A 113,432-nucleotide genomic window follows, 5' to 3' on the forward strand; every position below is an offset into this window, starting at 1 on the left:
TATTGGGTCCACATAGGGACTGTCGTCGGCTTTTCATCCGTCTACTAATGCAGCTGCTGAAAACACTAACTCAATGGTGGAGCAATATATTAGGTGCTACGTGGACTACCAACAGACCACATGGGCTGACCTCCTCCCCTTCGCTGAGGTGGCTTACAATAACACAGTACACAGTAGCACTGGCCTCACTCCTCCTAAAATAGCTACTGGTAGAGAATTTATTCCCATCCCTGAGCTCCCTCAGGACCCTCCTGTTTCCCAAACTTAGATCAATGGGTGACTTCTTGGAAAACCATTTGGGACAATGCAAAAGTGGCTCTAATAAAAGCCTCAAAGCTCCAGAGAGGTATTGGAGATGTTCACTGCCTTGAGTTATTTGTGAAAATAATAAAGGCAGAAAAAGAAAGAAAGAAAGAAAGAAAGAAAGAAAGAAAGAAAGAAAGAAAGAAAGAAAGAAAGAAAGAAAGAAAGAAAGAAGGAAGGAAGGAAGGAAGGAAGGAAGGGAAAGAAAGAAAGAAAGAAAGAAAGAAAGAAAGAAAGAAAGAAAGAAAGAAAGAAAGAAAGAAAGAAACCTTCACCCATTGTCCCATTCAGACATGCCTAATACAAAGTTTACCTGGTGTGAATTCCAGAAGAATTGAAGCAAGACCCACCATGCCTAGCACATCATTCAATATGATGGCTGCAAGTTGGCAGCTGGTCCTTTTCTCCTACCTCCTGGTTCTTTCCTGCCTGAGGACCACTCTATCTTCCGGGTCAGAGAGGAACCATTTTCCATTCTGAGAGTATTTCCACTCTTGAGAGTTCTCTTGCTGGGAGAATCAGGCTTGGCTGGGTGAGATGTTTCTCCACCTAGCAGAGAAGCTGACATTGACTGTCAAGGTAATGATGGGAATGACTCAGCAGGGTCTGTATCTCTTTAAGAGCAAGCAGGGTCTGTATCTCTTTAAGTTGTTGTTGTTAGCTGCGAAGTCGTGTCCGACCCATCGCGACCCTATGGACAATGTTCCTCCAGGCCTTCCTGTCCTCTACCATCTTCTGGAGTCCATTTAAGCTCACGCCTACTGCTTCAGTGACTTAAGAGCTTTGTATAAAAAGAGAAGGCTCCACAGATGTGTTCTCTCTCTTCTGTTTCCTGCTGTTATTGCTGTGTGTTGGAGTATGATATTGTAGATAGCGTAATATAAACCACCATTTAATATAGACCACTGTTTACTGTGTTTACTCCTGGGTTATCTCCGCGCAATAAGACTGTGCATGCTCTGACACTGAAACAGCCAGGTACAACTCTGAAGAAAAATAAACAATGAGCTACACAGGTAGGAGAACCAGATTCAAGTGCATTGACCTCATGACCTACTGACCATCAGGGATGTAGGCAGGAGGGCTAAGGATTTGCCTTCTCTCTCTGCCTGTCTGTCCTTCTGCTGCTCTTTGTCTAAAGGGTGATCTCGAGGGCTTCTTTCTACCTTCCTTCCCAGGCACACCTTGGACTAGCCCCAGGGTAGGATGTTTTTAGCCAGGTGCCAGGTTTTGCCTATTCCTATCATAGGATTCCTGCAAATAAATCCTTTTTCTAATAGTCCTATGAAGCCTGCTCCACTAATCACGGCTCGGATTAGATCCCTGCTCTCAGGAAAGCTCACATCACACAGAGAATGCTTCCCCCTCCTCCCAGTGGGTGGGTTCCAGCAGATGTGCAAAAGGTGCCCCACGGGGGGAAAGAGAGGGCCAGGCTGCTGGGGAGTGAAGCAAACCTTAAGAAAGAAATCCACTTTCAGAAACAGGAATTTCACCATTTCTGGAGATAAGCTTGAAGGACCATTCAAGATAATTCAGTATGAAAACATTCCTGAAATCTCGAGGAGAAAGAAAGGCACAGAGGCAGTTGGAGCAAAGAGGCTGCAAAGGCCAGCGCAGCTTTTCCTAGCGCAGCTTTTCAGACAGGCTGTGGGGAAGGGGCTTCTAAGCCACATAGAGAACGTACCGCACTCTTGAACACACTTGTATGTGCGTACAGGACAAATGTTGCTTCTCTTCTTTTCACATTTATCACTTGGAGGTGAGTGGAGCATATGCAATAGAAATGAAAGAGAAGGCAAATATTAATTTTGTGATAAATTGCTTGCAGGAGTTTATGTAATTCTGAAGGGGAGGGTGCAGTTCTCGCTGCTCAAAAATCTGCTTGTAAGGTGGCCTGGGTCATTTGCAAACCAACCGTGTAAGAAAGGGAGAAAGTGAAACTGTCAGGCTGCATTTCAAAGGTGATCCCTCAGCTCAGCTCAGGATAATGAAAGCCTAGAAGGGAGAAAGATCCAAGAGCAAGAGAGCAAACGAGCCACCAGGCAGACTTCTTTGATACTCTACCAACTTCTCACTTCATTAAAGAAAAGGCGAGTGTGGTTTAATTTAATGAGTAGAACCGAACTGAATCTACCTTTTCCTTGACAAAAGACAAAGGGTCACCTGAGTGTCAGAAGCTCTACAGGTTTCTGCTGTGTATTACAGAAAGGAGAACTGCTTGACTTCACAATCAGAAATGTTCCCGATTGGGAGTCAAGCCACATGCACATCTAGAATATTTCAACCTCCATCAGGTAAATGATACCAATGGAAGCAGTTTGGATTACTTGAGAATGGGATACACTTCCAGGGCGGGGGATTCACGGTGAGGGATGGGCTGTGCTTCGGAAGCATTTAAAAGAAGGCAATGAGAAGACGGCTCGCCAAGCTGATCTCAAAGCATAAACTGAAGCCTGTGAGGCACAGAGACAATGGGTCCTGGGGACAGGACTAGCAGCGGGATGAAGAGGCCCCCGTAATGAGCACATGCATACAAGAAGGAATAGGTGATTACAGGACCCAAACAGTACATTATCTGCATACAAATGCATAGAGTACGGAGGACAGACATGAAGAACTGTAGTCTTAATGGAGGAAGGACAATGTGAAACTTAGTGGGAAATGAAAAGCAAGGATTGAAGAGTGCAACTTATTCCGAAAGAATAGGACAGATAAAAGGGATGAATATGTAGCATAATGTGAAAAAGCGGAGCAGAATGCATTGAGATCTCCAAAGCTCAACAAGAAGTCAAGTCAAGGGCAATTGGATAAGGACAGAAGTCAGGAGCAACAACACAGATAGCATTGTGGGGACACCCTTAATGACTGCCAAGTCAGAAGATAATAAGATCACAGGGTTAGTGGGGACATAATAGCAGCATTCCGGTATTTGAGAGGCTGCCAAAAGAGGAGGGGGTCAACTTACTTTCCAAAGCACCAAAATGCAAGACAAGAAGCAACGGATGGAAACTAATCAAGGAGAGAAGCAACCTGGAATTAAGGAGAAACTTCCTAAGAGTGAGGTCAATCAACCTGTGGATTCAAGACACTCCAGAAAGAGAAAGTGGGGCAAAGTCACATATATGACTGGAATCTAGAAGTATTAGGTGGGAACCCAGAGATACTCATGCCTAAATCCCAGGGAGGAAGACAGGATGTTGGAAACATCTCAAAAATAAGAAGCTGGAAATAAAACCACTCTCCTGCTATGAGAAAAAAATGAGTAGGCAGCTAGGGAAACTCTTGTGTCTGCCTAGGAAGCTTTTGATCGAGTTAAGGGACGTGTAGAAAATATATGACAGATGGTTGACCTCACCCAAGCAGCAGAGGCACAAGTAGCCGACCTCTGCAGAGAGAACGTGGGAAAAGATGAAGCCCAAGAAGAGCAGTGTTCAAGAGAAGTGAAAGGGGGAATAAAAGCTTTCCAAATACAGCCAGTCCTCAACTTACGACCACCATTGAGCCCAATGTTTCTGTTGTTAAGTGAGACCTTCGTTAAGTGAGTTTGGCCCCATTTTACGACCTTTCTTGCCACAGTTCTTAAGGGAATCACTGCAGTTGTTAAGTTAGCCACACGGCTGTTGAGTGGATCTGGCTTCCTCCATGGACTTTGCTTGTCAGAAGGTCGCAAAAGGGGGTCACGTGACCCCGGGGCACTGCGACCATCATAAATATGAGTCATTTGCCCAGCATCTTAATTTTGATCTCCTGACCATGGGGCTGCTGCAATAGTCTCAAGTGTGAAAAACAGTCGTAAGTCACTGTTTTCAACGCTGTTGTAGCTTCAAACGGTCACTAAGCAAACTGCTGTAAGTCAAGGACTGCCTGTACATAGGTCAATAGTAAACTCAAGAAGAGGGAGGGGCCCTGCCTGAAGAAAACGGTAAGAGTGTGACTAGCGAAGAGAAGAGGACGGATGCCCCAGATTCCTTTACGCTTCACTCTTCTTCCCAAAGGGAAATTGTGTTCAACTGCCCTAAACAGAACAATTGGCAAAAGGAAGGATGGCGATCTAGGCAAAAGGGAGGGAGAGAGAGAGAGAAATGTACTTAAGCTCTGGGACCAGACCAATTACGCCGAGAATCTCCAAGAAGCTTATGACTGTAATCTCAGTCTGTAATCTTTGAGAAATCAGGGAGGAAAGGCAAAATGCCAGGGGATTGTAGAAGATTAAATATTGTCCCTCTCTCCTAATGGGAGAAAAGAGGAACCAGACAATTGCAGCTTGGTGCTGCCATCAGGCAGAAGCTTTTAACAATCTGGAGAGCTCTGCACAATCTAAAACTTTTTAAATTAACTCTTCCTCCATTGGTAAATCTTCATTTTTCCAATGTTGAGCAAATACGATTCTCGCTGCAGTTAATACATGTAAAATTAGATATATGCACTCTTTCTCATAATTTCTACAATTATGCCTAACAAAAATAATTCGGGCTTAAAATCTATATATTTTTTGTCATTTTCTCTAACCATACGTGTATTCTTGACCAGAATCTTTTAGCTTTGGGGCATGATCACCAAAGATGGTAATAAATGCTTGGTTTTTGTCTACATTTCCAACAGTTGCCAGATATGTTTTAAAACATTTTTGCTAACCTCACCGGCAGGGCTTTTTTCCTCATAGAACGCTCAGAACGGAGTTCCGGCACCTTTTTTGGATGGAACCTTGTAGGGTAGGCAAGGCGGGTTGTATGACATGTGTGAGTTCCGGCACCTTTTTCTTTTACAAAAAAAGCACTGCTCACCGGTGTTAAATGCCATCTATAGAACATTTTGTATAGATTTTCTTTGTATGCTACGGCTTTTATTATTTTAGAATTTCTTTCCCAAAGAAAGAAGTTCTATGTTATGTCCAAAAATCTTTCCCCATGTTATCATTGTTTCTTTAACTTGTTCCTCTTCCATCTTTAAACTTAACATATATTTATAAAGTTTCTTAATCAATTTTTCATCTGATGTCAGTAATATCTTATCAAATTCTGTCTGTTCTTTATAAAATCCATATGTTTTAACATCTTTTTCATATCTCGTTTGGATTTGCAGATATGGCCCCCATGGTAGGTCAATACCTTTTTTTTCATTCTTGTCTGGGTTTAAGTTTCCATTCAGTATTCAAAATGTCACAAATTGCTCATAGTTAATTAATTAATTTATTTTATTTTATTGGATTTGTATACCGCCCTTTCCCGAAGGACTCAGGGCTGTTTACAGGGAATTAAAACAAGAAATACAAAAATTAAAAACAATTAAAAAGATTATAATAGTCCCTGAGAGAATAAAAACCCAATTAAAATTAAAATTAAAATTCTCAGCCTGGGCCAGAGAGCTTAAAGAGCCAGGTCTTCAGGTCCCGGCGGAATGAACGGAGGTCGGGGGGCAGTCCTCAGCTCCACGGGCAGCTGGTTCCAGAGGGCAGGACAAACCCTTCCATTGTTGAAAGCCATCCAGGTATTTTCATGTAAATGTTCGCTTTTACTTTTTCCCATTCTAAAAAAGCGCATTTCTTATATAATGATATTGAAAGTATCTGTGTATTTTATTCTTCCCATACCGTAGGAAGGCATGCCACCCAAGTTGTAGGTCGTGTCCTTCTAGCTATAGTAGTCTTTTATCTCTCAGGGTTATCCACCCTTTTAGCCATGTTAATACAGCTGCTTGGTAGTATAAAGTCCAGTCCGGCAGTCCAAAACCTCCATTTTCTTTCGCTTCTTGAAGCATTTTCAATCTAATTCTAGCTTGACAATGAAAATGAAAGAGAAAGAAGATTCGGGTTTAGAACATGGGATGCTGTCATGGTTCCGACAGATGAAACTCTTCAAAAGAACCTCGAGGCATTGTTTACCTTAAAGAAACTTTTATTTGAGTAGCACTTACAAAATCGAAGCCAAAAACTGAATTCCCCTCCCCTGGGCAGCTTTCACGTACAAGTGGGGCAGGATTGTTCCAGAAACAGGACAAGAAATCGTTACTTTAAACCATGAGGAATTTCATCCCTAACTGTAAGTCTCCCAAATCCCTTCCAGCTGTTACTTCCTCTGCTTCCGTGACTGGGAATGGCTCTTGGATAGCCAGTCTAAAGTAACTTTACTCTCTCCATGACACAGAAAAACTCTCACACTTAGGCAGGACCCATTGAGCCTGAAGGGAGTTCTTCTGGTGTCAACTCACCCGACTCAGCTCTACGTGGCAGGAAGCAGATGTGGGTGGAGGCAGAGCAAAGGGGTCCCCTTAGAGAAGCAGCAGGGAAGACAGCCAGGGCTCCCCCCCCCCCGCTGCCAGCCGTGTCATTGCTTGCTTTCTGTCCTCTGTGTGCTCCTCCTGGGTGAGCTATCTTTGCAAAGCCTTGCTTTTCTTTTCTTTAAATATATACTTATTTTGCTTTGTCAATAAGAATGAAATACAAACCAAAAACAGAAAAATGTACATCCAACACTAACAACAAAGAAGAAAGAAAACCTGTATATAAAAAAAAATGACCCAAATCAAAGTCTTGCTTTTCACAAGGTTGAATCCATCCTTCTCTTTCTCCCAGAGTTAGGCCTTAGTTAGTTAGTTAGTTAGGCTTTGTCAGGATCTTGCGCTGCTAAAAATATCTACAAATCTAGGCTGCCTTCCTGTTCTCTTCTGGGTGGCACCGTTTATCTTTACTCTTCCTGTACGGGTCTCTTTGGATTTCCTCTAAATTCTTCTTCAGTCAAACTGGTTGCTTTTCAATTTTTAAAATGCTCAGTATAAAAGGATGGGTTTTGAAGTCTGCATGGAACACATTAAATAAATAAATAAATACAAATAAACATTTCAAAATATGTGGAAATATTTTGCCTTTGTTAAAATTACTGTGCATATGCTATGCATAGATATGTTAAAATTCCATTAAGCTGGTGGGGTAAAAAAATATTTTAAAAACACACACACACACCGCCCTTGACTTATCCCATGAGGAGCATTCTCACGTTAATGCTAAATAGATATTTTATTTAGAGAAATAGACTATTGAGGAAATTTGTCTTGGAAGAAAGGTCACCAAGGATTCCATCAGCTAAACTGAGACTGTCTCTTGATTATGGAGTCTTTCATTTAGCAGACTGCCCATAGTATTATCAAACCTTTATTTCTTCATAGAGAGAGTGAAGGCGAAAGAGAGAGGAGAGAGAGAAGGGGTTTAACTGAATATCAACGTTTATGGGCTTTATTGGAAAGTTATTACTTATTTCACTTAAGTTCTTGACAATTACCTGGATCAGCATAGAGCAAAAAGGATCTTTCATTTCCTGGTCTGGGAGCAGCCAGACAGATCTGGGCCCAGCTGGGACACAGATTAGATTTTCTTGCTCAGTCTCATGAATATTTAACTTTGTGAAAGAATTTTACTTGAAAAATAGGTGGGAAAGTCTGGGTGGAATCTGAAACAGGGACTTTAAATCAATTACTTTGTAATGGTTATTTTAAGTCATTTCAATGATTGTATGTGTGCAGGTATGGGGGCAGATTAGGAGAGAGAGAGAGAGAGAGAGAGAGAGAGAGAGAGAGAGAGAGAGAGAGAGAGAGAGTGAGAGAGAGAGAGAGAGAGAGAGAGAGAGAGAGAGTGAGAGAGTGAGAGAGAGAGAGAGAGAGTGAGAGAGTGAGAGAGAGAGAGAGAGAGAGAGAGAGAGCGCCCTAACCAACTGCAATAGTAACTCAAGGATCATTTGATAACTCAATGTGAGCCTAATGTTTTATTTAATTTATTTTAATAATAATAATAATGTTTTAGCTGCTTCAGAGAAACTGAAATGACTTATTTTTATGGAGTCTGCTTTTGAAATCAAAACTGATTTCGTATCTGAATTGGAAACTTTAAAACTGAAACTGCCAATATTTATGATGTGGATCTTGAGGTTGAAATTAATTAATCAAAGGTTTTAAATTTTATTTTGGATAGCCACAATGCATTAGAAAGGCCATCGTTTTTCTTTATTGGCAATGTATGAAATTTGAGAATGTATTAAGCTATATGATTTGGTCTTTCCCATTACTGGATCTTTTAAAAAATATTATAATATAAAAGTAGATTAATGGGAAAATTATATTTCAAAATGATGGGAATGGACCATTTTTAGGAACTTTAGTTATATACTGATATGGGAATATCTGCGAGAATTATAGAGAGACTGGAAAAGTACTGCTACTCCAGACATCAAGGACCAGATTCATGAAACCGTAATTTATCTGCATTTGAAAACACTATTTTTTCCTACTAAACAAAAATAGTATATTATGCTTCTTTTTGACAAAAATATATTTTTATAAGAATACATATTTTGCTAATATATGTTATATACTTTGCTGATTTATATTAATTTATTAATTTTTAGAGTATTTTGTTTTCATTTCATTTGTTTTGGTAATAGAATATAATAATTAGATTAATTATTAGATAGTTGCACATTACTTTTTTAACTTGCTCAATTGTTTGCTGTTATTCTTTTTCTTGGTTATAAGTTGCTTTCTCTGTATTTTCTTAAAAATTACAGTAAAATATTTTTTCTGAAAATAAAGGTCAAGGATGGAGGCTGCATAATCATAAATTGATAGGCCAGGAGGTTGTTAATGTTTAATTGTATCCAGAACAAGAAAATATTCATACTATTGTTTAACTTTTTTTCCAGCAAAAGAAATGAGCAATTGGTCACAGTTTGGGGAATTTATAAAATAAATGGACTGAAACACATGATTTAAAAAGTACTGTTCTTCTACAACCACGATCAACAGAAAATAAAAATTGTTCTACTTAATTCTGCTTTAATCAGATTATTTCTCAGTGCTGTCCAACTTTTTTCTCTGGCACAGTTCTAGACACAGTGGTACAAGTATTGGATCAGTATTGGTGGCAGACAAACCAGACCATCTATTTGGGCACAAGTTGGCAATTTAGGAGAGAGCCACTTAGTCAAGACCAGCAGCATCTAATGCAGCATTCCTCAATCTTGGTAACCTCAAGACACGTGGACCTCAGCTCCCAGTCAGCATGTCTTAAAGTTGCCAAGGCTGAGAAACACGGGTCTATTCCTTCAGCACCAAGGACAGCGTCTCTTCTGGAACAGGTGGAGGCCTCGGTTTCCAAGTTTCTAATCCATACCAGGAGGAACCAGGTCAGAAAACCCGTGTAGCTCTAGAAACTCTAGCAAGCCAAGAAAACAGAGTCTGCTCGTTCCCCTTTCAGCTCTCCGACAGAGTACCTGGACCATATGAGCGGGCGAGAGAGTTACGGTCAGAATTCTAGGATGGTTATATCCATTGACAGAGTGGCTTGGCTTCCGGCCCTGGTCTCTTCCACACCAGCCACCACTGGCTTGGAGTTATAAAGATTGAGTCAGAGTTAGGAGGAAACATGGGCTATAAGGGCCAAGAGAATCCTTGAATGCTTCCCTGTTTGGAGAATTGCCTGATTGGTTCCGCATCCACTGGGATTCAAAAAAATCTATCTGGAGATTAGCGGCAGGAAAGCAGAATCTTTTGCCGAGGTTCTCTGCTCTGAGAAAGCCTTCTTGGGTTTCGGTAAAGAGGCATCTAGGAAGAGACGTATTTGCAGAAGCTTAGAAATAATTGATGCCTGAGTCCTTTTCAGTGAAAAATTATGAAAGCAGCTAATGTTTGACACAGTGCTATGATCTATAATTTATTACTGACTGAAGGTCTTTGAAGAACTCCTGTGGGTTTGGCTAGAATTTTGTCTAATTTATAAATGTTTGGGAGGTAGGAATGAAAAAGACTCTCCTTTTTTCACCTATAGGAAGCACCAACGATTGTCACCATCGCAAGAGAATCGGTTCTGCGTTGGAAACCTACAAAAGCAGAGCATTCATGCCAGCAAAGGCTGTGCCAGAACTCCCGCCTCTTGAACCCAGAACGAACAGGTTGGGTGGGGGGGGAGGACAAGTACAGTCTCTCTCTCTCCCCAGAAGGTTATAAAAGCAGAATGCAGCCTGTCCAGATGTTTGCATTATGCTCCAGCCCCAAAATACTCAACACTTTCTTCAGTTTATTTCTGGCGATGCTAATAATGAATAATAACCTGAACTTTTTTCAAGCTGCCATTAAAAATAGAATTTTCTGTAAAAATAGGGAGGGACAATTTTAAACAGAAATAAGAGAACGATTTATCTACAGCAGTGTTTCTCAGCCTTGGCAGTTTCTTCGACTCCCAGAATTCCTTTGCTCCTGAGGAATTCTGGGAATTGAAGTCCACACATCTCCAAATTACCAAGGCTGAGAAACACGGCTCTACAGAGACTTCCTTCCTTCCTTCCTTCCTTCCTTCCTTCCTTCCTTCCTTCCTTCCTTCCTTCCTTCCTTCCTTCTCCAAAGTCCAGTCCTTTAGCATGGAAGTAGGCTGTGCTACTCCTCTGAGATCAAGCTGCAGCCCCTGCCCTGGGAAATCAGCCTGGGATTGTTGCTATCTTTGGGAAGAAGCACCTTACATGCATGCTGACCCTTGGACTCAGACCCTGAGGGTGCTCTGTGTGTGCTCATCGCAGCAAACACCTTCTCATTGTGACCCCTCGTCAATAAGTTTGCATGTATCCCAGATAGCCTTTGTCTCTCTGGAATCTGCATTGTTCTGCTGGCTCATGCTTAAATTGTGATCGACAAGCATGCTCACAAGCCTTTCACATGCACCACTGACAAACCAGAATTTCACTTTCTGATACTTGTGCCTTATATTTTTCCTGTCCAGATGCAGTATTTTGCATGTCTTTTTGTTAACCTTTACCCTATTCATTTCAACCAACTGTTCTAGCCTATATTTTACTATTTTGTTAAGCAGAGTTTCATGAGAAACTGTCAAATTCTTTATTGGGCCAAGTTATACTGTGACCACATCATTTCCCCAAGCTATTAAGCCAGGAACTCAGTCAAAAATGGAGATGTGGCACAATTTGTTTGCTGACTCAGGTTGTTACATTTCATCCCATTTTCACAGCCTGCTGTTTAATAACTTGATCGAGGACCTTGTCAAGTATAAATGTCAGGCTGAGAAGTCTGTCGTTTCCTGGGATCTCCTTCCATTTTTTTGAGAATAGGAACAGTCTTCCCTTTGAATCTCAGCTGTTCTAGGAATTCTCAAAAGTTACACTTAGCAGTTGTGCAAACACCTCTGCTAATTATTTCAGAGTCCTGTGATACAATCCATTTGGTTCTGAAGATTTCACAGAGGAGAATTCCATGAGACAATGTTGTAGTAGCTCTCTGGAAGAGTTGCTCATCCCCACAGGAATCAGTAGGAAGGGATCATCATGGGTGGATTTGAGGGAGACGTTGTCAAGAAATAGGTACCTGGAATACAACATTCTTTCTGCCCTTCCCACCACAATCTCAGTTTTCACGAGGCACTTTATTGATTTATAACTGACCCTGGGTAGCTTACAAAGATTAAAACACAGGAAACTCACCACATATAAGCCCACGGCACAAACAATAATCCCACTCACCAAAAACACATTCACAGCAGCAGAGGTCATCTGCCCTCCTGGCCCAAAAGCCTGGGGAAAGAGCCAGGTCTTCAGCACCTTGCAACAGCTAACTGGGCTTGGACCATTCAAACCTCTGTTTGACAAGGGAGCTGCTGTCACAGAGAAGGCATTGCTCTGGCTCCAACAAGATGGCATTGTTGGATACAAGGGATCTTTGCTAGAACTGGTGGGGTAAGCAGAAACAAGTGAAGAAGAAGCCTGGCCCTCTGACTTCCATCGCCCTCCCAGCAACGCAACATGACTTTGTTCCTCAAAGTGGGATTCTTGGATCCTTGGGATCTGAATGCCCATCACGCTCTGTGAAGCTGGGATTGGTGAAGTTTGCTCAGCTGTGGATTGTTTCTAGACTCTGAGGGGTGGGGAGCCATTGCTCAGTTCCACTGGCACCGTCCCTCCACGCTGCCTTGCTTCTCTGGGCACTGTCCATCCACTTGTCTTCCTGTTCATGATCCTTAGTCTCCCGTTCCCTTCCCTGCTCCTCCTGAGGAGCTCCCAATCCAGTCTGGAAATATCTCACATTCCCTGAGGCGTTGCAACTCTCTCCTAAAACAGTCACCAATTTCTTCAGTGATACGTCTGCATTTCTGATAGGGGACATGAAGGACACAAGTCTGCAATTTTGGTAGATCTAATTTGGGTTCTCTTTAGGCAGAAAAGCAAGCATTCCTTCCAGAGTACCATAAAATGTACGTCAGAATTGACTGCGGTCTCCACAACGCACTTTTCTGGAAAATATCTGTCTTTGATCTCCCTGCTCTTTTGCTCCCTAAGCCTGATTCCTGAACAATGTCTCAACTAGGTCAGCAAGATCTAGACAAAATGCATTTTGTCTAGATGCATAATATGTTTTTCCCTTTGTTCTTAATTTTAAAAAGATGTCACCTTTATCTAATCTTTCTTCTTTGTCTTTCTTGCCTCTAATGGAAGCTATGCATTAGTCACAACCATCTTACATTTTATATCAAGCTATAAAAGATAGTTTTATTTCATTGTTTTACAGAATAAGCTGGAGATCTTTTGCATTCAGAGATTGGCTAGGGCAGGGGTGGGGAACCTCGGCTCTTTAATGACTCGTGGACTTCAACTCCCAGAATTCCTGAGCCAGCCATGCTGAAGGGAAGGGAGAGGTTTCCAAGCTGAGCCGTGCTGGCTCAGGAATTCTGAGTTGAAGTTCACGAGTCATCAAAGAGCCGAGGTTGCCTACCCCTGGGCTAGGGGGAGGTATGAAGAAGGGAAGCAAAGGAAAATTCCCAGCAAAAATCCCACCACCGCATTTGAGTACAGTTAAATGTTGAGACAGGGAGCCTGAATGATGAGATCCATTCGAGTGAGGGGATTCCAGGCTGTCCTAAAGCAACCCAGCTGGAGGCCCCATCTTTACAACCGCCTGCCTCCGAGGAGGGGGCTCTGCTGAGCCAAAAGCTCCTCCTTGTCCCATCCTGACTCCCACAAGATTTCTGGGGAGAGGGGTCCTTGCCTGATGACCCACATGAAACCCTTGGATGGGGGGAGGGGTGCAAGGTCACAGGTCTGGGCCCTCGCCCACCGGAGAAGGAGAGCAGGATGCCCCTCGCGGGGTACCCCTCCCTGATGGCTGGGGCAGAAGGAAGGATGCTGCCCGTGCGTGGCTCGGATCTGGCCCGTGCATCCCAGGGACCAGGAGCAGCTCTCCTCTTTCTCCTCTCCAGGCGAGGAGGAGGAAGGAAAGCTGCCTTCCAACAAAATGGCAGCCCCTGCTGCACTGCTGGACCCCCTTCAAGCACAGAGACCAAATTAATCTGATCTGTGTGAGTCATAAAAATATCGGCGCATTAAAACATCAGATCAAATTCCCCCCTCCCAAAGCCACACAAGTTCAGAAGATGCACAAATTCAGCTCCGCCGCTGGGCTGGATTTAGCAGCAACCACAAAAAGCTGCTTATAGCACAAAATTCTTTTTAAAAGAACTTTAATGGGTTCTGAAATCAATAGGAAGCTGAGCCCCCAGGGCTGTAAAGAACCTCTCGGCCAACAAAAGCATCTTTGCAGAGGAGGTCTTCTTCTGTGAGCAGAGGGTGACCTTAGCTTCCGCCCCCCCCCCCCACTTTTCCCACCAGGAACTGATTGCAACACAGGAGGGCAATTCCTCCCTTCCCCTAACCCACCCACCATGCGGGGCTCCACATCCACTCCTGAGGGCAGTGAGAGGGGCTCCTTGAACCAACAGACTTGCCTGCAGGTGGGATTAAAACCCAGTGCAGAGATGAGAGGACACCGATGCTGCTTTTGTCCTTTCTGTCCATTTGCTTTCCTAAGGCAACCACGGGGTATTGCCGCCTGAAATAGTCCCGACCCTGGGACTAACCACACTGGCTTGAGCAGGGGGTTGGGCTAGAAGACCTCCAAGGTCCTTTCAACTCTGGTGTTGTGTTTTGTTGTGTTGTCATGTCATGTCATGTCATGTTATGTTGTTATGTGGCTAATTCTGCTCATGCATATATGTGAACTCAGAAAATAGCTGTTGCAGACTTACACACAAACAGTGCAGCACTTTCCCTCTCATGATCTTGTTTCTTTGTACGTGTAATTGTTTTTAATGACTTTTGAAGAACATTTAATTGTTGATTTGATTGTATGCCTCCCAGAGTTACATCTATGAGATGGGCGTCCGTGTAAATTTGATTGATTGCTAAATAAATAAATACCTTTCAAATCATGGAATTTGATGCTCAGAGCAGGCGAGGGGAGATAGGAGCAAAGTTTCTGTTGCAAACAAGTATCCGCATGAGATCAAAAGCAGAGTTCTCCAAGTCGGTAGCCTTCAATGTTACTAGATTTCCTTTCTTCTGCTGTTTTATTTTTTGATGCCTCCATGTCAGTATTGACTTCTGGAGATTGTCTGGATGAATCCCTGCAGTTTACTTGGCAAGATTTGAGAAGTGGTTTGCCATCACCTCCTCCTTCTCCCTGGAGTTAAAAGTGAGCAACAGGCCCAAGGCTTCATGTCTGAGGTGGGATTAGAACTTATCACCTCCTGGTTTCTAGCCTGGTACCTTATCCACTACACCAATGGCTCTCTTCTACTTCTTGTTGTAAATAAATTAGCACTTCTGCTGAGGCAGATGGATGCTCCATTTGCAGCTGGGGACACAGCCAGTAGAACATCCACACAGCCAGGTCCCCTAATAGCTTCTTTTCGGATGACCAGAAGTGGTCTCCCTTGCCTTTTGGCTAAGATCAAGTGTGTGTTTGTGTGTGTGTGTGTGTGTGTGTGTGTGTGTGTGTGTGTGTGTGTGTGTTGTGTGATGACCTAGAAGCATTCGGGCTTCCTGTGTTTCTTGTGGGCCCGAATATGACATGACTAGGACCATCTCAGTCAGAAATGAAGTGATGCGAAAGGTGAGTAAGTGAATAACAGAGTAACGAGCTACCTTCTCCTAGTCCTGTGGTGGTAAGCCTATGGCACGCGTGCCACAGGTGGCACGCAGAGCCCTCTCTGTGGGCACGCACAACATCACCCTAGTCCTAGGCCTTCAGCTGGGTTTTATAAAACCTTTTTGCTTTAGGCCTCCACCGCCATGTGCAAAAAAAAAAAAGCTTCAATCAATCAATCAATCAATTTCAACTTCTCGTGGGGAAAAAAAGATCTCGCAAAGTTGGAATTGATTGATTCAACTTTTTAGTCCCACCCAGTCTGCCGTTACCACTGCAGCCACTGTTAGGTATACACCTGTCCGGCCACCTGATTGGCCAACCAGCGCGGCGGGAATTCCTGGACACCGGGTTGGGTGACCAGGGCCAGCGCAGGAGATCTGAGGCCGCGGGTTGGCCAGCGCCTGGGTGCCGGGCATACATATATAGGCGACTGGGCAGGTAAGGCCAGTTCGGCCACGTGTACCTGAATAAACAGTTAACCGCAGACTGTCTCCGCGTGATCACTCGCCATCCGAGACCGGACACAACAGCCACACCCACCCAATGGGCCACGCCCACCCAACTGGCCACACCCACCCAACAGGCCACGCCCCACCCAACTGGCCACACCCACCCGACACCTGATGATACATAAGTGGGTTTGGGGGTTGCAGTTTGGGCACTTGGTCTCTAAAAGGTTTGCCATCACTGTCCTAGTCCAATACTCTTCTCAAACAGGAAACCTTGTACCATTTCAGACAAATGGTTATCCAATCTCTTCTTGAAAACCTCCAGTGATGGTGCACCCAACTTCTGAAGGCAAATCATTCCACTGATTCATTGTTCTCATTGTCAGGAAATTTCTGCTTATTTCTAGGTTGGTCCTCTCCTTTATTAGTTTCCATCCATAGCTTCTTGTCTTGCTTTGAAGAATAGGTTGACCCCTTCTTCTTTTAATCACAATGGCTCACATTACGTTGTGAATTACATGCTGATGTGCTCATTCTTCCAAGGATCTGCTCAGAACCACAACTCGCCGGCTTTCTGACCCTTTTAGAGCGAAGCACACAACTTGCATCCAACCTGTTTCAATCAGCTCTTATCAGCACGGTGCGTTATCTGGCCTTCTGCAATGAACAGGAATGCAAGTCTGCGACATTCCCTGTTGTGCAAATATTGGAACTCATGTAATGGGACTGTCTTTGTAGGAGGACAGATGCTGAAGGTGGAGAGGAGTGGGTGGGAGGGAGGAAAGGAAGATTCCAGGGGGAGGGTGCAAAAACAGGCAGGATTGCTGGAAGGTCCCGGGGCGAGGAAAGGCGGCAGCCTTCAGCACAGATCAAGCTCAATTCCTTTCCCCTCCAGCTCCTGCCCAGCACATCCTGGGTCCATCACAGCCAGCAATGGGTGGCCGCTCTCCTCCCCCGGCCCATGAGAGTCGCCTGAAGGAAGGGGGCTCAAAAGCAGGCCCCCCTCCCTGAACCCTCACCTTCACCCCACCCACTGAGGCCAGGAGGGCTTCCAGAGGAGAGAAGATCCTTGCTCCACAAGCAGGGCAGGCGTGGCACTTCCTAAGAGGCACCGATGGGATCCCCTCCATTCAGAACCGGGACTGGAGGGAGACAGGTCTTTCGGTCCTCTGGAACACCGTTCAACACACCTGCTTTTCACAATCATTCAAACAACTCGCTCTTCTGCTTTTCACAATTGCCCTGGCATTAAGGACTCAGCTTCTGAAATGAGATGGCAGTCCAGGTGGGACCAATGGAAGCAGAGCAGTAATTACTCCCTGAAATTCAGAAATTACATCTCTTGATGCTGCCTAAAACTGCATTTGCCTTCTCTGAAATCATATCACGTGGCTGGTTCGTATTCTATTTGCAGTCATTTATTGTTGAAAGATCTGTTTCATAAGCACTATATATTCTCATGCAGGTATCCCTGATGCTAAATTTATGCATTTGATGTTGGCTTCTTATGTAGAATCCTTGGCACTTGTTTTTGTAAACTCGTTCTGATATTTTCAGCCTATTTTTCTAAAGTGTCCAAAGTCATCTTAATTACATGTCGTCTTCTGGGCACTCTACAGCATATCCTGCCCAATTTTGATAAGTATTCCCTTCACCTCGTCACCCAAATTCTTCATGCAAACACCCCAATTGGAAAACCCAGGACTGACCCTATCACACCCAAAGTCATCCATACATGCCACTGCCCTGCGTGACGCTCAGTGGGGCAGAGGGTGCTGGGAGAGGGAGGGGGCCAGAAGAGGTCTCCCCAGATATTCCCTGGAGGAAGGAATGACCCTCCCCACTCCTTGTGGGCATCAAAACTATGGGGTCCTGGTCTCCTGCAGCGGCTTACCTTCCCCAGGACCAAAGCAAGGGAAAAACCCCACACAGGTGTTGGGGGAAGAATCTTGGGGGAGCCCTTGCAGCTCCAGAAGCCCCCCCCCAGCTAGTTAAAAAGAGGAGGTGGCAGAGGCTGGAGGAGGGGGTCTTTGGCCTGAGCAGAGAGGCCCCTGCCAGCCATCCCCCTCCTCTCTCCCCCATCCCCGGCCTCTCTCGATGCTAAGCAAAGGATCAATGTTAGTAAATTAATGCCTGGGGAGAACTAAGAATCCTGATTTCCTTCCAGAATGACCTCCAGTCAGCAATCAGTCTAAGACCTTCTGCGCAGTGGTGGGAGGAACTAACGAGGCTCAATTAAGCCTCACCTGCCCAAGTCACCTGGAGCCCCCACTCCACCCGCCTGGCCTGGGCTGTGGAGAGCAGGCGGTGGGCTCTGGGCTTCCATCCTTGCCAGAACTGGGCCTCCATATCAGGCCCCAGGAACCAAGAAAGACACCTAGGATTGCTACCTCCTTTTATTGTTCCTCACCTACAGACAGAAACGTTAGCAAACTATTGAGAATTGCGAGGGAAGAGCCTTCTCAATTCTCCTTCTCCAAACTTGGCCCTCTGGAATGCAGCCCCTCCCTCCCTCCCGAGAATCCAGACTACACTCCACCATTGTTACTTATGGGTCATCAGAAGGTCTCCTCTCCAGACTATGGGATCTGTGGCCTTGTCCCCCTGTTTCTTATACCCTGCCCAAGTGGGGCTTCCCCTCGTGCCCCGATGGCAACACTCCTAGTGGCCTTCCCTCTTTCTTTGGGCAAGATGTATTTAGCAACCTTTTAAAGGCATTGCCACCCCCACCCCCCTTCCTTTGGGCCACCCCAAGAGCCGGTGTTTCATGTCCCTTGCCTGGCCCTTGGTTCTCCCTGGATAATGGCACCAAGGGACATTGGAGGGACCAGGGAAAGCCAAACTTTGCTTGCTGTGGAAGGGACAACCCTGGTGGGCCTGCAGGATTCCGTGTTTCCCTTGGGAGGGGTGAAATAGGGCACCAACACAACGGAGTATGCTTCACTGTTTGCAAAAAATAAAGCAGATTTATGCAAAGGCAGCAAAAATCCTTCCAGAGAGTCTACTTAGTTATTGATCTGCCAATCCAAATTGCATAATAATCCCAAATCAGTCAGCCTGGATTGCACCGGTGTGAGAATGCCACACCTGCCTTCATTTTCAGCCTAACAGATCAGAGAGAAAGAGAAACCAGAAGACAGCTCAGAAATTCCCCACCCTCGCACCCCACCCCCAAATAAAAAAGGCTCACTTCTCTAAAAACATTTTAGAGCTGGAACCTCTTCATGGGGTGGGGCATCCCTTCCTGGGTCAGCATCCATCATCTGGAGAGTGCAGACCTTTGCCTCAGAACCGGCATCCCTTCGGCTTATAAGCCATTTTGCACAGCCGGTCACAGATCTGCAGCCCTCTTTCTCCTTGTGGTCTTACTCCATGAAGTAGGCCAGTGGACAGAGGACTTCCTGAGCAACAGATCTTCAGCTTCCTTCCAGGAGTTTTTAAATCCAGGACAATGCAGTTATGGCTGTTCTCTGCTGGGTTAAAAGTCCCCACGTGCCTCAGCGAGAAGGATCATTGTCAGCCAATGGACAATCTTGCAAACTTTTCCATTGCATCATTGCAGCTCATTCCTGGAAGAGAACGCACCTCCTGAGCTGACAGGTCTCTTTTGCCACCAGTCTTCATCATGGTTCCATCCAAGCCGGGGATAAACAACATGGCGACTGCTTTAGGAAGAAGGTTACAGTTTATTGCAGAGGAAAGCCAGACAGAAAGATGGATCCAGCAGAAAAGGCCTGAGCACATGTGGGGAGTGGGTTTTTATACCCCCTGGACTCTATTGTTTGGAGTTATTTCCTGTTTCAGGCTTTGTATTTCCTGTGTCACATGTTCTGTCCTGAGTCTAGGTGTGCCTTTCTGGTATTCTCAATGGTTCTGGGTCAATCCATCCTATTATGTCCTGTCTTAAGAGTTTGGGCGGGCTATGTAGATTTTAGGTGTCTTTATCTTCCTAAGCTTTGGCCACCTAATGAGAAGGAAGGACTCACTGGAGAAGAGCCTAATGCTGGGAAAGGTTGAGGGCAAGAGAAGAAGAAGGGGACGACAGAGAATGAAGTGGCTGAATGGACTCAAACCAGTCAGTCCTAGAGGGGATCAACCCTGACTGCTCTTTAGAAGGCCAGATCCTGAAGTTGAAACTCCAATACTTTGGCCACCTAATGAGAAGGAAGGACTCTCTGGAGAAGAGCCTAATGCTGGGAAAGATTGAGGGCAATAGAAGAAGGGGACAACAGAGAATGAGGTGGCTGGATGGAGCCACTGAAGCAGTAGGCATGAGCTTAAAGGGACTCCAGAAGATGGTAGAGTACAGGAAGGCCTGGAGGAATGTGGTCCATGGCGTCCTGATGGGTCGGACACGACTTCGCAACTAGCAACAACAACATCTTCCTAAGCTTCTAGCCTCCTACATCTGCATTTGTACAGAGCTTGGGGGAGGGAGAGCTGGGGCTATTAAGCAAACTGGGCATGCTTTTCTGTTTCTTCAATATCTTTTTAGGAAATGTATTTTTCTGCCCTTTTAATATTTCCTTCTCTGGGGAGCTGACTTCCCTCACTTGTGTGTGGTAACCAAGGGCAGCTCACAAAGACCCAATAGCACATAAAATAACCAAAACAAAGCTATGCAGAAATGTATAATAGCTTGAACAAAGGAGGTTTCTGAGGACATTTGTCGATGATGGAAAAGGTGACAAAATTATTCCCAAAGAGTTTGGACCACTAGTTCACTGTACTGCAGATCAGGTATAAATGGGAATCATGTACAAATGGGAACAATTCCAAACCATTTGTTACCTTCTCCAGGAGAGGTTGACCAACCAAGATCGCCCCTAGAAGGCATCTCAAAGAAGCCCAGGATATTGCCAAGCAGGACGTATGCTTGTGAATGGAAGCTCGGGAGAAAGTGGGCCAGGCAGCCAGACCACCATTGAAAACACACGAAAGTTGTGACAAAAGGATGGATACAGCAGAGGGCAATGAATGCCTTGGAGTCACCACCTCCAAGTCCTGACTTTAATCCTCTGGAAAAGTTGGGGAAGGAAGGCAGTTCATGTGAGGAAACTCACAATGTCCCTGAGGCTGTTCAGAAAGGAGGAAGGGGCTAAACTTTCTCTGAGCAGAAGTGCAGGACTTGATCCGCAGTTATCAGAAATGTTTATTTGTGCAGTTGTTGCTCTCCGATGGAGGCACACCAGTTACTGAACGCAAAGGCCGACCTGCTTTTGCTCACACAAATAAATCAAGGAACAACTGAGATCTCTTTGTCTATTTTTAGGACTTGTAGAGAAAACAGATCTTGCTGTAAGTCACATTTATGCAGAAACAGTGAAAATCCAAAACCTCCGCCCACTTTTAAGCACCACTGTACAGCTTCTCTGTTCACTCTGTCTTGGAGCCCCCCCCCCACGTATGCCAGGGCTTCAGGCCCCATTGAAGAGGACCTCCAGCTGCCCCCCACCCTCACTCCAAGCTTCTTGTCTCTATCCCTGCCCCAAGAGGGGAGCTTCCTTCCTCCTGCTGGACCGGCAACACCAGGACTGCTGCCCCCAATGACATGACTCCCCCTGCCTGGCCCTGCACCATTTCCAGGCAGAAGGAGAAGCCTCCATCCTTGGCCCATGTCTTCTTCCTGAGGAGAGTCGGCTCAAGAGCTCCATTTTCTGTCGGGCAAGGCTAGCAAAAGCCCCAGTTCTCCACAGAGGTGGCAGAGGAGTCCGCCCGAAAGACGGCATCCACAGGCCGGCTTCACCCTGGGGCTAGGAAGGCAACGGGAGGGGGGGGTTTCACCCTGTCAGCATGGGGGGGGGCAGTTCACTGTGCCACAAATACTTAGAAGTGGAAGTTTATTTTGCTTGCTCAAGAAAGGATGGCGATGTAAGCAAAAATATTTAAAAACAGAATAGATTCCCTTCCAATGTAATTGACCTTTGCTTCTCGACATAATGCTGCCTCCCCCCCGCCCCCCCCCCCCGCTGCTTCAGCCCTGTTCTTTGGCGGAGGAGCTGCTGCCGCCTGAGTCACTCTGTCCCCAGGCAAAGCACAGACTGTAATTGCTTTTTAACTTCCTGGAATGTCAGAGCCAGCATTGAAATTTTACATATGACTCCTCCCCCACCCCCGTTGGCACCACCATCGTCACATAAATTCAGCCGCGGCTTCAATAATAACATTGCCAAAAAAAGAGGTAGATTTACAGCCCCAGAAAAATGTAATCAAATTTCTAGCTGGAAAGCAGTAAGTCCAAGTGCTGGTTTTCATTTCGAAGCCGGTTAGATCAATGTGGCTTCACCTGCAACATCTCTTGTCTGCTGCCTCCCTCCCTCCCTCCCTCCCTCCCTGCAGCTGGGCTCAGGAGGGGCACAAAAGCTTTCCTTGCCAGGGTCACTCAGGAGGGGGGGACAAAGGATACGAGTGTCATCTGAGTGAGCATCTGCAGCCCGGGGCATCTTTGTGGCTTCTCCAGAGGGGATTATTTATCCAAATTATTTGGCCGTTCACCTCAGTGAGTGACTCTGGACAGTGAACAGAATGAAAAGGGTTCCCCTTTAGACAGAACTTGGGAGGTCTTCTCTTCATGTGGGGCAGTCCCTTGCCCACCCCAAAATAAGAATAAAACCAGAAACTGGGTGTCCCCCCCACAAACACACAAAACACACACACACAGCGCCTTCAGAGCAGAAATGGTGCAGCTATGAGTCATTTCAAGGGTTGGGAGAAGAGAGGGCTGTGGGTGACGCTAGCCTTGAAGCAACATCTGGGTCTTTTGGAGGAGACTACAAGTCGTTGGACCCCAAAAGAAAAAGTCTTCCATACATCCTCATGGAATTCACCTGTCCCACTTGGTCAAACGGTTCATGACTGATAGGCAGGTCATGAAAATGCTGGCCAACATCTCCTCTGGGTGGTTACAAGCCAGGAATCCACTTTTGTTTATGTTTATGTTTATTGGACTTATATACCTCCCTTCTCCCATAGGACTCAGGGTGGTTCACAAGGTATTTAAAATAACAATACAAATTACAAAAGTTAAGAACAATTAAAGTAATTAAGTTTAGTCCTTGAATAAAGTATAAAATCCCTGTTAAACTCCAATTAAAACCCAATTAAAATAAAATTAAAATTAAAAATTCTCAGTCCTGGCCAGAAAGCTCAAAGAGCCAGGTCTTCAGGTCTTTTGCTGTCTGTTCAGTTCTTTCTCCTCCTCCTCATCTAGTGGCAATTTGGGTCATCCCAATCCAGATGCTTGTTCCATTTTCTGGTTTGTTTCCATGGCTCATCAATGTCCTCCAAGCGGGCAAGTGACCAAGATAAAGAACAATTTGGCAAAGGACCCCATTTGTCCACACCACTTGACCTGGCCAGAAATGCCATCCCCGGCCATTGACTCCTACCTCTCACCCTCAAAGCAGCTTCCCAGAGGCTACCCATATTCCTAAGGACCAGCAGATCTCTCTGTGGCTTGCCCAACCTGCCCATCCCCTTGCCCAGGCCTGTGGGCTGCACGTGGATTTTGGGGAAACAACCGCTGATCTCCCACAGCAAGAAAGTGCCCGGTGTCCAGGAAGAGTCCCTAGCTGTAGAACTTAAAGTCTCCGTGGGGAGTTCTTGTGGCTCCAGGCAGAGTGGCCCATTTGTGCTCTCCGAGGCCTTTTCGGTGAGTCTGGAAACACTGGAAGAGCCATTGCTGCATAGCTGCTTCTGTCAGCCCATCCCAGAGGGTAGATGGGGAAGCAAAGCAGAATTCCTGATTAGCACAGCTCCTCTTTAGCTCGATGGCTTCTGAAGTGGGGAGCGGAACGACACAGGAGTCTGCCCCCTACTCAGAGAAGGCTGACAGACCGTCTTGGTTGTGGATACATCACCACCCACCTCATGGGCGCCTGAGAATCCCAGGCTAGAGCCCTAGGGAGGTAGACCCCTATCTCAAGATAAATCCAGTTACCAAAAGTTTCTGTTAATCTCTTTTTTAAAAATAAAACAGATTGTCACTCATTATCACTCAATAAAATCCATCCTCTGGTCTAGACAAATCCAAACTAAATTGAACAAAAAGTAATTTCAGTTCCTAGTTTATTTAAAAATTAAGTAGGGAGTAGTCAGAAATAGTTGGTTTTTTAAAAAAATGAAATGAAACCTAAAAGTAAGTAAGGTTGACTCTTTCAGGTCTTTCAATATGGCATAAGGTGGGGAGGTATCTGGGTAGTCTTTATTCCGGACTTTCATCAAGGAGGAGGGGTGGTACCTTCCCTTGAAATTACCTGGCCAGGTGTCACTCAGGAGATTCCTTCAGCTTCTATTGAGGCACACCTGAGTGACATTAACACAGCTTGAGGTGCAAAGCCCTGAGATTTTGAGCTGACTTACTCAGAAGACGAATGCCGGGCAGGGCGACCCAGCTTTGGGGTGCTGCTCTAAGCACCCCAAAGCAGGTGCCTATGGACACCACCCCCCCCCCGGGAAGAGTGCCCAGTGGCTGAAGAAAATGCAGAGGGGCTTTGGAAACTTTCTTTTTAGCCCTGGGGGATGGTCTTGAGCTGAGACCCCCGCCATTGCCCGGTGTGCCTGTTGACAGAAGCCCCCTCCAGCTGGAGGCACTAACTTCTCCCATTAAGCATAATTAAATCTGTTTCTTGCAAAAAGTCCTTTGTGAACGCTTCTCCCAGGACTGCCATTAGCAGATAATCCATATGCTTCAAGAAGAGTTTATCATCAGCTCATTACCAAAGAGAAATCTCGGGAGGAAATATTCCAAGGCTTAAAACTGGCTCCAGCGAGCAGGCGCTTTGCCAAAAGCCTTTAACACCCGGCTCGGTTTATGATGTGTGGCTTTAACATCACAGAGGCTCTTAGTGTTCCCAGGGAAAAAAAATGACACCAGCCAACACAATGCAAATAAATAAACATTAGAACACTAGGAAATGCTCCTGAGCTCTGGAAGATGGATTTCAGGTGGCCTTTGGCTCTCTGCGGCGGGAGGGAGAGGCTGAGCTAAGGGCCTCTTTGCGCCCGCACATACACACACACACACAAACCCTGGGGAGGGGGGAGGGAGGGAGGGGGGCATTTAAGGCCCACAGATGCTAATCCAACCCTATAGGGCCCCGTTCTTTCCAGAGCTGGTTTCTATCCAGGTCCAGTTCCTGCCCCTCGGAGGTCCCGCCTGGTGGGCTCTGCCCATCCTGTCAACTCCAGGGCCTTCTGTGGGGTGGGGTCATCTGATGGGAGCCAGGAGGTAAGTATGTATGTATTTATTTATTTAATGTCTGTAGCTGCCCATTTCAGCCAGTGACTTTGGGTGGCTTACAGTTTTAAAAATATAAAAACATTAAAAAAATTAAAAACATCCAAAATAAATATGTGCAACATCCAAGACAACTCACAGTACAGTCAAATTACGCTTTTTGTGTGGCAGCTTCTCCGTCCTGAGGTCCAGCTGGTCAGGGCTCTGCTGGCCTTGCAGAAGGCACGAAAGCCTTGCTCCCCCCCCCACCAGGCGTTAGGGCCAGGGTGCGAGTGCGAGGTTGTGCACTTTGCTGGCCACGGATTGAAGCATCTGGATACTCATGTTTTAAGAACCAAATTCCCTCTGAGAAGGAACAGCCTGATTGGCCTTTGGAGTCACAGGGAAGAAAGCCAGCTACGGCATGGAGGCTTTGATGTCCAAGGCATCACCTGCCATCGTGGAACTTAAGAGCCCTGCTGGCTCAGTGGTTAGAATGCAGCATTGCAGGCTGACTCTGCCGACCGCCAGCAGTTCGATTCTCAACAGCTCAAGGTTGACTCAGCCTTCCATCCTTCCAAGGTCAGTAAAATGAGGACACAGATTATTGGGGGTGTAGTGTATGCAGCATAGCATACACGTGTCACAGCTACTGAAGGAAGCGCGGGCAGGAACAGCGTTCGGCGGGAAAGCGGGATTTAAAGGGACAGCGTTCGGCGGGAGAACCGGATTTAAAGAGATTGGCTGACCCGCCGGCGGGAAGCAGGGGTTTAACTCTATTGGCCAGGTATTCACCTGGCCAGGTATAAAGGTGGACCGGTACCCTTTGTTCCCCCATTCTGGACCACGTTTCCCTCCTAATAAAGTCATGGCACGCTAGAAGTCTGAGTTTCTTTGATCCTCGAACCCGACACAGCAGGGGGCCACAGGCTGACATTGTAAATTCTCCCTGGGCTCCCCAAGGTCAGCTCCAGTAGCTACGGGTCCTTCTGGTGAAAAAGGCTTATGTAAAGCAAGACCTGATGTGCTCAGCTCTGGCAGCGGCCGAGGCCACACCGGTCTTGCCCCCAGAGCACCCCAACACGCAGCACCAGCACGCCATCAGCACAAGTGAGGGCGGGGTCAGGGGAGGGGCAGGTCCTGGCTGCTCCAGGAAAGGTCTTCGCCAGCTGCCGCCTGCCAAGCACTTGGCGTGTTTGATCCAGAGGAGAGCGGCATCAATATTCCACAAGCTAGAAGACTGCAACGCATTAAAAAACGATGAGGCCAGCTTTGCAGCAGCAGCACCTGTGCCTCCCTCAACCGCTCACACGAGAAATTAGGTTTTTAAAATGGAGTGTCAGCAGCCCCTGACAGCTGCATTTGTTGTGTAGCCGATAAACAGCGCTGAGGAATATTCAGGCGCTCCAATCTTCCCATCAGCAACAGCAGCAGCTCTGTGCAGCCTAAAAGGCTGGAGGGAGGGGCCAAATCTTTTCCTGCAGCCCCAGGACCAGCAGGCGCACCAGAATCCCCATCACCCACCCACCCACCCCAGTCTATCACTCGTCCACTGTTCTTGCTCTCCGGAGGGACTCATGCTTTAGGCCAGTGGTCCCCAACCTTTGGGGCACCAGGGACCAGTTCTGTGGAGAGAGGTTTTTCCACGGATCGGAGGGGTGTGGTTTTGTGTGCTTTCTGCCTCCCACAGATGGGGTCTCACTTGTTTGTGTGGACCTGTTTCTGGCATGCCGCGGCCTGGTGCCAGTCCACGGCCCGAGGGTTAGGGAGCCCTGCTTTAGGCTCCAGAGAGCCTGGGGCTCCACAACAGTCCAGACATGATACCAGCAGCCGTGGGGGGCTTTGGTTTTAGGGGTGGGAGGGGAGGGCAGCGAAGAAAAGCCAATGGGGGGGGGGCCAGACAGAGCTGCCCTTCTACTTCTGCAGGCCCATCTTCTCTTTCCTCTAATCAGCACCTTGGGCACCTGCAGCCCCTCCCAGCCCTCCGGAAGGAGTTCCGCTCCCTGGGCTGGATGCACCTGGCCGGGTTCGAGCGCCTGCCTGCCTGCCTGCGGACGCCTTCCGATTTCAGGCTGGGCTTAAGCCAAACGCTCCGGCGCTGCTGCGGATTTCCCGGGCAGGAGCCGAGGCAGGCTTGAAGCAGCCAGGAGGGCGGAAGTTCCTCTGCCCAGCTCCTGAAGGCCGCGTCTGCCCCCATCTGCACCCCAGCGCCCCAGGGGCTTCTCGGGGAGATGGCCACCTTTCCCAAAGTAGATCGGGGGCTCCCTGCGTGTCGGCTGGGACGAGGCATCTCCGGCTCCAGAAAGCCGAGCCCAAAGACCCCCGTCCCCCCCCTCCCCGGGACCTCAGCCGGGACGCCCAGGGCGGAACCTGCCCGCCAGCCCCCCCCCCCGCCCCCAGGGCTCTGCGCCCCCCGGCCGACCCCGCTTCTCTCTCGCCCTCCGTCGCGGGAGCCTTTGGTGGCCGAAGCCCGCCAGGGCCGGACCGGGAGCGCGGAGCGGCGGCCGCCGGCTTGCCCACCTCGACGCTCGCGGCCCGGAGCCTCCCGCCGCCCCATCGGAGGGGATGGGCGGGATGGCGCGCGTGGCTTGGAGGGCCGGAGCCGGGGCGGGGCGGGAGCCCAGGGAACCTTCGCTGGCTCGAGCACCGCCGCTCCTCTGCCCGCCCGCCGGGGAAAGGCAAAGGCCCGGGAAAGGCGGCGACGGTGGGTTGTGCCTGTTGCGCAGCCACGAGGAGGGGAAGATCGGGAGTCACGGAGCTCCAGATTGTCCCCCCTCCCGTCTCGCCTCCCCGGATGGGACCAGGGCGCGCGTGGGATGAGTGGAGTTTGCCACCAACTTCAAACCGGACTAGGTCCGTTTGTGGCTAAGTGAGACAGCCGTTCGGCTGATTGATACTTCTCACTGTCTGTCGGGAAAGTCCTCCTTATTTCCAGACTGAATCTCCCTCTGACAAGCTCCCGCCTGTTGCGTCTTATCCTGCTCTCAGGTGCTCTGGAGAACAAGTGGATCCCTCCCTCTCTGTGACAGCCCCTCAGGTATTAGAAGGCCGCTGTCTATCACCCCTAATCCTCTTCTTCCTGAGTCTACTCCAGACATAGCCAGTTCCCTTAGCCGTTCGGCACACGATTCAGCCTCCAGACCCTGGTGGTCTTTGTTGCTCTTCTCTGCATTTTGTTCTAGGGTCCCAACATCTTTTTTGTATCATGCGAACCAGAACTGGATGCGGTATTCCAAGTGTGGCCTCACAAGTCTATTTTCCAAATTCCCTTCAGCTTGGGGTCATCTGGGGTCCTGTGCAACTCCCTTCTATCCCCTTGTTTAAATCAGCTATGAAGATGTTGAAGGGTCCAAGATGGAAGCTTAGGATACCCCACTGCATATTTCCTTCCATGCATACATTGTTCCACTGAGGACTAGACACTTGAGTGTGGTCGGTCAGCCAGTTACAAATCCATCTGAGGATGATTCTGTCTATCTCATATTTTTCTAGCTTACCAAGAAGTAGGATGTGGTCTGTTCTGTCAGATTCCTCACTGAAGTCCAAGCATACTACGTCCACAGCATTTCACTGGTCCACCAATTCAATCACTTTATTAAAGAAGGCAGTAAGTTTTATCTAACACGATATGTTTTTAACAAAGGGGTGCTGGGTTCTAGTAATTTCTAGGTGCTCAAAAATTCACCTCTTGGTTATCTTTCCCAGAATTCTCTCAGATATTGCTGCCAAGGTGATTGGCCTCTAATTTCCTGGGTCCATTTTTTCCCTTTTTGTCGATTCCTATCACATGAGTTCTTTTTCAGTCCTCTGTGCTAGAGGAGTTTTGGAAGGGTTGTTGTTTTTGGTAGCTTCGAAATTATATCTGCCTGCTCCTTCAGAACCCTGGGATATTTATTTTATTTATTTTTTTTTATTTTATCACATTTATATACCGCCCTTTCCCGAAGGACTCAGGGCGGTTTACAGGGTGAATTAAAAAAACAAAGATACAAAGGTTAAAAACAGATTTTAAAAAATTATATTCGTCCCTGCCTAAGTAAAACCCCAGTTAAAATTAAGATTAAAGCTAAAATTAGAATTCTCAGCCTGGGCCAGAGATAAACTTTCTGGCACAGACGATTAGTACTCGTCCAGGGTGCACAGGTATTCTCTTACTAATTCCTCGCCTGTTTTGTATACCTGTTCTGTCTCCCTTGCTGCTGCTTTTGACAGGTTGGCTTTTTTCTTTCTTTTGCATAAAAACAGATGCAAAGAAGGATCCGCTTTCTCCTTGCTGCATGTCATCTTTTTGCCATCTGCTCACATCGACGAACCTGTCATTTCCTTGACTTTTTGTTCCTTACATATTGAAAGAAGTTTTTTGGGGGGGGTTACATTTGGCATTTGTTGCCAGTCCTACCTCAATCTGGGCCTTGGCTTTCCTGACTCCTTCCTCGCAGATTTGGACTATTGGCTGGTATTCTGTTTTAGTTATGTACCCCTCTTTCATTTTTCTTTACGTTTGATCTTTTTGTCAGAGAGCTCTTTGTGCAACCATGTTGGTCTTTTGTTTTGTTTTTTCTTTGTGGTATTATTTTTGCTTGGAACTTCATTATCTCATTTTTCAGGGTTTCCCAAGCATCTTGAACTGTTTTTCCTTTGAGGACTTCCATTCATGGAATCCTCCTAGGTCTCTCTTAGTTTGTTGAAGTTAGCCCTCTTAAAGTCTAGAACACTTGTCTGACTTGGTTCAGCTACGTTATTGCTCCATGTCTGGACAGCTTTTCCCACTAGAACTGCTTTTCTGAGCTTCATTTAGTGACATCTAGATTGTTATGAGTGCAAAGAAAAGTGGGAATCAGGTTGGTAGAGCAGCACGGTATGTTCTAGTGACTGTTGGAAGATCAATTTTGAGGGGGGGGAGGGGAATCTGCAATGTTCTGACTCTAACACAATCCAGGGGGACATTAATTCTGCTAGAGGACAGGGATCAGTGGGCGAGGACAAAATGACAGAGCAGAAAGGAAACTGGTCCCAGAGACCCAACATTGGATGAAAATGGGGAAGTGGTTTGAAAGCATCAGTCCATTTGTGTATTTGTGTGTGTACACACAGAGAGAGAGAGAGAGAGAGCAAAGGAGTGAAGAGTAGCCCCAAAACAGAATTGAAAGGTACAAGGGCATAAAATTACAGGAAGAAAAAGTATGTAAATACAGATTAATCTCCCAAAGGATCATAAGTGGAAATAAGAAAACAGGACACAGTTTGGAACAGAAACAGGTTGAGGTCTGTTAATGGGAGGATAAGATGGATGAGGAAAAAATAGGAGAACTGTTTTGGCCCTGAATGAAAAAGCCATCAAGCAGAGTGAGTGGAAATAAAAATGAAGGCACTGAAATTATTTGGAATAAAACTGGAAGATAGGAATGCAAGGAGTGCTCCCAAAGGACAACAGGGAGCAAAATCTTAGGTGCGGGACAGCTGTCTTAACAGTCTGCTTGTTATGGTGGGCTCACTTCGCAAACCCTCCAGACATCAGCAACAGGAGTGGGGAGGGAAGGCATTGGAATGCAAGGGGAGGATAAAGGAATGCAAGTTTGCCGGCTTGAAGCCTGAGACAAATCCAGCTCCCCCAGGTCATTGGCTGGGAACGACTGAGGCGGAGATACCGTTCCCAAAACAACGTGAATTGATTGGCTAGACCAGGGTAGGCAACCTTGGGTCTTTTATGACTGGTGGACTTCAACTGCCAGAATTCCTGAGCCAGCCATGCTGAGGGGAAAGGGAGAGGTTTCCAAGCTGAGCCATGCTGGCTCAGGAATTCTGGGAGTTGAAGTCCACCAGTCATAGAAGACCCAAGGTTGCCTACCCCTGGGCTAGACAAATGGACAATGGGAGGACCAGGGAGAAAAGGCAAAGTTTTCCTATGCTGTTGGTGCACAAAATGTTTAGAACTGGCTTTTCCACTTATGTACCCACATGCAAATTTTCAATAAAGTTATACTGTTGGTAAAAAGATGTCCCAGGAGTCTCCTTTGCTGTCTCATCCAGTCTGCAGCCAGGAACTAACATTGTGTACAGCTTTGTGCCTGTCAAGAAAAGGACAGACTGGTGGTTTTCCCCCCCCCCTCTTCTTCAAGCCATTGAGGAAAGGATGAATGTAGGCATGTTTGACCAATCAACATTTTGAAATTGTTGGGTAGAGTTGAAAATTGGTTGCTGAATGCAATAAAAGTCATATACAATAGTTACACTGCATTCATGTCAGAAGCCCTAAGACCCTTCCAGGTTGAAAAGATTACCCAGTGACATCACCATTGTTTGGGGGGGGGGTTGGATACCCAGTTGGGGCTCCTTTCATGTCCCCAGCAGGTCTCAAACACAGGCTTGCTAACCTCCAACCCAGTGTCCTCACCATGTGAGCCACCTGCTCCTATGAAGTTACATGGACGAAAATGAATGCTTAGCAAATGCAACTGAGCAGGGAATAAGACAATGTGCATTTGTAGCTAAACACACAACAAATGCTTTACCTTACAGTAAAAGTGCATGTTTTTATATGCTGGCAAAGCCGTGTGGCTTCCAAGCTGCAGCTGAAGAGACGCCCCAACAGAAGAAACAGCCAGACATTAATGTCTTAAGGACTAAGGAATTTGTGTTGAACAGGAGAAAAAGATAATTGCAAGTTATATGTAAGAGGCAAAAAAAAAACACAGCAGGCTGATGAACAAGCAGACCTTGGTAAAATCTTAAGAAAGATGGGGAAAAATGGACTGAGAAATTTCAAGATGTGCAAAGTGGATAGAAAGATCTATGGAAGTGAAGGCTGATGAGTCAAGGGAAAGCCTGAAGGTGGACAGGTTCGTTTCAGTGTGCAGTGAAAAAAGAAAAGAGAGGGTGAAGGAACATCGGGCTGGATGAAAGGGGGGGGCTGGTGGAAACACAGAACAGCTGCTTCCAGAGGAGAGAAGGCAATCCTTATCCCCAGCTGGGAACTGACAGCTGCCTGTTAAAAGCAGTGCTGGGATCAAATCCTACCGGTAATTCAGGGTTTCCCAACCTTGGCAGCTTTAAGACTTGTGGACTTCAATTCCCAGAATTCCCCAGCCTGCAGTTCTGGGAGTTGAAGTCCACATATCTTAAGGTTACCAAGGTTGGGACACGCTGTCCTATTTGCAAGAAGCTTCACTGTTGCAGCTGCACAGCTGTTCCACTGCAGTCAATGCTCAGCCTTCCGCGTGACCTATTTGTTCTTGTCAACCCCACCGCTACGTTCATGAAATGACATCTGTCAGATCGGGATGCAACTCAAAGGCCCACAGGGACCTTCTTGGGATCCTCTCATTCCACCAGCAATTTCTGATCCAATAAGCAGATATAAAAGCATTCCAAAATTGGGAAAATATTGACCTCTGCAAGAAATAACATGCATATTAGCTAATCTGGCACAGCCTAAAGCAAGATTAATAGAATGGTAATCCAATTGCCTATGAATGAGTGATGACCCCACATTTCAATAGGAAATCCGTTGTGACTATTTCCATGCAGAAATAATAAGGGAGACCAAACCAGAGGTCTCCTACCCCATCCTGCCCTTGAAGCCGAGAGGCTAGAAAAAAGCGAACAAGGCGCTTTCCCAGTTAACTTAATTGCCATGGCGGCTTCTTCTTCTTCTTCTTCTTCTTCTTCTTCTTCTTCTTCTTCTTCTTCTTCTTCTTCTTCTCCTTCTTCTTCTTCTCCTCCTTCTCCTTCTTCTTCTCCTCCTCCTCCTCCTCCTCCTCCTCCCTTGTCTGTCTAGAGATCAAACTTTAAACTGCCAGAATGAAGCCGTCTTTGTCGTTGGCCAAAAATAAGTCATTATTGATATGTTTCTGGTAGTAGTCAACACACAAGCAGATGGGCCAGGCTCTGTCTGGCTCCACATCCGCACAGCGTGTCATCCGCTAAGAGCCTCCACTTGAGCATATTGGTTTTACATTTAGGCACTCCAATTCTCAACCTATTCAGGATCCTCCAAGTAGCATAAAGGAAGTCAAATCTTTCAACCTTATCCTTTCAGGTTATTCCTTGCTCGACGGTCTCCTTCCTCCATCTTTTAATTCAATTTTGTTCTTTTGTACCCCAAAAATGTTTGTTCTTGCCACAAAGCTGTTCCTAGATCTGAATTGGCAGGATTGGGACATACGTCTATTCGGACGATGTGGAGGATCATTCTCTTGCTTAGTTGCTTAGAAGCATCTGCTGCTGCTTCTCTCCTGATCTTAGGTGGGGCAATGCCAGCGAGGGGATATACTTTCTCAGTAGCTGCTGCTACCCTATGCAGAGTTAGTAACACAGGTCTAAAGGAAAGCAGTCAGTCAGCAGAATTAGCCTGCAGTACTGCATTCTGACCACTGTGCCACCACGGCTCTTATCATTTTAGGAAGATTGCTGTTGGCTTCTAAACATTTTAAATGGATTAAGGGCTTAGCTCATGGGTGTCAAACTGCCGGCCCACGGGCCGGATGCGTCATGCCGAAACCGTGCCTGCCCCATTGCCGACACCATTATCACACCTCTCCTCCGTGCGCTGCACTGGCTTCCGGTTGCCTTCCGTGTGAAGTTCAAGGTGCTAACAATGACATTCAAAGCCCTACATGGCATGGGTCCGGACTACCTACGGGAGCACCTTCTGCCAATGTCAGCACCCCACCGTCCTGTGCGCTCCCACAGAGAGGGCCTCCTCAGGGTGCCACCGCTCAAGGAATGTCGGCTGGTGGCCCCCAGGGGGAGGGCATTCTCAGTGGGTGCGCCAGCCCTCTGGAACTGCTTGCCAACCGAAATCCGGATGGCCCCCGACCTCCGCACCTTCCGGCGCGACTTAAAAACTTACCTGTTCCAGCAGTCCGGCCTGGCCTGATAGCTCTAATTGGGGTCCCAGTTTGTTTTTACTATTGTTTTTCACTATTGTTCAATCTGTATACCTACCTTACTCTGTACACCGCCCCGAGTCCCTCGGGAGAAGGGCGGTTTATAAAAACAAATAAATAAATAAAATAAATAAATAAATAAAAAAGTCGTGATACGTCGCGACACATCACATGACATTGCGCGTTTGATACCCCTGGTTAGCTAGACTTGATTTAAGACTTTGAAGTTAATTGAAAGAATCCTTTCCATGGAAAATCTGTGTTTATATTTGGAAACAACTAATGACTTTGAAGGTTGGACACTAGAGGGCACTAGAAGAGAATAAATGCATCAATTAACATCAAATGTATCTTAAAGAGTGATGTACCATGAATGGGCTTGAGAAATTATAAAGTTATTACTACACTAAGATAACTTAGGTATTACTGAATAAAATTGAAACTGATTTGAATGTGATAGCCTATAAGAAAGAGAGGAAAATAATGGATTTACAAATGAAACTGGGTGATTTAGTAATTTAAAAAGGCAAACAAATATTAAACCAGAAGTGTGATGTAGATAATTTCTCTTCATTGGATTTACAGGAGGGACTTGTTACATTGGTCAACTTTTTTTGCTAAGAGACAGTGAAAATATTAACAGTGAAATGGCTAACTTTTTTTCTATTGGAATTATAAAAAGAACTTGATAAAAACACCAAGGTTTCTGAGAAAAGAGACAGAGTGCATGACGAAGAAGATATTAGAGGTTTCAGGGATCTAAAGATTGCTGGAGAAAAGACTATAAAATCAGTTTATTTGATCAATATTAAAATAAAAGGATTGCAATTTCTGGAAATGTTTAATGTCTTGTTGATGAGACTGGATACTTGAAAGATTTTATTTGAAGAGGAACTGGGGCGGGGTATATTTAAATAGAAAGGGAGGTATAAATATAAAAGGAAAAATTCAAATTGGGCTTAGTAGATATAGTTTGAACTTTATATTATTCCTTATAACCCTTAATGGATTTTTGCTGATTAATATGGTGAGCTAAAATTTTAGATGGGTTGAATAGAAGAGAGTGGGGAAATGGAGGGAAAAGTTGCTTGGTTTTAAAATTTAAGGGATAGTGATAAGTCGTTAAGGTTTTACCCTTTTAATAATTTTTGTTTTATGTATGTTATACTATGTAGATAGTATTAGTTTTATCTGTATAATATTCAATAAATTATTAAAAAGGTAAGCAAAGCCGGGGTACTTCCTCAAGGAGGGAAGAAAGGCATTCTGCTGAGAGATGGACAATAAGACGTGGAAGCAAAGTCAGTCCCAGAACCAAAAAAACACCCTTAGAAATTCCGAGATAAAAACTTAAGTTGTATTCTGTACAGGCTTGTTGCAATATGAAAGAAAGGAAACTCCTATGTGCTACACCAGTCTATTTTAATACCGAGATGTTAAAAAATAACTTTGTGTGTGGGGGGGGGGTTGCAATCATGGAAATTGTCACGGGAAATCAGTGCTTTCACAGGCATCATCTTGGCTCAGCAGACCCGGCCTTCTCTGAATTTCTGGGACCTCCTTGCGGAGCCCAGGCTTAAAAAGAGCCGCCACACCAATCCTTGCCCAATCTGCTTCTGAAATCCTCACTGAATCTCTCGGATTTTGTTTTGGCTGAAACAAACTCTGGGCTTTGTTTCAAGTGACACAGCAGAACCTGGAGACTGGACAGCCGTTTGTCAGAAATGGCCTAAAGTCTCCTGCTTGAGCACGGGGCTGGATTGGAAGATCTCTGAGCTCCCTTCGGAGTCTCTCATTCTGTTAACTTCCACGATGCGCTGGTTGGAAGTTCTCTGGCCTGAGCCATCTCTCCTGAGAGCAAAGCAGGAGGACACAGCAGAGAGAGCATTTCTCATCGTTTTAGACCTGGTAGAACAACATTTTGGGAAAGACTTGTCAATCCATTTCTCCAGGCAGATGGATAAATCTGGGGAACCTGACATTTTGCTCACTATTATCAGCTATCTTGCTTGAGAAGAAGAGCTACAGGGGGAGAGGAATCATCACATTTTACCCTGAGGGTCTCGGAGATTTGGACAGCCCGGGAGAAACCAGGTTTGATCCTGGAGGACGAGGAGCAGGAGCCCCAGGACTGCACTGGGTGGGGAGCTGGAGTAAACTGGCCCCCAGTCTCTCCCAGCCAGATGTTCTGCAGTTTGGCGATTTTGAACTAGGGCAGTGATGGCGAACCTTTTAGAGACCGAGTGCCCAAACTGCAACCCAAAACCCACTTGTGTATCGTCGGGTGCCGGGTGGGCATGACCCATTGGGTGAGTGTGGCCAATTGGGTAGGCCTGGCCCATTGGGTAGGCATGGTTGTGGTGGTAACAGCAGACTGGGTGGGACTAAAAAGTTCAATCAATCAATTCCAACTTTGCGAGAACTTTTTTTTTCCTGCAAGAATCTGAAATTGGATTGATTGAACCTTTTTTTTCTTCTTTTTTTTTGCACAGGGCGGTGGAGGCCTAAAGCGAAGTTTTTAAACCCAGCTGAAGGCCCAGGACTGGGGCGACGGCGTGCGTGCCTGGAGAGGGCTCTGTGTGCCTGGAGAGGGCTCTGTGTGCCATCTGTGGCACACGTGCCATAAGTTCGCCACCACGGGACTAGGGAGTTCAAAAAATGCATCCACAGGAAACAGTGGTAAATCATTTCCATAGTATCGCTAAAAGCTGATCCATATATATCTTGTGCAAGGACCGAATTCTAGCTCCACTTGAGGGAGATTTTGCCATTATCTTTTAATGGGGTGGGGTGGGGTTGAAGTTTGAAGAAAAACACTTTCCCTCAAGCAAGGCCTTGTACACTGTAAATTTATTGTACTATTATTACATTTTTCGCTGTTAATCATCCAATCCCTTGTATCCAAACTCTTCTTCAGGAAAGAAAATTATTTTCAAAACATAAAAATATAAATTCTGCATATTAAAAGTGCATACAAATAAATAAAAAGCATTGACACACTCTCATGCACTTGCTCTGAAATAAGTTAAAACCCCTTCTGGGAAGGAGACACAGCCTCCCCCCCAGCAGATTGTAGAGATTTAAAAAAAAGACAGAAACTCTGATCACATATCAAAGTCAGCAGCGGGGAAGGAGAGGAACGCATGCAGCTCCTCACACGCAACTCGGGTTGCCACGGTTGACTCATCGGGTTGAGCATCTAGTTTTAGCCAAAGGTGAGCTGGGGCTCCACGGCGGTGGATTCTCCGGCTGCCCCTTCTGGAGACTGGCCAAACTCAGAAACGCTTCCGGGGCCCTCAGCAATCTCCACAACTTCCACGTTCTCCTCTTTAAGTCTCTCAAGTTCAGCTCTCGGGTCAGTGTGTCTTTTCCCCCAGTGAAGAACAACTCTTGCGTCAACTCACCAAAGATTAAAACTAAATTTTAGTTGTGAGCGGTTATGTTGGACCCATCAGCAGATTAATAGGGGAATGAGCAAAATAAGGTTTTCCCACAAACAATTCCAGCTGGAATTTCCAAGCACAAACGACTTCTGGGCCCGAGGGAGTTTCCGGAATGGCTAAGCAGAAGTCAGGTCAGGCCTGTCCTGGTTGGCGGACCCCAACGGGCCAGCCCGGGGCCATTCCTAGGCCCCTCCTAAGCAACTCTGCAGGCTGTAGCCAAACCGCCAGCTCCCCCTGGCCAGGACGAAGCTCCTCCTTCCTGCGCCAAGGGGAGGTGGCTGGCACTCCCAGTGCAGGATCTGCCAGTGGCTAACAATGTTCACAAAGCCACGCAACGAAAAGTGGGTCAGGATGAGTCTGGGGTAAAAGCTGCATAGGTTCTCTCGCTTTAGAAAGACAAACGTGACTGACAATGAGAGAAGCTGCCTCCTTTCTTTGAAGAATTTCACAGCTACGTTTTTTATCCACAGAAGTCAGCCAAGGAAGCTTTGGGGGCCCACCAAAGCAGGGAACAAAGGCCGTGGGCTCCTCAGACATATCCAGTGCAGCTTGGACAGAGACCCCCATCCCGAATTCTTGCAACACGGCCCAGGATGCCTGAGCTGCAGCCTCCGGACGGCACTCCACTGTGCTGAGGTAACACGGCCCACAGCAAGAGAAGCTGGGAGCTGCAATTTAGAAACATCAGAAGGAAAACGGGGTGCCTATCCTTGCCTTAGTGTATTCTACTGTAGCTTGCAAGAGCTGTTTGCATACTGAATATGGGCATGCATAGGGAACAGCTGGGCGGTACCATGCAAATTTAACTTCAGTAGTAGGGGGAAAGTAACTGGCCATGCTCAGCATTCCAGATGTGATTGCCACAGACAGAACTGTCTGCAGAATTAAGTCACTCCTGGAGCGTGGAGGTTTCCAGTCCCAACACTTCTCTGAACTGATCTGAGCCTCTGGTGTGTGTAAGCAAGGGCTGCAAAGTTAGTTGCAAAGGCTCTGTGTGGCGTATTGAGGACAAGTAATGTGAAGTGTTCCAAGGTACCTCTTCTGAACAGAACAAGGTACAAATTAACACCAACCTAATCAGAAAGAACAGAAGGAAGAAAGAAGAAGAAAGGCTTCTGGGATGAGGAATTGGACTCTTCAATGCTAGGATGACGACCACGCAAGGAAGAAATACGCCCGCTGAGGATGAACGCGGTTCCCATCCTCTTTGAAGGATGCCAGAATCAGTTACTACCAATCCCCACCCCCACCCTACCTAACCCCAAGACTTCAAGAGGCTTTCTAGATAGGATATTCCAGCGTCACACAATCAACACAACACCTTGATTTTTAGGCCAGCTTGTTCAGACAGATGCCCCGCGAGTGAGCCCTAGATGACAATGTTGGCAACAGAGGACCTCAAGAACAAATGGGCCTCTATCTCAATCAAAGGAGGCCCACAGGGCAATGAAGAGTAGGTCCTCACCCGAAGAGATTCCCAACAGTGGCCACAGAGCAAGACTGCTCCAAGCAAGCCGATGTTACTCCACAAAAAAGAAAGGGGACAGACACCTGAAGGGTCAAGGGACTCCTACACCCACAGGCTCTCCTCCCCCTCCTTGCTGCACACCCAACTACCGCTACAGCAAATACGTACACGCACACACGTTGTGCCTCACATGAACAGAGACCAGCCTACAATTCTCTGCCCCCACCAGGAGCCCTACAGAGTTGCAGAGACCCTCCTGGAAGTTCCTTTAACACGTGAAGGGAGCTAGCTGCCTCGTTGCCTTCCAACGGGGTGCAGCAAGTGAGCGGCTCCTTAACACTCTTGCTTGCAGAGATGTAACCCAAGATCGAGGAGGGGGCACAGGAAGCCCAGGGCAACCGCCTCCTTCTAGAGCTGCCAGGGCAAAGATCGAGCCCCCTGCAGAGCAGCAAAGAGGCGTGAGCCCAACACACAGGGACGGCTGTGGGGAACGTGCAAGGCAGAGGTGGCAGCAGCAAGGACACCGCAGCTCCTGTTGCTACTCTGCCCGGGGAAGAAGCGCACCCGCCATCCAGACTACGAGAGGATCCAAGGAATCCTCCTTTTCTGCATGTCCGTATCCAGCCAGCGGACACGGAGGGTGTTCGGGAATAGCGGAGCAAGAAAGGAGAAGGAGGGCGTCAGAAGCACAAAGCATCCAGCACCGCCAGGGAAACGTAACAAAAAACACGGGGCAGAAGACACAATTCTGGTTCCAGAGCGAGCTGGGGCAAGATGGCGTCTTGGGCTGAAAAGCCACCGGCAGGAGAAGCAGCAAGACGACGAAGAGCCTGGCCCAGTTGCCCCCCCCCAGCAGAGGGCCCCTCCCGCCAGAAGCCCTGCCGGCCACTGTCCCTCGAGGGGGATGGAGTTGGCCCACCCACCCTTCCAGGCACAGCACAGAGCCTCCCTTCCACGGCCCCCTTCACAGCCCCCTCCTCTTGGGACTCTCCTCATCCTGCCCACGGCTCCCCTTCCCGGGAGGAAAGAGGAGGTCCTGGGCAGCAACGTGCGCCTCAAGAGAAACCCCTCAGAATGAAAAGAATGTGAAAAGAGAAGAGGAGAGAAAGACAGACAGGCAGAGAGAGAGAGAAGGCACCTTTCTCAGAGTCTTCGGTTCCTCCTAGTTCTGGCTGAGCATTTACCTGAGAAATAATGTAAGCGCTGAGATATTGCCCTGGGGGAAGCAGCGACACGGGGAGCCAAGGAGGGAGGGTAGCACAGCAGAACCAGGGCACCGCTTGCGACCCGGGCTCCCTCCGCAGGTCGTCTCGGCTCAGAGCTGGGCCACCACCCGCCCTGGCCAGCCCCAGGAGAGCACGCCTGGCACGTTGGACACTCCCAGAGGCCTGCCTGGACAGGCTGTGGAGGGTCCCTGGGCAGCCCTGCAAGCAGCCATGGGGGCCCGGCACCAGGGGCCTGAGCAGCGAGGTTCCCCCATCCACGGAACACGAGGAGGTCTCCCCTCCGGGGCAGCTGAGGAGCAGCAGCCGAGCAGCAGCGGATCACGGCGACAGGGAAGACGCGCGGGGGGAGGAGGGCACTGCCGGGGGGAGCCTGGGCACAGCCTTGTTGGTGGCTGGCCTGCCCCCTCCAGGGGACTTAGGGCTGCCCTCCGCCTGGGAAGACTGCAATTTGCAAGTGGTCAGCAGGGAGCGTTTGCCGGCCAGCAGGGGGTCTTTGGCAGCCACGTTGGCACTGGGGAGCGTTGCCTTCTCCAGAGGCTTCTCCTCCGAGAGGGTCTTCCCCGCAGCCTTGCAGGAGCCGCCCCCCGCCTTTTTGGCCAGCAGGGTGGTCTTGCCCAGGTCAGCTGACCGGCGGGTCTCCTTCTGGCGGAGGGCAGACTTGAAGAAGGACAAGCCTTTCTCCTCCGACTTGCTGTCCCTCTTCAGGTTGGACCGGGAGCCGGTGCCGGGCGAGCGCAGGCTGGCCAAGGAGGTGCTGCGCACGTGCTTGCCCTCGGGGACCCTGCCCTCCCCCCGCGCCTGGCCCAGCCGGGGAGAGCTTGTGCGCGGGCTGGCGGCCCCGCCCGCCTTCTCCGAGCCCAGGCTCAGCTTGGAGCCCTCCCTGCTGAGGCCGCGCTCGGAAGTCCTGCTCTTGCCCGAGGGGGGGTGTCCCCGCACAGAGCCCCCAGAGCTCCTTCTGGCCGCCGCGGAGGAAGACGGCGAGGAAACCGGCCGGTGCTTCTGCTGGGTGGAGGTGGCAGAGGCGGCCTCGGGGCCCTTCGCGCCAGCGTCTTTCTTGCCCAGCCTGGCCACAGGAGAACCAGGGCGCCCACCGGCCCTGCACAAGTCCAGCTTGCTCCGGGAACGGGGCGCCTTTGGCAAAGCCTTGGAGGGAGGGGGGGACGGGGCCGACCGGTGAGATGTCAGGGAATCCTGGCTGGACAGGACTGCCCGCCCTGACTTCAAGCCGCTGCCCTGCCCATGGCTGTCTTGGGAGGGAGGGGCCTGGAGTGGGCTGCCACCGTCCGGCTTGGCCAGCCAGCCGAAGTTCTGACCCTCCTTGACCGGAGAGCTTTCCACAGAGTCGCTCTGGTCAACGAAGGCGATCTGGTTGTTGTTGTCAAAGGGGCCCAGAGGGGACCTGTTCCTGTCCGTCTGCAGGCCGGTCTTGCCGGGGGCTTTCCACGCTGGAGCATCATCTCTGAAGACCCCTTCCATGACTGCCAGGGGGGCCCTGCCGAGCGTCCGAGAGTCCCGCTGGCCGTGGTGGCCGCCTCCTGCTTCCCTGGGCTCCAGGGGGCTGCCGGAGAGACTCCGCCGGCTACCAAAGCAGGAGGTGGCCACACGGTCGTCGGCCGACTCTCCGATTCTCTCCAGGGTGGTGGAGGAGCCGTGGACAGGAGAAGCCGAGTTGGAGCGCATCTGCAGCTTGGCGGAGAGGGGCCACGATGGGCGGGCCCCGTTTTCGTTGGTGGCCAAAGGGCTGGTCACCGAGGATCTGGAAGACAGGTTCTGGCGCTGGACGCTCCTCACAAAGGGCCGGGTCGAAAACCCTCCTGCAAGGCGCAAAGACAGAAGCCATCACGTCGCCTCGGCCTTCCCCACACAGGAGCCAGGCGCCCTCCTCGTCCTCCTGGACCCCCGAGGCCGGCACAGTTCCCTGTCCGAGGGCTGAGCAGCAGGGGCGAAAGACTCGCACCCAGTGCTGGGAAGGAAGCTAGTCCCCAAGACCCCTGCCCCCGTGTACGCACCATCATCCTCACTCCGCTCTCCCATCAGCTCCACCGACTCCGAGAGGGAAGCCAGCGAGGTGCGCCTGGAGGAGGCTGCCGAGGCCACGCTGGGCGGTTTGCTGCCCGGTAGCCGACTCACCCAGTGCTCACACAAGGAGGAGCTGGTGGAACCTGTCGTAAGAAAAGGTCAGGCGGGGGAGAGCCTCAGGGGCCACAGTCCAAGAGAAGCATCCTTGTTTTCGGGTCAGCGTGGGGTCCTAGCAGGACCACTGACGCAGGCAGCCAATGGCCAGATCTCCTGGGGGGGGGCCCTCTGAGTCACCTGGTTGGCTGGGAAAGGAGGGCCAGGCAGGAGAGCGAAGGGGCCCATCCGAGGCCTCGCTGAGTCAGAAGGAAGGTCTCTGACCTTGTGACCCGCAAGGATGGCTGGGAAGGGCGGCAGCAGCTGGTGCTCTTACCTGCCAGGGAACTGTTGGCTGACCAGGCGGGAATGGCCGTCCGCCTCTGGTAGAAGAGGATGTAGGCAGTGGGCTTGCACACCTCATTCTCGGCCAGCTGCTGGACCTCGCTGTCGTCAAAGCAGTACCAGAGGCCATCGACGGAGTTCTTGCAGTAGGCTGCAAGAGACGGTGGGTTGCATCGGGGACAGCCACCCTCAGCAGCCTCTCGGGCTGGGCTCCCCAAGGCAACGTGGCCCACCACAGCCCCCCGAGCAGGGAGGGGGAAAGGAGCTCGCCCAAGCTGAGGGGCACCCCACTCTGGGGAAAAAACCCAGGGGGAGAGCCCTTGAAAAGCTCTGCTGGGAGTCACAGGGATCCGAGCACTGGTCTAGCCGGGGGGGGGGTGGAGCAGGCCCTGCCGGGAGAAAGGCCACCCGTGATGCCGAAGGGCGGCAGCAGCTCGGTCACCTGTGTAGTGCCCGCCCTGCATGGTGCCATGGTGGTTGCACACCGCATACAGGTCGTAGATGAAGTCCTCTGGGTCTCTGCCCAGGCCGTAGGGGCGCCTCCAGGGGGACCAGTGGGAGGGCAGGCTCCAGCTGCTCTGGCTTCGCTTGACCACGTGAGGGGTCATGTCAAGGCCCGTCAGGGGAAAGCGGACCATGTTCTGAAGCTTCATGCGCCGGTCTCCTTCCTGGCGAAGAGGCGGAAAGGGGGGCATCACCAGCCAGCGCCGCACCAGGCAGACCCGGGGGCAGCTCCCCGACCGGCCCTGGCCGTAGAGGAGGCCCAAGGCAGCCCCCCCTCACCTGTCGGAAGCGCTTCAAGTGAATGATTAGCACGTCAGGCAGCGTCCAGAGGCTCAGGCTGATGCTTCCTTGCTGCAGCTGCTTGCAGTGAGGGCAGCGCCAGGCATCGTCGGGGGCCAGCTGGAAGCGTGGGCGGAGGCGGTCAGAGGAGCAACGGGAGCCCTTCCCTGGCCCTGCAAGCCCCCTCCTTCCAAGCAAGGCAGAGCAAGCGGAGCACAGCCACGGCCAGGTTAGGAGGCAGAGAGTGGCCCCAGCCCTTCCTGCAACCCTGCCTGCTTCTCCCGGCCCTTCAGAGGAGATCCACTGGGGGGCGCTTTGGAGCAAGAAACACGCGCTCCTCCTCCCAGCCACCTGGCTGCAAAGCACTGGATTCAATGTTATTTCCCCGTAGCAAACCAGACCAAGTTGAGAAGGGGGCGGGACTACGCAGGGAAGCTTTGGGGGGCGGTTTCCCCGCAGCCGGGGAGGGGCGAAGCTTCCCAGGGGACCCGCCAGGCCACCCACCTACCTGCTCCTCTTTGGTGTAGAGCTGGAAACACTGGGCTAAGGTGCAGGACTGAGGCTGCTGGTGCAGCGCCCTCTGCTGGCGGACACTCTCAGCATCGGGGATGTACTCATCTTGGGTGTGGATGAACAAGCTGCAACACGCAGGAGGAGCAAAGAGGCATTTTGGCTCCCGTTTATTTCGATGGCCGCCCAGCTGAAAGAGCGACACTCTGGGCAGCACACCAGGCCGGGAAGCAGGAAGAAAGAAAAACAGCCCACGCCAGGCAAGCCCGAAAGGATTCAATGGCAATCAGGACGGGAACGCCCGATTCTCTCCAGCGGGAGGCTCTGCCTGGGAATGAGCTCAGCTGCCTTTGCAAGGCCCGCAGGATCGGGGCCAACAGTGTAGCGGGGGCGGGGGGATGTGGAGATTGGTCCAAAGGGCAGGGGCCACCGCCCAAAAGGTGCACCTCTTGGGCTCATGGACTCCTCTGAACATCATCTGGAAGGCTGGCTGATGCCTCCCAGACATGCCACCCGCCCGCTGCCCCTGCCAGCAGCCGCTTTGGGGGAGAAGGGGAAGCCCTGCAGAGTGGTCCCGAGGACCCCACGGGCCTCTGGATCAGAGTCCGCAGCAAGCGCCCCGCGAAGCCTGGCCTTTCCTTACTAGTCTTTCGTCTCCTTGTCCCATTCGACCACCAACTTCACGTGGGGGGTCCCGCCTGTCCCACAAGACTTCAAGGTTCTGCAAACGGAACAGAATCTAAGGGAAGAGCCCACCACACCCACCAGGATCGGCCCCTTCAATGGCTGCCACCCTCACGGAACTGGGGGAAAGAGGGCGGGTGCCCTTTGGAGAAGCAGCTGGGCTCCATGCCATTGCCGCCCCAGAGACCCTGCTCCTCCGAAGACCGGGGAGGGAGGCCACAAGAGCCGCTTGGTGTGTCTCCCCACGAGAAGGAGCAGCTCCTTGGCCTGAGGGAAGAGCTCCATCCTGCTCACCGTTCCACCATCAGGTGGCAGAGGGGCCGTTCCTCCTGCGGCAAGAGGTACGTGATGCCCACCGCACTGACCACTCGCAAGCTGAAGGGACACACCTGCGTGGGGGGGTAAGAAGAGGGCGGACCTGTCAGAGTACGGGCAGAGGCAAGCCACCGTTCCTGGGCTCAGGCCCAAAGTTAAATGGCCAGAATGTGGAATCCAGAGGCCCTCCAAAAAATACAGATAGTCCTCAACTTAAAGTTACCACAGACCCCCCCCCCAAAAAAAAAGCTGCTTACAACCCAAAGTTCCAACAAATGAGGACACACAGACACACACAGTCACATGACCGCCCTTTGGGCACTTGCGACCAGCCCAAATTTCTGGCCGTTTGAAACATTCTGCAGTCCTAGGGACTACGCTTTAGGGTGTTTTCACCAGAAACCGGCATTGACTTCCAGTTTCCAGCAAAAGCTGCCAGGCTGAACTGCAGTCGCAAGTCGAGGGGCAGCTGCACAGGCCTTACAACCTCTTGCAATTTCACTCTTCCTTTTAGGGGCCCCTCCACGACTGCTCAGAATTGAGCAAGGAGGGCAGAAATCTCAGGGGTGGCTCAGCTTCCCCACCGTTGTGATGTCCAACAATGTCTCACATAATCTCCACCCAGCATTTTGTTACAGATTTTTCATTCTTTGGCATTTGGATTGGCACCGCTTATCATGGTTATTGCTGAGAAAATAGGAGGGAGGGAGGTGTTTTAGTAATGCCAATTAAATCTGTAAGCAGTCCTGCTGCATTTAGTTAGTGACCGCGAGACCAGCTCTCCGTCCTTGCTCCAGGCCCAGGGGCCAAAGGGAGGGGCCCATACCTGAATGCAGGCTGAGGGGCGCAGAAAATACTGCATCTTATCCAAGATCTCCTTCTGCAGAAGGTCCCAAGGGATGGTCTTCTCCAAATGCAGCACGAAGGGCTGGCCAAACCTGACAAAAGAGCAGCAGAAAGAGGAAAAAACATGGCAGGACCCACCCATTAACTGAGCTCCCCGTGTGTGTGTGCGTGTGAGAGAGAGAGAGAGAGAGAGAGAGAGAGAGTGTGTGTGTGTGTGTGTGTGTGTGAGAGAGAGAGAGAGAGAGAGAGAGAGAGAGAGAGAGAGAGAGAGAGAGAGAGAGAGAGAGAGAGAGAGAGAGAGAGAGAGAGAGAGAGAGAGAGAGAGGGAGGAAGAGAAAACTCAAGTTCACTGCAAGCCAATTGAAAACGTAATCTTACAGCCAGGGCTTTTTTTCTCATAGAACGCTCAGAACGGAGTTCCGGCACCTTTTTTGGACGGAACCTTGTAGGGTAGGCAAGGCGGGTTGTATGACACGTGTGAGTTCCGGCACCTTTTTCTTTTACAAAAAAGCACTGCTTACAAGCAATATAAAATTAATTAATTCCAAGTTCAACAGCACTTCTGAGATTGGACTTTGGTATCTTCAGGATGTTTGGCTCCCAAAATACCAAATTTATAATTTTATTAATTATATCAATTGGCTTATAGTATTTGAATATTCAATCAGGTACCTCCAAAATCAAAATTGTTATTAGCTTAATAACAATTAGTTATGTAGCTTAAATGTTAAATAAATACGAAATGTTATGTATTAACCAGTGGTGGGATTCAAATACGTGAACAACCAGTTCTCTATGTGGATGCCGCTTCCGGAAGTCCATTCTGGGTCTGGGCAACAAAAAATTGCCGAACCGGCTGAATCCCACCACTGGTATTAATCTGTTCAATAACTTGCCAAAGGGCTTAACTCAACATATAGCTTTGGATTTTAAGCTAGCAAAAACTACTGAGGTTCTGATTTCAGCTCATCTGAAACTTTATGTCTTTCACCTGCAGGCACCAGATTCCAGGACGAGAGTCTAAGATGACACAGGGAGACCCAATGCGCAATCCGGGGCTCCTCCTGGACTCACAGGCCCTGCTAGAAGAACAGGTGCCAGCCGTGGCCAGGAGGGCCTCTGCACACTTTCAGGTTGCGCAACATTTGTAGTGGAGTGGGAGGCTCTGCTCACAGTCACTCATGCCCTTGTGACCTTCTGGCTGGATTACTGCAATGTGCTCTACATGGGGCTGCCCTTGAAGAGCATTCAGAAGCTTCAACCGGTACAGAATGCAGCTGCAGGGATAGGAAATGATGTCGGATATTCGACACACGTAACGCCACTGTTTCGTGAGCTGCATTGGCTGCCAGTGTGTTTCCGGGTGCAACTGTATTAAACCACGGAGGCTTTTCCAGGGAATCAAGTTGTCACCTTTAAAGCTGTTCGTGGCTTTGGGGGCCAGGTTATCTGAGGGAGCATCTTCTCCCAGTCCTTTCTACCTGTCCAATTCGGGCCAGCAGGATGGGGAAGCTGTGGGTCCCATCAGCCAAGGAAGGTTGGCTGGGGGGGAGGAGAGGTGCCTTCTCTGCTGTAGCGCGCCCCCCCTCAAAACATTCCCTTCCGGAGACCAGAATAAGCCCCACCCTGTTGGTCTTCCACAAGACTTCAAAAAAACTGGCTGTGTAACGCAGTCTGGGGTCCCAAGTGTGTGAAGGACACCATTTCCTGGTTATGTTGACACTGTTGCTGAGCAAGAAAAGCTGTTAAGTGAATTTTGCCCTACTTTATGACCCACCTTGCCACAGTTGTTAAGTGAATCAATGTAACTGTTAGAATCAATGTAATTAAGCTAGTAACCTGGTTGTTAAGTGAATCCGGCTTCCCCACTGACTCTGCTTGTCAGAAGGTGGCAAAAGGGGATCACGTGACCACCCCCACCCCCTGGGACGCTGCCACCGTCATAAATGTGAGTCAGTTGCCAAGCATCTGAATTTTGATCGTGTGATCGTGGGGATGCTGCAACGATTGTAAGTGTGAAACATGGTCCTAAGTCATTTTCAGTGCCAAATGTCAGTAAATGAATTATTGTAAGTCAAGGACGGCCAGTATAATAGCTCTTGGTTGCTGACTGTTTTTAATTTCTTTTTTGCGTTGTTTTAACTGTTTAATTTAGAGTAACTGGTTGAGATGGGAGGCTAGAATGAATGAATGAATGAATGAATGAATGAATGAATTTCTATAAAACATCTTTAGCAGTGGAAAGTGTCCCCCACCTCCGGAAGCAAATCCTAAAGCCCTGGCCCCAAATCTTCAGTCCCCCCAAGCTGAAATGGGCCTGCCCCCCCATCTCCCCCCCCCCGAGTCCGTGCCAGAGCAACTGGTTGAAACCAAAAGGTACAGAGAAGTCCTTTTGTTGTAAATCACCAGAATCATAAAGTGGGTCATCACTTAACCCCCACACCAATTTTATGACCTTTTTGCAGGCGTGCACACACACACACACACACACACACACACACACACACAGAGTTGATTGCTATGGTGCTTTTTTTTGCCGGAAACCAGAAGTAAATGTCAATTTCTGGATAAAAGTGTTGTACATCACAGTCACATGGCTGCGGGATGGCACAAAGAGCCATAAATTAGGGCCAGTTGTCAAAACGCGGTCACGTGGTCGCAGAGGGGATCCAGACCTCAGAACTCGGGAACCAGGTGTCCATCATAACTATGAATGGTTGCTAAGTAACCAGTCGTAAGTCAAGAGACTACCCGTCCATCTTGGTGAAGCTCAGTTCTGAGAGTGGGCGCTGGGCTGGCAATGTCTTTTTTAAAAGTGTCACCCAGACCATGACGTACAACTCCCTCCGTTTTGATGCTTCTATTAATACAACATACAACACATCTGACGACTTCGTCCACTGCGGCTGACCTATCTCAGTTCCATCTGGGACCACTGCTAAATGCATAAAGGCCTTTTTATGTCCTCCTCCAGGGAATCCGATCTGCCCACGTGTCAAAAGGATGGAGAATTAGGGCTCGGCCCTTCGTAATGAGGACTCGGCCCACTGCTAAGCCTTTTCAGCACAATTATAAGGAGATATTCCTTGCTAACGGAAGACTCATCACCATCTCCCAAAGATTCTGGACAGTTTATACATTGCTGAAAACATTTTAAAAAGAAATAAAGAAAGCAAAAAAGAATAAAGATGGTAGGAATGAGAAAGCCAGATGAGAAAAAACAAAAAGGCCTTGGGGGGGGCGGCGGCCTTTGAAACACCATCAGAGTGGGGGGAGGTCATTCAGGTCTCAGGGGTGGGACTTCATTCCAGAGGGCGGGGGCTGTAAGAGAGAAGCCCCAACAGGTGGCACTGTTTAATTGAAGGGACCCGGCGCCTGCCAATCCTGCCCAATAGGACCGGCCGGGCAGGGACTGCCAGCGACCAGGCCCTGTGACCCTGCGACAGATTCAGACCCAGGTAAAGAAGAGTGTCCGGAAAGGGCTCAGGGCTCCTCCGGTGGAGCCAGGCCTCCAGCCTTACCGCTTTCCCTGCTGACCACTGCAGGCTCTGTTGCACACCAGCACCACAAGCTTATCGCTCAGAGCAGCAGCTGCCGCCATTGTCCGGGCACTGCCGCTCTCCAACGTAACCTGGGCGTAAGTGGGTGACTTGGCATGGTCGAGGCTGTATTTCAAGTGGTTCAGATTACTGTTGGCGTGGATTCCTGGAAGAGAGCATGCGAGAGTTTCAGCAGAGATGCCCAGAGCAGAAGGCCCAGCTCCGCTTCCCAAATCTGAACTGGACAGAAAGAGCTTAAGTGATGGGATGGAAGGCCAAGAGGTGACCTTCTCTGGAACGAACAGAAGTCCAGAGATCCAAGGACCAAAGCAGGGGGACCCCCACCCAGCCCTCGTTGCCCAGAGATCCCACAGGTCGACATACCTCTCTGGCTTAGGATCCCTTCTGGCCAGAAGATCTCCGGGGTCTCAAAGGCAAAGATACAGTCGCTCTCTTGCACCGTGTCAAGGTCATCCAAGTCAGAGAAAGAGCGATGAAAGCCGTCGTAATACATCTCCGTGAGCACAATCTGGAGAGGCCCAGAGAGGACAGCCCTGTCTCTCTCGCAACGTGGCCCAGCCGAGCAGCACCTGCGCAGCAGCAGGGCCCAGAGCCAAGGGGTGCAGCAGGGCCTCAGGCTCAGCCCCCCTTCCTCTAACTAGAGGCACCAAGACTCCGCGCTTAGACCCAGTCGGCCTGACCAAATGCCGAATTAGCCCAGCCTTTCAGGAAGGACCGAAAGCCGCACCGTCTTGTGCTCCGTTGTCCCCCACCCCCCACCCCAATTTGGAGATGGCTGTGGTGCCTCTTCTAAGAACTTATCTGCTGACACCGTAGTTAAAATGCGGCATTGCAGGCTGACTCTGCCGACTGCCAGCAGTTCGATCGTGATGGGTTCTGGGTTCGCTAAAATGAGGACCCAGATTGTTGGGGGCAACGTGCAAATGCTCCTTCATTGTAAGCCGCCCAGAGAGTGCTGCAAAGCACTACAGAGTCTTGATATTGCTGTTGTCTCATACCATAATTAAGTCACGAACTATCTTGGATGTGTCCAGAACTGTCCGGCTCCAGACGTAAAGGCTGTAAAGGCACCATGAACACGGCCACCTAATTTCCCTTTCTTTCCTATGGAGACCCGGCATCAGCTTCGCTGAATATGGCTCTGCTCGGAGCTGGCTTCCAGCTCCCGAGCAAGTGGAAAGGGAACAGAGGCAGCCTTGAGCATCTGCTCACCCATGGCAGGCTCAACAGACAGGGGAGAGTAGTCTGGTTGGGAAGACCACCCAAATACCCTTCCCCCCTTACCTGTTTGGCAGGTATTTTGGTTTCTCTGGCCACCGCTTCCCTCAACTGGGCCACTGTTCCGGACAAAGGCACGGCCACTCCAATGCGCATGCAGTGGGAACACTTCCCTCGATAGACCACGGTAATGTACAGCGGGCTGCAGAGAGCCAAACAGGCTGCTGAGCGGCTCCCTCCCGCACCAGAAGGGGTCCTTCTCTCAGACCACCCAGAGGGGGAGGGAAAGGCCAGCTCTCTCCCAACAGTCCCGCAGAGCTTCTCGTGAGGGGCTTCTGCCTCGTTTCACTCGCCGCCTGTTAAGGTGAGGCGATCCTGGTCGTGCAGACCTACCGTGTGTGGGGCAGCGGGATTGGCAGAGAAATGCAGAGGAAAGGGTCGAAGGTGTTGCTCTGCTTCTGGCAATGAGGACATGTCAAGGATGACCTGGGAACAGAAAAGCCCTCTTTTTCCTCGACCCCACACAGCAAAGCCTTGCCCAGAGAAGCCATCAGGGGGAGCCCCTGCTGATAAGAAGACCTCCCACTCCCCACCGTTACCCGTGCCCAAAAGTTCAATTAACCTCCGACAGTGGAAGGGAAGTAAAGAACAATGAAGCCATTAAAAAACGCAAAGAGGAAGGCCCAAGCTGGCTTTTGCACCGACATCTCCACGTGGAAGCCTCCTTTTTCCACCCAGGAGCATCACATGTGGTTAGATGCATGACAGGCTGAGCCAGGACAGCCGCCCCGCAGCTCCCGTTGGTGGGAATTAGACCCAAGAGGAGCTCAGGAGACCAAGGCCGCCCACCCAGGCGCTGCCCTTCCAGCTGGCAGCTCCCAGGGACAGAACAGCCCAGGCAGCGCAGCCCAGAAACAGCCCTGCTTGCCGGGTCTGAGGGCCAATGGTCTTTATTTCAGGGCGAAGCCAGGTGAGCAGAAAGCAGGAGGGGACCTCACCTGTACTGTGCTTGAAAGAGTTCCTGGACGAAAGTGCTGTTGACTGGCAAGAGGCTTCCCTCAATCAGGGAATCTTCTTCTAATGGTAGCTAAAACAAAAGGGATTCAGGAAGGCCGGTCAGTGCGGGCACCGTCAGGGATCCAGTAAGGTGAGCCCCGAGGGCGACCGGAAAGCCAAGACTTTCTGAAAGTCCACAAGAACAACACCGGGGAACTGAAACACCCAAAGGTCTCCTCCCAGTGAGGCTCTTTTGCGTACAGGCCTTTTGTGATCCCAGGAGGACATTCAGCAAGGAACGCAAAGCACACAACGACCCAAGGCAACCCAGTGCAGTTCAGCCCAGTGGTGCAATTCGTCTTCCGGATTGCCATCGTTCTCTCCACGGGGCTCTTCCGCAGCCAAGCCAAGAGCAACCGGCTCCAAAGGAGAGTGCTTCACCTTCACAGACGCTCTCCCGTCGCTGTTCTTCACTAAATTGTGGAGATCTTCATGGACTCTGTCCAGAAGCCAGAGCAGGAACTCCTGCGCGTCGTGTTGCGAGCTCCCTCGGAACTGCAAGGCGTTCTTGGAAACGATGCTCTGTGGAGAAAGAGCACACAGGTTGAAGGAACCCCACCCGGGGAACACAGCCCCCCCCCCACTTTCAGGATGCTTCCCATCTGACAGGGGACAGGTAAAGTTGGATCCCCCCCAGGCCATCTTCTTGGAAAAGGTATTATTGCAACACCTTGTGCCCCTCCTTCAGGCCAACCCACCAGCCCACCTCCCTCTTCCTGAGTGGACACATGGAGGGCCGCCACGACACGCATGGGAGAGACCGGGCATGGATTTTGGGGGGGAGGGGCTCTGATCCATCCACATGGATCCCTAAACATTCAGATGACCTTCAGGGTTGATGAAACAGCTCCCAATAACTAGGACACTGTTAGCCTTGGAAACACCAGGAGGGACCGATGATTGCCTAACTGTACAATCTGTTTCCAGTGATTTGTTTTATGGATTACTCTAAGTGACCAGAAGTCCTTGGGGAGCCCGGGACAAGGCAGCAAACACCCCCCATCCCCTGCAATTCGTGCAAGCCAAAGCAGCAACCCTCCAGCAGAGCCTCCCCCGCTGGCCTCCAAATGCCTTTTAGGGACGCCCCTTGGTCCTTCCCACCACCGAGGACAGCAACAGGCAGATGTGCTCCAGGGGTGGAAGAGAGACCGTAACCCTAAGCCAAACCCAGGGTGAGTCCAGACTCTTCCCGAGGGTTAAAAGCAGCAGCACAAACCCAAGTCTCCCCCTGAAGACTTCAGAGCTGCTGCCCACCTCCCCCGACAGCCCCGAGTGGCCAGACTGCCGGACAGCAACTCCAGCCAGCCAAGGACGCCAGACTGGGAGATTTTCATCATATCCACAGCAGTGGTCCCCTACAGAGGCGGCCTCTTTTAGTAGAAAGATCTGGCACAACTAAACTGTTAAGGAAATTGAGAGGTTCCCAACTGCAATGCCCCCCCCCAAAGGGATAGAGAAGAGGAAATCAACAGCTTGAGGTCTGGAGAAGGGAGTGGGGTTGGTGAAGCCAAAGGAGCTGCTAAAATCCCACTTAAGCCAAGGAGACCAACAGCTGCACCAGGCTGGCCAAAGCAGGGCTCCTCCAGGCACAGGCAGAGCAGGGAAAGAGCAGAGAAGGCAGGCAAGGGAGAAGCCTCCTCCGACTCTGCCCTGGCCCTGATCCCCATCAGGTTGCTACCGATCTATTACTCAAAACATACTGGTAGGGGGAGGGTCCAGAGGTCCCTATTCTTGTACTAGGGCCGTGGTGGCGCAGTAGTTAGAATACAGTATTGCAGGCAAACTGCCCAAAGCCAGTTGTTCAATCCTGACTGGCTCAAGGTTGACTCAGCCTTCCATCCTTCCAAGGTCAATAAAATGAGGAGCTAGATTATTGGGGACAATATGCTGACATTTGTAAACCACCCAGAGAGTGCTATAAAGCTCTGTGGAGTGGTATATAAGTCTCAGTGTTATTGCTATGGCATAGGGCCCAGATGCTCACCAGGCTGAGCGTGTTCCCAGGCTCAGCAAAGACCAGCTTGAGGAGGAGGAGGAGGAGGAGGAGGAGGAGGAAGAGGAGGAGGAGGAGGAGGAGGAGTAACAGAGCCTGGGGCCAGAGTCAAAAGAGGAATCAGCCTAGAGTCTCTAGGTAGCCACAAATGGAGCAGCCCCTCCTGAATTCCATTGCATCAAGATAACGCTAACTTTTAGTTGAATAGATTATTGTGCATTCTTGTGTACATGTTGAGTAATAAATCAGTTTAATTGGAACTTCATGTGTGGTCCTGATCTTTCAAGCCTGACAGCTCACCCCCTGTGCCAATGGACAAAACAAGAGGAAACGCGCACACACCGAACCCTCGAGAGGTGGAGCAGGGCAGGGATGGATTTCCGAACCAGCTTGATGCCAGCTAAACCTCTTTCACCACCAACATGCATCCCCAGAGAATTGCATTCAGGGCAGAAATGCTCTGCCCCCCCCCCCCAATTGTCTGTTTCATTACTTATTTATAATGCATTTGCACTAGGAGAGAATGGCACATTCATTAATTATGAATCTGTGGCGTGAATCCTTTCTAGTGCTATGAGGCATTTGCAGCATTTCAGTAAGATATGTGCATTTAAAAGAAAAAAACCTTTGTGTTTCCTCACCGGCTCTTCTCTGCTCCTGCCTGGGGAAAACAAGGTCCCTGCTCCACTGGGCCAACATTTCTAGCCATTTCCAAGATGGAAAACAAGGATGCAGGTCCAAGAGGAAGAAAATGATTAAATACATGACCAGCAACAGGAAAAGGCAGCGAGAGAGGTGAGAGAAACCAAAACAAAGGGAAATTTCTATTCCAAAATTATTAAATCTATAAAACTGAAGTATGGGTGGTCCTCAACATATGGCAGTAAAGGAACCAGCCCATTAAGGTCATATGTCATTATGGTTGTAAAACAGGACAGTCACATGATTTGGGATAGTTTGGGAGGAGTCATTAAGCAAACACTGCAGTCATTAAGTGAACCAATGATTCATTACGGGCCTGGTTTTGCCGCACATCACAAGGGCCTGTAAAATGTTGTCACGTGACCACCGGATGCAAATGGACAAAAATGGGTCCACGTTGCTAAGAGCCTGAAGTTCAGTCACGTGACTGTCGAGGGGGCCCGAGTGTCAGAATTTCACATCCAGGTCATGAACTCCCTTTTTCAGGTCAGTCGTAACTTCGAACAATCACTTAAGTGACCAGTCGTACGTTAAGAACTACTTGTAAAATCTAATGAGGTTGCTTCCCTTGTCCTTATTTCCCAAATGCAAAATGATGCTGGGATGCCTTGGATGTGGTCCCCGACTGCGCACGGGCCCAGAGTTGATCCTGGCTTGCTCTATGCAGTGGTGGGATTCAGCCGGTTCACACCAGTTCGGGAAAACCAGTAGCTAAATGTTGTTGAGTTTGGAAAACTTCTGGAAGTCCGTTCTAGGCCTCTGAGGCCTGGAGGAGGCCTCCCAGACCTAGAACGGCCCACAGGAAGTGCGTGGATGTCACTTCCGGAAGTCCATTCTAGGCCTCGGAGGCCTCTCCCAGAGGTCATCGTGGAAGAGGCCACAGGAGCTGCCCAGCTGCTTATTCCTCCCCCCCCCCATCTTTTCACTACTGAGAGAAACGGCCATTTTCCCTCCTGCTTCAACTGTTACAGCAGGATGAGAAGACGGCATTGAGAGGCAGGGAAATGCAAGTCAGGAAAAGACAAATATGGCATCTGGTACTGTTTGAGAACAGGTTCTGGCGTTTAAACAAGGCTCCAAAGTTCAAGCGAGATCTGCCGTTGTGATACCACCACGCCACCAAGCACAGGGACCGGCTACCCCCTCCTAAAGCAGCCCAACCAGGTGACACCAGCAACAGAGAGAATCCTCCGGAGCCGCCACAGCTGCCAGCAAGCACTTTGAGGCCAACTTGGCATGGAAACATCTGGAGGGGCCCCATTGCCTGGTGTCGGCCATTTCCTCTGCCAGAGAGTCCCTCCTGCCCGGCAACCTCTTCACCACAACGCTTTGCGCCTTGCCCATCGCCTCAGCCAGCGCAGCCCCGTCTGCTCAGGGCCCGGGGGGCTTCTGGGGGCTGCTCACCCGGGGCCCAAACACAGCTCTTTCCTGCTGCCAGGCCTCCCATGGAACCAGAGGGACGCTGATGAGAAGTGAAGTGGAGAAGTGAAGTAGCCACCCCAAGCATCAGAAAGATGTCCCCCCACCCCAAAATCCACTCCCCCATTGAAAAAAAACGTTACTAGAGCATTCTGAGTTCTTTCTCTCCCTTCTGCTGAATCTGCCTGAAGAAAACAGTGGCAGAAGAGCGAGACACAAAGAGCACCCAGCAGCGAGATCCCGGTTGACAATGAGGCCTCCCAGGCCCATCTCACCACGCCAGCCTCCATTTTGGCTTCATCCACACGTGGCAGGAAAGCTGTGAGAACAAAGCCACGACTGCACGCAACCAGGAAGTCCACTGACATTCTGAGTCGTCTTCAAAGAGCTGCAAACGAATCCAGAGTTCGGATCGGATACTTCAGATTGGCTGAAAGATCTGATGCAAAGACCATTGCATTGCCAAAACTGCACCATACTCCGAGCAAAGCAGGGTGGTGGCCTCGTTATCCTTTAGGGCTGCTTCTCTTCAACTGGAGCTGGGGCTTTTGTGAAGGTGGAGGGAATTATAAACACTTCCAAATATCAGTCAATTTTGGAACCAAAATTTCAGGCCTCTGCTAAAATGCTGAAGATGGAATTTTATCATAAAACACAACGGCCTAAACTAAAGCATACCTCCAAATCAACAAAAGCAGGACTTCACCAGAAGGAGATCAAAGTTTCAAAATGGCCCGGCCAGAGTCCGGACCTAAATCCAACTGGAAAACTATGGGGTGACCTGAAGAGGGCTGTGCACAGGAAAAGCCCCCCCCCCAATCTGACAAATTTGGAGCATTTCTCAAGGAAAAGTGGGCAAAGATTCCTGAGGCAAGATGTGCCACACAGACAGGCTCTTACCCCACAAGACTGAACGCTATCATAAAATCAAAAGGTGCTTCAACAAAGTAATAGTTTAAAGGTGTGCACACTTAAGCAAGCATGTTATTGAATGTTTATTATTATTTCCCTCCTGAAAGATTTCAGATTATTTTTCAATTGAATTGTACAGCTTATATGTTATATTAAAGATGGGGGAAAAACTGAAGTTATTTATCTTGATCTGATTTTTTTACATCTCAAAAACCTGGCATTTTAGCAGGGGTGTATAGACTTTTGATATCAATCAATTAGAATAGAGCTGGAAGGGACCTTGCTGGTCTTCCTAGTCCAACCCTCTGCTCAAGCAGGAGACCTTATACCTGGGTGGTTGTCCAGTCTCTTCTTAAAAGCCTCCAGGGATGAAGCACCCACAACTTCTGACGGCAAGTTGTTCCACTGGTTGATTGTCCTCACCATTAGGAAGTTTATCCTTAATTCCAAGTTGCTTCTCTCCTTGATTAGTTTCCATCCATTGTTTCTTGTCCTACTCTCTGGTGCTTTAGAGAATAATTTGACGCCTTCTTCTTTGTGGCAGCCCCTCAAATACTGGAATACTGCTATCATATCCTTATCTCTAGACTGGCCATACCCAATTCCTGCAACCATCCTTCATAGGTTTTGGTCTGCAGACCCATTAATCATCTTACTTGCTCTTCTTTGCACTTTTTCCCAGTCTCAACATCTTTTTTGTAATGTGGTGATGAAAACTGGACGTAGTATTCCAGGTGTGGCTTTACTAAGACTTTAAAAAGCAGTATTAATATTTCACGTGACTTTGATTCTATGCCTCTGTTTATACAACCAAGGATTCTATTAGCTTTCTTGGCTGCTGTTTAAGGGATCGTCGACTAGGACTCCAAGGTCCCTCTCACAGTTACTGTTTTTGAGCCAGGTTTTTCCTAATCTGTACTTGTACCTTCTGTTTTTCCTGCCCAGGTGTAAAACCTTGCTTTCCTCCACATTAAATTTCATGTTGTTCGATCGGGCCCATTGTTCACGTCTGTCAAGATCTTTTTGGATCCTGAGCTGGGATGTTGGCTATCCCTGCCAGCTGAGTATCACCTGCAAATTTGATGAGTCCCCTTCTGTTCCTTCATCTAAGTCATTTATGAAGATATTGAAGAGTACTGGGCCTAAGATCCAGTTAAGTGCTTTTCTTAACCATTTTCTTAACCATTTGGTGCGGGGATAGAAATATTTCATAACCCATTTCTTTCAAAAAAAAAATTCCAGCCATTTATTTCTAGTGGAAAATCCAATCATCTTTCACTGCTTTTCTTAGCTGGGCTTTCATAGCGCAGCCAACATTACAAGAGAGAAGTGAAGGTGCACCAACCTAGCATTTTGTGTGTGCTTCTAGAACAGTGACAGCAAACCCATGACATGATGTAGTAGTGGGTGACACACTAGTGTTCACCAAGATCAGTAACAACTGTTCTCAAAAATATTTTCGGAGGTTGTGGAAGCCACATGAGAATGAAGTGGCCCACGGACTCACCAGAAGTCACCCGAGGGGGCTGCGCTCTCACACGGTCTCCGGAGCGTCTAAAAACTGCCAAGGACAGATCGTGCTTTGCACGGTTTTCAGAGGTGGAAGAGCATTTGCTGAGGCCACTTCCTAAGCAAAGCCCTCAGGTGACCTGGGGCAGCCTCAGGTGGGCCGCAGGGCCTGTCCCTGAGAGAGAGCGAGCAGCAGCAGCTGAAGGGAAGCAGCGCAGGGCAGATCCTGAGGAGTCCCGCCTGGGGGGGGGCAATTACCTCCTTCCCCAAAGGCCCCTCGGGACGTAGCACAGGGGGGTGGCCTTTTGGAGTGGCAGCAGTGGCGCCAGTGCTGACCCTCAGGCCCGGCCTCAGGGCTGCCACCAAGGGCCGCCATTCAGGGTGGCCTAGATATGGGAGGGGGAGACAGAGCACTGTTTCTCTTTTATGAGGTTGTAATGTGCCAGCAAAGTCAAGTCAGGCATTGTCTGGATTTTGACACAAAAGGTCTGCCGTGACTGCATGAGAGGGAAGAACAAGCGGGGTCAATCACCTTCCTTCTGCAGCTGCCAGAGCTACCTTGGAGGGGGAGCTGACCCCCCACCGCTTGCTTTGCTTTCGGCCTTTTGAAGAACAACAGGGCATCAGGCCCTGGTCCAGGGGGGCTGTGGGGGATCCGGTCTTCCGTAGTGGGTGTGCAAGGATCTGTCAGGATTCAGCGGGGGCGGAGAGACTATCCACACTACAGCTCCCCTGTTGTGGACAGAGGCAGTTGTGGGGAGGGGGGAGCAAAACATTGGAAGTCAAAGTCTGGGTGGTCCCTAAGGCCCAGCTCAGAAAGCCTGAGGCTGCCCTGGCCCAAGGTGGTCTCCATCAGGGTGACTGCAGTAGGACAAGCATGAACGCCCACTGCCAACAAGGCACGATGCTTCCTCTCTTAAAGAGAGGGCAGGAAGGTGCGTTTTTAAATCCACTTGACCTCTGCTAGACTGAAATTTTCCACGCCTTCTCTCCCTGCGCTGGCTGGAGAGAGGCCGTGCGCACCCTGCCAAATGCAAAAAGGGTTTCTAGCGACACAAAGACTGCAAACGCTCAGTGGAGGCAAGGGAGAGAAGGCCTGGCTGCCTCTGCTCCAGGCTCCTGAAACCCTCCGCCCTGCCCTACCACCCCAGCCTTCCTTCCCCACTGAGCTGTCGCATCAAGATAAATAGAACCTGCCTGGTTGTAAACCAGGCAGCACTTGATTTTCCAAGGAAGAAGCTGTTGAGATGCCAGCCTCAACAGGGTCAGAGACCCAGAACCTCTTCTTGGGTTATGGAAAGAAAAATGCTCCTCTCAAGTGCTGAAGAGCAAACATTGACAGTGGCCATAATGGCTGGCTTTGGCACAGAAAGGCCTTTCAGCCGCACGGGGGTGTGGGGGACACGGATGAAGGCTTAAGAGGAGGATGGCAGGCATGGTCTCCCCACACCCCATCCATGCTGCCCCCCCCTTCTCTCTCACGCGCGTTGATTTCACACTTTCAGCTGAGCCTTCTTCCAAGAGCCCCCAGGAAAACCTCGCTGTGGGAGGAATGGCTGAGAGACACCCCCCGACCCAAAGCCACAGAAGGGACATTCTGCAAGGCCTTAAAATGAACAGGTGCAGAAGGGGAGGCTAAGAAGATAGGGGCCACTCTGCTGCTACCAAAAGTTAAATAAGCACAACAACAACAACACCAGAATATGCCACTACTAGTTGGGGGAGCAACGCCACTGCCCCCTCCACACACACACACTTTAACACACTTTTTTTAAAAATCCCATGTATATCCCGCGCTTCTCCGAAGACTCAGGGCGGCTTACAATCTAAGAAGCACAAATCAATGTGCTTAGCAATAGCCTTCATTCTATGTGTATGCCTGCTTATTAGGGCTTATGTTCCAAGTAAGAAGCTGTTGACAGGCCAGCCTCAACAGGGTCAGAGACTGTTAAAATACCCAGAACCTCTTCTTGGGTTATGGAAAGAAAAATGCTCCTCTCTAGTGTTCAAGTGCTACTAGTTGGGGGAGCAACGCCACTTCCCGCTCCACACACACACTTTTAACACACTTTAACAGCTATATAAGTAACCTCAGATTTGGGGTTGGCACTTGGCGCACAAAGCGTATTGTCAGAACTTAAACACTCTCAGGTCACGAGAGGGATGCACCCAAGGACTGTCCCACCACAGCCAGATTGTCCTGACTAGTTCTGCCTTGGTGGCCCAGTGCTTGGAATTCAGTATTGTAGGCTGACTCTGCTCACTGCCAGCAGTTCGATCCTGACCGGTTCAAGGTTGACTCAGCCTTCCATCTTTGCGAGGTCGGTAGAATGAAGACCCAGATTGTTGGGGGGGGGGGGAGGGCGGGCAATAGGCTAACTCTGTAAACCACAGAAACGGATGTAAATCATTGTGGAGTGATATATGTCTAAGTGTTGTTATTATTACTGCCACCACCATGGAACTTACATTTTTATGTCCAACCAAATCCACCTCCTTGCAATTTAGATCACAATTTCATGCCTTCTGAAGCACTTCTGAACAACTCTACATCTGTTCGGAAGCAGCTATTGCGTCACCCTAAACTATTCTCTTCTCCTGACTGAATATACCCAATAATTCCCCAACTGTTCCTCAGAGGTTTTTCTCCTTCCAGACCTCTTACCACTTTGCTCCAGTTTGTCAGGGTCCTTGCCAAGATGTACGGCCCAGAGCTGAATGGTGTGTGTGAATTCTGATCAATGCAGGGTGGAGCGGAACAGAGGCTTCTCTTAATTTTGACATTAGATTTTTCTATTATTGTGGCCTAGGGTTTGGGGGTAGGGGGGGGTTGGCTATTGGTGGTGTTGTTGTTGTTGTTTTGCTTGTTTGCTTTGCAGCTGCATGGTCACCTTGGCTTGAATTCCTTTCTGCATCTACTGCCATCCAGGTTGGGCTCCCCCTTCCCAGCTCTGGCCTTGGATCTACCCAAACACAAGATACCCGTCTCTGTTGAAATCCATGTTGCTGCTTTCTGCCCATTGTTCCAGTTTGTCAAGATCCCCCTGAAAGTTGATTCTGTCCTCTGAGAGGTCCCCTACTAGCTTCCTCCATCTTTGCATCATTTGCAAATAGAAAAACTGTATTTTCTTACCCCTCAGCCAAGTCATTTCCAACCACACGGAACAGGGCCCGCAATACACCCCATTTCTCTTCAACCTAACGAGGAGCCGCTAACGTACATTTGCTAAGTGCCCACCTGAGGGCGCCCCAGGTGGTCATTCTCTCCATTAGAAGCCCAGGGGAAAGGAGTCTCTTGCTGATCGTGGCCTCTGCTACTTTCCCCGGTCAACTAAACGGATCGACCCGTCATAAATGTAGATCAGGTCAGTTTGACATGGCTTAATTATGCCAAGCCATGAATCAGCATGGCTAAATTTATTTATTTATTTATTTATTTATTTATTTATTTATTTATTTACTTACTTACTTACTTACTTACTTACTTACTTACTTACCTACCACATTTCTATACTGCCCATCACCCTTCCCTGCCTCTGGGCAGTTTACAGTAAAATGATATAAAAGCTATAGTTAAAAACAAAGCTGAAAATCAGACTACACTATAGATAAAAGATAAAATAACTGCAAAGTTAAAAAGGCCCAGGGAACGCCTTCAGACAAAGGCTCCCGGGCTGATGACTTAATTATCTGTTCCAGGCTTCTGCCCCACAGCAACATCTAGGGCACAAGTCTGCAATTACCCAGGTCTGCTCTTCTTGGGTGGACTGGAACAGCTTCCCTTCTGGAAAATGGCCTCCCTCCCTCCCTCCCTCCCTTCCTTCCTTCCTCTACCAATATAGCCAAAAAGGCCTGCTGTTACCTTTAGCTTTTCTTGCAGGCTAAATTTCTTTTCTACTTTAGCTTTCCCGACTTCCTTCTTCCAGCTTTTATGTTGACAGGCTTCTTTGGAGACTTTAGGTAAAGGTCAAGGTTCCCCCGCACATGCGTGCTAGTCGTTTCCGACTCTAGGGGCCGGTGCTCATCTCCGTTTCAAAGCCGAAGAGCCGGCGCTTGTCCGAGGACGTCTCCGTGGTCATGTGGCCTGCATGACTGGATGCCAAAGGCGCACGGAACGCTGTTACCTTCCCACCGGAGTGGTCCCTATTTTTCTACTTGCACTTTTACGTGCTTTCGAACTGCTAGGTTGGCAGAAGCTGGGACGAGTAACAGGCGCTCACTCTGTTACGCGGCACTCGGGATTCGACCTGTCAAACTGCCGACCTTCTGATCGACAAGCTCCGCGTCCTAACCCACTGAGCAACTTTACCCATGTTCAATTCCTAGGCATGCCCTTTAAAACGCTCAACTCAGGGGAGCGCTTGCTTCCCGCGTGTTGTGGACCATACCCCAGTAACACCCAGGCCAAGCTTCCCCATCCTTCCCCATATGCTAAGATACCAGAACCATGGATTCGCCAAGGTGGAATGGGGGGGGGGGGAGAGAACAGTCAGAGACCCACAGTCACTGCTAAATCTTGTGCTACCAAACACCTCCAGAAAAGAAAATGTCTTGAAATATCTGGCACCTTCTGCAGCCTCCACCTCCTTTTTTTTTTAGTTTCTGAGTGTTGGTTTACATCTTGTGACGGCAGCCATCTCTCCCTGCCCTGCTGCTGAAAGCCCTTCCCTCCCAAGGGCAGGAAGAAAGCAGGCAAGAAAGCAGGTCAAAGTGGCTGGGAGGCCTCCAAGGTCTGGGGGGGGGAGGCAACCTCGGCTCTTTTATGACTCGTGGACTTCAACTCCCAGAATTCCTGAGCCGGCATGGCTCAGCATGGAAACCTGTCCCTTTTCCCTCAGCATGGCTGGCTCAGGAATTCTGGGAGTTGAAGTCCACGAGTCATAAAAGAGCCAAGGTTGCCTACCCCTGGCCTAGGTTGTGTTACATTTAAAAAAAATAGTTTACAACAACTGGGAATGTGGACAAATTGTGCAGCAAACGTACATTTCTCCACTTAAACTTTGTTTCACCAGTGGTAACTTCAAGATGGATTAAATTTCCGAAGTAGTAGCGACTTAGCTACTGTGATTGGCTTGACCGGACTGAAGAACTGTGTTCTCTCAAACAGTTCCTTGACAAGTTCCTTCTCTTGTCGCTGCTGAAGGCCTTCCAAAGCCAACCAATGATCAGACACAGCCCCTTCCTAGAGAACATGCTCAAACAAGGACACGGCCAGGTAGAAGATCAGTATCAGGAACTCTATGATGGACACGTAAGAACAACTTTCTTTAAAAAAACCTGCTCTCTTTCCTACAATACGCCCCAAGGCTGTACAATTACACACAACACCATAGAGGCAGTGCGGCTGAATTAAAAATAAAATTAACCAGACCCTTGGGCATCCTGCTGGTTCATCTTGGTAGGAAGAAGGTCCCTGCAAAACAAGTTCTCTCAGAGACAGTCAAATGCATCCTTGGTGCTGGATGGATGGATGCACAGAGACTCTGCTGAGGATGGAGGAGGTCACTAGGCCAACCCACACTGGTGCCGTTTAGGGCACCATGTCTAAATAACCCCAGAAATATCTTCTGGAATCAACTTTTCGAAGAAGGATCAGAGCCAAACTATGTTCCACTCCTTTTCCAGTCATTTCCGAAAGGTGTCATGCCTGCAATCAACAGCTGTTGAGAAGCCCTGTTCTCAACTTCCCTCCGTCAGAGCAGAAAAACCAAACGGGGAGAAACCTCCATCTTCCCACTATCAAGTTCCACCCAGCCAATCGCCACTTTCGTACATCCGTTCAGCATTCTCACAGAATCATCTGACTTAAAGGCAAAGCGTTTGTGCCAGCCAAACGTCTCTGGGGACGGGAGTCAGACTGTTCCAGGCAGAGCCGCTTCTCCATGAGACCCGTCAGTTGAGGATCCTTCTAGATCCAGTTTGGTCAATGGCACAGCAAGCGACCTCTGCGTCAGGAAGCGTTTGTCATCAGATAACGTTGACTTCTTTCTTGTGGCTTCTCCTAGGCCAGGGGTAGGAAAACCTCGGCTCTTTTATGACTCGTGGACTTCAACTCCCAGAATTCCTGAGCCAGCATAGCTGACGTTACAAAGTTGGCCCGGGGTTTTCTTGTAAAGTTGTAAACAGCTTCTAGAATTGGGCAATATTTTTATTAGCACCACTTTAAATAGCTTGTCACGTGTGGTCAAACAACTTGCTTTTTTCTTTTTTCTTTACTTCTTCAGGTGATATGTTACACAAAGTCATGAGATACGGAGAAAAGCGGCAGGTTTCCATTTTCAGAGCAGGGATGACATCAAGTCCACTTGTCACCGACTAATGCACCTCGAAGCTGCCAATCTCACGGCTGGGCTCCTGCGTTCTCTTGCTTCTTCCCCACACCCTCCTTCCACTTCTTAGTCTCTTTCTTTATATTTCCTGTTTCCAAACCACCCACCTCCCTGAGAGGGGAGTTGCCGTTGAATAGTTCTGGATAGCTCAAAATGAAGCTTTGATCGTCATTCGGTAAATGCATTGCCGTGACTTATCCCTCCTCCTCGTTACAGCGTTTCCTCCTTTATTATCTTTTTATTTTACAGTCACCACTAAGTAATGACACGTGGGGAAGATATAGGATAGCACATACAGTGGGTTAGCATAGGAGCATGATTCATTTATTTCTACAATATTCTACCAATACTAGCCTGCCACAGCCTTAAAAATTATTCTAAGCCTTTTTCCTCAATAAGGGCAGCTATTCCCAGGCCTGTCCTTCCATTTGTACCCCCAAACCCCTCTCCCCACTGACCTAACAGAGGGATCCAATGCAGGTAGTCCTCGGCGTACAACAGTTCACTTAGCGACTGTTCGAAGTTACATTAGCACTGAAAAAAGTGTCTTATGACCATTGCATCATCCCCAGGGTCACGCGATTTACATTTGGACGCTTGGCAACTGACTCATATTTATGACGGGGTCAGGTGATCCCCTTTTGTGACCTCCTGATCAGAAAAGTCAATGGGGAGACCAGATTCATTTAACAACCGTGTTCCTAATTTAACAACTGCAGTGATTCACTTAACAAATGTGGTAAGAAAAATCGTAAAATGGGGGAAAAAACTCACTTAACTAATTTCTTAGCAACATATATTTTGGGCTCAATTGTGGTCGTAAGTGGAGGACTACCTGTATTGCCACCTTCTGACTGGCCATCCCATTACTCGGTTTTCCCAGGTTCTCAGGTTTTGCTACAATGGCTGCAACTGCTTCTACTGTAAAGACTGGGAAGTGTAATCCAAAGTCTTGAGGAAGGTGGTGTGCTTATCTAACCCCACAAGCTACACTGAATCTGAAGAGTCCGCCATCACCTCAGCCTATTCAACCTCCCCTCAGTCTGCGGCCCTCTAATCCTCCCATCACCCTTAGCCCACACTGGGCTCAGACCTATAACAACGCTTATTACCATTTCAGATGGGGGAGGAGGAGGAGGAGGAGGAGGAGGAGGAGGAGGAGGAGGAGGAGGAGGAGGAGGAGGAGGCCCTGCTTGGAGATGGTGGGACAGTATCAGGTGATGGGGAAAGGGGAGAGTACCTCAACTCTCGTTTCCTTTGCTCTTCTCCCCACACAGGAACTGCGTTCAAATGGGCCCGTGCAGAACTGTAAACCGCCCTGAGTCCTTTGGGAAAGGGCGGTATATAAATGTAATAAATAAATAAATAAATAACTAGTAAGAAAAGGGACAGCCAAGGGGAGATCAGGGTATTCCTGCCAACCACTAATGGAATGGGGAGGGGTCAGAGTTAATAGAGGAGAGAAACGAGGGAAGTTCAGTTGGACATTAGCTGTTCATGGGAACTGCCTGCCTCAGTTTCTCTCTTGGAGGCACTGACACATGTCAGGGAGAGGGCAACGGCAGATTCCACCCTTCACAGACGAATAGTTGCTTTTTTTCAGTGAGTTTTGGGCTTGGCAGAACAGCTCAATAAACCAGGGAACCCCACCTTCCCCAATTGTCCCAGTAATTCTTCTTCTCAGTTCTTGGGGTGAAGCTTGAGAAGGATGCTGCATACCCCCATAAAGGAAGATTGTTGTGCTGGGGTGAGAAAAGAGCTGAGGAATAGGGAAGAACTACGCCTGTCTGTGTGGAGACCTGATTTCCCCAATCTCTGCCAAAAGGAAACTGGGTTTTATTCACGAATAGAAGCAAGCAATAAATATGAACAGCGGCAACAACGAAGACTCCGTGCTGCACAAATGGCACCAAGCTGTCAGCCCATTTAATGCCTAAGACCTCCGTATTTCTAATCTGTACAAATTTCTTGCATTTCCAACTGCTGACTCAAAACCAAAGAGTATAGGAAAATATGCTCTAAGAGAAATTAAAATCTTTTGTAATAGAGATTAACCCCGGCACTGGCAGTTCAGATCTGTACGAAGGATTTTCCATGCAGGAACCTTATGGAAGTTATAAACCAGGACAGAATTTTAAAAATGAAGCATCTGTGGCTTCCTAGGTCCTTTAGTCCTAAGGGAGCTGCAGACCCTCCTTGCTTCAGGAAGAGAAGAACAGGATCGCTTCCGTAGCCAAAGGTTTAGCAAGAACAAGGCGACCGAAACAGGGTGAGGTAGCCCAAACCCAGCCAGACCCTTTTCAAACCTGACTTGGGTTTTGGCAATACCGGAAGAATCAGGTACCCACTGATGGGAAGGTACCTTCCTCTTGGTTCACTTCGCAACCCTGCTAACTTAACTTCTCTAATGGCAAAGAGAACCAGGAACTAGAACTGGAGGACACATCTGTGTTTGGATGAAAGAATCCAGCTGTCCTAGGACTTCTGCAAGCATTAAAAGGTTAGTCTGTGTAACACAGGAAGTCCTCCACTTATGTCCAAATGGAGCCCAAAATTTCTGTTACTAAGCAAGACAAATGTTGTGAGCTTTGTCCCATTTTACAACCTTTCTTGCCAGAGTTATTAAGTGAATCACTGCAATTATTAGGTAAATCTGGCTCCCCCATTGACTTTGCCTGTCAGGAGGTTGCAAAAGGGGATCACGTGATCCTGGGACGCTGCAACCGTCATAAAGGTGAGTCAGTTGCCAAGCATCTGAATTTTGATCATGTGACCCTGACGATGCTGCAATGGTCATAAGTGTGAAAAACAATCACTTTTTTCAGTGCCGTTGTAACTTCAAACAGTCACTATATGAACTGTTGTAAGTTGAGGACTACCTGTATAGGAAGAAAGACCAAATGTAGAGTAAAACTGCTTCCTAGTCACGAGCCTCAGTGTTTTATTATTTAACTCAATGGGTGTGCATGGCCGCCACACCAAATAAGCGACTCTGTGTGGCCAATCACAAAATCAGCCAACCTCCCAAAAAATACAAAATGCAAAATAAATAGGCAAGGCAACTTCCGGACCCCAAACGGGCACTTCGATTTCCATCCCCAGTGACAAACATGAGCAACTCTTCGGGGCCCCGTGAAAAGCCAAGTGGGACCCATATGACCCCTGGGGGTGGGGGGGAAGGATGCTCCACAGGGAGGCGCAGAGGAAAGACCTTCGTTCTGAATGGGTGGGACCCATGGCTGGCCTCTCCTGCCAGACCAGATGGGAAGGATACACAACCAGGCAGAGGGAGTCTCACAAACCATCTGCCCCCTGCCACAAAGGCTTCATAGGGGACCACCAGCCCCTTGCATTGAACCTGGGAGCGCACCGGCAAACAATGCAGCTCACAAAGCAAATGTGTAACAAGCGAAGCTTGAGAAACACCCACAACCACCCACGTCATTGCATCTTGTACCAGCTGCAGCTTCAGGATGCTCTTCAAGGTCGGCCCTATGTAGAACACATCACAGCAGTCCACCTGGAAGGCGACTACAGTGTGGGGGACCATGAGCAGAGCCTCTTGGTCCAGGGAAGGGCGAAATGGGAACACAATATGAGCTTCTGCAAAGGTTCTTCTACTCGCAATAGCTACCTGTTCTTTGAACAGGAGCCGCAGGTCCAGGAAGGACTTGAGGAAATTGTGCACCTGCCATATTTGGGGGAGTGGGGCCACATCCAGAGCCAAAGATGGAAATTCCATGGAATCAGCAAGCCATCAACCCAAAGCAGCGTTCGGCTTATTCTTCCTGCCCCTACAGCCTCCAGACAGAACCTAATCATCAGAATAGAATACAGCTGGAAGGGACCTCGGAGGTCTTCTAGTCCAGCCTGCTGCTCAAGCAGGAGACCCTATATCAGACATGTCAAACACAAGGCCCGGGGGCCAGATCAGGCCCGCGAAGTGGTTTCATGTGGCCCGCGAAGCCATCCTGGAAACAGTGAGGGAACGGCCCCCACTGCCTTGGCCCTGGCCCAGAGACCCTCCTCCTGCCAGAGACCCTCAGATCTGTCCCACTCCTGCCCAGGCCCCCATAGGCACCCTTGATGCGAACAATGTAGAGCTGGCCATGCCCACCCAGGCCATACGCACTCTAGCCACGCCCACCCAGTAGGCCACGCCCACCCTGGCCATACCTACCCGGCCCCCTGAGGGCAACCGCAGTGCTGATGCGGCCCTCAATGAAATTGAGTTTGACACCCCTGCCCTATATCATTTCAGAGAAGTCTCTTCTAAAAATCCTCCGTGGCATCACTCAGCCAGCCAGTGACAGAAAGTTGGAGATCATCAGGAAGTTGATGACACCTCACTCAGTGTCTTCAGATGACCTCACCCAGCAACCCCAGGTTGAAGGCAGGTTGAGGTTGAAGACCGTAAGTCTGGGGAACTCCACTGCCTACCTAGCCAGTCCAGGGGTCAGCCTGGGAGGTTGTTACGCAGCACTGAGTCTGGGACAATAAAATCAATTGGGATTGTTGATTCCTAAAGCCCAGCTTATAAATAGCTTCTCAGAACCAGTCAACCACAAAGCAGTGCCTCCAAATGTCCCTGAGGTAAAACCCTGCCCCTGTCCTGGGACCTCGGTGCCACATTCAAAACATTTCTGCCCAGGTCTCCTGAAGGCCTGGTAAAGGATACAAATCCAAGTGACCCAATCTGAAGGATCCCCAAATTCACTGTCCATCTATTCTACCCACAGACCCTCACAACACCCTAAAAATACAACCACCGTAGCCCACTCACTCACAGCCAAACTCAGCATCCAATGAAACAAAAAGAAGTGATCGACTAACTGAACCAATGTGAATTGTGCAAAGAATCTGTTGCAAAGATAAAAGGGGTCAAGCACCTGGAAGGGTAGTCTAAATGCACACATCTTATATCTGCATTCGTTTATTTAATGATCATTTCCAATTACGCTCAGGGTGGATAATAATCGATGATTTTTTTAAGAAAATCAAAAAAATCAATTTCTTTTATTTAAATCGGATTTTTTTATCAAATTTATTTTAATAAAATGCTTTTGTAGTAAAAATCTATCTAAAGATAGTTTTCTATTTAAGATATATTAATAATGTAGTTTATTCAGCATGAAATGGAGCTTAGTTATGTAGCATGAGGCTGTATATCCTGCAATATTTACATTTTTGATAAACTCATTCAATGAATCCAAGCTCTGCAAGCTTAGATAACATGCACTGCATTGATGCATTCACACAATTTCACAGTAACCATGAGATAAATCATAAAACAAAATTCAGGAATATTCCTTTATCCCATTGTTTTGCAAATCTATGTACACTACAAACTGTATGATTGAAGGGAAATGTATCTGTACCAGGCTCTGAGAGTTTTAATTAAATAAAAGAATTTGAGTAGTTCTTCAACTATGTGTGATTATTAACCTAAAATCGGTTCTGATGTCGCTGTTTTACTAACCTGACAGCTTATTGCTCTAAATAGCAAACCTTCATTTTGTTTGCAAGTAATAATATTAAAGATTCTAACTACCAGCAAGAATGAGTCCTTACATTTAAAGAGCACCTGTCATTTCAGATCCATCGTGGCAGCGCCCGTTAGCGGGCATCCACTGTCCTGCTGCCCGCCACGTCCCTCACCTTGTTGGGTCACTGCCGCATCTCCAGCCGCCCCTTTAAAGGGACTGTCAGTGAGTCAACGGCAGGTCAGAGAAGGAGCCACTGCTGGACAGAGATGACAGTTGCTCTTTAAAAATTATGATCTAAATCGAGTTGATTTAAATCAAGCCTTTTTACTAGTGATTCAAATCATGATTTAAATCAAGTTGATTCAAATCCACCCTGATTACACTATTAAGGATGGCCCTAAGTGTTTTTTATGAAGCAAGCAAAATACTGTAATGCTGAATTGCTGCATAATACTAGAGTCTACTTTTAACAGAATAAAAGAAAAACAGCATTGGAAAGGACATTGGAGGTCTTCTAGTTTAACCCCACCCCACCCCACCAGCTCAAACAGGAAACTATACCAGGGCTTTTCAACCGGTGGTACGGGTACCACCTGTGGTACATGGCACCTGGCAGGTGGTACGCAACCATCCTGGAAAAGTGATAGTGGGGGAGGGGAATGAGCTGAACCGGTGGCAGCACTGCACAAGCCTGAGTGAGAGACGGCTGGAGCTGCAGGGCTGTCAGGGCTCAGCGGAAGCGCCAGGATCAGCGCGGGGATCCAGCTGGAGCTCGGTGCTGATCCTGGCGCTTCTGCTGAGCCCAAAAGAAGCGCCGATCAGCTGGAATGTTGCAGCATCTCCAGGGTATTGTGATGTACATTCAGATGCTTGGCAACTGATTCATATTTATGACGGTCACAGTGTCCCAGGGTCAGGTGAAGTGACCAAAACCTGCTGCAACCACCCAGCAGAGGGGGGAGGAATAAAAACCAAACACCCCCCCACCCCACCCCCGCTGCCAATCCTCAACAGAAATGCTCACAACAATGAAAACCTCGGATAGGAGGAAGAGCGCCGTTGGGCAGGCAGGCAGGCGTCTTGCTCGGCTGTGGCTTGGGGGGCACTTTTTTCAGTGCCACTGTAACTCTGAACAGTCACTAAGCGAACTGTTGTAAGTCAAGGACTACCAGTACTTCGTCACTTTTTTCCTTTATTTTGGGTCATCGTGTTTTTGACCCCTTGCTAGGCGACTGGTGGTACTGGGATGTTGCCCTATCCTAAAAGTGGTACAATGGGTGAAAAGGTTGAAAAGCCCTGCTCTACACCTTTGCAGACAAGGGGCTGTCCAGGCTCTTCTTAACAAACCTCTAGTGATGGAGCCCCACAGCTTCTGAAAGCAAGCCATTCCACTAATGAATTGTTCTCAGTGTCAGGAAATTTCTCCTCAATTCTAGGTTGGGTCTCTCTTTGATAAGCTTCCATCCGTTACCTCTTGTCGTGCCCTCAAGTGCTTTGGAGAGTAGGTCGACTTCCCCTTCTCTATGTCAGCCACTCAATTAATGGCAGACTGCTATCATGTCCCCCCAGTCCTTGTCTTCATTAAACTAGACCAGGGGTCGGCAACCTCGGCTCTTTTATGACTCGTGGACTTCAACTCCCAGAATTCCTGAGCCAGCTATGCTGGCTCAGGAATTCTGGGAGTTGAAGTCCACGAGTCATAAAAGAGCCGAGGTTGCCGACCCCTGAACTAGACATACCCAGTTCCTGCAACCGCTCATCGTACAGTTTAATCTTCAGTCCCCTAATCATCTTTCTTGCTTTTCACTGCACTCTTTTAGAGTCTGAACGTCTTTTTGGTGTTTTGGTGACCAAAACTGGACATATTATTCCAAGTGTGGTCTTCCCAGTGCAGTATAAAGCAGTGCTAACACTTCACATGATCTTGATGCTATCCCTCTGTGGATGCAGGCTAGGACTGCGCTGGCCTTTATGTCAGCTGTAGTACCTCACTGGCTCATATTTGAGTGATTGTCCACTAAGACTCCTAGATCAGGGCTTTTCAACCAGTGGTACAGGTACCACCTGTGGTACATTGGCACCTGGCAGGTGGTACGCGACCATCCTAGAAAAGTAGTAGCGGGGGAGGGGAATGAGCTGAACCGGTGGCAGCACCGCACAAGCCTGAGAGAGAGATGGCTGGAGCTGCAGGGCTGTCAGGGCTCAGCGGAAGCGCCAGGATCAGCGCCAGGCTCCAGCTGGAGCTCGGCACTTATCGCTTCTAAGCCCAGAAGAAGCGCCGATCAGCTGGAACGTTGCAGCATCTCCAGGGTCGTGTGATTTACATTCAGATGCTTGGCAACTGATTCATATTTATGACGGTCACAGTGTCCCAGGGTCATGTGAAGTGACCAAAACCTGCTGCAACCACCCAGCAGAGGGGGGGGGAATAAAAACCAAACACCCCCCCACCCCACCCCCGCTGCCAATCCTCAACAGAAATGCTCACAACAATGAAAACCTCGGACAGAAGGAAGAGCGCCACCGCGTGGGCAGGCAGGCGTCTTGTTCGGCTGTGGCTTGGGGGGCACTTTTTCAGTGTCATTGTAACTTCGAACAGTCACTAAGCGAACTGTTGTAAGTTGAGGACTACCCGTACTTCATCACTTTTTTTCCTTTTTTGCTACCTTTTGACACCTTGCTAGACGACTGGTGTTACTCGGATGTTGCCCTATCCTAAAAGTGGTACAATGGGTGAAAAGGTTGAAAAGCCCTGTCCTAGATCCCTTTCACAGTTGCTATTGTTGAGCTAGGTCCCACCTACTACATACTGGTGCATTTGGGGGGTTTTTGCCTATGTGTAAAACCTTGCTCTTCTGACCACTGAACTGAATTTTGTTGCATGGGGCCGTGTTCAAGTCTGTCAAGGTCCTCCTGGATCTCGGGCCTATCTTCCACAGAGTTAGCAATTCCCCCTTTTAATGTCAAAGGGTCCCAGCTGAATAGCACAACATTCCCCCCCCCCTTGCTCTGCTCCACGGGCTTAAGGGAAGGAGGACTGTGCCGACCATTCGGACAGAGGGCTTCAGGAGGTAGTCCTCCTTACATCCGCACGCAGCAGAAACTCTGGTGTCATCCGGCAGCAACAGTCTCTCTTCGGGACTATTTCTGAAGACCAGGCAGGAGCTGCAATGGGACCAAGAAAATCCACTACTCACAGGGAGACCCATAAGGGTACAGCTCCACTATTTCACCAGTGCTGCGTGAATGACCAAACCCAATTCAGAGTGGCACTGGGGTGTGTCAGGGCCCGCTTCACCCCACAGAACTCTCTCCATCCTGTCCAGACTTCTAATGCAGGCCCATTGCATAAGGCCCCCCAAGGGCTGGAAGGCAGCCCCTCCCCATCGTGGCCCTTGCCTGTGTATCAACCCCAGCAGCAGGTTTGCCCCTAGTCATGTCACTGGCATAAGAAACCCAAGAGACCTGGTCTGTATCACGTAAAACCAACATACGGAGGTCTGTTGACCTGCATTCCATGTTCTGCACAGCCCATAATGTTCACTCGATGCACAGCTTGGCTCACTCAGTGACCTCCTGGAGAGCCAGCCTTCGCCCAACTATCACAACTAGAACCACTCAGCAGAGCCCACAAGACATCTGGGAACTAAATGACAAGTGTACAAGGAAACAATGTGAAATTTGAGCGGGCCACGAACAAGGAGTATATATCGGAGGTGGTGACCCTTTGAGAGCTGTATGCAACGAAATTTCATTTTGATGTTTGCCGATTGGTGCACATTCAAAGTGACAATAAAGTTATCATTATCATTAACCCAGACGTGCCTGCACCACTCTGTCAAGCAAGCTGGCCTCTTGTTTGTACAACCGCCAAATGTGCTCTTATCTTGTCTTTCACCGGCTGCTGCCTGGAAACTCTCTCGCCAGCCAGGAAGACATCTGCAAGGCCAAGCCGTTTTTCAACCTTCAAACCTCACAGGACCACCAGAACCCCTTGGGAGCCTGACTGATATCAGCAACATTACAGTCAACAGAAGCCTGATCCTTTTCTAGGTGTATTGTGACATTGCACTATGCTCCAAAGGGCAGAATTTGTGGCACAATGTGTTGGCACTTTTGTCAGTTCATTACACAAAAGACTGCCAAACCTTGTGAGAGTACGGATAGAAATCCCGGGGGGAAAGCCCAAATCCTGGTAAAAATTGAAGACTGCAAGTGTGAAATTGACTGAAATCTCTCAAAAATGTACTGAGGCAAGAGCTGTCAGGAAACTTTTTCTAAAGTTCTCTCAGGATCTGCAGTCTAAACCCCACCTTCCGTATCCTGCGTTCGAAACAGAGGGGTGGGCGGCTCCCCTTACGCGGGCAGTCACTGTTGGATGGTCTTCCCTGGGATCCCTGCCAGGGAGCAAGGGGTCGAATCCAGGGACCCGGACAGCCCCTCTCAAAACTAGGATTTTATTAAAAGGCACCCAGAGGAGTCTCAGTAGCACCTCTACCTTCTCCTGCTGCGGCCTACAACCTGGCATACATTTTCTTTCACAAGGGCAACCTTAGAGAAAAAAATCAGGGAATCGGAACCAGTTTGGGCGCCTTTCAGTCGATGGCAAACTCATCCATCAAAGCACCACAAGAACTGCAGAAAAATCTCCTCTCCAAAAGGAAGTGGCTGGAAGGAAGCAGCCCAGGTGGCGCAAAGGACACCCAGAGCCAGAGGCACACGGGACAAATTCAGCCATCAACGGGCACACGGAGATAAACAACACTTAGATCAGGGGTCTTCAAACTTGGCCCTTTTATGACTTGTGGACTTCAATTCCCAGAATTCCTCAGCCAGCTGGGAGTTGAAGTCCACAAGTCATAAAAGGGCCAAGTTTGAAGACCCCTGACTTAGATGCTATTCGGTAGAGACAACAAAAAAGCTAAAAAGGAAACGAAAAGACCAGAAGGCCTCCTTGCCAGCTGTTAAGAACCAGAGAAGCAGGGATTAACCCCAGACAACAATCGAGCAAACATCCAACGAAGGATGCGCAGTACCGAAGAGAGCGCAGCAGCCCCCCAGCCCCGTCAGGGCAAAAGAAGGTCGGAGATAAACCGGCAGCAGCCCCACCTACCCACCCGCCCCCCAAATCCCTGCCCTGAAGAGGTTTCCCAGCCCGGCAGCGAAGCGTCTCCAGCAACGCGCCCAGCTCGGGCAGCGCCCGGGCTCCAACGCGGAACCAGAGGCGGGTTTCCACGCGCGGCGGCCGGCGGCGCCTGGGAAGGGCGGGAGCCGCTCTCCGCAGTGCAGGCAGCAGCAAAGCGCCGGGGAGGCTCCGGACGGGGCTCGGCGGGTCCACCGCCGGAGGAGGAGGAGGCGCGGCGGCGGCGGCGGCGGCGGCGGCGGAGCCCGGGCTCACCTTGAACTGGCGGCTGTGCTGCGGCGTGTACTGGAGCGTCCAGAGGGCGCGCACCAGCTGCGCCAGCTGCTCCGTCACCTCCCCGGCGGCGCGGGGCTCGGGCTGGGGCGGCGGGGCGGCGGCGGGCCCGCGGAAGTGCTCCAGCGCCAGGAACTCGGCCAGCGGCTCCGTGTTGCTCAGGCACTGCAGCACGGCGTTCATGAAGCACGTGTTCCCGTGGTTGCGCAGCCCCGCCACGCCGGGCACCAGCGCCGCGACGGCCGGGGGGCAGCAGGGCGCGGCGGCGGGGGGCGCCGGCGGCTCGGGCCGCTCCTCCTCCTCCTCCGGCGGCGGCGGCTGCTCGGGGGGCGGCGGGGCGGCGGCGGGGGGGTGGCCGTGCTCGCCGCCCAGGTGCGAGAGCGTGGAGAGCGTCCGCAGCACGCGGCTCACCAGCCCGCCCAGCGAGGAGCCCCCCGCGCCGCGCCCGCGGAAGAGCAGCCGCTTCCCCAGCGAGCGCTTCTCCTTCTCCTTGCCCGCCGCCGCCGGCGACCCCGCGCCCGCCGCCCCCGACGCGGGCAGCCCCGCGGCCGGCGCGCCGCTCACCCGGCCCGCCATGGCGCCTCTCCCGGCGGGCGGAGGGGGGGCAGCGCCGCAACCGGGCCGGCGGGTCAGGCGGCGGAGGGCTCCGGCAGGGGCGGGGCGGGGCGCGCACGGCGGGGCGTCACGCACGAAGCCGGCCGCGCCATCTCGGGGCCGGGCGCCGCGCTCCGCCGCCCGCCTTGGCCGCCATCTTGGAGCCGGGCTTAAAGGGCCCGCGCGGCAGCTCTGCCGCCCATCGCTATGGCCGAGCGCCGGTCCCGGGAGGACCCAAGAACCCCCTCCCCGCCCTCCGGATCCGGACCCGCGTTCGGGGTGGGGCGGGGGATTCGCGGCGGGGCTTTTGGGCCCAGGGCCCCGCCAGCCTGGAGGCCTCGGGGTAGCCGGACCCTCGGGAAGGAGCCCGGCCTTCGCTGGGGGGGCGCCACAGCCCGCCTCTGCCGGAGAAAGGCCGCCCGCCCAGCTGGGCATCCTCGCCGAGTGGCTCCCCCGACCTGAATATTCCCCCCCCCAGGCACGGATCCGCCTGGCGCGGCTCCTCCGCCGCTCCCAGAATCCCCCAGGCAGCTGCGCTCTGCACTCCCAGAATGCCCCGTCCTGCCTGGACTTGAGATCTAGATCAGGGGTAGGCAACCTCGGCTCTTTTATGACTCGGGAATTCTGGGAGTTGAAGTCCACGAGTCATAAAAGCCGAGGTTGCCTACAGCCGATCTAGAGTAAGGCTGCCTGTTTGAACCCCTGCGAGGGTTTCGAGGCACAACCCGGGCACCGCTGGGATGTCTGGAAATATATTTATTGCTAGGAGGGGGGCGCAAAAAGGGCTGCTCGTTGATTCCCCCCCCTCCGTGATGGACGACAACCGGTCTTGAGGGCCATTCGGCTCCTTGAAGAGCGGCTGGCCCTTGTTCTTCACTTCTCAGGGATAAACGTTCCTGCCAGCTCTTGTCGGCAGAGTTTCTAATCTCTGGTTTTCTTCTTTGCCCTTTCCTGAACCTCTTCCAGTGTATCTGAAACACATCCCTTCGGTGCCCAGGACCCTGCCCAGCATGACAGGCTAGCTGTTACCTCCTGTGGTCTGGACACAAACCTTCTGCTTAGGCACCTTAAGATTCCTTTGGCCTCTTCTGCACAAACATTTACTTATTTATTTAAATGGATATGCCGCCCATCTCATTCTACAAAGCAAACATGGCTGACTCACACTCAGTTTGCAAACAATGAGAGAGCTCTGATTAAATGCCATTTCTTAGAAGGAAGAACACCAGTGAGTACCCCACTTTCAAATGATACATACCCACACCTACGCACACAATGTAGGGTGTTTCTTGTACACAGCAGGCTGGAACTAGGCATCTTTTTGAAGAAAGGGCAATCGGCATCTGCTCTCTGTTTTGGTTATTGTCATTCCAATCAGTAAAGTTATTCTCGCATTGTCTTTTCAATCGATTCTATATTGATTTCCACCTACAAAGACCCTTTGCAAAGATGGAAATAACCTTTGCACCTCTCAGGCAGCTAATAAGCGCATCTACTCAAGGCCTTAGATAGGCATATGAAACAGCAGGATTGAGCATGTGCAATATACATGGAAATAAATATTTTGGTCTGGCTTATTCACCAAAACCCCCTTCATGGATTACTGTCTTGTCGTGGCAAAGGGGCTTGCGTAATTCAATGAAGCTATGAGCTATGCCGTGCAGGGCCACCCAAGACGGACAGGTCATAGCAGAGAGTTCTGACAAAACGTGATCCACTGGAGAAGGAAATGGCAAACCACTCCAGTATCTTTGCCATGAAAACCCTATGGACAGTACCAAAAGGCAAAACGATATGACGCTGGAAGATGAGCCCCTCAGGTCGGAAGGCGTCCAATATGCTACCGGGGAAGAGCAGAGGGCTAGTACTAGTAGTGCCAGAAAGAATGAAGCGACTGGGCCAAAGCCGAAAGGACGCTCAGCTGTGGATGTGTCTGGTGGTGAAAGGAAAGTCCGATGCTGTAAAGATTTTCTCTCCATAGGAACCTGGAATGTAAGATCCGTGAATCAAGGAAAGCTGGACGTGGTCAAACAAGAGATGACAAGACTGAACATCGACATCTTAGGTATCAGCAAACTAAAATGGACAGGAATGGGTGAATTTAATTCAGATGACCATCAGGTATACTACTGCGGGCAAGAATCCCTCAGAAGAAATGGAGTAGCCTTCATAGTCAATAAAAGAGTAGGAAAAGCAATACTGGGATACAATCCTCAAAATGACAGAATGATCTCAGTTCAAATCCAAGGCAAACCATTCAATATCACAGTAGTCCAAGTCTATGCCCCAACCACCGGTGCTGAAGAGGATGAAATTGACCGGTTCTATGAAGCCCTACAGCACCTTATAGAACTAACACCAAAAAATGATGTCCTTATCATCATGGGGGATTGGAATGCTAAAGTAGGAAGCCAAAAGATAACCGGAATAACAGGCAAGTTTGGCCTTGGAGTACAAAATGAAGCAGGGCACAGGCTGATAGAATTTTCTCAAGAGAATACAATGGTGATAGCAAACACTCTTTTCCAACAACCCAAGAGACGGCTCTACACATGGACATCACCAGACGGTCAACACAGAGATCAGATTGACTATGTGCTCTGCAGCCAAAGATGGAGAAGCTCTATACAGTCAGTAAAAACAAGACCAGGAGCTGACTCTCTCTCAGACCATGAGCTTCTCATTGCAAAGTTTAGGCTTAAACTGAAGAAAGTAGGGAAAAGCACTAGGCCACTCAGCTATGAATTAAATCATATCCCGGTTGAATATACAGTAGAGGTGACAAATAGATTTAAGGAATTAGATCTGATAGAGTGCCTGAAGAACTATGGACGGAGGTTCGCAACATTGTACAACAGGTAGCAACCAAAACCATCCCAAAGAAAAAGAAATGCAAGAAAGCAAAATGGCTGTCTGAGGAAGCTTTGCAAATAGCTGAGGAAAGGAGGGAAGCGAAAGGCAAGGGAGAAAAAGAAAGATACGCCCAATTGAATGCAGAATTCCAGAGAATAGCTAGAAGAGATAAGAATGCCTTCTTAAATGAACAGTGCAAAGAAATAGAAGAAAACAATAGAATAGGGAGGACCAAAGATCTCTTCAAGAAAATTGGAGAGATGAAGGGAACGTTTCATGCAAAAATGGGCATGATAAAGACCAAAATGGCAGGGACCTAACAGAGGCAGAAGAGATTAAGAAGAGGTGGCAAAATTGCACAGAAGAACTATACAAGAATGAGCTTAACATCCCTGATAACCACCATGAAGTGGTCACTGACCTCGAGCCAGACATCCTAGAATGTGAAGTGAAATGGGCCTTAGGAAAGCTGAGCAACAACAAAGCTAGTGGAGGTGACAGTATTCCAGCTGAGCTATTCAAAATCTCAAAAGACGATGCAGTAAAAGTGCTACACTCAATTTGCCAGCAAATTTGGAAAACGCAACAGTGGCTACAGGATTGGAAAAGGTCAGTTTACATTCCAATTCCAAAGAAAGGCAATGCCAAAGAATGTTCAAACTATCACACCATTGCACTCATTTCACATGCTAGTAAAGTTATGCTTAAAATCCTACAAGCTAGACTCCAGCAGTATGTGGATCGAGAACTACCAGAAGTACAGGCAGGATTTTGAAGAGGCAGAGGAACTAGAGATCAAATTGCCAACATACGCTGGATCATGGAGAAAGCTAGGGAGTTCCAGAAAAACATCTTCTTCTGCTTCATTGACTATGCTAAAGCCTTTGATTGTGTGGATCATAACAAACTGTGGCAAGTTCTTAAAGAGATGGGCATACCAAACCAAATATACCAAATTTGTCTCTTGAGAAACCTATATGTGGGCCAAGAAGCAACAGTGAGAACTGGACACGGAACCACTGATTGGTTCATAATTGGGAAAGGAATCCGGCAAGGCTGTATACTGTCACCCTGCCTGTTTAACTTATATGCAGAGCACATCATGAGAAAGGCAGGGCTAGATGAATCAAAAGTTGGAATTAAGATTGCCGGAAGAAATATCAACAACCTAAGATATGCAGATGATACCACTCTAATGGCAGAAAGCGAAGAAGAATTAAAGAGCCTCTTGTTGCGGGTGAAGAAGGAGAGTGCAAAAGTTGGGTTGAAACTTAACATTAAGAAAACCAAGATCATGGCATCCAGCCCTCTCAATTCCTGGCAAATAGATGGGGAAGAAATGGAGGTAGTGACAGATTTTATTTTCCTGGGCTCCAAGATCACTGCAGATGGGGACTGTAGCCAAGAAATTAAAAGACGCTTGCTCCTCGGGAGGAAAGCCATGGCAAATCTAGACAGCACATTAAAAAGCAGAGACATCACCCTGTCAACAAAAGTGTGTATAGTCAAGGCTATGGTCTTCCCAGTTGCAATGTATGGCAGTGAAAGGTGGACCATAAAAAAGGCTAAGCGCCAAAGAATTGAGGCCTTTGAACTCTGGTGCTAGAGACGATTCCTGCGAGTCCCTTGGACTGCAAGGCGATCAAACCGGTCAGTCCTAGAGGAGATCAACCCTGACTGCTCTTTAGAAGGCCAGATCCTAAAGCTAAAACTCAAATACTTTGGCCACCTAATGAGAAGGAAGGACTCACTGGAGAAGAGCCTAATGCTGGGAAAGATTGAGGGCAATAGAAGAAGGGGACGACAGAGAATGAGGTGGCTGGATGGAGTCACTGAAGCAGTAGGCGTGAGCTTAAATGGACTCCAGAAGATGGTAGAGGACAGGAAGGCCTGGAGGAACATTGTCCATAGGGTCGCGATGGGTCGGACACTTCGCAGCTAACAACAACAAAATTCACCAAAACTAGGAGTGAAGCCCTTATCACTTTTGATATATCTTTCGCTCCCTCTCTTATAAACCCTTGTTTTGTCATTGGCCTTATCTGGCTGAGATCTGAGGAATGCATCCTTTCTAGCATTAATTATGCCCCTGAACAAATCAACCCTCCCTCTCTTGTTGCTAAACTACTTCCAGAAATCATCCCTTGTTGAAACATGTCTTTGCCTGTTGGAGCTGATTAATTCCTCCTTTTTCTTTTGTTGACATCCTCCCATCAGGACTTCAAAACCTACTGCAAATTATACTAGTATTAAGGTTACTACCATTCAGTTTACAACAAAGAACACATTTCACTTTTCCCATTAGAGTTTTTTTTAATGGATTTAAAGGCAGCATGCAAGAATACGGTACTCAGTCATTTAAGGAAGAACTGCTGTGACACGAACGTCAGTTCAAAACTCTTTTATCATTCCTGAGTTGTTGTGGTTTTTTTTTTAATATTCCTGAAGGCAGTCCAGAATTTGTTCAACTCATTTTACTTTTCTTCTGAGTTTTCATGCAGACCGTATTATAAATACTTTGTTCTCAGAGATTTGCTCCTCAACTCTTTTACTGAAGAAAGTGGTTGCATTATTTTCTTCCACAGAGGTGACTGAAATGGGAACAGCCTGGGTGCATCTCCAAATGGGCATGCTGCACTCACTGCTTTTCTCCATCCCGGTTCTTGGGATTCTCAACCATCCACTTCATGTTTCTATCATGGACTTCCTGGTAGCCTGCACCTTTCTGGATGAACCACCTGGAGAAGCCACAGTGTTCCCCTAAACCAGACATGTCAAACACAAGGCCCGGGGGCCGGATGCGGCCCGCAAAGTGGTTTCCTGTGGCCCACGAAGCCATCCTGGAAACAGTGAGGGAAGGGCCCCCACTGCCTTGGCCCTGGCCCAGAGACCCTCCTTCTGCCAGAGACCCTCAGATCTGTCCCACTCCTGCCCAGGCCCCCATAGGCACCCTTGATGCGAACGATGTAGAGCTGGCCACGCCCACCCAGTAGGCCATACGCACTCTAGCCACGCCCACCCAGCAGGCCACACCCACCCTGGCCACACCCACCCGGCCCCCTGAGGGCAACTGCAATGCTGATGCGGCCCTCCATGAAATTGAGTTTGACATCCCTGCCCTAAACTTTGCATACCTTCTTCCATCTGGGTTACGAGGAAAACACAAAGGCAAGAAGTATGGAATCTTCAGTTCCAGAGGAGAAAGTGCCATTGGTTGTGCACCTCCAGTTGTGCAATCAATCACTGCTAGAATAAAATACATTTTCCTCTTTTTCTGGTTACTTTTCAAAAAGGTTCAATCCGGTCTGATGATTTGGGAAGGTTGTTTTAATGGTACAGGTAGTCCTCAAGTTACAACTACAATTGAGCCCAACATTTCTTGTTGCTAAGTGAGACATTTGCTAAATGGGTTTTGTCCCTTTTTATGACCTTTCTCGCCACAGTTGTTAAGTGAACCTGGGTTCCCTATTTGCTTGTCAGAAGATGATCACGTGAGCCCAGGACGCTGCAACTGCCGTAAGTATGGATCAGTTGCCAGATGTCCAAATTTTGATCACGTGACCATGGGGGATGCTGCAGTGGTGTAAGTGTGAAAAACAGTCATGCCCTTGCAAATTTGAACGGTCACCCAATGAACTGTTGCTAAGTGCTTTTTCATTTTGTTAACTTGGCAGATGTTGGCATCTTTGGCAATAACTCTTCACATCTTACAGAGGCATCCGCCAGGTGTGTGTCACACATGAAAACAGACAAAGCTCCAGCTGTGCTGCCAGAGGCCTCTTTTTACCATAACTTGCAAACACCCCTAACGTTAAGAAATTAATCAGAATAGAGCTGGAAGGGACCTTGGAGGTCATCTAGTCCAGCCCCCTGCTCAAGCAGAAGACCCTATACCAATCTCAGACAAGTGGCTGTCCAGTCTCTTCTTAAAAACCTCGAGTGATGAAGCACCCACAGCGTCTGAAGGCAAGCAGTTCCCCTGGTTCATTGTCCTCGCTGTCAGGAAGTTTCTCCTTAGTTCCAGGTTGCTTCTCTCCTTGATTGGTTTCCATCGATTGTTTCTTGTTTTGCCTTCTGGTGCTTTGGAAAATAAATTGACCCCCTCCTCCTTGTGGCATCCTCTCAAATACTGGAACCCTGCCATCATGTCCCCCCTACGCCTTCTTTTCTCTAGACTGGCCATTCCCAAATCCTGCAGCCGTTCTACGTATGCTTTAGTCTCCAGACCTTTAATCATCTTAGTTGCTGTTCTTTGCACTGTTCTGGACAAATTTCTGCCTTCTATTGCTTTTGCCTCAATGTCCAGTACTATACAATACATTATTTAATTTACCCAAGTTACCGTATATATTGTTCTATGTTTATTAAATATGATTAATTCTTTCACTGATAATTTTTCTTTTAAGTGTTCATCAGTTTAATGTATAATTTTTCCGGTGAAGTTCTCTTGGGGTTTCTACTGCCTCAGACTTTCTACCTCTTGTAATTTCTCTGATTTTTTTTCTCTGATTTTTCCCAGAGAGAAATCCTTTTTTATCCCTCTTTTAAATGCAGATGTCGCATACTGTTAAAGCATTTCAAATTCAGAGAAGGATTTTTTTATCCCTACCGTCAGGTGAACCGTATTGACTCCCATGGCTATCAACTGCATGTTTTTATGATTCTAAAATGGATCCAGTTCAATTATTTGTGTTTTGCCTGCTTCTGTAGAGGCTGAAGTAACCAGGTATCAAATATTGACTTTCTTTAAGGTGTGTTTTAAATGTTTCCCTGAAGAAATCAGATCCCATTTGAAAACAGCCTCTTTGAATCTGTCTCAGCAATTGGATAAGTCCTCAGACAATCTCCACAGCGTCTCCCTCCGTTAGATGGAGATGCGGTTTCATGCACCTTCCATCTTGGGCTCCTCCAGTGTTGCTCTCCCATTTTCTGGATTTATGAGTCACACTTGCCCTTCCCCTCACGTTGCTCTTTTTCCTCTTCTGCTTGAATCGTTCTGCCATTTGTATTCTCAAGCCACCTCTGGGTTTCTCCGTGTGGTCTTCCTTCCTCCATGCTTGGCACTTTCTTCCCTGGCTACTGTGGACCTTTTTCAGGACACTTTCTGGCCAGGATGTCTGTCTGGAGTTGCCCATCTCACGCCCCGAGGCGCCCTCTTCCTCACAGTACAAGCCATATCTGGCCTTTTATTCACTTTTCCTCTTTTTCAAAATCTTTAATATGACCATCACTTCCCAGAACCCTTCCTGGAAGGAGATGGGCAGTCTAGAAACATGATACATACATACATACATACATACATACATACATACATACATACATCTTCATTTTGCAGCTGTTAAAAATTTTCTCAGTCAATGTTTACATCAGGAGTGTACCATACATTTTCCCCTGAATAAGCTGTTGTCAAGGTTCTGATAAGGTAAAGGTTCCCCCACACATGCGTGCTAGTCTTTTCCGACTCTAGGGGCCGGTGCTCATCTCCGTTTCAAAGCCGAAGAGGCAGCGCTTGTCCGAGGACGTCTCCGTGGTCATGTGGCCGGCATGACTAGACGCCAAAGGCGCACGGAATGCTGTTACCTTCCCACCGGAGTGGTCCCTATTTTTCTACTTGCATTTTTACGTGCTGTCGAACTGCTAGGTTGGCAGAAGCTGGGACGAGTAACAGGCGCTTACTCTGCTACGCGGCACTCGGGATTCGACCCGCCAAACTGCCGACCTTCTGATCGACAAGCTCAGCGTCCTAACCCACTGAGCCACCGCATCCCTTAAGGTTCTGATAGACAAGACCAAATAAATCAGAACTCTGGAGGCTGGAGGTTTCCTCAAAGAACACGTTTATTGGTTACATAGCAACGGCAACCTCAAAAGGGAAACAAGTCTGAAACTCTTCTGGGAAGAGTTACCCTATTACAAAGTTAAACTTCCCACCCCAGTGCTATGCTATCAGCTACCTTCTCCGATAGAATAGTTTGGCGGGCTTTCTACCCAACTGCTCCCCCTCCCATTCTAACTGGCAAAAATGACCTTTGTTTACATGGAACATTGAATTGTTTAGACTAGCAGAAATCTTCCACATCCCTCCCATCTTTGTGGCAATCTAGAACGAGCAAGATGGCTGCAATCAGGTTCGTTGTAGAGTTGACAGCTGTCTTCCTTGAAGCATTTTGATTGCACCCAAGTGTCTTTGTCCAACGGAAAATCCCATTCTCTTCCATCCGTCCCCAGCCAGCCCTGCTGGCGGCTTCCTGGGGCTCCTTCCACTTAGCTGGGCTTCTTGCCAAGGTCCGGGGGGGGGCTTCCAAGCTCTCAACTCCACTCCTCCCAGAGGTCATCTTGGCACACATATCTGATGGTCCAAATTTTTAGTAAACAAAATAAGAATAAATGATATTTGTAAAGAACTCTTTTCTTTTCCTATTACTTTCTATTATCTTTAGAGAATTGTCTATTTTGCCATTCAGGGTTTCCTTACAAGCTGATTGTTTCCTACCAAGAACAAGCTGTGAGGTGCTGCTGGCACAAAAAGAAGCCCTGGAGAGCAATGCCGGGTTAGGGAAGGGGAGAAGAAGTCTCGTTCTTAGGCCTCGGCCAACACACAGGCTGCTGATGCCCAACAACCCCATCTGCTGGGGTGGCCGGTCCCCGCAGGAAGCTCTCGGGCCCCAAGGAACAGGTGGCACTCTGCCTTGGCTAGGCACCCAAGGATTTTAGGGTGTCAGTGGATGTAGGGAAGAAGGCCACCGTTGTTAAAAATGGGGTAATCAATGTTAGCAGCAAGGGAAGATCACCTGAAAGTGCATCCCCGTTTTATCACTTGGGCATAACACAAGTAGCATGCAATATATTACACTCCTAGCGTCTTAACAAGAATGTTTGAATATCAAGATACAGTATAATTCACTCTGTATTAAGAGGTGCAATACTTCTTAAGGAAATGATAGGCCTTGAAGACCTGGTTTTGCCAACGGGCCTGGGAACCCAGAGTAGGATGGAGCCCATCCAGTGGCTTCTTTGGCTGATTGTTGTTACGGGAGGGGGGGGGGAATGATAACTCTTTGTTTCTTTTTATATGAGATTTTTATCTTTGTAAGCTGCCCCAAATCACTGAGAGTTAGGCAGCCATATATAATTTTCTCTATTTATTTTTGTTTGTTTGTTTATGCCAATGGAAACAAGACTTTTTTGCTGGGATATGAGAAACACCCCTATGGTATTTCAGATCTGATTTAACTTTTTGAACAGTGCCCCCTCTAAGGAAGGCTTCACTCTGCCCCCTAAATTTTGATGTTTTCTTGCAGACATTTCATTACCTGATTAGGTAACATCTTCAGTGCTAGAAGGGAGTGGGGTTTGTTCTCTGTTTAGCTTGCCCTGCCAGTGTTGGTGAGTGGGTGGCTTTCTCCTTGGTAATTTCTTGATTAGACTGTTGTTTATTGTTCCAATACTTCTCTGGTGTTAATCCCTGCTTATTTGGATGTTGGCATCTGGAGAGAATGTGTTCTGGTCTTTTTATTTCCTTTTTCAGGTTGTTTATTGCCTCTTGAATGGTGTGTAAATATTGTTCATATCGGGGTGCCTTTTAATGGCTGATTTGTCTGAGTGTGAAGCTTCCAGGAATTCCATTTTAGACTTAGCTTGGTCTAGGATGCTCACAGTTTCCCTGTTTATTAGAGTTCAGTCTGTCCATGTGTTGTGAAATTAAGTGTTCTGACTACTAGTTGATGTTCATGGATGTGCTCTGCTACTCTTCTGCTAATACCGGCTGTTACAGTCCTTACATTGCATGTTGTAGATGACTGCTTTTTCTTTGTCATGAGTTATTGTGTCATTTGGTTTATTTAAGATGTTTTGAAGGGCTTCGGTTGGCTTGTGTGCTACAGTGATGCTGCGTGATGTTGTGCTGGGTTGGTTAAGATATTTTTGATGTATGGCAGTGTTATCCTTTTTGTAGACTGTGTTGGTTGTGCTGTAATGGGTTGAGTAGTCAGACCCCTTGACCACAAAGTCTGCGGTCAGGACATCATTGTGGAGAAGAGGACTGAGCTTCGCCCAGAGCCGGGGTAGGCAACCTTGGCTCTTTTATGACTCGTGGACTTCAACTCCCAGAATTCCTGAGCCAGCACAGTTGGCTCAGGAATTCTGGGAGTTGAAGTCCACGAGTCATAAAAGAGCCAAGGTTGCCTACCTCTGGCCTAGAGCAATACTGGAGGAACATCCTTCCTTCCCTCTACAAAATACACATTTTGACTCCAACCCAGGCAGGGGATGGCTGGAGGGAAGCACAGAGCCCCTGCTTCTCTGCTGTTAGAGTCTCTGAATCAACTGGGGAAGCTGGGGCAAACTGGACCAGGACCAGAGGCAGGGCTTGCTTGGTTTGGTGCATAAAACTGGAGCCCTTTTGATAGCAGGAGAAACTGATTTAGTCCTTGGCCACTTGCAGAGGGAAGGAGGGCAACGAAGTCCACATACTGTATGACATGAAACCTTTGTCTCTTTGAGAGGCGTCTTGAAAGATCACCGTGGGCTGGGTTTGCAGAATCACAGAATGGTGGAGTCGGAAGGGACCCCATGGATCTTTTAGTCCTGTCATGGGCAGGAAAGCCACCCAGGAGAGGTGATTGCATCTTAAAATCTTCTAGGGGTGGAGAGCCCATCACCGCCATAGGTAGACCATTCCATCGCCATACAGAACTCACCGTCAAAACTTGTATGCTTAGATGGAAGCTAGGTCGCTGCAGTTTACGCCCATTATTATGGCCTGGAAAGGGATTCTTGGCCAGCTTCCCCTCGTGCACCTGCACAGAGTCTCAGGTGTCTTTGTCCCACGGAAAGTCCCACTCTCTTCCATCCGTCCCCAGCCAGCCCCGCTGGCGGCTTCCTGGGCCGGCCCGCCAAGCGCAGAGCGGGGGGGACCGGATGCCGCGCCACCCGCCGCCGCCGCCAGGGGCCGCCTCAGCACCGCCGGGGCCCGGGAGGCAGCCGGGCCGGCGGGAGAGGCGGCCGGCGGGGCGGGGGCGCTTCCGAGTGGAGAGAGCGCGCGGACGGGCGGGCGGGCGGCGAGCACAGCGCGGAGAGCTCGGGCGGTTCGGGCGCGGCGCCTGCCAGGTGAGACGCGGGGCCGGCGGAGCCCCCCCCCCCGGGGCCGCCGAGGGCAGGTGTCGCGCTGGGGCCGGGGAGCGCCTCGTCCCGCCCGGCCGCCCTGGGCCCTTTCCTCGACGGCCAGCTCAGGGCCCCCCCCGCCCGGGGCAGCGACGCGGGCTGAGCTGGGGCTGCCGCGACTCCTCCGTGGCCGCCGCCGCTCGGCGAAGCCCAGCTGCCCCGTCGGAAGAAGCCGCCGGCGTCGGGTGGCGTTCAGCGGCGCAGTCTGGGCGGCGGGAGAGCAGCTTCTTCCGGACGGGGGCTCGGCCGCTCGCCGGGGGAGACGCCCGGAGCCCCCTCCACCTGGCTCGGCCCCGGCTCGCGTGGCTGGCTGCTCCCTTGGCGAAAGCGGGGGGGGGGCCGCGCCGAGAGCCGCCGGCTCTTTCCCGAGGACGGCCGGAGCCCCCCTCGGCTCCCGGGCAGGCGCCCGAGGGCCCGATCTCGCCCTGCCCTTCCTCCCCCCCCCAAGCCAGAGCTGCCCTTTGGGCGAGGGGGGGCCGAGCGCCGGTCCGTCGGTCTCCGAGCAGCCCTGGAGCCCTGGCTCTGCTGAAGCCCAGAAGGGGCTCTGGAGGGATTGTAGTCGGTCCAGCAGGTTGGTTGAAGGCATCAGAGGGGAGACTCTCCTCCAGATAGTTTTCCCTTCCTTTGCTCCCCTCAGACAGTGACCGCTGGGCAGCATGGCTCCCACGGAGAAGATCAAGGCCAAGATCAAGAAGACGCTGCCCGTCACGGGCCCCCAGGCCCCCACCCTGAAGGAGCTGATGCACTGGTACTGCATGAACACCAACACCCACGGCTGCCGGCGCATCGTGGTCTCTCGGGGACGTCTACGCCGGGTCCTCTGGATCATCCTGACCTTGACGGCCGTGGGGCTGATTCTGTGGTATTGTGCCCAGCTGGTCATCAACTACTACACGGCCTCCGTCTCCGTCACGGTGCAGTTCCAGAAGCTGCGCTTCCCAGCCGTGACCATCTGCAACATCAATCCTTACAAGTAGGTGCTGAGGACTGGTGGGAATCTGCAGCAAGGGACCGATGCTGCAGAGAGAGAGGAAGACAATTGGGGGGGGCCCTTCTGCCCACCACCAACCTTTCCTCCCCTCCTTCTCCTGCACAGGTACAGTGCCATAAAAGAACACCTTGCAGAACTGGATAAGGAGACTATGACAGCCCTGGAGTCCTTGTATAACTTCTCAGGAGCAGGAAGCAAGCCACGGGAACGCCGGGAGGTGGGCAGGCAGCACCCCGAGAAGAGCAAGTTTCTCAGGCAGTTTCCCCTGATGAAACTGGACAGCCTCCACGCCAAGCCGACCGTCAATGTCTCCGCTGGGTACAAGCGGCGGATGAGTGCTGGCATCATCTCGGGCAGCTCCAGCATAGTCAACGTCAGAAACCCCCAAGACGTTGTGGGCTTCCAGCTGGTGAGTTCCCCTTCCAGGAGAGCTGGGGTCTTTCCAGGGGTGCCTTTCTGGGGTCAGAATTAGTGGCATGGCTTGTGCAAGGAGGAGGCCCACTCCTTGGCTCTGGCATGAGCCACGCCCCCGCAGAGTGCCGAGAGCGAGGGCGCCTCCGATATGCACACAGTTCAGCTTTGAAAAGTTTTGCAAAGTGTGGCGATCTGGCCTGGATTCCTTCTCCAGACCTTCCCGAGCCTGTTGCGTTTCTTGCAGTGTGACACCAGCAACAAGAGCGACTGTACCCTGTATACATTCAGCTCGGGTGTCAACGCCATCCAGGAGTGGTACAAGCTGCACTACATGAACATCATGGCTCAGATCGATGCGGAGGAGAAGGAGAGGATGAGCTACTCCGCAGAGGAGCTGATGCTGAGCTGCTTCTTTGACGGGGACTCCTGCGATGCCAGGTCAGCTCTGGGCAAAGGGAAGGCAAGAGGGGCACCCGGGCAGCTCGTGGTTCACCCGAGAGAGAGGGGGGAGGGCATGCCAGTCACTGGCCAGCTCAGAGGGAAGGGCTACGTTCGCACCGCCAGCTCAGGGTCTGCACTGAGTAGCCACCAGATTCATTCCACCAACTAATTGGCAGGAAAACTCCGGCCAAGTCCGGCGTGTGTTTGTGACTGACCCAGTTAAGCTCTCTGCCTCTCGGGCTCAGCTCTCCATTTGGGAGAGAAGGGGGAGGGAGACCAGCACCGTCACAAAGCCAAATTCCTGTTCTGGTCCACCAGACAGTAGAAACACAATGTTTCTCGTACGCGTTTTTAGTTTGGGAAAATGTGTGTATAACAGTCTTAGTAAAATGCTTCCTATGTGGCCTCTCTCAGGAACTTCACTTCCTTCCACCATCCTCTCCATGGAAATTGCTACACCTTCAACAGTGGGCAAGAGGGGAAGATCCTGACCACGTCCACAGGAGGCAGCGAGAACGGTGAGAGCCGCAGGTTGACGCTGGAGCAAAGGGGAAGAGAGCAAGCTGGGCTCTTGGCTGGCAACTTCTCGGACTGGCTTCTCTGCGGTTTCATTGCGGTGTTTGCTTCTGTCCTCGTGGCCCCTCCACGTGCTGGCTTGGAGTGGCCTTCTGTGAACTCCAAGGCCCCGCCCACCTTTCCTTTCCACCTGGCCTTTTCAGGAGCACTTGAGGTTCTGCTTTGGCAGTGTGGCCTCCCCTGCCTTGTAAAGGCAGCCTCTCTGTCCACGGCGGGTCGGGAAGCCTTTGGGTTCCTGCTCCCCAGTCTCCTGCCAAAGAAGGCACCCCAGGCAGGAGTCCCCAGCCCCCCACCAGGCACCCAGGGGCAGCGGAGGGCTGAATGTGCTCAGAGTCAGCAGCGGAGGGAGGATCTTTCCTGGAAGGCGTGATGATCAGCTCCTCAGAAGCAGGAGGTTGAGGTAGCCCGTCTGGTAACAGGACCACTTGGGTCGCTGTTGGAGCCATCACCAGGTGACACCCCCCCCTCCCCAACCTGTTTCTCTGAGACCACGGCTAAGTTCTTCTTTATTGCTGGACACCGGCCATCTTCACAAAGGACCAATATCTCTCCTGGTCCAGAGGCCTGAGATCTTTTGCACGTCAGGACCGCGATTACTCTTGTTCTGGCCTCCTTTCCGCATCAGGCTGTTATCTCCTTGAATGGGTTGTCCAGCTGGCCAAGGCCGCCTCCCTCCAAGGTCTCCTGAGGGCCTGGTCCCCACTTCTGGGTGGTGGCCATCTTGGCAGCCTGGTTCTTAGCCCTGCTAATCGTGTCTCTCTCCTCACGCTTATCGTGGCCGCAGCGAATTAACCATCCCTGATTTTTGATGCCTACTCAAGTACCTACTCGCTACTTATTTGGTACTGTGGTTCATGTAAGCCCCTTTAACAGCCACTCTCCTGAGCATACTGAGAAAGAGAGAATTGTGGTCCAGGATCACCCCGGTTGCTTTCTTGGGGTGGCCCTTGAGCTTCCTGGGATTTCTGGTCCTTGACGCCCGTATCCTGCTCTGCTGCCGCCGCCTGGCCTATTTGTTGTCATTGGTATCTTTCACTCTAAGCTGCATCCCGGCTCCACCTCTGTGCCGCCCAAGGCTCTGTGGAGCTGCTCCATTTAGTTCATGAAACTTCCAGGCGCATCTCCCATCTCAGGTGCCCAGCACTCAGCAGTTCTGGTGAGACTTTTGTACTAGCAGCTCTTTCTGCTACTTCCATGGTTGCTGGTTCTTTCCTTCAGGAGCTGCCATTCAGGTTTCAAGTCTTCCAACCTCCTCCTCCTCCTCCTCCTCCTCCCATTTTACTTTAGAGTCCAGGGTCTCCTACAAAGGATGTAAAGGGGTTCACTGGCCTGAACCCCAAATGAGTGAGTGGGTACTGGAAGTACAAAACCTTGAAATGACTGCTTAGGCTCTCAGAGTTGATTTAGCAGACAGAGATTCCTCCCATATAAACCTGCGAATTAAAGTGAACAGCAACAGCTTTGCCATGCGTGAGGGTAACTAGCCATGTTTCCGCGGCCTCTTGCTTCTTTCTGTTGTTGGAGACAAAAGGCTTCTCTTCAGCCTGTGATCCAATTATTTGCACAGAGTGGCAGAGCAGCGTGTCTTCCCTGACAGGATGGACAGCTGCTCAGAGTCTGTGGCTGCTCTCGTCAGTGGAAGGGCTCGTTCTGGGAAGCCCAACAGAATTATTGGTGGGAGAAAAAGCTGTGGATACTCGCTCAGCGAATGAGAAACGCAATAACTGACTTTCAAGGCTGAACTGCTTCTTTCCTTGGCTCTCGTTTAGGAATTCCTCCACATTATTTCTGAGCAGGAGATGCACTTTATGGCCTGGTCTTGTTTTGAAATAAAGCCAGTGTCCCTCGCTCTGGAAGCAGTTTGTTACCACCCCTTTTAGAGGAGTTGTTCGCAGGACGAGAGGCAGTTTGGTGCCACAGTTAAGACACCAGGCTAGAAACTGGGAGATGCTGAATTCTCCCTCTGCCTTTCTGCACGAGACGAGCTGGGTCATCTTGGGCCGGCCACTTTCTCTCAGCCCCAGATAGGAGGAGATTGCAAATCGCTTCTGAAAAACCTGGCCAAGAAAACTGCAGGGACCTGTCCAGGCAGTCCCTGAGAATCAGACAGGATTGAACAGAAGGGGGGGGGGAACTCTCAGCACACATTTACACAGAAGACTGATATTGCTCCTGACCTAGAAGGAGCTTGCTCAGGGCACCTCCATCTGTCGAAAGAGGGGGTTTCCTGCCCTGTCCTGGGCCTCCAAGATCAGAAAAGCCACAAACCTGGGGAATGCAGGCTGATGGCTGCCGTCTCCTCTTGCTCCACTGCGGAGAGAGATTCATCTCCATAGATCTGAAGGAGACAAATTTAAGCCTCTCGGCTTCCCATTGAGATCCTTGGCACTGGGCCTCTGGATTGCTCCTGTGTGGGGCACCACAGAACTTGGCCCTTCCCTTGCTGTTTGTCTCCAGTGTGAAGCCACTGGGCCCAACTATGTGTCTTCACTGTACTTGGACAGGAGGTGTGATGGTGGTCCTGGCCTGAAGGTGCCAGAGTCCGGATGGCGAAGAACAGCTATGGCTGAATCCTACCGGACAGTTCAAGAGTCTGATAGTCCGTCTTTAGCTCTGGAGGGAGTTGCATTCCATCCAGAAGAGATCTGGCTTGCAATCCGAGGATCCTCCTGGGCTCATGGATCCTGCCTGAAGAGCAGTCGAAGGCTGAGGGCCTTTGCAAAAATTTATCTTGTGTGCTTCTTGTCATTTCTGGATCAAAAGTGTGTAACCACTCACGCCCTCATCACCTCTTATTTGGACTGCATGGACTGACCTTGAAGACTATTCCGAAGCTTCAGCCAGGACAAGGTGCCATGTAATGTTGCTGTTAAGGCAGCTGGAATGACTGTCAGGTAGCTTCCAGGTGTTATTCCACACGCTGGGTGTCTCTGTTCAAACCTTGTCCAGGTTGAATGGGCCCATCCAAGAAAAGGACTCGAAGCCTTTGCTCCGACTCTGTTCTAGCAGTAGGAAGCCTTGCGCTTCACAGGAACTCCGTTCTGGACTGCAGCTTCCTCCTTGGGATTAAATGGCTGACAGTGTCTCATCTCAGGCTAATAGGTCTGGCCTGGAAAAATATGGATGATCATAGATGGCAGCAACCAAAACTTTAATTCGATTGAATGTCTTGTAGATTGGTAGGGATCACTTTGTTGGCGAGCAGCTGGACGTGCTGTGGGAAGAGCAGGCCGAGGCGTTCCCAGCCTGGCCCCTTTGGTCCTGCTCGTTCTACCTGCAGGGCCTCAGGTTGCTCCTGCTTCTCTGCCCAGGACTGCAGGTGATCCTGTACATAGAAGAAGCCGACTACAACCCCTTCCTGGTGACCTCCACGGGAGCCAAGATTGTCATCCACGATCAGGACGAGTACCCCTTCATTGAGGATATCGGCACTGAGATCGAGACGGCCACGGCCACCTCCATCGGGATGCACTTCGTGAGTGGCAGCAACTTGGGGTCTCTGCCCAGAAAGTGGGACGGGCTCCCCCAGCTGAGAGGGGCTTTCGCACATTCTTTGCCCAGCTCAAAGCTGCGTCTCTGAGGCAGGTCAGAAAGAAGCCCTCTTGGAGCAGGGGAGCAGTTGGCAGAAGGGTGTTCCCCTGGTGGTCCCAAGCCCCCTCCCCTGGGTTCCCCCAGGCGTATCCCCAACAGAGCTCTTTTTTGTTGTGCTGCAGACCACATCCCACCGTCTCAGCCAGCCATACAGCAACTGCACGGAGGACGGAGCTGATGTTCCTGTGCAGAACCTCTACAATAAAAGCTACTCGTTGCAGGTGAATCCGTGTTGGCCCCCTCTGGCCGTGGCCTTCCCTGCGGTTGCCCTTGAGGTGGGACCCATTAGGGCTGGCCCCGTTTGCCAAGCCCCATGGGCCATCCCTTCCCAGCTGTTCAGCAAATTGGGGCTGCCTTCTTTGGGCATGAGCCCAGCCCAAGGGCTGCAAGACCCATTGACCCTCCAAGCAGCGAAGCAGGCTGTGCCTTGAGCCCTCTGTGCCCTCCCCCCCTCCCTCCCTCCCTCCCCCCCCCCACGGCTGCTAGGGATTAGGAGGAAAAAGGCCATGGTGTGCATCTCACCAGATTTCACCAGCATTTAATTTTACCCGGTACAGATCTGCCTGCATTCCTGCTTCCAGAATTCGATGGTGAAAACCTGCGGATGTGCTCAGTACGCTCAGCCCCTGCCTGCCGGAGCCGAATTCTGCAACTATAAAAAATACCCCAATTGGAGTAAGTCTTCCCGGGAGGTTAGAGGATCCTTCACAGGAACGGATCTCAGGCTGTTGGGATCTGGCTTTAGAGCAGTGTTCTCAACCTCGGCCACTTTAAGGCGCTTGGACGTCCGGAATTCTCCAGCTGAAGTCCACTATCTTAAAAGTGGCTGAGGCTGAGAAAGGTCCCTTGAAAGGCAAACTCTTCCTGCTTCCTGGGGCTGCCTCTAGCCTGCCCGCCTCTGCTTCTCCTTCCCTGCCCAAGCTTTGAAAAGAAGGCTCTGAGAGACCCCTGCCCTATTGGAGGTGAGTCTCTTTCTGCCCTTTCTCAGGCTCCCCCCAAGGTGCTTTCTCCTCCGGGGCCCTGCAGAAGTTTTGGCCCCCTCCCTCTCTCCATCCTCCACCACGCTCCTTCCTGTTCCCCTGCAGTGTACTGCTACTATAAGCTGCACGAACGGTTTGTGAAAGAGCAGCTGGGCTGCCAGCAAATCTGCAGAGAAGCTTGCAAGTAAGTCCTTGCTGGGTGTCCCCAAGACTGAGGACACACACACACACACACACACCATGCACAAAGCCAGCCTCTGAAAAGCAGCGGCTTCCATTCTGTCACATCTGCCTCTAGTCAGAGCTAGCTTCCCCTCTTCTCCTGCGGGAAAGACTTTGTGAAAAGCTGTGCGGGCAAACAGCTCTTTTGGGGTTCATCTGCAGCCTAGTGGAGATCACCCACAATCTTGCCCTGCCTGATGCTTCCAAGCCCAAAGGGCCAATGAGCTGCCAGCCTTCCCCTCCGATTTTCAATTGGATCATTCCGGCCCCGTGGAGACCCAGGTTTACGTCCGCGCAGGGCCTGTTCCAGCACTAGAAATTCCCCATCGTGTCGGCTTGGGAATAATAAGAGTCACTTCTAGCACTGCTCTGGGCCCTTGAAACACCGGTGCTTTTAAGCACTGAACCGGATGGATGCGTTCGGCATGGAGTGTTTGTGTGTAAAAACTGGGGAGGGGGCTGGAAGGCACTGCCTGCATCTGGAGCCCCCTTGCTCCCAGCTCTTCAGCCGCTGCCTCTCTCCGCAGATTGAAAGAGTGGGCCCTCACCACCAGCCTGGCCCAGTGGCCATCCAGCGTGTCCGAGGCAAGTTCCTGCTCGGCCAAGGGATGCCCTTCCACACTCGGCGGCACCCAGCCCAGTCGGCTTCTAACCGGGGTCAAGTGGGTGCGGTAAAGAGGGGGCTGTGCCAGAGGCACAGAGGGTGTCGTCAGCCTCCAGCTTCCTGAAGAGCAGAAGCAACCAGTGGAAATCGGGTTGGGGTCTGCCTGGACGGACAGCTCCACTGCCCACCCCAGGCTGGAAGTGACCATTCTGAGGAGGCCAACTCGGGAGGGGGCACATGCACTGCCTCTGGCTGTGAGGGTCAAGGGGGTCTTGAGAGCAGCAAAGTCTGGGGGTGGGAGAACCATACAAACACTTTCCACTAACCTTCCTTCTTTCTCTTCCTCCCCCACGGAAGGAATGGATCCTCCGAGTTCTCTCTTGGGACAAAGGCCTAAATGGCCACAAGATGTTAAACAAGTAAGTTTCCTCCTGCCTTTTTAACTGCCAGAACCTTTCAGCCCTCAGGCCATTTTTGACTGGGGGGGGGGCCTCGTTGGCTGCTCCCCTCCTAACCCTAACCCCTCCCTCCCTTCCAGGACAGACCTGGCAAGTCTAGTGGTGTTCTACAAAGATCTGAATGAGAGGTTCATCACCGAAAATCCAGCCAACAATGTAAGTTTTCCCTTCGACAAGTTCCAGGCTGCTCCGCTTCGTGAGACGCAGCTCCCCCCAGAACCCATCCCTCCCCTCCCGAGAGGCGGGGGAGAGCACCCAGTCCATCTGCCCTCCCTGCCCTCTGAGCGACAGGCGACTCCCAGATGTGGCAGCAGGGCTGAGGGCCTGGATCCGGTTCAGGAGTCAAGGGCAAGTCTGTCTGCCCTTCTCGGCAGTCACCCTCTGGTGACCACAGGAGTGACCCTCGCATCCCTCCCCCAGATTGTCCTGCTCCTATCCAACTTTGGGGGCCAGCTGGGGCTGTGGATGAGCTGCTCGGTGGTCTGTGTCATTGAGATCGTGGAGGTCTTCTTCCTGGACACGTTCTGCATTGTCCTGCGCCACCAGTGGCAGAAGGCCAAGCGGTGGTGGAGAGGGCAGTCGGGCACGCAGGACCAAGAAGAGGAGGATGGCGCACCCCCAACCAGCCCAGAGCAAGGGTATCACAACGCCGCCTGCGCCCAGGATGACGATGACCCCCCCACCTTCAACACGGCCATGCGGCTGCCCCCACCCCAAACGCCCCCACCCAACTATAACACTCTGCGACACATCAGCCCCTTTTCGGAGCAGTTGGCAGACACCCTGGAGGTCAGGGCCCAGTGAGGCCAGCGGTCTCCACGGAAAGCCCCAGGACTTGGGGTGCCGCTGGAGGCCTGAAGCCACACACCGGCAACACAGCAATTCCCTGTGCAAGAGGCTTGACCAGGGGTGTGCTTTCCCTTCACCTCTGCCCTTGTGGGGGGGCTGCTGTTACCACATGTGAGGATGGCGGACAGGGCAGTCAGGCAAAATGGCACCCAGTCCATGGCCTTGAGCTCTGGACAGGAGCTGCCTTCTCTCTCAGCTGGGAAGCCGCACTGGTGGCCGAATTGCCCCGTCCTGGAGGCCAGTGAGTGTTCCAGGAGAGCTCCAGGCTTCTCTGGGGAGCAACCAAGGTGTAAGCCTCTACGGCTGGCTCATTGGCTGACGGGGAGGCCAGCTCCTGAGGGGAGGGCAGTTGCTGACCTTAAGTCCACTGCCCAGCTGGCTACATTTCGCCTGGTCCTGGAAACCCTGCACAGACCGGCTGCATTCAGAAGGACAATGTCCTTCCACCCCCTGGAATGCACCTCCTGCAGCAGCGGCAGCCCCCAAGCCCTGCGACTGTCAGGAAGACGCAGAGCACGAGCTGGAGGGATGGAGGAGGCCGGCTCCTGCGCAGGCTTCGAGTGCCTCAACAGCGGCCACCGCAGAGGAGGGCAGCCGAGGCTGAAGGCCAATAAACTTGTCTTTGATGGAGTAGTGTGCGTGGCTCTCTGATCCTTCTTTGGGGAATCGGGGTGGGGGGAAGGATTTCACCACCCCCTCCCAAATCCAACAGGGCCCTCCCCCATGCCACAGCTGCTGAGGGATTCAGCCTTCTCAAAGGGGGGGGCAGGTAAATGCGCACCTCACCCCACAGGGGCTTTTTTTGCAGAGCAGCGTGTGGTGTGTGGCTTTGGGTCACTTTTGTGGCTGTGGAGACAAGCAGCAATGTCTGGGCTGGGAGGGGCCAGGCAAGTTGGGAGGTTGCCCACCTGCCTCGACAGTTCCCTGATCAACTCTTTTAGTGGCCTCCAGGAGCCTCCCAACGTGCACCACCACGTTTCTGCCTCCCCCCCCCACCCCCCGCATTGAAGGCAGGTGCTTCGAGGGTGCTCACTGCTTCCCTTCCTGTCAAAAGGGCTGAACCTGAGATGAGGAATCACTTCTCCCACACAGACACACATCAGCCTCCCTGGCAAGTCACAAAGACTCAGAAGGCCAACACTTGCACAATGTGGTAATTCCACAGAAACCACAATGATGCATTTGCTGATGGAAGCTCAGAGGTCGTGGCCCTTGGAAGATCCACCGTTGCACCGTCACCCACCTCCCGTGGCCCCTGCAGATGCCCCTCCCCCTCCCACAGATTTGCCAGAAAAAGCCATCAGCTCTGAAAGATCCATCCCCCCCTCAAGGCTCAGGTTTCCACATAAATCCTGCTCGAGGCTGCCAACGGATTTAGAATCCAGCTCAATGTCCTCTGGATCAAGTTGGCAAGGAGCGAGATCCTATAGTCACATTCTTCCTGGTCATTGGTCTCCGAGTTGATCATTTTCTGTTCAATGCACCAGGCCATCACGCAGCTGAGAAGGCTGCTAAGCTGTCCCAAACAGAAATGAGCCAAACTTTGATGGCAACAAGTTTTGTGTTGTGAGAATACCTCATTTGATGGCATTTGTCACGGACTGGGGCGGTGTCCTGAGAGAGGCACAAAAAGCAAAGTCTGCCCATCCTGAAGGAGGCAATTATGCCCAACTTCACCAATGAAGGTTGTGCCCAAGCCACAAAGAGCGGCTTCCTCTCCCAAGGCCAGCTTCCCCTCGCCGTGTGCTGAGACGGGGCGAGGAGGGTCTGGTGGGCCTGGCCGCTCCCCAGCAGCCACTTGTGGCAAAGGCTCAAGGGAAGCGACCTCGGGGCTCCCCCATGCAGGAAAAGGGCTCCCCCTCCTCACTGCCAGCCAAACATCAAGGGACTCATCCCTGCTGCTCCTGCTCAGCTGCGATTCTGCCCGGCTGCAAAGCAAGAAGCCCTCCTGGGCAGAAGAGCCCAAGTTCCATGAAGCTTCCCTCTCGCCGCATTTTCCCACCTAACCTCTACTTCAAGAAAGGCAGCCCTTGGCACTCGCTGACCGCTTCCAGTTGTGCCCCCCCCTTATGCAAGTTTCTCCCGTAAATCAAAGAGAGGCACCCGCAGAACAGAACCCCCCCCCCCAGGCATCAGTTCCGGGCGCTGATGGGCAAGGCAGGGCACCACCCAGCCCATGGGACATATCAAGGTCTTTCAGGAAAGATTGGCTGGCAGCACCAGGTTGAGGGTTGACATGCACGAACGCCTTCCAGTAAATAGTATTTCAAGTTGCAATATCAGCTTTGTCCTCCTTGGTGTTTTGGGCTGTTTTTTTTTTCCTAATTTCCAGCCACCCCCGGGGTTGAAGGGCAGCGCTCTGCACCCGTTGCGTTGGGGGTGGGGAGGTGAGGCACGAAGAGGTGTGGGGTGGGAGAAAGAGGAAACTGATTAAGCCTTTCTGCGCTAGTACTGATGACGTTATCTGGTTGGGTAATGAAAGGTCTGCAAGAAAACAACCACGCTCTGAAACCACCAAGGACCCTCTTTCTGCCCCAAGGAGCAGCACATCCCCATTTCCAGCCAGGGGACAGAAAGGTCCTGGTGGGTTCCTCCCGGGGGAGGCATGACCTGGGGCTGACGGCCACTGTGGCCACCAGCAGTTTCTCCGCCCAGGACAGGGCAACACCCCACAGATGCTTCCTCCTGGACCTAGATGCAGCCTGCAGCCAAGGTGACCCGATTTGTGGCCTCCAGAGAGGAGAGAGAGGGGGGGAAGGGGAGACATGCTGACTGCACTTCCTGCTTGTGACTCTGCTGGCTGTGTGAGTCCTTTTTAAAGTTCGCTTTGAAATGTTTGTGCAACTCCCTAAGCTGGGGCAGGTTTTGTGAGAGGCGTGCATCAGGCTCCCTGTCCTGGAGAGTCCGCGATGAGCTGGGAAAACGGAGGCAGCGGCGTTTGGCTTGTCATGTGCTGCCGCCAAACAGCTCTGCTTGAGCTGTAAGCACAGCTGCCTGTCACTCCACCATTGTGTTCGGTGCAATTAAAGCTTGTGTTGTGGAAACAATCCTCCGTGGCTCTTAGTTTATTCAGACATTGTTGATCAGATTTACTGATAGCATTTAAAAGATTCCCAGCAGCTCGGTATTCTCACGAATAATTCTAAAATGCAATGCAACACAAAATTCTGGCCCCTTGACGGGGGGAGGCAGGGAGGGGGGCAGCGAGACACTCCTCAAAACAAGCTGCAGCCTTTTTTTCCCCCCAAGAATGTCTCAGGCCAGAAATAAAAGCAACCTTGAAAGTTGCAGCAGCGAAATGGCTTTTTACTTCCAGGAATCTGACACCGCTGTAGAGTCTGAGGATCAAGAGTAGATAAATTGCACAAATAAACAAATAAAATGAAATCAAGTGAGGCTTGGGGCCCCCTGCATCACAGGGTGTTGCTGGCACACTGGTGCTCCAGCCCCTGCCGAGGGACCCTTTAAGGCTGCACCCACCTGCTCAGTCTGGCAAGGTTGGCACACTCCGGGTTTCATCGATTAAACAATGCCACCTATGGCGACCCTGGAAGTGCCCCTTCTCCGTCGCAGCATCTGCCCTCCGGAATGAGGTTCCCCTGGAAGTTTTCAACGGCCCCCAGCCTCTTGGCATTTTGACGGGCTTTAAAGACGGCGCTCTTTGCCTTGGGAGAGGGTGCCAACGCCCCTTCCCATTCCCTCTGGGTTTAGCTTTTCCCATCGTTGCTCCTGTCTTTTTTTGTTTCTGTGTGTGGGAAGGTATGTGTGTATGTCTATACTGTATGTGTGTGTGTGTGAGTATACACACATACACACACACACACACACACACATGCACATATCAACAATTTAACCTCCCAGCTGTCTGTCCCAAATGTCTGCTGGTCCACCCTGAACCTCCCAGCTGGCAGGAGGGGGGGTGGGCAATGGGGGTGGGCTTGAAATCCGGTCTCTTGACCAAGGCTGCCACTTTGCGCAGAGGAAGCCTGGGGAAACAGTGGACCTGGCATCCTGGCATCCAATTGGGCAAGGGTTGACCGTAGAGTGCCTGCCCTTCAGAGGTGGCAATCAGTATCTGTGGGTCCACCAGGTGGCAATTATGCTGTGTGAAAGTGGAGGGAGACCATGATAAAGCGTGTGTGCATTGACAAATGGAAGAAAGAAGAAGAAGAATCGCCATGCGCCCGTGAGCCTAATAGAAAGGGAAGGACCTGGGGCAGCAGAAATGGTGAATCCATGTAGGGGCTGAGTGATGCACGGAAGGATCAAGATGTGCATCGAAAGTATGACTTGGTGTCATCTAGTTGGTGTAAGAGAAGTGTTCCCCAGTGAACGGTGACAAAGAACTCCTGAACAGGCCGATTATTTCACTGAGGGAGAAGGCAGAGGACATGAATGGAAGTGGTGGGGGAGAGAACCTGCTGACTGATTGCGAATGCAGCTTCCTGCGAGGCGGCGCTGATGGCTCAGGGGAGCGAGCCGCTGACCTGGCTGAGGCCGCTTCAGAGGAGATACCGCGAAGCCAGCAAGCTCCCCGAACAAGCATGGGCAGCAGGCGTGAGCCTGGCAAGGGAGGTCAATGGGAGGGGCCCTTTAATTGCTGTTTTCTTTACCTGAGTTACACAGAGATGGAAGGACTTGTTCTTAAATGGCTTGCAAAGGACGGGCCATGTTTCCTCTGAACTGTTTGCCCTCCTGGAATATTGCTGAGAGAACCAGAGACAAAATTTCCATCCATGTCGAGAAGATCCCGAAACTTCAGATCTTGTCCTTGATGATGCTCCTGGCACGATTCTGTTCTTCTCCAGAACAAGGAGGTGAAAAAGGCCCCTGTCTAAAAAAGAGGCTTGCCTGGAAGGTGGGCTCTGCAACTCGTTCCGCTCGCCACAGGCAGCAGAGCCCGGCTTCCTGCTCATTCTGGGAATACCAACCTCATGAAACACCTGCAGTATTTCTACGAAGTTGCTATTCCTCCAGGATGCGGTGCACCACCTTCCTGAGGGCAAGATCTCAAGAAACCCGAATCAGGCAGCCTTGAAATCGGGGTGAGCAGGCTGGGTGGGAGAGGCCCAAATCTCACAGGTCACGTGGTGCATTCCGAGCTGGACACTTGGCCAAGAGGTTGCTCAGTGAGGTGGCCGCGCTTGGCTCAAGGGTTCAAGCGTTGGATACCAGCTGGGATGCCATTGTTTACACGCTCTCCTGTCCCTTCAAGGAGGAGCTTCTCCCTACACTCAAAGGCATTTGAGTGAGATTCCTCTCCAGACAGACCAACTGCCAAATTCTTAATGAATCACTGTGTCCTAGAACTGGAATGGACTTCAGAGATTGTCCAGTCCAGGGGTAGGCAACCTTGGCTCTTTTATGACTCGTGGACTTCAACTCCCAGAATTCCTGAGCCAGCCATGTTGAGGGGAAAGGGAGAGGTTTCCAAGCTGAGCCAGGCTGGCTCAGGAATTCTGGGAGTTGAAGTCCACCACCCATAAAAGAGTCAAGGTTGCCTACCCCTGCCCTACACCAATCTGTCCCCTGTGGCACTCCCTGCCCTCTCCTGCAGGGGTCAGCATGCGTCCAGAAGAGCTGAGGGCTTGAGGCCCCCTCCCCACATGCCCGCCCCAGAACTTCACTGAATTAGTGCTGCCGTAATCGGACTAATCTTTTTTCTAGTACGAGAAAAGCTCCTCCTTATGGTTTCTTTGGGGGGAAAAAACCACCTCTCAGAATTCTCACCCCAGAACCTTTAAGCACTTCCCAGCCGGGTTTTTGGAGAAGGAAGGAGACGCGGGATGCGAAGTCTATGACTGAGGAAGGCAGCTTAGCAGAAGACAGATGCTGAGAAGAGAAGCTGGGGCTGAACTCCCCAAATTAGCCTAAAAGCTTATGGGCTGGGAAGCTCCTCAGGAGCCGACATCCACCCTGAAAAACTTAGCCCCACCTCTCCTCTAAACCTGCTCAACCTGAGGCACAGGCAGTCCTGGGAAGGGAGGCGCAGCAGTTGGCAGAAGAGGGAAGGAAGCTCAGCAGAACCCACAGGCAAAGGTGGGGTTTCCTCCCCTGGTGACCTCTGTAGCCGAAGTGGATCAAAGGTGCGGCAATGTGGGGAGAGGCCAAACGTCTGGCTCAGGGCTGGCCCTCCACGGCAGGGCCGGTGCTTTGCCAGACGCCCCACGGCTGATCCAGGTTGAGCTCCTCGGCCCAGCCCGCTTGGCTTCAGTTCACAGCAAACGCTGGTTTCCAAACGCTGCTTCTGCGCTGCTGCCATATGAAGGCATTGCGGGGACCATCTGAGCTGGTGCGGTGGTGAGAATGCAGTATTGCAGGCTGACGGTTAGGAAGTTTGATCCTGACTGGCTGAAAATTGACTCAGCCTTCCATCCTTCCCAGGTCGGTAAAATGTGGACCCAAATAGTTGGAGGCAAGGTGCTTACTTTGTAAACCGCTTATAGTTGGAGGCAAGATGCTAACTTTATAAACCACTTAGAGAGGGCTGTAGAGCATTATGGAGTCTAAGTGCTGTTGCTATCTGTGATTCCTGAAAAACCTTCATGGCTCCCTCAGAGCCGTCATGACCCAGCAGAAGGGTTGTGCCCAATGCCATTGTGGGCAGCTCTCGAGGCCAAAGAAGGCTTAAAAAGATGGTGGGGCTCCGACTGAGCCTCAGCAGAAGAGCCTCAGAGGGACAAAAGAGCCGAGATGAAATTCTAAGAGTGATGGGCAGCAGAGTCTGTGACCAGCGCAGAAATGGACAAGTCAAGATCAGGCCTCCACTCTGTAGCAAACACGTACCAGCATGTTGCCTTCCTCCTCCTCCTCCTCCTCCTCCTCCTCCTCCTACTCCAGTGCCCTGAGGGCCTCCATGTGAAAGACCCCTCCCCGCCAGCTGATTGGCAGGGAGGACAGAGGGGTTGAGCCAGGGGCTGACAGGAGCCCCCCACCAGCCAGGAGGGCCAGAAGGGGAGGGGTCTGGAGACACCAGGAACGCAGAGGCTGCGGGGGGGGGGGGGGGCTGGCCAACGTTGGTTGCTGCTGTAAGTTCAGAGATGGGCAAGAGCACTCAGTCTTGCCCCATTGCCTGTAGGGAAGCCCAACTACTGCCCCAGATTGACCGCAAACGCTGGTGGTGCCCTGGCGCTTCTTCAGATGCCACCATCAGACCGCAGGAAGGACGGAATCGCAGAAATCAGCTCGTGGAAGCCAAGCCTGGCCCTGGACTGGCAAAACGGGAGGGGGGCGGGGGGCGCTCGGGGTGCTGTGCGTGGAGGGCCCCTTCTGTGGGCTGCCGGAGCCCCCCCCCCGTCCCAACTCCTTGCCCTGAGACGGGGCGCAGCCTCCAGCAGCCCAGCCTACGCCGGGGACGCGGCGAGGCCCTCGGGAGACTCCCGGAGCGCGCGAGGCCCGGAGCGAGCCCGGGGCAGCGGGCCGGAGCCCCTCCAGGGCCGGGCCGAGGAGGCCGGGCAGGGGCGGGAGCGCCCAGACGACGCGCCCTCCCGGCGGGGGTGGCTGAGGCGCCTCCTTCGCGGGCCGCGCTGGGCTCTTCCCGGGCCGGCAGAGGCGGCCGGCCAAGGAGGGCGAGAGAAGCGCGGGCGCGGCGGGCGCGGGCAGCGGCAGAGGAGGGCCGCCGCCGCCCGCCCCGTCGAGGAGAGCGAGGCGCCCAGGGAGCAGCACCGCGCGGCGCCGGCAGGTGAGGGCGGCGGGCCGGCGGCTCTCCTCCTCCCGCGCGAGGGGCCGGGAGAGCGCAGCCCGTCGGCGCCCCAGCCGCGCTCGTCCCCCGGCTCTGCCCTGCGCGGGACCGGGACGGTCCGACGGCCGCGGAGTCCCCAGAGGGTCCGGCCGCCGCGGGGCCTTCCAGGGGGAGGAAGGTCCTCCCTCGGCCGGACGGGAGGCGGAGCTGGACGGCGTGGCGGACCTCCGGGCAGGTGTCCGCCGGGGCGCCGCTCCCGCCGCGGAGCTCTCAGTCGCGGGCAGGTTTGGGCTTTTCCTGACGTTCACACCCGCCTTTCTGGAACTTAGACCCGCGCCCGAAGTGAGGCCGAGCAGCCTCGACCTTCCCTTGAAGGGGGCAGCTTTAAAGCGGGGAGGCAAAGCCCGCGGGGCGCTTAAAGCGGCCTCCCCCCCCCAGGCCCGGTCAAGTGGTTGTGTTATTTCCCAACCTCGAGGAGTTCCGCCGGTGTTAGGGGCCGTCGCCCTCATCCCTCGGCCGCTCAATTGCAGATCTCTGGGTGCTGTTTGGGGCGACCCCACCCCACCCCACCCCTGCATCTGACAAAAGGAGCTGCAGTTCCAAAAACCCTTTTAATAACGTGTATTAATCCGAGGAGGGGCTACTAGGCGCCTTCTGAGTTTTGCTGGAGCCAAATTAACCTGTTTCCGAAACGTGACTCTTGAGATGAATGGAGATTAACAGGACAAATCTGGTTTTTGAGAAATCCGTGTTGAGGTCTCCTAATTGCTGCCATTTGAAGGTTCTTGCAGAGTTTAAGTTGTGATCTGTTGTCGAACAGAACTATAATTCTCTGCATCTTCCTTATCCCTGTTATTGGAATGGTTTGCAGTTGAGTTTTTAGTCCACATCTTTAAAGAACACCCACCAGATTCCCAATTTAACCCCTTTCTCCTTTTTTTATTTATTTCTGAGGAATATCATTTCTCTGAATGTATTAAAATCACCTTTGCTTTCTCTTATTTTCTTTTCAGCCTCACAGGTTAAGAAAGTATACCCTATCCACTTGCAATAGAATACATGTGCCAAAAAGGAAATTAGTTTGGAAATTCCTATTTAAAAACCCATTCTGCTGTGTTTTCAGATATCTGTTGGCTTGCTCATTGACTTCGCTTACTGGAATTTAGATATATCTCAAGTAGAATAGAATAGAATAGAATAGAGCTGGAAGGGACCTTAGAGATCTTCTAGTCCAGCCCCCTGCTGAAGCAGGACGACCTGTACCATCTCAGACAGGTGATTCTCCAGTCTCTTCTTAAAAACCTCCAGTGATGGAGCGCCCACGATTTCTGGTGGCAAGCTGTTCCACTGGTTAACTGTCCTCACTGTTAGGAAGTTTCTCTGTAATTCCAGGTTGCTTCTCTCTTTGGTCAGTTTCCCACCATTGCTTCTCATCGTTCCCTCTGGTGCTCTGGTGAACAACCTGGCCCCCTCTGTCTTGTGGCAGCCCCTCAGATACTCAGATACCCCCTCATTAGCCTCTCCTTAACAGAATAACAGAATTGGGAAAGACCTTGGAGGTCTTCTAGTCCAACCCCTGCTCAGACAGGAAGCCCTGTAGACAAACAGTTGTCCACTCTGTTAAAAACTTCTAGTATTGGAGCACCCACAACTTCTGGAGGCAAGTCATTCCACTGATTAATTGTTCTAATTGTCAGGAAATTTCTCTTTAAATTCCTTGATTAGTTTCCATCCGTTGGTTCTTGTCCTGCCCTCAGGTGCTTTAGAGAATAGGCTGACTCCCTCTTCTTTGTGGCAGCCCCTGAGATATTGGAAGACTGCTATCATTGTCACCCCTGATCCTTCTCTTCATTAGACTAGACATACCCAATTCCAGCAACTGTTCCTTGTAAGTTTTAGCCTCCAGTCCCCTAATCATCTTTGTTGCTCTTCTCTGCACTCTTTCTAGAGTTGCAACATCTTTTTTTACATCGTGGTGACCAAAACTAGATACAGTATGCCAAGGGTGGCCTTATCAAGGCATTGTAAAGTGGTATTAACACTTCACGTGATCTCGATTCTTGATCTTAATGCAGCTTAGCACTATGTTGACTTTTGGGGCAGCTGCCACACACGGCTGGCTCATTTTTCAGTGACGATCCACTGGGACTCTGAGATCCTTGATCATATGAAGCATACACTTGGCCACGGGTATGGGCAGTCCTCCAGAAACCCTCATTTTGATGCGTGGAGCTGTAGAAGGCAGTGAGAATAAGCTTGGGAGACCAGAGGAAGAGCTGCAGGGTCAGGCAGGAGAGATCTCCCTCCACAGAAGAAGGAACGGGGTGGAGGAAGGCATCTTGGAAGGACCTTACTGGCTTCTGTGGCAAGGGGCGGAGAGAGGGGCTTTTGGACTTGCAAAATTAATGTCAGCCCTCCATCAATCCCACAAGAAAAACCTCTGACCTCAATTGGATCTGTCAGAAACGGTGTAGGGTCTCCTGCTTGGCCTGGGGGTTGGACTAGATGACCTACAAGGTCCCTTCTAATTCTGTTATTTGATTCTGGATGTTAATCTTTAAGATCTTCAGAGTCTATCCAATGTTTCAATCCAGAATTTTCTAGCTTTTCACACTTCTACCAAATATGGTAAAAGTGTCCCTTTTTTCCGACATATGTTTGAAGTGCCTTTATATATTCTAGACTATTTCTCTAATGACATATACTGTACCAATGGTATATCCTTTTATGAACATTTTATCTTAAAATAATAATGTACATTCCAATCCTTTCAGCCTCAAATTTCCCATTGTTCCATCTATATATTATAATCAAAATTTAAGCCCTTTATCATATATTCTTTCACTTGTTCTTCTTTCAAAGGTCAATAAATGTTTATACACTTTGACAATTATATGCTCATCATTTGTGCACAATTCTGTTCCAAACTCAGCCTTACAATATTGAAAACCATAAATTCTCTTGTCTTCTTTAAATCTTTCTAGTAATTGGAAATAAGAAACCATTGAAAATTATAACCCTCTGCTACCAGTTCCTCTTTTGATTTGATTTTACACTTCCCTTGACAAAGTCTAGTATCTTACAATATGTTAGCTATTTGTGTTCTACCTGTTATTGTTCATTTAAAAATGCTTCTTTTTTTATTGAAAAGTTTTTCAATACATTTTATCTTTAACAACCCCTCCCCCCACCCCCTACCCAACCCTCCCCGACCCTCCCCCCTCCCCTTCCCCCCTCCCCGTCCCTGACTTCCCAGAGCTAAATACAAGGTATAAAAGTAAAAACAATCATAAACAGCCATATGCTAACAACAATAAGCTATTAAGTCTATCGCACACTAGCCCATATAAAATGACTACAAGCAATACTAGTATCACATCAAAACTTATGCAAATGCTAAATGAAACTTTTTAGTCCCATTTAAAAATGCTTCTTGTGATGACCTTCGTTCTGTTGTACCGCGAGCAACCCTGCCTCCCGAATCTCAGGTCCTGCTCTTCCAGCTCCGAGAGGCCTCTGTGTCTCAGCAACATTTGCCCTTTCCCAGAAGCCAAAAAGCCAGCTGCAAATTACGATTCCAAGTCGGGCAAACCTTGTCCTTCTCTTCCCTTTGCATCTTGTAACCCCTTAGACTTTACTCGTGGTTTTTCCCTCTGCCACACAAATTTAGATATATCCCCCCGCCATTGTCTAAACGGCACGTCAGCTGTCAAAACAGTTATTGTCTGAAACAAACAAATCATTGTATCACAGAATTCCTCCCCAGCAATGACAATTGTGCTTTCTCCCATCTGAACATATCTTTTTTACCTTCATTCATTCTTGTCTTAACATAGTTATTTTGGAATAACGTGCAGTTAGTATTCTTTCATAACGATGCCCAGATATTTTACCTTCTCGAACTTAAGACTCATTTTATTCATCAGTTCTGTTTGATTTCTTACTTTCATATTTTTGTTAATATCTTCATCTTCTGCTTACTAATATTGACACCTGCTTATGACCAAATTCTTTGCCCATTAATATTTCAGTTCCCTTTAAAAGATCTTCTACAGGCAGCACCGTCATGTGCAAAAACAGTCTCTTTCTTAATCTTTATTCCTACATACCTAGTTTATTTATAGTCTCGTTGATTTTTCATTGCCTGCAGCGGACCATATACTTGCTCCCAGCACCATCATCTCTGTTCTTCCAGACCTGCAAAACCCTCCAAATTCTTTAGAAATATGGAACTGGGGACCAGAGTTTCCATACTTGTGAACAGCAAATGCAGTTCCAGGTGTGAAGATATAAAGTGTGCATGCCAGCTTCCCCTATACGTCAGGGGTACCTGAGGGCCCAGGCAGAGTTTGATCAGGAAAGGGACCTTGGGCTGAACTACTCAGTGAAAATACTGATGAGCGACAGAAAGTTCATTCTTGGGATCAATAGAGGACTAACCGAAAATAAAATAATATGGATGTGGAAATCGTCTAATAAAGTGGTCACTGAAAATATGAATGGAAGGAAACATCTGTGGCTTTGGTGATGGTGGCTCTCCACAAGGTCCCAATGCCGACAGGAAGGCGAAGTTGTGCTCCTGATGCCTTTTGACTTCCTCCAGAATCCTCCAGTGGCTTCTCTGGCGATAGATGGGCCTGACTCAGGCTCTGCACAGCCCTTTGGGCTCTTAGGCTGTGACTTATGGGGCACGGTGACATGGGAATCAATTCATGGACCACCTAAGTCAAGTGCCTTTCCGGAGGGATCCATGTCGCCTCATGGTCCTTGGGGCAAGCGTGGGCTCTCTGCACCACAGCTGTTCCGGATCTCCAGATGACACCGGTTAGGAAAACTCTACACTGGAAAACAGCTTTCTTTGGCATCTTTAAACGGACGGAAGTTGACGAAACTGACAGGAAAAGCAAAATAACAAGAAAGAAGATACAGATGGTCTCTCTGCTTCCTTCCAGGCATTTGTAGCCGGGAACAGTTTCATTTTTAAAAAATGAATCAAGGAATGGCATTTTTTCACATTTACAGATAGAAAAACCTACAGCCCAGCCTTGGCTGGAGCATTTGTGCTCTTCTTACTCATCAGTAACACCAGACCTTGCTAGCGCTTCCTGATTCCCTGAGGTTTGTGCCTCGGCTCCCACTGGAAACCAGCACGAACCACACCTGATGTGATTATGGGTTCACCAAGGAGGATTTGTGGTTTCCAAAACTGCTGCCATTTGCTGCGTGTTGCCCAGATGAGCTCCAGGGAGGAGCTGGTGGTAGAACTTCACTCGTCTACACTTTGTGTGTTGCGCTTGTTGCCCAAATGACCACAAGTGGGCAATCAGCTTGGCAGGAGCCCGCCTCCCATGAAAAATACATACTTGTGTGTGTGTGCAAAAAAAGGAACAAATGTACAAACAGGACAGGCTGAGCAAAACTTGCTAGCTTTGAGCAGAGAATACTCTCTCTCTCTCTCTCTCTCTTTCAGCACACCTTTGCTCCAGAGGGTCATCTTGGTACGGGGAAAATCCCCGTGGTTTCTGAGCCTGTCTCTGCTCAAGATTAATTTAAGCAGAGTGTGACTCATGTTTATCAGCTGAAAAGAAGTACTGGTGGACAGACGTTCTTGGTGACCTTCACTGCCTTCGCTCTGAGAAGCCCCCAGCCGGGGGCCAGGAGTCCCACGGGAACAGGCCTATCGTGGATTGCTGGCAAGTACTCGGCCCTCTTAAATGGCGGTTAGACCAGTTTTTAAAGTTCAAGAAGCTCAGCAGAAATCTCAAGTGGCTCAAATTATTTGCTCCTTCCAAATTGCGGATTTTGGGTGCTGCGCCACGAGGCCAGCTGCCAGCCAGGCTGCTTGTGCAAGAGAGGCAGGATCTTGTGCCCAAGTGTGCCAAGGGGGCTGGGTTCCCTCATCCAGTTCCTGATTTAAGCAAATCTGTTTGCCACCCAGTGAATCCATCTCCTCCCTTCTACTGACGTCCTTGGCACTCCTTCCCTTCTCTCTCTCTCTCTCTCTCTTATTTATCACATCCTGCCCCTGCTGGTGAGTTGTTCTAGACCCCATGGGAGACCTTGGGTTTGATTTCCTGTGCCAAGGGTGTCTCCCTCTTAGTGGCACTAGATGACCTACAAGGTCCCTTCTAATTGTGTTATTTGATTCTGGATGTTAATCTTTAAGATCTTCAGAGTCTATCCAATGTTTCAATCCAGAATTTTCTAGCTTTTCACACTTCTACCAAATATGGTAAAAGTGTCCCTTTTTTCCGACATATGTTTGAAGTGCCTTTATATATTCTAGACTATTTCTCTAACGACATATACTGTATCAATGGTATATCCTTTCATGAACATTTTATCTTAAAATAATAATGTACATTCCAATCCTGTGGTGTCCACGGAGCTCCTTTGATCCTCAAATAATTTCAGAAGAGTTCTGGCGCTACTAGTACTAGCCCTCTGCCCTTCCCCAGTAGCATATTGGACGCCTTCCGACCTGAGGGGCTCATCTTCCAGCATCATATCTTTTTTCCTTTTGGTACTGTCCATAGGGTTTTCATGGCAAAGATACTGGAGTGGGTTGCCATTTCCTTCTCCAGTGGATCACGTTTTGTCAGAACTCTCTGCTATGACCTTTCCGTCTTGGGTGGCCTTGCACGGCATAGCTCATAGCTTCATTGAGTTACGCAAGCCCCTTCGCCGCGACAAGACAGTAGTCCATGAAGGAGGTGTTTAGTCTAGGCATGCATTATTATTTTAGTAGAGCATTTATAGCCAATCCTAAGAGACACCTCTGTCCTTTACATCTGGGTGCCATAAAAGAAGTGCAGCCAATGGCAAGTCAGTAAAGCACCTTGCAGCCATAAAATATTTGGAGCTGATTCACATATTTGAATTTTCCAGTCGGGGTTCTCATCTGGGTTGAACCTTGATCTAAGCAAAAGGGTCAGAATTGTACAACCTACTAACTCAAAAAACACTGGCTCTATGGGCAGTGTTGACTACTCTTTTTCAAATATGTCTCCAGCGTTAATCCATTGCAACTACCACTTTGACACCTACCTGTGCATCCCCTTCCAAATAGGGGTTATTCCCTGGTGTGCATAGATCACAATGTGGATGTGATCAGATGTGACCTAACAAGATCTATTTAAATGTCTACATATTTCATCCACCCTCTCTTTACTCCCATCTGGTGGTATTCCCTCTTCCAAAGCACAACAGTAGTTGTGGAAAATGTAGTCTCTTTTTTCTAGAAAAAAATTCTACTGTTGAATTGTAGAATTACTAAGTTTTTTTGTATTAGTATTCCTATGTTTTCTAACCAGGAAACAAACTATGATTTGCCAAAAGGATAGCAGGATTCATAAAAATTGCTAAAGCAGATTAATAGGTAAAGAAATTGTGCCTAAAGACAAATTGCTCAGTAGAAAAATTGCTTTGTTGATAAATTACAGAACTGCAGAATAACAGACTTGAAAAGGACCCAGAGGTCTTCTAGTCCACCCCCCTATCTTAGTAGAAATAATAGAAAGTGGGCACTTACTCTGCATGCTTATTTCCCTTCCAGACCATCCACCCTGCCTAACAACATTCAGAAACAATTTTTGTAAAGAATGTAGATTACATTTCTACCGTGCGTATCTACCATCTTGTAAAAAGAGGAAGAGGTGAAAGGCCAGAGCTTCTAGCCACGGCAATACAGGCAGGCAGAAGGGAACACTTTGGCACGCAGAGGGAGGGAGGGAGGGCGGGACATTTTCACTGGTGCTGGAGATTGCCCCCTCCCCAAGTCCCTGAAGGCAGGGTCTCCGTGGGGGGAGGTGTCAAAATGTGGCTAAGATGGTGAGACTGGAGTTTCACTTGTTTCTTATCTGCACTGACAAATCCTGAATTTATTTATTTGTTACTGCCATTTATATACCACTCAGTTTTTTAAAGTTCCCATCGCAAACCTGTGCATTTGATGCATTTCCTATGTAAATAACTAACGTTAAAAAGAAACTTGATTCTCTTATATTCAGCTCGTTTCTCTAACCTTTGACGATCATTCTGAATTTTTGTCTTAACTGTCCCACCCAATGGAGTGTCATCTGCAAATCTGATAAAGTTTATCTCAAAGTGATTAATAAAAGCACTGGAAGGTGCAGGAAAGGCCCTCGTGTCCCCTGCTCAGGGCCCGGCCTTGGATGAGGAATATGGGCTTTTGAGTTAGCTGTGCAACCGCTTCATTGCCCTGCCTCACAGTCCAAGTGTGCTAATTGGAATATCAAGGGCTTCGTTGAAACCAAGGTGTATTCTGGGTGCAGTAAGAAAATGGGATCCTAAGAGTAATCCAGCGCGGCTTGTGATTGGTAAACCCAGGCTGGCTTCATAATCATAATATTGTCTTCAAAGGATTTACAGATCAGCTGTTTTATGAAATGCTCCAGGATCTTCTCTGGGGGCCTCTGGCTGTCTGGCTGTAGCCCCCCCCTTCCCCCCAGGCCTCCCTTTCCTCCCTTTTTCAAGATGGGGCAGCCTTTGTAACCCTGGTGCAGGTTGTCCTCCACTTACCACCACAGCTGAGCCCCAAATTCCTGTTGCTAAGCAAAACAGCCGTTAATCGAATCTTGCTCCATTTTCTTGCCACGGTTAAGTGGATCACTGCAGTTCTTAACTTAGTAACACGGTTGTTAAGTGAATCTGGCTTCCCAACGGACTTTGCTTGCCAGAAGGTCGTTAAAGGGGATTACGTGACACACACCCACACCCCGGGGGACGTTGCAACGCTCACTAGTAGGTGCTAGTTGCCTAGTGTCCAAATTTCGATCCCGTGACCCTGGTGTGTGTGTGTGTGTGTGTGCTGCCGTGGGCATAAGGGTGAAAAACGACC

At 50.1% G+C, this 113,432-nt stretch overlaps 2 protein-coding genes across 2 annotated transcripts; one reads left to right on the forward strand and one right to left on the reverse strand.

Annotated features, from left to right (window-relative positions):
* Window positions 1-36,657: 36,657 nt before the first annotated feature.
* USP31 (ubiquitin specific peptidase 31) lies at window positions 36,658-76,185 on the reverse strand (the record flags this gene model as incomplete). Its single annotated transcript, XM_083372418.1, has 16 exons — window positions 36,658-41,775; window positions 41,971-42,123; window positions 42,411-42,569; window positions 42,861-43,086; window positions 43,202-43,321; window positions 43,710-43,839; window positions 44,355-44,432; window positions 44,690-44,784; window positions 45,537-45,648; window positions 49,078-49,261; window positions 49,480-49,624; window positions 50,401-50,536; window positions 50,728-50,820; window positions 51,333-51,421; window positions 51,772-51,912; window positions 75,139-76,185. The coding sequence occupies 16 exons, from the start codon at window positions 76,183-76,185 to the stop codon at window positions 40,280-40,282; spliced, it is 4,404 nt and encodes a 1,467-aa protein (XP_083228544.1). The 3' UTR covers window positions 36,658-40,279.
* Window positions 76,186-88,421: 12,236 nt separating this feature from the next.
* SCNN1G (sodium channel epithelial 1 subunit gamma) lies at window positions 88,422-96,846 on the forward strand (the record flags this gene model as incomplete). The annotated part of the gene is made up of 12 exons (XM_083373129.1): window positions 88,422-88,738; window positions 88,862-89,165; window positions 89,415-89,608; window positions 90,026-90,129; window positions 93,499-93,662; window positions 93,901-93,999; window positions 94,336-94,453; window positions 94,864-94,942; window positions 95,508-95,565; window positions 95,942-96,003; window positions 96,123-96,198; window positions 96,463-96,846. 12 exons carry the CDS (start codon window positions 88,422-88,424, stop codon window positions 96,844-96,846), a joined length of 1,959 nt encoding a protein of 652 aa, XP_083229255.1.
* Window positions 96,847-113,432: the final 16,586 nt, after the last annotated feature.

Source organism: Vipera ursinii (assembly GCF_947247035.1).
Source record: "Vipera ursinii genome assembly, chromosome: 13".
NCBI classification, from domain to species: domain Eukaryota; kingdom Metazoa; phylum Chordata; class Lepidosauria; order Squamata; family Viperidae; genus Vipera; species Vipera ursinii.